Below are 128,592 nucleotides of genomic sequence, written 5' to 3'. Positions count from 1 at the left end.
GCTTTACTGTATGGTTAAATGATGATGGCGGCCTCTTGGGTAAAATATTCTGGAGGTAAAATAGTCCCACATTTGGATGGCCGGGCGGGGACTACTCCAGAGGATGTCATTATCAGGAGAAAAAAAAATTGGCGTTCTACAGATCGGAGCGTGGAATGTCAGATCCCTTAATTGGGCGGGTAGGTTAGAAAATTTAAAAAGGGAAATGGATAGGTTAAATTTAGATATAGTGGGAACAAGATTTCTGGTCAGGTTACTACAGGGTTATAAACACTAAATCAAATAGGGGTAATGCAGGAGTAGGTTTAATAATGAATAGGAAAATAGGAATGCTGGTAAGCTACTACAAACAGTATAGTGAACGCATTATTGTGGCCGAAATAGATACGAAGCCCACACCTACAACAGTAGTACAAGTTTATATGTCAACTAGCTCTGCAGATGACGAAGAAATTGAAGAAATGTATGATGAAATAAAAGAAATTATACAGATAGTGAAGGGAGACGAAAATTTAATAGTCATGGATGACTGAAATTCGTCAGTTGGAAAAGGGAGTGAAGGAAACATAGTAGGTGAATATGGATTGGGGGGAAGAAATGAAAGAGGAAGCCGCCTGGTAGAATTTTGCACAGAGCATAACTTAATCATAGCTAACACGTGGTTCAAGAATCATGAAGGAAGGTTGTATACATGGAAGAAGCCTGGAGATACTGACAGGTTTCAGATAGATTATATAATGGTAAGACAGAGATTTAGGAACCAGGTTTTAAATTGTAAGACATTTCCAGGGGCAGATGTGGACTCTGACCGCAATCTGTTGGTTATGAACTGTAGATTAAAACTGAAGAAACTACAAATAGGTGGTAATTTAAGCAGATGGGACCTGGATAAACTGACTAAACCAGAGGTTGTACAGAGTTTCACGGAGAGCATAAGGGAACAATTGACAAGAATTGGGGAAAGAAATACAGTAGAACAAGAATGGGTAGCATTGAGAGACAAAATAGTGAAGGTAGCAGAGGATCAAGTAGATAAAAATATTGGAAACTAGTAGAAATCCTTGGGTAACAGAAGAAATATTGAATTTAATTGATGAAAGGAGAAAATATAAAAATGCAGTAAATGAAGCAAGCAAAAAGGAATACAAACGTCTCAAAAATGAGATCGACAGGAAGTGCAAAATGGCTAAGCAGGGATGGCTAGAGGACAAATGTAAGGATGCTGAGGCTTATCTCACTAGGGGTAAGATAGATACTGCCTACAAGAACCTTAACGAGACCTTTGGAGAAAAGAGAACCACTTGTATGAATATCAAGAGCTCAGATGGAAACCCAGTTCTAAGCAAAGAAGGCAAAGCAGAAAGGTGGAAGGAGTATATAGAGGCTCTATACAAGGGTGATGTACTTGAGGACAATATTGTGGAAATGGAAGAGGATGTAGATGAAGATGAAATGGGAGATATGATACTGCGTGAAGAGTTTGACAGAGCACTGAAAGACCTGAGTCGAAACAAGGCCCCGGGAGTAGACAACATTCCATTAGAACTACTGACAGCCAGTCCTGACAAAACTCTACCATCTGGTGAGCAAGATGTATGAGACAGGCGAAATACCCTCAGATTTCAAGAAGAATATAATAATTCCAATCCCAAAGAAAGCAGGTGTTGACAGATGTGAAAATTACCGAACTATCCGTTTAGTAAGTCACAGCTGCAAAATACTATCCCGAATTCTTTACAGTCAAATGGAAAAACTAGTAGAAGCCGACCTTCAGGAAGATCACTTTGGATTCCATAGAAATATCGGAACACGTGAGGCAATACTGACCCTACGACTTATCTTAGAAGCTAGATTAAGGAAAGGCAAACCTACATTTCTAGCATTTGTAGGCTTAGAGAAAGCTTTTGACAATGTTGACTGGAATACTCTCTTTCAAATTCTGAAGGTGGCAGGGGTAAAATACAGGGAGTGAAAAGCTATTTACAATTTGTACAGAAACCAGATGGTAGTTATAAGAGTCGAGGGACATGAAAGGGAAGCAGTGGTTGGGAAGGGAGTGAGACAGGGTTGTAGCCTATCCCCAATGTTATTCAATCTCTATATTGAGCAAGCAGTGAAGGAATCAAAAGAAAAATTCGGAGTAGGTATTAAAATCCATGGAGAAGAAACAAAAACTTTGAGATTCGTCGATGACATTGTAATTCTGTCAGAGACAGCAAAGGACCTGCAAGAGCAGTTGAACAGAATGGACAGTGTCTTGAAAGGAGGTTATAAGATGAACATCAACAAAAGCAAAATGAGGATAATGGAATGTAGTCGAATTAAGTCAGGTGATGCTGAGGGAATTAGATTAGGAAATAAGACACTTAAAGTACTAAAGGAGTTTTGCTATTTGGGGAGCAAAATAACTGATAATGGTCGAAGTAGAGAGGATATAAAATGTAGACTGGCAATGGCAAGGAAAGCATTTCTGAAGAAGAGAAATTTGTTAACATCGACTATAGATTTAAGTGTCAGGAAGTCTTTTCTGAAAGTATTTGTATGGAGTGTAGCCATGTATGGAAGTGAAACATGGACGATAAATAGTTTAGACAAGAAGAGAATAGAAGCTTTCGAAATGTGGTGCTACAGATGAATGCTGAAGATTAGATGGGTAGATCACATAACTAATGAGGAAGTACTGAATAGGATTGGGGAGAAGAGAAGTTTGTGGCACAACTTGACTAGAAGAAGGGATCGGTTGGTCATGTTCTGAGGCATCTAGGGATCACCAATTTGGTATTGGAGGGCAGCGTGGAGGGTAAAAATCATAGAGGGAGACCAAGAGATGAATACACCAAACAGATACAGAAGGATGTAGGTTGCAGTAGGTACTGGGAGATGAAGAAGCTTGCACAGGATAGAGTAGCATGGAGAGCTGCATCAAACCAGTCTCAGGACTGAAGACCACAACAACAACAACCGTCATGGACAATTACCCCGCACCTAACATAAACGATTTCACTCACGTGTTATAGGGCGCTACAATCTTCAGTGTTATTGACTGGAAACGTGCCTACCACCAGATTCACGTAGTGCCGGATGACATCCCTAAAACAGCTATTATCCCACTGCTTGGTTTGTTCAAATACAACTACGTGCCATTTGGCCTAAAAAACATGGCGCAAACTGGCAGCGTTTCATTGACTCCATCTTACGACAGTTCGAGTTTTACTTCACATATCTGGATGACACACTCATTTCAGCAAGTCAGCTGAGGAACATGAAAATCATTCATCCACGGTCCTCCAGACCTTGAACTCCAACAGCGTTGAGGCCAACAAAGAAAAATTCCAGATGTGTCAGCCTTCCATCACTGTATTGGGTTACACCATCTCCATTGATGGAATACAGCCTCCCAAATCTCGCGTGCACGCCATCACTTCAGTGCCACTCCCGGGCTACTTACATAGAACTTCGACATTTCCTGGGCACAATAAATTGCTACTGTCATCACCTGCCTTCTACCGCCACTGTGCAGGTCCCACTGACAGATTCACTGTCAGGTAAACAGACTTCAGAACTCAAACCCGTTCGCTGGACTGCACCTATGCTGGAGGCTTTCAATGCATTAAAGACTTCTTTAGCTCAGGCCACGACACTCGCCCACCCCGACCCCTCGGCCGAGTTGTTCATCACTACGGATGCCAGTGACATCAAAGTGGGAGCAGTACTACAGCAACGCAAGGCAGACACGGTTTCCTCTCTTCATTTCTTCTCTAAACACTCTCAACAGCTCAGAACAAATACTCCGCGTTCGATAGAGAGCTCCTTGTGGTCTATGAGGCCGTTAAACACTTCTGCCCCGATGTGGAGGGTTGCTTGTACTTCTTCCTCACGAATCACAATCTACTCGCTGACACTTTCTGCAACCTCCCCGAAGACCCACCCCCTCAGCGTTTCCATCACTTTGATCTGGTCTCCCAATTCACAACTGACGTTCACTACATCAAAGGCACGGACAACATTGCCGCAGATTTTTTTTCACAGATCAGTGCTATTTCACGCATCACTGACTAATCCAACCTGGCCGCCCTACAAGCCTCCAACAAGGAATCTCAAGCTGTCCTCAAGGACCCTCAAACATCCCTTGTGTTTACTAAAGCTAAATTCCCCAGCGTTGTGCTGTGGTGTGACTCTTCTACTGGTACCTTACGCCAGTTGCTCCCACACCCCCTGTGCCGGCAGGCCTTCGACGCACTGCATAACCTCACTCACTCTGGCGCCCGCACCACTACACGGTTCATCGCCAAACGTTTCAATTGGAACAGTATAAAACGGGACTACCAGACCTGGGCACGCAGCTGCATCCCCTGCCAATGCAACAAAATTGGCCGCCACACTACCCCACCACTGGGCAAGTTCGAAATCCCTCCAGGACAATTTCGTAATGTACATATCGACCTTATGGGTCCTCTTCCACCGTCGGAGGGCCACAGATACATTCTATCCACAACTGGCCGCACGTCCCACTGGGTAGAGGCAGTCCCCTTACCTAACATCACTGCCGAGACCGTGGCCAAGGGTTTCATCTCCTCATGGATTGCTAGGTTTGGTTGTCCGACCACCATCACCACCGACCAGGGTCGGCAGTTTAAGTCTTTCCTGTTCACCATTTTATGTAACGTCTGTGGCATAAAGAAAATTCACACCACAGCCTACCACCCACAAAGCAACAGGTTAGTGGAACAGTGGCACCACACTCTAAAAACGGCACTCAGGTGCCATCACTGCCTCTGGTCCGAAGTGCTTCCACGGGTACTGCTCAGCCTGCATTTAACTTTCAAGCCCAACTTACAGAGATCTATCTCAGAATTTGTTTTCGGGGAGAACCCCGTCCTACCACGGGAACTCATTCGGCCTCAAGTACCTAAAGACTTCCCCCCCTCCCCAGATTTCATAAGTCACATGCGCACCCACTTCAAACATCCCTGACTGCACCCACCTATCAGCCACTCCCCGCCAGACACTTACGTGCCAGCCACTCTCAACATTTGCTCCCATGTAATGCTGAGAGACGATTCGGTCCGACAACCTCTGCAACCGACTTATCTTGGCCCCTTTAAAGTCCTCTGGTGGGGCATTACAACTTTCAACATCATCGCCAAAGACAGTCCGCAAACTGTTTCGTTACACCGACTCAAAGCAGCATTCCTGGCCCCAATGTCCCTCTGCTGGCTCAGTCTGATTCTCCTAATGACTCTCCCACCAGTCTCTCTGCCTCCGTGGAGACCGACACTGTTTCTCCTCGGGCCACCACACCGTTTTGTTCACCCGACACTTCCCTGTCACCTTTCACTGGTTTCTCAAACACGTCATCCTCCACCCCGTGAGCTGGTTTCACCCTCTCCCATAGTCACCCTGCTCTGCAACGTGCCCCCACACCGCGTGGACGACTTTTCAATCGTCACTCTCGATGAACGAGTTCTCATTCTACTCACAGACACCACCGCCCCGCCACCCAATGACCAGTTAAACGCCAGTGTTGTGCACAGCCTCACCCTCCCTCATGAGTGCGTGCCACCAGAAGACCGATTAGCACCCGGGCTTGCCACTCCTACACCCCGCCATCCGCCATTCAACCCGCCTGCTCTCGGGCTGGCTGCCGCATTGTCTGTCCTCGCTGGCTCAACGTCTTCGAGATGGACATGCCTCCCATCGCTCCACCTCCGCATCCACATCCCGCCCCATTCGGGGTGGAGGTCCCGGTCATGCGTCTACCAGCTCGTATGACCACCAACAGTGTCGATGCCTGCATGGTCTTCCCTCAAGACTCGCATGCACTACTCTGTACTACAGAGGGGGGGCGGGGAGGGGGGTGGGGGGTGCTGTGTGGCATCAATGGGTCATATCGACCATAGACAACATTAATCTTTGGGACTCAGGTCGCTCATCCAAGCCGCTGCAGTAATTCAGTCTATTCGTATACCCTATATTGTGTGCACATGTATGATAATTGTCAAAATATATGTATGTGCAGATATCAGTGGGGACAGTTTATTCCACATAGTGCTATTCATATCCTGTTTCCCATCGGTCTCTTACCTAACAGTGGCAGCTGCATCCATGTGACAAACAAGCAGGTGTCGCCTATATTACTAAACAAATAGAGCGGTCACCCATTCACAGTTGCAGGTTGTCCTGCGCAACAAGAGGTTGATTTTCAGTATTGTTATTGACTGAATGTAAAACTTTAAAATGCTGTCACAATCTACTCATTAACAGATACAGTCTTACACTGAACGTTTAACACAATATGTCAAATATGAGAGTTAGGAACTGTGTATATGTCTCGAGGTAGCATAACTCACAGACTGGAAATTACCCACACTATATTAATCCAGTGTTTGAGAACAAATGTACTTACCAACTTTCAACAAACTTTGCACATAGTTTCAAACTAATTTATTTCAGATATGTTTTTGTTTTCTAGTGACCTTGATGTCACATTATTTGTATTAGTCTTCTTTCACTGTAGTTTATCTATAACACAAATTGCAACAATTCCTAAAATTGAATGCATTGTCAAGATGTTTTATATGTGACTGTGATCATATCAGCAGTAAAAGGGGAACTGGTGAGTTATTGTGGAGAGCAGTGGATGTAACAAGTTGCAGTTTGCCTACCATGAATAAATGAAGAAAATTAAAAGGATATGCTTCCTGATCATTTTATAAATGATCAAGGAGTAAAAATCTACCTCAACTTTGTAACTGGATTCACAGACAAAATACAGTCTTGTAAAATGAGATGCATATTTCTTAAACACTCTGTAATGTGATATTCTCAGTTGTAATTTTAGTACTTTGTCATAATTTACGGACTGTCACTTGTTTTATGATGAAAACTAGAACTAATTGTGTAATATACCAATTTTTTGTATGTACCTGCATTTTGATAGACATGTTCCTAGATGAAACTGCTGCTTGAGGCTGAAGTTGACAAGGTGAGGTTCTGAGGAAATTCAGGAATAGGACTATTCACTACTGTTTCTTTATTGATACAAAAACAGTGTCAGTTCTTTTTCTTGTTACAACTACTGCAATTAGTTGTCCACAGCCATTTTCCTTCCTGCATGCTTCTCCTCAGGCAAGTCTAAAGTCTTCAGAAGAGAGATGTCCATGCACGTGTGTCCGTCATCCTCTTCTCTCAGAACTAGTAGCGCTCACTGTACGGGTATTCTGGATGGTTTTCCATTCTGTAATTCGAGATCAAAGAACATAAAACACAACAAACTAGATGAAATGTTTTTATTGATGAAGAGAAGGTAGGACATCCTGAGTAATCAGTGTACATCTCTACTCGGGAAGTGTCATCTTGTAAAGCTTGGAAAGGGTGTATAGTTCTCTGACCATATCAACAGGAATGTAGTGCACTTCACTTTTGAGATGGCCACAGACAAAAAAAATCCAGAGGCCTGAGGACAGGTGGTGTTGGAGGGCAACCTACAGGTCTCATTTCATAAGAGGGTTGGATACAAAGTAGTGGTAAGACTGCTGTAATATCAAACCAGCAAGTCAGCGAGCTGCAATCCGTGTTGACACAATAAGGGCCTGTGAGACGAGTTTGTACAGTGTGCAAAGACAGTACTCTGTCAATTTACTGCAGTGTGTAGATCGCTGAATGTCATAGCAATAGTGCAACTACCCTAACATCGTGTTTACAAAGATAGAGCAACATTCTCAGTTCAAAACTGAACTGAACAAGGTCAGAGTACGCGAGAATGTTTCCAGAGACCGCATGAAGCTGTGATGATGCAGCATTACCGTACAGCACAATCGCACAATGGGTTAAAGTGTTCAGATTAGACACAGATACTGTGAAGGATCTCCTGCGCACAGAATGATCCCGCATGGAGGACAATACAGTTCAACTCCTCACATCCTTGTTGGACACTGATCACCATTGGACTGTGTACGAGTTGACAGCGGAAGTCAGATATGCCAAAAACTGTGCTCCACGTTCTGCACAACATCCTGGGATAGCGCAAAATTGCAGCACATTCGATACCCCACAATATGTCCGAGGAGCTGTGAAGGTGATGTTCACTGTAGTATACGACACTGACAGGGTAATACTGCATCACGCTTTACCACCGAGGGTCATAGTAGATGCTGCTTACTACTGTACGTTCCTGCAACACCACCTCAGTCCAATGCTCAGGGGAAAGACAGCATTTTGTGTAACAGCACCTCATCATTCAACATGACAATGCAGGATGCCACATCACTGCTGCTGTCCAGGACCTCTTGTGCCACTGGTGATGGGAGAGACTGGAACATCCACAGCACTCACCCAACGCGAGTCCCTGTGATTACAATTTCTTTGCCAAAGTGAAAGAACCACACTGCGATGACATTATCTGTGTCACAGGGCGTGGGGGTCAATATGGGACATCAACAGAAACAGATGCACGGATGGTATATGATGCCTTCTGGACATAAATAATGGAGGTGATTATATTTATGGTGTGCAACTATAAGTACTTCTTTCAGTAAAGTCATTTCAATGAAAAATAATGGTTCTCATTACTTTTTACCTAGCCCTTTTAAATGCATCTCAGATAATATTGGGGCTTCAGATGCAGTCTTACATGAGTAGCAACATGTGCAGTTGCCACATGAAGCATTTACCACATCCTTCAATAATGGGCAGTGGGATGGTGTGGTTTCTACTAACACAAACTTTCACACGTGTTGGTTCTTGCTATTATGACACACTGTGTATATGGCAGGTTATTCCGGCTGTATATGAGATGTGTGAGAAAAGCAATGAGACTGACAACAGTGTGAGTGGTCTGGCAATGCTGTTGTTCAGTTGCGTAGACCACTGTGTTCATCCCTTCCAGATGCTCAGACCAAGTTTCAGCACCATACAGTCACCAGGTGATTTTTGAGAGCACCATCAGTGAAGTTGTGTTTTTGTTGTGTGTTACGAAAATGTAGCAGTGGAATTTAGAGCAGTTATGCCATCAACTTTGTGTTAAACATAGGAAATCCACAACTGGGACATTTGAAAAATTGAAACAGGCCTACGGGAAAAATTCTTTATCAAGATTAAAAGTTTTTCACGGCACAAACCATTTTTGGTACGCTGAGCTCACATTGACGATGAACCTCACTTAGGGAGGCCTTCGGATTAAAAACTCGACAAAAAGGTTGAACGTGTATGTGCTCATGTGAGAGTGTGTCTCCAGGACAAACTGTCAACCAAGTGTTTTATGAAGATGCCCTTGAAAGGCTCAGGAAAAGAGTGACTCACACAAGACTGAGCACTGCAGACAAGTGGATGCTGTATCACGATAATCCCCCATGTCATTCAGCCACTTCTATCACAGAATTTTTTTACCTCAAAAGGCATTCCTGTTTCTCCACAGACCCCCATTTCATCTTATCTGAATCCTCATGACTTTTTTATTCTCTGGAAATTCAAAAATGTCATAAAAGGACATTATTTCGAGGCTCTGGAGAACATTCGAAAACATGTGACCAAAATGTTAAAGGCCCTGCTAGCTGATGCCTTTCAGTGCTGCTGCCAAGACTGGGAATGACAATTCCACCAGTGTACAGTTGCCGAAGGGAACTACTTTGAAGGGGACAATGTTGTTGTTAAAAGAAATTTAAAACATTGGTAGATAAAAAACCAGTCTCATTACTTTTCTCACACACCTCCTAGTCTACACTTAGGGGCATCTTCCTCTAAACTCATAATCGGTAAGATATATATATATATATATATATATATATATATATATATATATATATATATATATATATATATATATATATATATATTTTTCCCCACATTCCCATGACCAGTCACACCATGAGTTTAATCTGTCCCCTGTTCAAATCCAGATTATAGAAGCATGGCTTTGGCATCATTAGCTGGCCACATTTTTGTTTTTGGATCATGGTCCAATATGCTAAGTGATGTATCCTGATCCAGCCACATAGTTTTGATTTTACCATTGAAATAGTGATGGTTAGACCAGGTTCCAGTCCAATAAATGGAGTACTGTGCCTGTCTGGCCATTATATCAGCTTGCTCATTGCCACTGATTCTTAAGTGACCGTTTACTCACAGCAGGTTTACCCTGTTGCTTTCCTCTTGTCTCACAAGAGCTTCATATGATTCTGTAATGATCTTTGATCTTCTTTTCAGTGGCTGACAGAGATTTCAGAGCTGCTCAGCTGCCCGAATAATGTAGATGTTATGATTCTTGTCGCACCTACACAAATACTGCAAGGGACCGATGACCGTATCAGTCTGGTCCCTTTAATCCCCCAAACCAACCAACCAACCAACAAATACTCCTCCATTCACATTCTGATGGTGAATATTTCTGCCTGGTATACTGTGGCCAGAAAGACTGCTCTCTCTGGTCTAGGATGTAACCTGTATACTCCAGCCCCAACCTATCAGTAAACCTATCAGTAAACCAGACAGTCTTCTGTATGGTGTAATGGTTTCTTCTTCCACTGCTCCCTTCTTTCAATTGTTATACTGAAAAGTTTACTGAAGCAGCTGGAATTTATTGTATGGGCAACTGGAATTTGCCCGATCATTGCTACAATTACCGCACTCACTACACTGGAATTAGATTCTATACATTTCTAAGTGTCTCCAGTTATTGCCAGTTTTTAACCCATATGCCCCTGCTGCCACTGTAATCCAAAGGTGTAATGGGAGCAAGTCCGGCATGGTCTCCATCCCAGTGCTGGGTGCACTGCAGATTCTGCCTGTTACAGCTAAGCAGGCCAGTCTCTGCACTTGGCCAAACTCCTTATCAGCCATAGCCTGTTCTAATTTATTCCACCGTACTGTAGCCCCATAAATTATCATTTGTCTTATTACAGTGGTGTATATCCAGTACGTATTCCTGAGGTTTAGACACAGTGTTTACCACAGGCCCTTCTGGTGCTCATAAGAGTACCTTTTACCTTGCAACATATTTCTTTATGTGAGGGGTCAATGACAGTTCAGCATACAGGGTTATCCCCAGAATCTTCATAATGTTACTATGATAAGACATTTGTGTATCCTTGCCCAAAGCAGCCTCTAGTATTTAACCCTTCAATGAGTTCATTCACCACTAGGTTCTATAGTAGTGGCGACAGAACCCCTTCTTGCAGATATTCCCTGGTGGTACGATAGCCGTTCTCTCGTTCATCATTGCGGCTTCTACCTTTCTCCTGCTTAGAAAGATGTGTCAGGTTGCAGGCAGGCAAAGTTAAAGACACTTACATATAGCTTTTGGCCACAGCCTTCATCAGTAAAAGAGTGACATACCCCATTCACACATATAAGAAGAGCACCTCGTGCATACACTCCAGCATCCTGGGCCGTGATACTGGAAGTGGTGGTCTTGTGTGCATGAGAAGCACTTACTTGTGTGTGGGAATGGTGTGTGTCTCTCTTGTGCTGATGAAGGCAGCAGCCAAAAGCTATATGTAATGTCTTTTAATTGTGCCTGTCTGCAACTTGGGCATGTCTCCTTTGTGGTAATTAGCAATCTGCCTTTTCCTACACTATTGATATTCCTACCTGAGTTTCCATTGTTTGATTTCTTCTACTTAGCATACTCTTAATCCACTTTCCATGTTCTTCTGTGATCTATCCACGCATTCAGAGCTTGTATCACTAAAAGAGCCCTTGATATCCAGGAAGAAGCAGAGAGTCATTTCCTGAAAGTGTGGAGCTTCCTTCACATTCCATTCCCAACAAGCTGGTGAAATGCTGTTTCATGTGGTTGTTTGGTCAATATGCATGTTGGGTTACATGCAGAGGAATCTCAGTTAACCTCTTCTTCCCTAACCATTTTTTCTAGTGTCTTTAGAAGAAAAGAAGACAGACTGGTTGGCCTCGTATCCTTAGCCTTGGTATGAGCAGATTTCTCTGAATCTGGAAAGAGAACAACCCTCACTCTCCTCCAAGCATTAGGAATGATTACACCCTCTCCTTCTTGTAGCAGTACAGCTGGAAGGATTCCACCTGGGAGTGGCAACTCGAATCATTTAAAAGTTTCCAAGGCCCACTGGATTTTTTTGAAAATGACACATTCTCTGGCAGATTCCCAGTTTTCCCTTTTATTATCTGAACACCATTGTCTCTCAGAGACTAACTTCTGTTCTGAGAGATCTGCCAGAGCGCAAGAAGGAACGTGGGTCTCGAGGATCACGTCCAATGTCTCACTTGCCATCTTCGTGTGCTCACCATCCTCCTTCATTAGAGTAGCTCCTGGATTAGTCAATGTTCCAGTGAGGATTTTAAGAAGCCTAGCACAAGTAGCTGTACCTTCTACTTCTTCAGAGAATAGTTGCCAGGAAGATAGCTTTCCTCACTTGATCGAAAGGTTTTATTTGGTGGGGGCCTTCCGATATTTTACCCATTGTCCTTTTTTTCTTCAAAGGTTAAACAGTCTTGTTACCTGCTCCCTTTACAATTCTCTATTGTTGTTCCACTAAGATAAATTTTTGTTTCTGCACTTCATGGTGACTGAGGAGTTTTCTTAACATGAAACCGCAATGGCAGATTTCACTGCACCTGCCGTTCCTCAGTCTCCGTCTGAGCAGGCCTCAGAAGGTCCAATGGCATCGACTGACCACCGTGTTAACCTCTGTTGATAGGCATCAGTAGATGCTATGGAAGGGCATGTGGTCAGCATACCACTCTCTTGGCCATTCTTGGATTCGTGGCAGCAATTTCCTCGATCTACTGGGTTTCTTATCGAAGTTTTGACTTTAGATAAGCATGAATTAAAGTCCTTCCTATATGGGTCACAGCCCATTTTCCTACGATTCCAATAGACTGTGATCTGTTTAACAAACATTTCAACTTCGAACTTAATTTACATGTGGTCTAGGGATGCCACCTTTCAAGAAACCCTGGACTGGACAACTTCTCGATCATACAGAGTGAAGGAAATGGTAATAGTTTACTACAAATATTTTAAGTAATATAATCAGTTTGTTGTAGGGCCTACCTATAATTTCTAAAGGTATAACATTTAGTTTTAATATTGTGTTAACACAAAAAAAAAAGAAAGTGTTCTCTGTTTCATGCTTACTTGTAATGTATGGATTTGCTGTTTAACATGAAATGAATTTTTAAATGAACATTTACAGGCAATATAATGAGTTTGATTCAAAGTTAAGATAAAAAAGAGAGATACAAAATCTTGAAGAAAATGTCCAAGCGTAACATGATCACTGTTTTGTATTCATGAATGCATATTTTATGTTACTCTTTGCTGCTTTCAGTAGACCTTCCTGTCCCTTCTCTCTTTCAGAAAATTCATGAGTCACCACAACTTTCATAAAAGTTCACTTTTATTTTAAGTTCCCTTTTTACTAAGGCAATGGGCATTCGATTTCTTTCTTCTGACCTCTGGTTCATTGTCTTACTGAAGATTCTTTCAGAAAATGAGTCACTGGTAGGAATTGAAAATATGGATGATGCAAGCCTAAGTAATTGTGAGTGGCTGATGTCAACTGTGGTCTGTTGCTTACAGAAATCTGCCAAAATCTGGTCTTCTGCTTTACTTTTATCAAGTGTAGCATATCTATACTGGAAATCATGGAACTCATTGTGTAACTGATTTACATACACATTGAGATTAAAATTCTTGTAACCTTCAAAACTGCCATTGCAGATGAAAATCTTCTTGTTATTTTTTTTTAAAAAAGCAACAACAACAACTTGCAAGCAGACTAAACATGGTGTTCTCAGAAAAGTCATAGTTTTAACATAAGTTTTCGATGTACTGTGACAAGCAAGATTGTTCATCACTTTCAAAATTCAATCTCTGTTATTTTGGTATTTCCTCCACGATTTCATGAACTTTTTTTCTAAGGTGTTATTTTGTTTCCTGCTCTCTAGCTTGCTCTTAAGTTCCCTTATTATACTGTCCAACTCAATGAAAGTAACTGAGTTGTTTTTCAGTTTTCTAACAGCAGTTTCAAACAAGGGTGAAGTATGCTGCAGGAGACAAAGATAGAATTCAGGAATTGAATTTTCAATTTCTTCAGCGTTGTACTCCCCATTTGATGTCACAAACTGCCAAATCAATCTTGAAGAATTCTTCTTGCTCTTTGAAATAAAATATGACTTGATGGTAGACTGGAAGCATACAAGTCTGTCAACTGCAGGAAGTAGTGACAGCAACCTTGTATGGACATTTTGTAATATTTCCTTAAACTCTATATCCACGCAATCTCTGAAAATTCTCTTAGTGACTGAACATTTGATGCAGAGGAACCAAATTCACTGTAGATTTTGAGAACTAAACCCTGTACATCATAACGATATATGTTAAGGCCATGTTTTACAGTAGTATTTATGACATAGCAGTTGTAATTAGCTATCAAAATGGATGGATTTCCATTTTTCAGTAAGACAAAAAGCAAATTGGTTTCGCCATAGTTTTCTGATGTAATGACAGCACTGTGTGTGCACTTACTTAGTTAGATAAAAGTCATTAGATCTTGTAATGTTCTTTATAGTTTGGAAAATATATGAGGTTTTTTTTTTATGTCTTCATAAAAATTTTGCAATCTCTGACATATCTTGTGGTTAACATCAAAATAATGAACTGCACAAGGAAAGGTTTTGTATTTCCTCAGCCTGAAGTATTTGAAGACACAGAAAAGTAGGCTTTATGAAAATCGCCTGTGACTACATCTTGAATGTATGGGCCACATACATTTTCTGAGATAGCAATTCCCTTAGTTCTTCCACATGAAATTTTAGATGGAATATTACTGTTTGGAAACAAGGAATGATACAATTTCATTAGATATTCCAATGAGACTTCTAGCTAAGATTATGCTTTACACTGTAGTAACCAGGTGCAACTTCAGAATGTGTTACATCATCTTCTTCATACATATTTTTCTTCTCAAAGAAAGTTGTGACTGTTTGATTTTTATGATTCTTCTGTTGTGCCAGGATGTGTTTTGTGTTTTCTGATGACTACCTTATCTTCGTTCAAATTTTATCTAAAACATGGAGCAGCAAATGAAACACTTTATTGTGAAGTCATCTGCTTTCATCAACCACATGGAAATATCTTTGTTTTCTAACCAGTCTTTGTTCAAAGCCATATGTCTTTTAACTTTCTTCTGCAGAACAGATGAAGTTGATGAACTGTTTGCATCCTTAGAGGAAGGATGAAATACCTTTTTCTAATGCCAATCCTTCCTAATCATAATATTTTCAAATTGGATGTAAAATGTGCTGGCTACTTAACTACCAATAATCCCTGATTAAACATGCAAGTGGGTGTTTTCAATCATGTATAGCAATTTTTTTCTCTTCATCGGCATTATTCAGATGTGTCATGAGTCCCTTTAACTGTGAACCTGGACAGTACTTTAAATTACAGGACAATGCTGCTGATCCCTGGATGGGTAGCAACGCTACTGTGGTCAGATAAGGATGTCTCTATTTACGTGTAGCTTTGTTTGACATAAGTACCCATCAGAGTAGACCCAAAAGCTATGGCAATTGTTTCTTCCCTTCTTCTGTTCCTAAAGATTCTCTAATTATTCTCTAGTAGAAATTCGAGTAAGTGCTCATTTGTTGGTGTCACTGCTTCCCCACAAAAGGTTGCAGGTACTTGCATCACAACCAAACAACAGTCATTGATTCTGCTGTTAGCAGCTGTCTACCGGTCTCCTCACTTCCAGGGAAGGAGGAGTATTGTCCTTGTAAGGAATGAAGGCTGAGGCCAATATGCTTACACAAATGCTTTCTTCTTCCCATTGTTTCATCCCGACAGTCACCAAATCCCTGGAGCAAAGTTTGCCATTGGTATGAATGGAATTCCATTTTTGACATAAACACATGTTCTATGGTTACTTAAGATTTCTAACATAAATCAACTTACCTCTAGTTTCTCCTGGGCTTGAAATGTCACCTTTATATAGTAGGGATCCTTGATTAGGGCCATGTCCACCTCTTACCTTCCGAGAAGAGGACTCTGGGTGACAGCTGCCCCTTTACTGTGTTGCTGACAGCAACCTGTGAGAGCCCTAAGTACAATTTCAGATCCTGTTCTCACCTTGTCACCAGGGATTATTTGCTGACTTCCACCACAAGGGTTGGCCATCCAATATAACCTTTCAGATGATTACCCTGAGTCCTTGTCGAGATCTTTTGATTCTATACCAGTACTTTCTCAAACAGAGCGCTTGGAGGAGTATCCTTAAGAAGGTTTGCTACCCAAATTGATACCTTTGTGGTCCTGAAGAGCTCAGCTGGTGTCTTTACCAGAAACTCGTACCCTCTGCCATGGGGATGTCTTAGGCATAATCTTAGGCATGGCTGATCCATTGTTTCCATCCTCTCACCAGCCAAGAAAAGAGCACCTTTGTCCAAATAGACTGACCCGAATTTGGGTCCTGGACTTGTGTCGCCACCAACTGTCCCAGAGAGATCCATCTGTAAAAGCTCCATCTGCTGTGAGGTGATGCTGACAATCAAATGTCGCTGATGGATTACCACCCTCCTGAAAACAAGACTGCATTATTATAGGAGTGTTTCCTTACTTTTTGCCTTGGCTTTTTCTGGATCAATTTATCCTGAGAAATGAGAGTATCAGACTACTCCCTTGTTCACTTGTTCCCCATCTTATGATTACCTCCTTCACTCTGAGGAAGTCTTTTATAGGAACTCCTAGTTTCAAGACCTTTTAATGCCCTCCATTTATGATTAGAATGCCATTCTTTACCTTGCTTTCCTGTTTGTCCTTTGAGAAGTTTCCTCCTCTGAGCCCCAAACAAGGATTTGACTAGACCTGGCCCAAATTCTCAGTGACTGTCTCCACTTCTTGAAATGGTCTGTCGCCCAATCCATTTGTGGACATTTGCAGAAACAGCTTCCATAGGTCTGGATGTATGAGGTCTCATCTTTAGTTAATTTTGTTTCATTTTATCCATTACCATCCTATGAGAATTGGGGATTTATTTATTCAACACCACAAAATCCCACACAGTGCAAGGCTAATTACACAGTGTGGTCACCTTGTATTCTTGAAGTTCCATTAATGATACATCTTCCCACATGCCACACACTGTCGGTAAGGATTGCATCACATCTTGGGTTTGTTATCTAGGGAAAAGGGGAATGCTGTGGAAACAGATATGGGAGTCACTGAGGGGAGGGGCAGTGTGGGACTCTTTCATCTGGTTCATCTCCTGAGGCTCATCCACCATGGGAAACCATGGCAATAGTTGTGATAGCCAAGTATAAACCTCGGCTTCTTACAAACACACAAGCCTCTCTGCATGTACAGACAGTGCTTCTACAAGGTGATGTCTCCCAGAGAGGGAGTGATGGATAGTGTGAGTCATTTCTCCATCTAGTATTATATTTGAGAATGTCTCTGTTATGTTCTACTTGTGATTGCCTGTTGAGAACAGACTTCACAGGGGAGTATATGTACTGTGATACTATTGCCAGTATGCCAAACTGTTTGTATACTTCAGGCAGAAGTAATAACCTGTTCAGAATTTAATTTAACTAATAACCAAAATTTTAAGTGTCATTTTATAGAACCAGGTATATTGCTGGTGGCCCACGTCTTCTCAACACAATATTTTGATGTTGTAACTCAGTGTCTTCATCATGTGTTTCCTGAGATTGGTTGCTTTGCTGGCCAGGTCCTATATTTATGGCTGGGTGGTGCCTGAATTCACTATGCTGTCTATGCCCAATGTGACTGTTTCTTGTGGTTGTGTCCATCTCGAGGCATTTCCCATTCTGTCTGCAATGTGAACACAGAATGTCTTAGATTGGTGAAAGCACCAGAATAGTGAACCTAAGATGGGAGGAACACCAAGGCCACTAAATCAGCAATAGACAATGCCTGGAACTTTAACGCACCATAAAGTATGACAAAACCCAGGTCCTGGCTCAAACCCACAGATCCTGAGACAGTGTCATCAGTGAATCTACTGAAATCAGGATGGTGGAGAACCTAATGAACTGGGAAGCTGGATATCAGCTCAGTATGGCACAGAACCCAGCTTTGGAACTACTACAGAAACACAGAAAATGTTACCTGGTCTGGTAATGAACCTCAGATGACTGGGGGCATAATTAATAGTATTAGACGTCATAAAGAGCACCAGGTGGAAACTATCTCCTTAAGGGACAGCCATAGCGGTCACTGAAAAGATATGAAACAACTTCAATGACCTGAAACCTCATGCACTGCACAACTTGGGAGCATACATAATATGGAACACTTCACAGCAGCTACCACAACACAAAATTACTGTGGTGTGTTCAGACATAATATGCAACTCCAGCAGCAGCCTGACGATGCAGGAATCACATCTCACAGGCGTGTACTGAATTCAGAACACCAGGAGGGTGATATTGCCATGAGGAAAGCTGCTATGGTCACAAACAGCACAAGAAATGTCTACAGCTCCAGATTAGTGCTAGAAATGTGCCTGCTGGGTGCGGACCTAATACAGAATGCCACTGGACGGCTGCCACCATGGAAGACAACCACAACAGGTGCGGTCAGAATATGGAACGTCTTGAGAAGGATACCACTGAAAGAAACAGCCACAGTGAGTCTGGACGGCACGGTAAACACCGAGCATGGGCACAAATGGGACCCAGCCACCAAAACGACCAGTCTCAGGAAACACTGATGATGACATCAAGGTATGACATCAAAATATCATGTTGGGAAGATGCAGGCCACCAGCAGTACACCCAGTTCTATATTATGACAATGGACCAGTGGTAAAGTTTAACAAATTAAAATTTTAAGTTTCTGAAAATAGTGTGATTTGTATAAACTGAACTTAGGACTTACCCAGGAATGTAGCCTCGGACTTGTCGCCCTGCTGGTCCCTTATCCAGGCACTCCAGCATGTCCGTGTCTTCTGGGGACAGCTCAAAGTCAAACACCTGCAAGTTACAGAACACGTTCATCCAACACGTTAAGTATAATTCAGCATAACAGCTATGCAGTTTTAAGGGAATACTGTACTCGGGTACTCTCAGAACCCAGAGCACCTACATGGATGACAGTTCAATGCTCATACACTGATGAGCCAAAACATTATGATCAGCTATTTAAAAGCCCATGCTATCGCTGTTCAGGAAGACATCAAGCACAAGGGATTACAACTGGTCCCTAATAATGTTCACACAGTCCACAGCTGTCACGGTGCCTTCGATTACTAATGCGAGTCCCGCAGAAGCTCAGGTGAATGTCCCCAAGAACACAATAGTGCTCCCACGGGCCTGTGTCTGTGGCGCACGGAGCACTGCATGTTTCGAGTGGCTTTTCACACGGACATGACCATCGAACTGGTTTAACAATAAATAGGACTCATCTTACTGAGCAAAATGATTTCATTAATCTGTGGGCCAATTTTGATGATCCCGTGAACACTGTAATCATAAATGATGATGTTGTTGGCTCAACATGGGAACACGTAGGGGTCCTCTGCAGAACTCCATGTTCAACACTGTGCACTGAGCAGTGTGCTCAGAAACACTTGTGTCTGCACCAGCACTGTACTCTCTCATGAGATCTGCACAGACTGCTGCCTGTCTTGATTTAGAGTGGCCAATCCTCTGAGCCCTATGTTCTTATCACCTACTTGTGGTTTCAGCATTGTTCAACCACTTCCCATAGATGCTCATGACAGTAGTGTGCAAACAGCTGACCGTCTGGGCCGTTTCTGAGAGGTTTACTCTCAGGCACTGGGCCACAACAATCTGGCTTTCATCAAACTCACTTAATTTGGTGGATTTCTGCATTTGCACCACTTACCCCCCATCCTTAGAATGATTCCCCATTTGTCTGTGCTCCACTTCTTCTATTACCGTATCACATACACTCAGCACCACCAGGTGGCAGTGGTCATAATGTTTTGGCTCATCAGTGTACGATGCACGACGACAACCGAGCATCTGATGTGGGTGTCACTGCTGCAGTCTTCAGTCGGGACACTGATTTGATGCAGGTGTCCATGCTGGTCTAGCCTCTTTGTCTCTGCGTTAACAACTGCAGCCTATACTGACTTGAGTATGCTTATTGTAATGATTCCTCGGTCTCCCTGTACAATCCTAACTTACCGCACTTCTGTCACGAGGTTAACGAGACTCAGGATGTGAGGTTGATGAGACTCAGGATGTGTCCTGTCAACCGATCACTTCTTTTAATCAAGTTGTGTCAGAAATATCTTTATGCCCATTTTCTCCAGTGTGTCCTATTAGATGTTCGATGCACCCATCTAATCTACAGCCCCCTACTGTAGTGCCACATTTCAAAAGCTTGTTCTCTTCTTGTTTCAACTACTTATCATCCACATTCCACTTCTGTGTAAAGCTAGTTGCATCAGATCCCTGCCAACTGCTTATTTGATTACTAATTATCTCATAGATAACTATCTCATTGTGGGACTACACTGCTAGTTCAGAATCTGAGTCATTTTCTTGCACGGATCATAAATTATTTCTCACCAGGCTCACTGTTTATTTTATATAACTGCTGCTCACTTGGAAGTATAACAACAGAACTTATTACTACATTAGTTGAAACAATGAGGAAGAAATAGGTTTGGACTCTCAATTATAGAACAATGGAATGATACAAGACAATGTTATTTGTGATTGGTGCACTTCATACATAGGCGTGTTCGCTCAAGAGTTAAACTTATATTTTCTGTTAATAAATTCATCTTCATTTTCTTGCTATCATCAGTCCATATTTTGCACCCTCTCTTCTGTATCCATGTTAGTTATTTTTCTGCTGTAATAACAAAACTCATCAACTGCTTTCACTATCTCATTTCCTAACCTAATTCCTTCAGCATTATACAATTATACTGTATTCTGTTACCCATGTTTTACTTTTGTTCATGTTTGTCTTGCAACCTGTTTCCAGACACTATCTATTGTGTTCAACTGCTTTTCCTAGTCCTTTACACTCTGACAGAATTACAAAAAAAAACTTTTTTTTATTTCTTCGCCCTGAAAAATATGAAGGGGAAGGTAATGCACCAGATAAAACAAGTGGATCCAGAACTTCCATCAATGAAAAGTTGGGTTTTTAAATTCCATAAAATTAATGCTTGACCAGTTGAGATCAAAGAAATCAATCAAACAACAAAAACTCCAGATTTGGATATAAGATCATTTGTCAGGGGTTTGATTGCTTACCATTGTTCCCTGAAATGAGAGATATTCTACACAAGATCCCACCCACCACTCCTCCAGTGGATTCTACTGACCACCCAACCTCCACAGCATTCGACCTACAGTTTAATCTTCAGCATTCTTCTGTGACACCATATTTCAGTAGCGTCTGTTCTCTTTTCATCTGAACTGTTTATCATCCATGGCTCAATTCTGTATGAGGCTGCACTCAAGACAAATACTTACAGAAAAGACTTCATAACACTTAGCACAAGTATGTACAAAATTCATCATAATTTTGATAATTGAGAAAAAAGGAGGTTCTTGCAAATTTGGTTGCTTCCTGTTCCATAATGTTGGTGGCATACTTCAGATACAAAAAAAATTACATGCTATATATCACTAAACACAAATCTCTGTGTGTTGTCTTTCCAGATTATGTTGGCAGATATCTAAAAGTCTTTTAGTTATTTCCATGGCAAGTTGACTGTAATTCAGTTCTTTCTCTCACCAATTAGGTGATGCCACTTTACATTTTGATTGTAGCAAATACCTCATCACATTTCCTGTTGTATCATATCATTTTCTGACTGGAGACTACTGTCCACTCAAGTGGGTATTCTAAGTATGTGCAACTCTTTCCCAGTGGGCATTTTCCTCTCTGGCATGGTCCCACTACGTCCCTGGCTCACTGGCAAAAATATTTCATTGCCATAATGGATCATGTTCTTTCAGCTGTGAGCAGAGTTGCACTCTGCCAAAACTAAAGTTCTGAAGTTTTGGTACAGTACATAAACAATGTAGTAAATGGTAAGATAAACAGTAGCATTGGGAAGGAAAAAAAACAAAAAAAACCAAAGGAACGTGTGAGAGAGAAACTGGGAGGTGATGATTTCTCTTTGTTTTTTGTTTTCTGTTTTCTGGTTACTGATTGTTTTGCATGTTATTCCTCTCATACATCATTCAGGTGTTAGATCATTGTGAATAAGCAAAGCAATTACTTGTTAGTGTGTGTGTGTGTGTGTGTGTCTAACATTGTTTATTTTTAAGTAACCAAATGGAAGATAACTACGTAGAACCAAAAATATTTTGTTGGATATTCGGCTCTTTATATATATCCTCATTCATTTTCTATATGGTTCACTGCTTCTGGTTTAAGACACTAATCACATGCACAAACAAAACAATCAAAATGAAGTAACACCCAATAAGTATGCAACATACCTAACACACAAGTATGGTTTACATAGGTCAAACCTCCGTGAAAGAACGCTGCACTGAACATCAATGTTACACCTGCCTTTTGCAGCCAAGCAAGTCCGCTATTGCTGAACATTGCATTTCCACTGGACATTCAATACAGTATGAGAAAACAATGATTTTGTCTACAGCAACATCTTTCTGGGACTACATTATTAAAGAATCCATATAAATATGCCTGGTGGAAAATCTGTTGAACTGTGACAGTGGCTACCTGCTGGACAGTGCACAGAATCCCGTCATCTCCACAATTTGCTCCAATCGAAAAGGACAGAGTGCGCCGACGGCCGCGGCAAACAGCAATGCAGAGGGCGACTGAGTTCCACAATTCCACCAGCGAGGGTGCTGCCGGCGGGCAGTGTGGTCCATCTATCAAGTTTTCGACGCACGCGCAGAACAGTTACAGTGCACTGTATATTGCGAAATGGGGGATGTTTTCGTCAGTCTGTGACAGCTCACCTGAAGATGACTGGCAGGTGCCCAGTTGAAATGTCGTGCACGGTATTGAATGATGACTTGCTGCAAGCCCGAAATTTGATTGAACTATTAAATATTTCTGATTTCAACTGGAGGCCAGAGAATTTACCATGTTTAATGACCATAAGACAGTCACATATAGCTTCTGACAAAATAACATGTATTGCTCACCTCAGTAACACAACCAATTAGTCTGCATTTCTCAGTTCAGCACAGATATAAAACACATTCCTGGAATAGACAGCGTAGTGGCCGACTGCCTCTCCCACATCGGCAGCATCACTCGTTCAACAGATTTCACAGAATTATCAGACCACAGACTGCACAACCTGCTCAAAGACTCCGAGTCATCACTCAGACTTCAGATAGTAGAGATTCCCAGCACCAACGGCAAGCTGTATTCAGATATGTGCAGTGGCAAACCTGCCTTTCCCTACCCAAGGCATTCAGGAGGTATGCTTTCAATAATATACATTACCTGTGCCATCCAGGAATTTGTGCAGAACACAACTGGTCGCCAGTCATTTTATGTGACCAGGAGTGTAGAAAGACTGCCAAGACTGGTCAAGGATATGTATTAAAAGCCAACGCTGCAAAGTCACCAGAAATGTGGTCAACTTTCCAGACACAACAGCTCGAATTGCGTACATTCATATCCGTGTGGCCAGCTCATTTCTTCCGTTGAATGGCCAATGGTATTTATTAACAATGATAGACCACTTCACCCACTGGCCAGAAGCCACACCAGTAGACAACATCTCAGCAGAAACTTTAGCTTCTGCCTTTGTTTCTAGTCGGGTGTCACGCTTTGGCTGTCCTTTGCACGTCACGACTGACGGTGGACGCCACTTTGAGTCTGATCTATTTGCCCAACTGACGAAATTCTGTGGCACTGTGCATCACAGAATGACAAGCTATCACCTTGCAAGCAATGGGATGATAGAATGCTGGCACGATTCACCGAAAGTAGCCCCGATGTGGCACGATGCGAGCTGGACAATAGAGCTGCCAGTGGTTTTGCTCAGTCTGAGAAACATTTACAAGCCAGATTTGAAACCTTCAGCTGCCAAACTTGTGTGCGGCCTGTCGTTGCACTTGCCGAGGGAGTTTGTGGTATAGATCCACAGTCCTAGCAGCTACCCAACTTGACAGACAGCGATTTTTATTTGCCAGTTGAGAGGACACATCTCCCATCCGGTCCCAGCAACCGTCCAGACACAGCAAGGGTCCTACATACGCACACATAATGCTATGCTGTGACGGCATCAAATCCTTGATACATCCACCTCACTCAGGATCACATAAAATGGTGTGATGAGGAGACTGCATGCTCGATATTATCGTTAAAGGCAAAACCACTACCGTCACATTAGACTGTGTGAAACCTGCATATCTCTTTCAAGAAGAAATTCCAATTAGGGCAACTCGGCCACCACAGCAGTAGCAACAAGGCATTTACAAAAGTTATTAGGATTTCTTCCCATTCCATTCACGAATGGAGCACGAGAAATGTTTATTTGAATGCCTCTGTGTGTGCAGCAATTATTCCCTTCTGTGAAGTTTGAAAGGTAGGAGATGAGGTACTGGCAGAACTGAAGCTGTGAGGACGGGACATGAGTCACGCTCGGGTAGTTCAGTCAGTAGAGCACTTGCCCGTGGAAGGAAAAGGTCGCAAGTTCGAGTCTCAGTGGGGAACACAGTTTTAATCTGCCGGGAGGTTTAATAACAAACTTACTTGGCAGCTGCACAAACATGTAAAATAATGAAGTTTTTAAATCATTGTCAGTTAAGTCTCTTCATTTATTATCAATAAAAATAACATATCATTTTCTAAATATGATGAATATGTAGTATGCATATGGTAAACAAAAAGCAGAAGCATAATCCATTGATTTAGTGCACTACAATTTACATAAATCTCGTTAAATGAATGAACATTTCAATAGTGTCCAGAATTAATGCCACAATTATATGAGCAAGCTGCTGAAATTGTATCCAACAGCTCACACAAAGAGGTCGTCCACGTACTTACATCAAAGTTCTGACGGAGACGGTCCGGATTAGTGCTCTTAGGTACGGCCGCCACGCCGAGTTGTACGATGTAGCGCAACAGCACCTGAGCATTTGTCTTCCCGTACTTCTGTGCGATTTGTGAAACCACTGGGTTAGTCAGCTGGTCTCGCTTTGGCTGTCTGAAATTGAAAGAAAAAGTCTGATTGCATGTGGCAGAGTGATGTGAAGTCACAGGTTATTGTTACACAGAATACTAAACACCTGACCACACCCAAGTAGTTATTCAACAACTAGATATGTGCTCATCAAGCCACTGAGCAGAGCACGGGAGACCAACTTTGATTTGATTTAGTTGAGAGCAGCTGATTTACACTGGTTGTCCTGTAGACCTGTAGTGTAGAGATCCTCTAGGGTATGGGCTATGTATGTAATACAATAATACTGTAATAAAATACATCCATACATACTATAATAATCTAGGTATGTATGAATGTGCCACATCTCCTCCTAAACCACTGAGCCGATTTCAACCAGACTTGATACACATATCGCTTACTGTCAGGCATCAATCGCTGTTGGGATAAGAACCACCCACCTATCATAGTTCAGGAGATATGAAGTCATAAACAATGAGATGTGTGAAATCTACTGCATCATGCATGATGTTCAAATTTATTATTTCTGTGAAATTAAAATCTTCTGGGTTATTAGGCCTCATCACACTTCTTCAGACAATCAATGTTTTAACTCCATTGCTGGTATCTTCTGTAGAACATTTGGGTGACCACAGTAGATTGGACATTGTCAGAGACCAGTGTTGCCATCTCTTATAAGGCATAGTTTTTCCACACTTGTGCTGGAGAAGTGGGGTATTGGTTAAAAATCTTGGGCTCCCAATGGAGGGTCATCATCCTTGGATAGTAAGAGAAGATTTCCTCATTTCGTTTTCTGAAGGTGCAGGTCAAAGAAGTAAGACACAATGTGTCAAGAATTCTCTGGAAATCTAAACCACTCAAAACCAACCTATCGGTGCAGAAAAGGAAAGCTCTTAATGAACTCTAAGAGTAACGAAAGCATTGTTGTGATAAAATCAAATATGAGGAGACCTACAGTTGTTATGAAGGTGTGGAATACTGCAAGAAGATGGAACAGCTATTAGCTGATCCTACATACCACAAGTTGAAAAATGATGAGATGAACAGAATCATTTGGAAACTGAAAAATCTGATATCAGACCACAGAATGTGTAGCTCTATTACAAAGAATCTCATGCCTTGAATACCTGTCTCACCCATAATATATGGATAACTCAAGTTACACAAAATTGGGTTGGGTTGTTTTGGGGGAGGAGACCAGACAGCGAGGTCATCAGTCTCACCAGATTAGGGAAGGAAGTTGGACTTGCCCTTTCAAAGGAACCATCCCAGCATTTGCCTGGAGCTATTTAGGGAAATCACAGAAAACCTAAATCAGGATGGCCAGACATGGGATTGAACTATCATTCTCTCGAATGTGAGTCCAGTGTGCTAGCCACTGTGCCACCTCGCTTGGTTACACAAAGAATCATCTCCTTTGAGACCTATAATGAATTGGATTAATTCACCAACTTACTTTCTAGCAAATTATTTGTCTTGAAAACTGATACATCAAGTTGTAAAAACAAATATTTTCATCAAATATTTGAGACAAGTTTTAGAACTTACACGCAGGATAACAGCAAGTAGGTGACTGGAATTTGATAGTAAGAAAAGGAAGAGAAGGAAACATACAGGTGAATATAGATTGGGGTTAAGAAATGAAAGAGGAAGCCACCTGGTGGAATTTTGCACAGAGCACAACTTAATCATAGCTAACACTTGGTTCAAGAATCATAAAAGAAAGTTGTATACATGGAAGAAGCCTGAAGATACTGACAGATTTCAGATAGATTATATAATGGTAAGACAGAGATTTAGGAACCAGGTTTTAAATCGTAAGACATTTCCAGGGGCAGATGTGGACTCTGACCACAATCTACTGGTTATGAACTGCAGATTAAAACTGAAGAAACTGCAAAAAGGTGGGACTTTAAGGAGATGGGACCTGGATAAACTGACTAAACCAGAGGTTGTACAGAGTTTCAGGGAGAGCATAAGGGAACAATTGACAAGAATGGGAGAAAGAAATACAGTAGAACAAGAATGGGTAGCTTTGAGGGATGAAGTAGTGAAGGCAGCAGATGATCAAGTAGGTAAAACGATGAGGGCTAGTAGAAATCCTTGGGTGACAGAATAAATATTGAATTTAATTGATGAAAGGAGAAAATATAAAAATGCAGTAAATGAAGCAGGCAAAAAGGAATACAAACGTCTCAAAAATGAGATCGACAGGAAGTGCAAAATGGCTAAGCAGGCATGGCTAGAGGCCAAATGTAAGGATGTAGAGGCTTATCTCACTAGGGGTAAGATAGATACTGCCTACAGGAAAATTAAAAAGACCTTTGGAGAAAAGAGAATCACTTGTATGAATATCAAGAGCTCAGATGGAAACCCAGTTCTAAGCAAAGAAGGTAAAGCAGAAAGGTGGAAGGAGTATATAGAGGGTCTATACAAGGGTGATGTACTTGAGGGCAATGTTATAGAAATGGAAGAGGATGTAGATGAAGATGAAATGGGAGACATCATACTGCGTGAAGAGATTGATAGAGCACTGAAAGACCTAAGTCGAAACAAGGCCCCGGAAGTAGACAACATTCCATTAGACCTACTGACAGCCTTAGGAGAGCCAGTCCTAACAAAATTCTACCATCTGGTGAGCAAGATGTATGAGACAAGTGAAATACCCTCAGACTTCAAGAAGAATATAATAATTCCAATCCCAAAGAAAGCAGGCGTTGACGGATGTGAAAATTACCGAACTATCAGTTTAATAAGTCACCGCTGCAAAATACTAATGCGAATTCTTTACAGACGAATGGAAAAACTGGTAGAAGTCCACCTCGGGGAAGATCAGTTTGGATTCCATAGAAATATGGGAACACGTGAGGTAATACTGACCCCACGACTTATTTTAGAAGCTAGATTAAGAAAAGGCAAACCTACGATTCTAGCATTTGAAGACTTAGAGAAAGCTTTTGACAATGTTGACTGGAATACTCTCTTTGAAATTCTGAAGGTGGCAGGTGTAAAATACAGGGAGCAAAAGGCTATTTACAGTTTGTACAGAAACCAGATGGCAGTTAAAAGAGTCGAGGGACATGAAAGGGAAGCAGTGGTTGGGAAGGGAGTGAGACAGGGTTGTAGCCTCTCCCCGATGTTGTTCAATCTGTATATTGAGCAAGCAGTAAAAGAAACAAAAGAAAAATTCAGAGTTGGAATTAAAGTCCATGGAGAAGAAATAAAAACTTTAAGGTTCGCCAGTGACATTGTAATTCTGTCAGAGACAGCAAAGGACTTGGAAGAGCAGTTGAACGGAATGGACAGTGTCTTGAAAGGAGGATATAAGACGAACATCAACAAAAGCAAAACTAGGATAATGGAACGCAGTCGAATTAAGTCAAGTGATGCTGAGGGAATTAGATTGGGAAATGACACACTTAAAGTAGTAAAGGAGTTTTGCTATTTGGGTAGCAAAATAACTGATGATGGTGGAAGTAGAGAGGATATAAAATGTAGACTGGCAATGGCAGGGAAAGTGTTTCTGAAGAAGAGAAATTTGTTAACATCAAGTACAGATTTAAGTGTCAGGAATTCGTTTCTGAAAGTATTTGTATGGAGTGTAGCCATGTATGGAAGTGAAACATGGCCGATAAGTAGTTTGGACAAGAAGAGAATAGAAGCTTTTGAAATGTGGTGCTACAGAAGAATGCTGAAGATTAGATGGGTAGGTCACATAACTAATGAGGAGGTACTGAATAGAATTGGGGAGAAGAGGAGTTTGTGGCACAACTTGACTACAAGAAGGGATCAGTTGGTAGGACATGTTCTGAGGCATCAAGGGATCACTAATTTAGTATTGGAGGGCAGAGTGGATGGTAAAAATCGTAGAGGGAGACCAAGAGATGAGTACACTAAGCAGATTCAGAAGGATGTACGCTGCAGTACATACTGGGAGATGAAGAAGCTAGCACAGGATAGAGTAGCATGGAGAGCTGCATCAAACCAGTCTCAGGACTGAAGACCACAGCAACAACAACAGCAAGTGACATTCTTGTTAGCTTTGATGTGACCTTGTTATTTACTAACTTCCTAGTATCAGATTTGCTGTCTTGTGCTACCAGTGCATGTGAGTGGGAGTGCGCTGACTGTAGTGTTGCTGCGAGTGTGCACTTACATTAACTGCCAACTGTATCAGTGCACGCTGGCCACTACAGGCCGCCTGTATGAAGCGTGCACACAGCACAGTCTCCGTCCAACCGTCTACCGGCATCTCGCATCTACTTGTGCACAGAACAGTGCCAGCTCACTCTCATTGTGTTTTTTAGTTTGTACCGCTCACATCATTTGTTCTGTGAATCACTTATGTTGCACCTTCTGTATGACTTTTTTGTCTTGCCACGTGGGGAGTCATGAGTGGCTTATTTCTGTTATTGTTCAGAGGTTTATGAATAAAGACATATCTCTGTTACTTAGATCACTTTCATGTATTAGCTGGTTACTACACAATGGGCAACATGTTTAGAACAATTTCCACATGTGCAACCTCTAAGTGCAGTTTTGTCAGGTTTAGTCATTATGGACGCCATGCTACCAGCTCTGACTGAACAGCTTACTTCAGCAGTGACTACTTTGCCAGCTTCCGTTAACAGACATGGTACCATTCCCCCAGTCTATCCACCCACTTTTCCTCCATATGATGATTCAGCCGAGGATTTGGTAGCTTACAAAAAAAGCATTTTTTGGCTTTCGATGTGACAGCCTCAAATTCGTGCATTCTGTTGTGGATTCCACCTAAGGTGCATCAATTACTGTGTCATCTTGCCCCTTTACAAGAAACGGGATCTGTTTCTTTTGATCACATGTGCACTTTACTGTCCAACTACCATCGCAAATGAACGTGTCATAGCGACAATACTGCAAGAAACCAAAGCAGTCGTACAGGGCCCAGGCAGCTGAAATTCACGGCCTTAACTGTAAGTGTCAATTTGTTACTGATGCCCATAATGACTCTTACGCAGATTCTATGAAGCGTGATGCAATTATCTGTTTAGCTCCAGACAAGGAGGAGTGCCAAAAGGCTTGAAAAATTTGCACAGTTATCACCTACAAGTCTTGCTTTCAACAAAGAACAAACACCCCACACTTTTAAGAGAAGCAAGGAGAGGGTCACAATCCTAGCATGCTGTAATGCAACAGGTGACCACAAATTGAAGCTTGGTCTCATTGGAAAATCATTTCAGCACATTAAAATGGATGAACTTTCAGTTTGGTACTGGAACCAGTCAAATAACTAGATTAATGGCACAATTTTCAAAGAATGGTTTCCTGAAGTATTTGTCCCATCGGTTGAGCAGTTTTTAACATTTAAAAACCTGCCAAGGAAGGCTATTCTGATTTTGGACAATGCATTTTCACACCCAGTCATCAAAGAGTTAAAAAATGGTGGCACACAAGCTCTGTTCTTACCACCCAATGTCGCAGTGTTACACCAGTCCACGGACTGAGGAGTTTTGGTTAGTCTCGAGAGAAGATGTGGGTGTAAGCTGTTATCCCACTTCTTTCTACAAACAATGATAGTCAAGGTCTTATCCAGAAGTTAAAGAATATTGACCTATGGGATATTGTTGAATGGATGGTGGACTCCTGGAATGAGCTAAGAGTCACTAACACTAGTTCATTCCTGGATCATGAAGAGAATGAGTTCATAATCAACCTCATGAACAAAGTTCCTGGATGTGAAGAAGCCGATGAAAATGAAGTTGAAGAGTAGTTCAAGAGTGGTATTGAGCAAGGCATTATGCTCGATTCAGAAATTATTGCTGCTGTCACAATTAACAAAGAAATCCACAAAAATCATGAAGACATAGATGTTCAAGACTCTGCCATACAACACACTAAAATATCACATAGTGAGGGACTAAAGGCAGTCAAAACTGTCCTTCAGTATTTTGAACAACAAGATGCGTTGGTAATAGAGTTACTGTTCCTTCATCATCTGCATGATGAAGCATCAAGATGCAGAGTGCACTGCGGAAAACAAAAGGACATCATACAGTCCTTTAAAAAAATTTAGCCAGTTTTTTAAAAGTAGGCTAGTTGTTTTTCAGTAGATAATGCTTTATGCCTTCATAAAGAAATTTTCTGAAGTCTGTCTTATCAGGCAAATTACTGTATTTCTTAATTTTTATTAGTAAAGGCTCTATGCCTTCATAAAGTAATTTTCCTTCATTTAAGAATAAATTTAAATATTTGTAGGTTACATTTATATACAATTTATGTATTAGTTATTTTTTAAATTTTATTTGGGCTATTTAAGTTTGATTTATAGTATTATTTGTAAACTGTTATATTCTCAAGCAACAAATAAAAGTATTTTATGACAGAAAAATCACAATTGATCTTTTTTAATACCTTTCTCGATAACTTGGCCTACAGTGAACATTTCCTGTATCTCAAAAGCATCGCCAAAGCCTCAAAGTGACACTTTGTGGCACGTTTAAAGATCCTGACATTTTAGTATGTGTCTGGCACCTACCAGGTGGCCAGGTATTCCACCCTACAAGACAGTGTCCCAGTGGCATCTCTGTGGTGTTACGTTCTCAACTTCACTAAGAGACTATGTTATGGTCACTATGGATGGACAAACAAGACTGAGACATGAGTGTTCTCGTGCGCTGTTCATGTTCATCTTTCAATTACGCCACTACTCGCAGCACAGAGTATTGCTCTCCTATGCCAAACAAACGATCAGGGTTCACAGGTGAGTATTTACATTTACGTTGGGTGACTGCTCACCTTCTCTCCTTTCATTTTCATGTTTTCATGATTATACTTGATTTTGGGCACTAGTATACTTTATTTACCACGTCATGTGTCCACAATGCCAGCAGGCAGCATTCAGTCTCACGGTACATTTTTACAATGTTTTGCCTAATTAGGTGCTCTACAAATACTAAGAAAAAGTTGCAGATGTGGCTAGGAAGAGATGTCTAGCCTAGTACACACTTGTCCACAGCTGCATCCCAACAATTCTGCCAGAGTACGCACAACTACTGGTCGAATACAAGAACTGACTCCAAACACAATACGAATGTCGTGGTTGAAAATGGTCTACACACTTCTGACTTCTGGTCAGATGAGTATCGGGTAATATCAACAGCAGCACAAAATGGTATAACAGCTGTAGGATTCATTATGAATAGGAAGGTAGGGCAGAGGGTGTGTTACTGTGAACAGTTCAGTGACCGGGTTGTTCTAATCAGAATCGACAGCAGACCAACACCGACAACGATAGTTAATAATAATAATAATAGTTCAGGTATACATGCCGACGTCGCAAACTGAAGATGAACAGATAGAGAAAGTGTATGAGGATATTGAAAGGGTAATGCAGTATGTAAATGGGGACGAAAATCTAATAGTCATGGGCAACTGGAATGCAGTTGTAGGGGAAGGAGTAGAAGAAAAGGTTACAGGAGAATATGGGCTTGGGACTAGGAATGAAAGAGGAGAAAGACTAATTGAGTTCTGTAACACGTTTCAGCTAGTAATAGCGAATACCCTGTTCAAGAATCACAAGAGGAGGAGGTATACTTGGAAAAGGCCGGGAGATACGGGAAGATTTCAATTAGATTACATCACGGTCAGACAGAGATTCCGAAATCAGATACTGGATTGTAAGGTGTACCCAGGAGCAGATATAGACTCAGATCACAATATAGTAGTGATGAAGAGTAGGCTGAAGTTCAAGACATTAGTCAGGAAGAATCAATACGCAAAGAAGTGAGATACGGAAGTACTAAGGAATGACGAGATACGTTTGAAGTTCTCTAATGCTATAGATATATCAATAAGGAATAGCGCAGTAGGCAGTACAGTTGAAGAGGAATGGACATCTCTAAAAAGAGCCATCACAGAAGCTGGGAAGGAAAACATAGGTAGTAACAGAAGAAATACTTCAGTTGATTGATGAAAGGAGGAAGTACAAACATGTTCCGGGAAAATCAGGAATACAGAAATACAAGTCACAGAGGAATGAAATAAATAGGAAGTGCAGGGAAGCTAAGACAAAACGGCTGCAGGAAAAATGTGAAGACATCGAAAAAGATATGATTGTCAGAAGGACAGACTCAGCATACAGGAAAGTCAAAACAACCTTTGGTGATATTAAAAGCAACGGTGGTAACATTAAGAGTGCAACGGGAATTCCAATGTTAAATGCAGAGGAGAGAGCAGATAGGTGGAAAGAATACATTGAAAGCCTCTATGAGGGTGAAGATTTGTCTGATGTGATAGAAGAAGAAACAGGAGTCGATTTAGAAGAGATAGAGGATCCAGTATTAGAATCGGAATTTAAAAGACCTTTGGAGGACTTATGGTCAAATAAGGCAGAAGGGATAGATAACATTCCACCAGAATTTCTAAAATCGTTGGGGGAAGTGGCAACAAAACGACTATTCACGTAGGTGTGTAGAATATATGAGCCTGGCGATATACCATATGACTTTCGGAAAAGCATCATCCACACATTTCCGAAGACGGCAAGAGCTGACAAGTGCGAGAATTATCGCACAATCAGCTTAACAACTCATGCATCGAAGCTGCTTACAAGAATAATATACAGAAGAATGGAAAAGAAAATTGAGAATGCGCTAGGTGATGATCAGTTTGGCTTTAGGAAAAGTAAAGGGATGAGAGAGGCAATTCTGACGTTGATGCTGAAAAAAGTAGGGGTAAGCTATAGGGAGAGACGGGTCATATACAATATGTACAACAACCAAGAGGGAATAATAAGAATGGACGATCAAGAACGAAGTGCTCGTATTAAGAAGGGTGTAAGACAAGGCTGTAGCCTTTTGCCACTACTCTTCAATCTGTACATCGAGGAAGCAATTATGGAAATAAAAGAAAGGTTCAGGAGTGGAATGAAAATACAAGGTGAAAGGATATCAATGATACAATTCGCTGATGACATTGCTATCCTGAGTGAAAGTGAAGAAGAATTAAATGATCTGCTGAACGGAATGAACAGTCTAATGAGTACACAGTATGGTTGGAGAGTAAATCGGAGAAAGACGAAGGTAATGAGAAGTAGTAGAAATGAGAACAGCGAGAAACTTAACATCAGGATTGATGGTCATGAAGTCAATGAAGTTAAGGAATTCTGATACCTAGGCAGTAAAATAACCAATGACGGACGGAGCAAGGAGGACATCAAAAGCAGACTCGCTATGGCAAAAAAGGCATTTCTGGCCAAGAGAAGTCTACTAATATCAAATACTGGCCTTAATTTGAGGAAGAAATTTCTGAGGATGTACGTCTGGAGTACAGCATTGTATGGTAGTGAAACATGGACTGTGGGAAAACCGGAACAGAAGAGAATTGAAGCATTTGAGATGTGGTGCTATAGACAAATGTTGAAAATTAGGTGGACTGATAAGGTAAGGAATGAGGAGGTTCTACACAGAATCGGAGAGGAAAGGAATATGTGGAAAACACTGATAAGGAGAAGGGACAGGATGATAGGACATCTGCTAAGACATGAGGGAATGACTTCCATGGTAATAGAGGGAGCTGTAGAGGGCAAAAACTGTAGAGGAGGACAGATATTGGAATACGTCAAGCAAATAATTGAGGACGTAGGTTGCAAGTGCTACTCTGAGATGAATAGGTTAGCACAGGAAAGGAATTCATGGCGGGCCGCATCAAACCAGTCAGTAGACTGATGACCAAAAAACTTCAGCACATTACATGGCACAATTTACTGTACAACCATACACACTAAAGGAGGTTTTCCATGTGCTGTCCACAAATTACTTCATTCACAGAGTTTCTCTTTTCTGTATCACACACAAATTTGTGTTTTTCTTTTCAGTTTGATACATAAAAAGTTTGATCACATTTACCAATTTTGGCCACTTCCATGGCAAATTTCCTGAAATATACCAATTTACTAGTGAGTCTTCTCGACACTTAACATAGAACTTCTGCAGTAAAAAAGTGTCTAATGCTTAACACATCAAGATAAAATAAGTTGATAGTTTTTGTATGTCTGTCCCAGATCTTCCAATGGAAAGTGAAATAATTTGTAAATTATAGAGTTTAAAAAGTGACATTATTAAACTACAGGTACATAACAAAAATGTTATATTTTTATTATTTCTACTCAGTTTAATACACAGCACATTTGTATTTATGCTAGAAAGATACAATAGGTGAATTCCTTTCTCAGGAATTAGCTTAAATGGAAATTGTTTCTTCTTTTAATATTCAGTACTGGAATAAGATTAAGAAACTTATATGCGTTAGAGAAGATTGTCTACGTAAAAGTTATTTTAAAAAAGAAAACAACCCTTTTACACAATCACTAGACTTAGCTTAAAATCTTACCAAGAGCCCAAGGACAGGAACCTGATGCCTGAGGGACATGAGAGAGGACAGGAGAGCACCAAAATAATTTGTCACTTGGATGGGAAAATGTTCTCCAGATGGTTCTTTTTCTGCTCTTCTTACGTACCCACAAATGACCACGGGCTTGTCAAAAACTGTTACGGCACTATGAAGTGCTCGTGTGATACTGTTGTACAAACTGTAAGAAAATGAAGTGTTACATACTTGCTAGCATCCACAGTGTTCGCCGTGAGACCAGGAGGCCGCGCGCCTGGCGACCCCAGCGGGATGTAGGCACAGACGGTGACGTCAAGGGCCCGGCAAAAGGCGCGCAGCTGGCTCTGCTGGAAGTAGACGTGAAGCTCTACCTGCAGGTTGGCGGGTTTGATGCGTGCCGACTGCCAGATGCGCTTCACCTGCCTCGAGTTGAAGTTGGACAGCCCGATAGACCGAGTGCGGCCCGCGTCCACCTGTGCCTCCATCGCCTGAGAACAATAAAGTGACAGTGAATGTAAAGAAAATAAATGGGGAATTTCAGTTTTGAGAGTGAAAATGACCCAGTAAATTAAATGTAGATGGCACCTCTGCAGACAGTGTAACAAATGCAAATTTATGGGAATGAATATTGATTCTCAGCTGAATTGGTGTGGACACACAGACTTATTTGCAAACAGAATGTCAGCCACATGTTATGCCCACAGAGTCCTGTCATCAGTGTGTAAAAGCCAGTTTCTTTTATTTACATACTAATTATACATACACTCAGCTCTTAGCTATGGATTTCTTTACTGGGGGACAAATGCACAAAACATGAACACAGTTTTCAAACAACTGGTACATAAAAGAACAACAAGAATATTAACCAAAATTATTAGTTGAGCTCATCATAAAGATCTGTTCAAAACATTGATGATTTTAGCTATACCATGTGCGACATTTATTAATCATTTGTACACATCTACATAAATCCTTATAAATAGTGTACAAACAACTCTGCCCGTGACCGTGGAAAAATATCTACATGAACTAATATTTCCCAAGAGAGAAGAAAATAAAATTTGAAACAACATTTTCTACCAAGGAATAGAACTGTACAATAAATTGCCCTAGGAGATTCAAGAGATTAGTGAAACTTATTAACAGGCAGTTAAAAGTACCTTTTAAGGAATACATCCTATACAGTGGACATTTACTTGGCTAACACAGTGTAGGGGTTTGGCAAAATATTAATGGAAGTATGTAATAATAGTGACAATAAAATGTCTGTCATGTCTCATAACATCTTGACACTATGTTTCTTCCTTCTTTTCTCTTTTTCTCCTGGAAACCCTTTTCTCCCAAAGTTATGCAGTGTACAATACTAACACCTTACCCTCTTTCTGAACTCAGCATTTTACTCATTAAAGAGGGATGCTGACAGTTTTTCAGGCCAGTAAATGGGACTTTACAGTACATAAAATGCAAACCGAACACTGCCGTTACGGTCCTGATGTCAGATGATAGAGCATGCAGTCTCACACTGTGAAAAAAATCTGTCTTCAATGTGTGATGCATGTGCAATGACTGGAAGAGAGAAATGAATGAATAGTGCAGCACTAGCCTTTTACATTATTACATAATTTCTTTACAAATGTTCACAGAGGTGACAAATGACACTGGGTAGTGATACGCACATACACTGGTGGTAGTATTATTGCATACACGAGGTATGAAAGAGCAGTGCATTGGCAGAGCTGTTACTAGTACTCAGGGCGGTTCATGAGAAGAACTTTCCGAGTTGATTTATGGACGCACAATGGGAATTAACAGACTTTAAACTAGAAGCATTGTTAGGGAATTCAATGTTCTGAGATCCCCAATGTCAAGAGTGTGCCAAGGATACCAACAATGGGGCATTACCTCTCACCACAGACAACACAGTGTCCGATGTCCTTCACTTAGCGACCAGGAGAAGTGACCTTTGTGTAAAGCTGCCAGTGCTAACAGACAAACAACACTGTGTGAAATAACCACAGAAATGTGGGATGTACAATGAATATATCCGTTAGGGCAGTGTGGTAAAATTTGGCGTTAATGGGCTATGGCAGTAGACGAATGATGCAAGTGCACGACATCGCCTGCAGTGCCTCTCCTGTGCTCGTGACCATATCGATTGGACCCTAGATGACTGGAAAATTGTGGCCTGGTCAGATGAATCCCAGTTTCAGTTGGTAAGAGCTGATGATAGGGTTCAAGTGTGGTGCAGACCCAATGAAACCAGGGACCCAGCTTGCCAACAAGGCATTGTGCAAGATGGTGGTGGCTCCATGATGTTGGTAGCTGTGCTTACATGGAATGGACTGGGTCCTCTGGTTCAGCTAAACTGACATTGACTGGACATGATTATGTTTGGCTACTTGGAGACCTTCCAGTTCTCAGGTTTTCAAATATCATCTGGTGCAGTCCTCATCAACCAGTCTTTCCTTCTCATCCCATCCAGTATGTCTCCCCTGACCCAGGGTTCTGGATGGCTTTTCCAAACTGTACTCCTTTTCCTAAACCTCTCTAGTCTTATTCCTTCAGTCCTCCTCCTTCCCCTTCAACTCTTATGCTGGAAGAAGGAGCCACTGGCTCCTAAATCGTGCAAAAGTCAATCCTTTTTGTGCATGCCTGCATATGTGTGTGTGTGTGTGTGTGTGTGTGTGTGTGTGTGTGTGTGTGTGTGTGTGTGTGCTCTGCTGCTGGTGCTTGGTGAGTAGATTTTTTATTTTTTTATCTATCCATTTACATTATATTGTCAAATATGGATTATTTTCATTGTTTTAATGTTAAGATAAGATGAATATACTGAATTATGATTACAGAAATTTACTTATATGATGAAATATGATTATTGTCTAGGGGTTTTTGATATGTTCTGGTCATATTTTAAAAACTAAAGTATGAAACACAAACTTGCAGCACCTGTAACTTACGTTATCCAAAATTTTTGAGGTCATTTTCACATAAATTAATACAACATTTTGTTTCAACTTGAGTAACTATATGCACATTTTCTCAACAAATTCACTAGAAACACGCTCATAACTTTATCTAATTGCGGCCAAGTAACAACAGCTGTTGTAACTAATTTTCTTGGCCTTGCACCACTATATCAAAACAAAAAAATTCATTATATTAAAAATGTTATTAGAATTCATACTCTTCAGAGATATAATGGGAAATTATATGTTCACAAAAAATTGACTTGGGCAGTAGGTTTTACAATAAAGAAGTAAACAGTTGACATTATTTGTTTCCTAATACAACTTCTCTTCTATACAAAATTTCATAAAGAATTAAATAATAACAATTTTTTTGAATTAGACAAATTTCTATTAAATTATGCAATTATTTTATTACTAACATTTCTGCATGTTTCAACTCTAAAATTAAATGTTTTGCTACAACTTATTACTTTTTAAATTATGTTATACATTACTAACTATAAGTAAGTTTACCATTTCAATAGTCAGTCTTGATATTTTACACTGTAACTTCTAAACAATAATTTCAAACAAAAACTGTATTACAATATTGAACTACTATTCTTTTGAATTTGACAATTTTATTTTAGCAAAATGCAGATGCATAAATATATTATTTCAATTCATTCAAATCTATACCTGAATAAACTGAGATAATGGATTCAGATATACATCTAATTAACTATGAAGAAAGTGATGGGGTAGAATGGAGACAGATAACAGAAAAATTTAAAAAGACAATAAATTAATCCAAAAGACAAACTTTCAACAATCTCACTGAAAACAGAAAAACTACAGAATGTCAGTGGCAATGTTCGTAAATTCATTGGAAAACTTGAGAAGCTCTGTATTACAAACAGATTATATACAGATCAAAATAAAGCAAAAGCAAATTATATTCTCAATTTAAAGATGTACCTAAATAGTTCAAAAAGAAAGAGAAAATCATGAAGCTTCTATACAGGAAAGCACATTGAGATATATCTAATAAATAATTAAGTGATGATTTTACTTTAGAGAACAGCTTGCACAAGTGGTTTCAAGTTTAAAAGATAGGAAGAAAGGTGGGTCAGACAACATCATGCCTGAGTTCTCAGAACATCTTGGTCCAGTTGCAGTGGAAACATTATTGAAATTAATTAACCAAACATGGAAATCACATATACCTGCCTTATTGAAAGAGAGTATCATTATACTAAATTAAAATCAGGGAAACCAGCAGATAATTTGGACAATTAAAGGCCCATATTTCCCTGTCTCATGATGACTGGGTGTTGTGTGCTGTCCTTAGGTGAGTTAGGTTTAAGTAGTTCTAAGTTCTAGGGGACTGATGACCATAGATGTTAAGTCCCATAGTGCGCAGAGCCATTTGAACAGGCCCATATCTTTAACAATCAAAATAGCAGGAAACTATGGACAAGATTGTAAATTCTTGATTGAAGCGGAGAACTTCTTTCTATGAACTAACAAAGATTTAGAAAATTCCATTCAACCACTGATCAAATTTTAAACTTCTCATGAGAAATAAAAGATGCCTTGATTAACAAGAAATCTTCCCTGGTATTACTTGTTGATTTTAATGGAACCAATGTTAATACATGGAGGGCAACATTTTTAGAGAAACTGAAAGATGTAAACATTTGTGGGAAAATATTGCACTGGATATGTGACATCACACAAGGAATGTTATACCAAACTAAGATAAACAATGCATTAACTAAATATGTATAACAAATCCAAGAAGGGAGTTCCTCAAAGTGCAGTGACCAGTGAAAATTATTCAATACTTTCATCAATGATCTCTCCTGATACATATTTACAACAGAAGAAGTTAAAATTACATTTATGCAGAAGACCTTTTTATTTGTATTTCATAACCAAATGACAAAAGGAAACAATTATCAAACAAAATGGACCTGAAAATGTATTCACAGCTGCGAATATAGGTGACACCCAACTGTAGAATGGAATGATGACATAAAAAATTTGTGCCAGACTGGGACACAAACATAGATTTCCTGCTTGTTGCTAGTGGTCACCTTAACTATTTCAGGTGGTATCAGCAGATAAAACTGCAATGAAATATCATAAAATGAACCAAGTAACAAATTGCACCAAGGATTGGTCACATGAAAACCTTATGGAAATAAATATGTACTTGGAAAACCTCCTAGAAAATACTTTCTTTGTGTCACTCTCACCCAAAATTAACTCTAAAAATTGAAGGGCAGTATATACAGCAGAACAAACACTTAAATGGTTCAAATGGCTCTGAGCACTATGGAACTTAACATCTTAGGTCATCAGTCCCCTAGAACTTAGAACTACTTAAACGTAACTAAACTAAGGACATCACACACATCCATGCCCGAGGCAGGATTTGAAACTGTGACCATAGCAGTCCCGCGGTTCCGGACTGAACACCCTAAATACTTGGCATGTGTAGGGATCAAAAATTAAACTGGCAGCCCCACATAAATAAAACTGTTGAGAAAGCAAAAAAGCTGAGTCAGTGTACTGCAGACATTAGCCAGTAGTAAATGGGGATGTTCAAGAACACTGCTCAACAACACTTACACAACCTCCATAAGACCAATTCTAACACACAGTAGTGAAGCAATTGTTATGGCTACCACCAGAAATATCAGCATGTTAGAGATAGCCCAGAATCAAGCATGAAGAATTATAACTTGTGGAGAAAAATCATTACCTTTAGTATTCAAGAGAATTATAACTGGATTAGAACCTATTGAAAAAATATTCAAATGTTAAACATGAAAAACTGATTAATCTAGCTAATCATACTAAACCAAAAAAAAAATAATCAAATTTTGGAAACATAATATAATTGGATAGATAAATCTACTCACCAATGCCAGCAGCTGGAGTCAGTGGCTCCTTCTTCTGGCAGAAGGATGGAAGGGGAGGAAGAGAGGTGAGGGGTCAGTGGAAAAGACTGGTTAGGTTTAGGAAATGGGGAAAGTTACAGAAAAGTCACCCATAATGTGCCAGACAGGACAAGAAGGAAAGAAAGATGGTTGTGGATTGCACTGGATGAAATCTGAAAACATAAGAGCTTAAGGTGGAAGATAGGGTAAAATGCAAAATGAAGATTACTGACAAAAACATCAAACAAGAGTTAGTAAGAGTGGGAAGATAGGTGCATTATATGTGGTAAATATGTGAGAAGGGAAGGGAGGGAGGGGGATAGAAAGATCAAACAACATACAATTGTTGTTGTTGTGGTCTTCAGCCTGAAGACTTGTTTGAGGCAGCTCTCCATGTCCTGTGCAAGCCTCATTACCTAAGAGTGACAACTGCAACCTAAATCCTTCTGAATCTGCTTACTGTATTTATCTCTTGGCTGTCCTCTACACTTTTACCCTCACACTTACCTCCAGTACTAAATTAGTGATGTCTCTGAATGTGTCTTATCAATCAATCCCTTCTTTTGGTCAAGTTGTGACACAAATTTATTTTCTCCCCAATTCTGTTCAGTACCTCTTCATTAGTTACATGATCTACCCACCCAATCTTTGGCATTCTTCTGTAGCAGCACATTTCAACTATTCTTGTCTAAACTGCTTATAGTCCATGTTTCACTTCCTAACATGGCTACCATTCCAGACAAATACCTTCAGAAAAGACTTCCTAATACTTAAATCTATATTGGATGTTAACAAATTCCTCTTCTGAAACATGTTTCTTGTCGTTGCCAGCCCATATTTTATATCCTCCCGGCTTCAGCCATCATCTTATTTTATTGCCCAAATAGAAAAGATCACCTACTACTTTCAGTTGTCTCATTTCCTAACCTAACTGCCTCAACATCACCTGATTTAATTCAGCTCTGTTCCATTACCCTTGTTTTGCTTTTGTGATGTTCATCCTATATCCTTCTTTCAAGACAATACACTCTGTTCAATTGCTCTTCCAAGTCCTTTGCTCTCTATGACGGAAATACAATATCATCAGTAAACCTCAAAAGTTTTTATTTCTTCTTCCTAGACTTTAACTCCTACTCCAAAGTTTCCTTTGCTTTCGTTTGGTGCTTGCTTAGTGCACAGACAGAATAACATTGGGGTAGATAACAGTCCTGTCTCACTACCTTCTCAGTCACTGCTTCCTTTTATGTCCCTTGACTCTTCCATTCCCCAATTATAATTAAATTTTCATCTCACTTGTTGTTGTTGTTGTTGCTGCTGCTCCTGCTGCTGTGGTCTTCAGTCCAAAGACTGGTTTGATGTAGCTCCCCATGCTACTCTATCTTGTGCAAGCCTCTTCATTTCTGAATAACCACTGCAACCTATATCTTTCTGAATCTGCTTACAGTTGTCATCTCTTGGTCTCCCTCTATGATTTTTATAACCCACACATTCCTCCAATACCAAATTGGTGATTCCTAGATGTCTCAGAATGTATCCTATCAACTGATCCTTTCTTTTGGTCAAGTTTTGCCACAAAGTCCTTGTCTCCGAAATTCTATTCAGTACCTTCTCATTTGTTACATGACTGACCCATTTAACCTTCAGCACCCTTCTGTAGCACCACATTTCAAAAGCTTCTAGTCTCTTATTATCTAAAGTGTGTATCATCCAAGTTTCACTTCCATACATGGCTACGCTCCAGACAAACATCTTCAGAAAAGACCTCATAACACTTAAATCTCTTTTCTTTGCTGCCAAAACAGCAAAACTCATCTACTCCTCTGCAAGTCTCATTTTCTAATTTAATTCCCTTAGCATTTAATTCAGTGATATTCCATCATCCTTTTCATGCTTCTGTTGATGTTCATCTTATCCTCCTTTCAAGACACTGTGCATTTCACTCAACTACTTTTCCAAGTCCTTTGCTATCTCAGACAGAATTACAATGCATTGGCAAACCTCGAAGTTTTTATTTCTTCTCCCTGGACTTTACTTCCTACCCCAATTGTTTTTTTGTTTCCTGTGCTGCTTGTTCAATGAACATATTTAATAACATCAGAGATAGGCGAGAACCCTGTCTCATTCCCTGCATGACCACTGCTTCCCTTTCATGCCCCTCAACTCCTATAATTGCCACCTGGTTTTTGTACAAATTGTAAGTAGCCTTTCTGTCCCTCTATTTGACCACTGCTACCTTCAGAATTTCTAAGAGATTATTCCACTCAACATTGTCAAAAGCTTTCTCTCTAAGTCCACAAATGCTATAAATGTAGGTTTGCCTTCACTTAAGCTATCTTACAAGGTAAGTTGTAGGATCAGTATTGCTTTGTGTGTTCCTACATTTCTCCAAAATTCAAGCTGATCTTCCCCGGGAACTGCTTCTACCAGTTTTTCCATTCGGCTGTAAAGAATTAGTGCTAGTATTTTGCAACTGTGACTTATTAAACTGATTGTTTGGTAATTTTCACATCTGTCAGAAACTGCTTTCTTCTTGAAGTCTGAGGATATTTTGCCAGTCTCATACATCTTGTGCACCAGATAGCTTCCTCTCCCAAGGCTATCAGTAATTCAGACAGAACATCCCCTATTCCTGGGGCTTATTTTGACTTACATCTTTCAGTGCTCTGTCAAATTCTTCTCACAGTATCAAATCATCCATCTCGTCTTCATCTACGTCCACTTCCCTTTCTATAATATTGCTTTCAAGTTCATATCCTTTGTATAGATCCTCCACACACTCCTTCCACCATTCAACTTTCCCTTCTTTCTTTAGACTGGTTTACCATCTGAGCTCTTGATATTCATACAACTGCTTCTCTTTTTCCATAATGCCTCTTTAATTTTCCTGTAGGCAGTCTCTATTTTTCCCCTAGTGAAATTTGCTTCTAAATCCTTACATTTGTCCTCTGACCATTCCTGTTTAGGCATTTTGCACTTCCTGTCAGCCTCATTTATTAGACATTTCTATTGCCTTTCACCTGCACCATTTGCTGCATTTTTGAATTTTCTTCTTTCATCAGTTAAATTCAACATCTCTTGGATTGTCCATGGATTCCTACCTGTCCTTATCTTTTTATCTATTTGATCCTGTGCTACCTTCACTGTTTCATCTCTTCCATTCACATATGGAGTGCAACAACAACAACTGCTTAAACAACTCTGTGTGTGCTGTCACTAGTGTAATGTTGTCTTCATTATCACTATGGGTGCGATATGTAGGGGTTATTAATATACTGCTAGATTGCTCACTTAAAATTGGTTCTAGAAACACTCTAACTAGGCTTTCACTGGATAGTTTGCATCTATCTTCAATTATCTGCCACTTCAGTGCTTTTAGCATCTCTGTGACACAATGGAAGTTATATGGTAACATAATACTCCACATAATGTATTGAGAAGTGTACTAAAAGTGTGTATTGCAGACTCTGCAAGACTAAACCTAACGCTGTTACATTACTATACGACAGGGAGTGTGCAAATCATGAGCAGCTGCAGTAGCCACAAAAACAGGACACCATGTCTGTTATTCTTTAGGATTCCTAAGAACCCTAAGCAGTATGAAACATCACAGTACAGGACTGTTTAAGTACGATTCTCTTTTAACCTACAGATATTTTAAGCAACTCTCAAGCAATGTGTGATGTCTATTTCAGGAGCTAAATTTCCACCCATAAGACTGTTCAACATCCATAGTTTTGCAATTATATGAGTGAGTATTTTAAAACCACATCATTGTAATCAAAATAAATCAAATCTTCCTGTAAATCATCTTTCTACAGATTATCTACGAAAAAGTTGGACACCTTATATACAAACCTTCCACAGGCTGACATGGTCTGTGTTCATATCTGGCACCATTTTTTTCCCATTATCCTTTGGATCCACGTCATAGAAACCGACCGGGTTATGTACGAGGTACAAATCGACATAGTCTAGCTGCAGGTCATGTAGTGACTGCTTGAGGTGCTTCTCCACACATTCTGCACGATTTCCTGTCAATGGCAGCTGAAACAGAGGAAAATTCTTTTTTAAGTAATACTGGAAAACAAAGCTAGTTTCAATGGTTGACAAAGTAGGCAGGCTCATGAAGACAACTTATTTTGCTTGTATGTATACCATTTGAAATTATTTTCCCATCAGATGCTCACAAAAATCTTCACTGCACAGATAAGAGAGATCAGAATAAGTTGAAAAGTAAGTCCCAGGACTTCCCATTCCAAATTGTTCAAGCAGCTGGGAATACTTGTCACCAGTTCTTTAGTACATATTTTCCTTTTATATTTTTTATGAAGAAACCTGCTCTTCATGAAAGCAACTGAGCAGTCCATTGCATGACACCACACTAAAGGAGGTGTCTGGCTGCCCTTTCCTGTGGCTATGAGAGCAACATGCAACATTTAGATTAGATGTACTTTTTATTCTGTAGATCCACAGTGAGAAAACCCTCATCTAGGATAGGTTGTTAAACAAAGTGCGAAAGTGGTAGAAAAGTCTTACACATTTGTTGTTTAAGAGAAAACAGCAAATCCCTCACAAATATCTTAATGTACAACACAGAGAGGCATGTGTAATAAGGATAATATGTGGTGTTCATTCCAGAAGCTCTTTAAATAGTTTGGTACACTGACAACAGTCACACAGTACATTTACTGCTGTATGAAGTCTGCTGTCAGCAAGCAATCAGTCTGTAAACAAGTGTAACATTCACAAACATAATATTAGAAGGTGAAATGAATTACTGTACACTAGCCCTCACTGTATCATCAGTGTGACACCAAGAGCAATGAGGTGTATTCAAGCCATAAAAATCTGTGTTGAAAGAATTTAATGGGTAATAAAATTAACTTCAAACACAAACTGAAATTATACCTGCTTGGCAACTCCTATTTTACAGAAGAATTTCTCTACATGTAGCTGTGTGATGTGATTGTGGCTTTATCTTTTTTAAGGAGAGAGGGATTGATAGTTACTACACAAGATAAACAAATGATATACATGCTCTGAAAAGAAACACCAAAAAATATGTACTGCACTATTTTACCCCCTCTACACACCCAAGTTTCATCAAGATCGTTCACTGCCACTTGGGAATGTTCTCCCGTTAATTGCTCTTGGTACCTGTCTGTCACAAGGGAGCCTATTTTACAAGGAGGTTGGTCTTCTATGGAATAAAAAATGATTTTTCATAATATTTTTGGGCCATATAATGCTATCCATTACTTTATCTCTTAGCTAAGAGTCAACATTGCTTTGAAACTATTATTAAGCCCCTTAGTTTCAGGCTTCTCAGCAGTGAAGTTGTTATGCTTAGGAAAGATCTTTTGCCAGAAACTAATGACATCTTCTGGAGTTGTCCCACTTCTAACTCTGCTCTGATAAAACAAAGCCTTTCTTTTCACCACATATCACTCCTTGTCTTCTCTTGTACCAATTATTGTTTTAGTTATGCTTTTAGATTTGGCATTTCCAGATGCAACTGAATTTTGTGATTGTGAGCATGCACTCTGACACTTTGTAGTGTACTTTTGTACAAATGTTCTTCAGCCACAGTCTCAACACTGACAAAGTGTACGTTTCTTATATTTTCCTGCACACTTCTTGAAAATGTGCCTCTGTATTTCCAAGTAATAAGCAAAAGGCCAAAGTTTACATTTCAGTTACAATGTGTTTAGTGCAGATGACGCACATTTCAACGAAGAGTGGGTCACCTTTCAACACCTAAACAACTACGGCTCTTTTTATTTTTAAACCAACTAAACAACATTTTATTGGTGTAAAAGACCTATAATATCCTATGGATACAAAGCAGAAAAATTACTTGTACACAGTTCCACTGCTTATACGAGGACCGTTTTCTTTTTTCAACCTCCGATTGCTTAGTATAGAAGCTACACAAGCGGCAGAAAGTGGACATGCACTGTAGGCTACTGCCATTGCTGACCTCAAGCCATCAGTCTGCATTGCACTACAGCCATGTAAACATGGCTGCCGTCATTGTTGCTCACGCCAAGTGTGAATCACAAAGTGTAATTTGGTTTCTGCAAGCAGGAGGGAATAGTGCAACAAAAATTCATCGGACAAGGAGCCGAGTGTACGATGATAACTTCATGACTGACAGTGTTGTGTGTGAATGGTGCTGAAAGCTTAAAGACGGCTGCAATGACGTGCACAATGAAGAGGTCCAAGGACACAAGTCTGTCATTACAGCCGACCTTGTTGAACAAGTTGACAGAATGGTTAGAGAAACTTGTATGTTCACAATAGCTGTTTTGTCTATGGAAATTTCAGAAGTTTCAAGATCCATCGTACACTCTATTGTTACTCGCTGGGTTCCAAAAATGATGACGGATGCCCACAAAAGTCACCGAATGGCGTCAGCTTTGAATTTCGTTGGCCTTTATCACGATGAAGGAGAGAACTTTTGAAATCAATAGTTACTGGAGATGAAACTTGGATCCAATACAACACACCGGAAACAAAATGGCAATCACAACAATGGACGCACCCAAATTCACCAAACAAACCAAAAAAATTCAAACTAACATTCAACAAAATAAAGGATTTGGCTACCACATTTTGGGACCAAAAAGGTGTGTTGCTCGTAGAGTTTATGCAGACTGGAACCACTATCAAGGCAGATGCTTATTGTGAAACTTTATGATGTTTGTGGAGAGCCATGCAAAACAAACGAAGAGGAATGCTGACTTCAGGAATTGTGTTGATCCATGACAACGCTCGTCCACACACTGCTAGCACAACCCAACGGGTCCTTGAACAATTTCAATGGGACATTTTCAGTCATGCACCGTACAGTCCTGACCTGGCACCCAATGACTTTAACCTTTTCCCTGAACTGAAGACGTGGATAGGAGGGCAGCACTTTCAAAACAACATCAATGCTCATTTGAAATCATTGGCGGCAACATTTTTTGAAGAGGATATTGCAAAGCTTGTCCACAGGTATGATAAATGTCTCAGTCTTTTCAGTGACTATGTTGAAAAGTAACCATAAGTGTACAAAACGTTTGGTAATAAAATAATTGTTTTCTATGAACTTGTCTTTTATTTATAGCCTATCGGAGGTTGAAAAGAAAAAAAGGCCCTCATCGTATTTTGTTGCTCTTTTCTATAAACTCCACAAATAAGAAAGAATTTGTTTGCCATCCTTAAATTGGCATAATTTCAAGTCCACATTTTCATAATGAGAGTTATCTTGTAAAAGAGCTTCACCATGTTCACTATCGGAAGATTTATCCAATATAAATTTTCATAAAGCCTTGCATTTAAAATTTTTTCTAATATTCCATTTTCTTTCCTCCAATCTATCAGTTTTTTCTAATGTTTTAAAAGTTTCCAGTTCAATTAAGTTATTTTAAGTTCAGTTAATATTGATAGTTTCACTTTTTTCATTCTTGCAGTTTCAGTTTCTGCTGCTGTGTTCAGAAATGCCAGACGTCCTCATCTTCAGGTCTCCGTAACTTATGCTTGTTTTCAGTTCATTGCTTTTTCTGATGTAAGCCTAGGACCACAGCTCAAAAATCTGGATAACTGTTTGTTTTTGCTGTGTTCATCTTTGAGCAGTTTATTTCAGCACACAATGAACCAGCTACAATGTCCATGTTGTTTATTCACACTGTGGTGAAATCATCTGAATATATAGCATGGTCATAACAGTCAACAAATTATGTGACATTAGCTTTACTAAAAGCTGTTGCTCTTGACAGACTAGTGTTTTCAGGTTTCTGTGCAGTGTCATGTTCTTTGATATGCTTGAACTTAGCTGTCATATCTTATTGGCAGGCAGTCCTTACATTATATTTTTTTTTACCTTTTAATGCTGTAATCATAAGGCTTACATTATTCATCTACAGTGAAAACTTCTTGAGTGATGATATTTTATTTATTTATTTATTTATATACTTGTTCCATAGATCTGTACATGTGAGCAACTCACTCAGATGTGGAACGTGTCAATGTACATAATAAAATACATAGAATAAAGACATTGTTATAGTATTAATAACAGTGCACAAAAGTCATACTTATTAGCTTAAAAACTAGTCAACATAAATGTGAAGATAGCAGTTTCATATTTAGGGCATTATTGCATCTATTTTAACCTTGAACAGTAATCAAAACTTCCCACTTTGGGTTTAAAAGTGACCCAAAAATGGAAATGAGAAAAACAGGAATTTTTACATTAGGGCATTATTACATTAGTTTAACAGTAAACAGTGTCAAAAAATTTAAAAACATCTTTCCAATCTGGGTTTTACTTATTTCTCTGAAAGAATTCCTCTAGTGAATAAAGTGAGGTCTCAAGTAAATAATTTTTCAAGCTACGTTTAAATACTGATGTACTACTCCTTATACTTTTGATGCTGTTGGGTAGGGAATTGAAAATTTTCGTTCCAGCGTACTTTACCCCTTTCTGAATAAGTGTCAAGTTCTTTAACTCACAGTGGAAATCCTCTTTTCTTCTGGTAATCTGATGTTGATGTCTGATTACTACCATACAGCTTAATATCAGCTACATTACAGTTTCTTAAGCTGTAAAATAAGGCAGAACAAAACATCCCACATATATATCTGCAGCACTTTTAAGAGACTTTTTATTTCTTCCACAGTCTCTGCATATATTTTCTTCACTCACTTCTAGTTTAATATGCTCCTTTTTGGAAGTTCACACTATGTTACCCGATAATATAAGATGAGCAATTTGAGAACGTCTTACCTTTGTGACAATAAAAAGATCTTCTCTCTTGATTTTTCCAGAATCAAGCCATTTCTTCAATGCCCTCCCAATTTGGGCTTCATTGTTATACCTCTGGGCTGTATCTATGTGTCTGTACCCAATCTCCAGTGCTGCATCTATCGCCTTCTCTACATCATCTCCCAGTGCCTGTAACATCAACGGTAGTGTGATAATTTGTGTGTAACAATTTACTTTTAAAGAAGTATGTTAATGATTATTTTCAGGTTATGTACATCGACATGCAACTGAATAAAAAATAATTTTATCATGCCGCTGACATTGTCATTCACACTGGCTTCATTCAGCTAGACACAGACACACATAATCTAAAAATTATCAACATAAATATTACATGCAACAGAGAGCTACAGGAAAATTGCCCCAGTGAATTTTTTGTAATGAATTTCTTACAGAATAACATTCTGTAATTGCAGATGGTATATCAGGATTTTTTTACCAGTTCTAAAGTACTTTTTAAAAAAATTTGTTGTGGTGTCACCTTTACATTAAAATTTAATAAGCCTGGTGAGGCACGAAAGCTAGCCGCCTACAAAATCCCACTGAAGGAAATGGAATATTGCTGAAGTGGCACGGTGAAAGGCTACGGTCTGCCGTAGTGTTGAGCTGAATTTCCTCACGGTGTGCCCCAGTGCTGCATTGGCTCAGTCATTTACGGTTCCTGTCACAGCAAAGCAGTGGAGTGCCACTACAAATACCCACGGTTCCAAACTAGCAGTACCTCATCTTCAACTACTGCTGAAACTGAGATGTACTCCGTGTCAGCTATCAGTTCCGTGTGGCCAAGTCAGCTTCTTCTACATTCACGTTTAGCCACTAGCTGTCGGTCTAAGAGCCACTACCGGCCCTGACGATCCTGCGTCTTGAGCTGGTGCCACCGGGAAGGGACAACCTCCAGGCAATTTCATTCATCTGTGGGCATCTCTGAGGGGTCCCAGGTTTGGGAACTGCACACAAGCACGGCATGCACGTGATTGGCCACCAGAGTGGCTATGCAACCACTGCCTGCCGCTGCTTCGCTGAGGCAACTCTCCCATCCAGTGTCCTCGTGCTGCTGCAGCTACAGCCGAGCACTGTGCCGTACACTCGGCTGGAGCTAGCAGCTGTTACCCGAGGGGTTTTGCACACAACTGAGCGAGTGCCATTCATCTCTGTATGAGCATCTTACTGAACAAAACTATTTTATTGCTATCGATCTCTTCCGGTTCCACGAGTGCCGGAGAGCTGATAACACACGACACATCCAGCTGCACACACCACCCTTTGATGAGCATCCTGGCATTGATGGTGTCTGAATTCCCCACACATTACTGTTTTATTTTAGTTTTCTACAGCTGCCAGATCCAATATTAATTCCTTCAAAGTCATTTCTTTCGTGAAAACTTTGTTTCCAAATGACACGAGAATCATTTAAACACATGAGCTATATCCTCATTGCTTAACAGACCAGCCATTTACTGGCAGAGCCTAAACTGAAGACAGATTAAATACTTTCATACTCTTTGACATTATTAATTAAAACACAGATTACAAAATTTACAGTGAATATGGTGGACTATAATGTTTTCACTGATCTACGAATCTTTTATTTTTATCTGGCACCTATTATATTTCGTTAGTTCTGACAGCATGTAAAAGATAAATTCTTATTTGTTGTACAGCTAGTAATAGTTCTGTTTTCTTTTCTCCACCTGCACTGTGAACTCCAGGATTTTTCCCTATTTGATAGTATCTTCACCATGAACTGACTCGTAAGCCCCAAATTGTATGAATGTTTTGCAAACGAGTATCCTAATGAGATACAAAGGCAGTGGTTAGAAAATCACATGTTTGTAGTCAAATTTCAAACCTAAGATGCATCTGATGATAAGAGTAAGTGCGTGAAACAGGTATTCAAAGTGGTTTCTATTCCTTGCTTGGATCAGAGGGTCTCTCTCTCTCTCTCTCTCTCTCTCTCTCTCTCTCTCTCTCACACACACACACACACACACACACACACACAAATGTTAAATATAATATATACGGAGCTTTGATACATTACCAGTTCTAGAATATCGCTCAACTGTGGGACCCATATCAAATAGGACTAACAGGGGATACCGTACATATACAGAGAAGGACAGTATGAATTGTCACAGATTGGCTTGATGTGTTGGAGAGTGTCACAGAGATACTGAAGGAACTGAACTGGAACTGTCCTGAAGATAAACTATTCCAAGAAATTCTATTAACAAAGTTTCAAGAACAGGCTTTAAATAAAGATTCTGGAAATATATTACAATTCCCTACGTATTGCTCACTTAGGGATCACTAGGATAAGGTTAGAGTACTTACTGCACATGAAGAGGTGTTCGGTCAATCATTCTTCCCCTGCTCCATATGTGAATGGAATGGGAAGAAACACTAATAACAGTTACAGTGGGATGTACCCTCTGCCATGCACCTCACAGTGGTTTGCAGGGTATAGATGTAGATGTAGCTGCAGATGTAGATTACATTCGTGGGTACACGTCCAGTCATATTAATGTGACCAGCACCTGTGTTCGATGTCAACGTTCAATAAACACTTGCAGATGGCACATGGCAGCACTAGCAATGGAGAGTATATGAAGAGAAATGGAGCAATTTATCTGATGTCCAAAAGGGCGTGATCATTGGGTTTTGGGCCAAGGGTGAAGCATATCCTAAACTGCTAAGTTTTTAAACTGTTCGTGTGCCACCATGGTTAAAGTATACCGCACATGGCAAACAGGTATTTTCCAAATCCAGCACGGTGCAACTGGGAACAACAGCTGCGGAGATGTGTACAGGTGAACAGACATGCAACTGTTGAGCAACTGACTGCCCAGATCATCAGCAAGTGATCAGTGAATGTTGCTGCATACGGGCCACTGCAGCAGCAGGCACCCGGCTCACAGAACCGTGCTGACTGCTGTTCGTTGGCAACAAAGGCTGGAATTTACACACCAATACCACAGCTCGACATCCACTCAGTGGCGACAATTGACATTTTCAGATGAATCACATTTTATGCTCCACCAGACACATAGCCGTCAGCATGTACGCCAAAAAACGTCTGAAAGAAACACCTTGCAACAATCATCAGAAAGCGTCAGGCCGGAGGAGGGAGCATTATCGTGTGAGGAAGATTTGTGGCATATCCTGGGTGATCTCAACTGGAAGGCACAACAGATGAACACAAGTATGCATCTACATTTGGGAACCGCGTCCACCCCTACATTCAGTTTCTTTTTCCTCAGCACACATCTACCAGCAGGACAATGCAACCTGTCATACAGCTCACAGTAGACCCGTGTTGTTTGAAGAATACCAGGATCAGTTTACTATTCTCCCCTGGATACCTAACTTTCTGGATTTAAGCCCAGTCAAGAATCTGTGGGACCACCTCAAATGGACTGTTTGAGCTGCGGACTCCAGCCAAGAAACCTACCATAGCTTTTCATGGCACTAGCATTGGCACAGCTCCACAGCCCCATTTGGACCTCCCAGAACCTCACAGACAGTCTTCCTACATGTCTCACAGCAGACTGAACTGCAAAAGGTGATTATTCATGCTTTTGACATGTAGCTGAACAGTGTATTTCAAGAATGTGGTCAAGTCCTTATTTATACTAACGAAAGAGAAACATGTACTAGAAATTACACCTGTCAATTGATTGATTGATTTATTCATTCTCATCAGTGTGCAAGTTATTGATGTACTGTCAAACAGAAACACTTGCAACAGGTGGCCAAACAGCCCCAGGTGGGGTCTCCTGCCCAACTGCACCATACTGGCATTTCATTTCACTGATTTATTGCATTCTGTAGATTTGAACAAGAGGAGGACCTTCAGGGGTGTTGATCAAGTTAAGGTATACATTAACCAAAGCCTAGCAAATTGTAGACACCCACTCTACATTTTTTTGCTTTAACAATAAACTATAATTTTTTTATTTAATTCAGTTCGTGATTATGTATCAAGATTTAACTGGAGAAATAAGTAAGAAAGCTACTGCTTTGGAAAAACAAATACTGCTACCTCAGTTTTATTACAAGTTGCTGCTTCTCTTTTATCAGTAGTTTAATATTTACTTCATAATCACTTTTTTCTTTCTTTCCAGTCATAATTATAGTACGTTACTGCTTGTCGTAAAGCTTTTGCAAATTGCTATGTTGCTTTCAATCCCACTTCTGACAATTACACTACTGATGACAAATTGTAGGGAACAGTAACTAATGTAAAATATCTAGTAGTACCTATCTGGAGTGGCCTTAAGTGGAATGATCACATAAAACAACTAGTATGAAAAGTAAATGCAGACTAAGATTCAGATAAAGAATCTTAAGGAAATGTAATTCATCCACCAATTCTCGAGTATAGCTATTATCGATCTGGAGCCCATACCCTATGGGATTGATGATAAAGACAGATACAGAAGATCCAGTAACGAGTGATACATTTCATCACAGGATTGCTCAGCTGATGAAAGAGCATTACAGAAATGCTCGACAATCTCAAGTGGTGGATATTAAGAGACAGGTGTTGTGTATCACAGAGAGGTTTATTACTGACATTTCTGGAAAGTATTTTCCATGATTACTCCCTCTCACCTACACCTCAAAAAAATGACCATGACAAGAAAATTTGAGGAATTAGAGCTAATACAGAGGCTTACCTACAATCATTTTTCCTCACTCACCATTTGTGAGTGGAACGAGCGAGGGAGATCAGATAGTGCTACCAGAAGTACCCTCCACCACACACTGTCAGTGGCTTGTGAAGTATTGATGGAGATGAATCTAGATATTCAGATAATTTGTAGAAATAGTTGCAAATGAGATATGTTATTAATTGCACTCTGAGTTGGTATGGATTCCCAATTTTGAGCTTTATGTTAGATGGGAGCTTACTGAGTATCTTACCAACAGAGAACACAAACCCATTCTGAACCCTGCACAAGGAGGCAAAGTCTACTAGAAAATTTCCCTCGTGTCTCGATTGTGTTTGTGTATATCGCGGTTCAGTTGGAACTGATTTTTATTATCAGAAACAAAACCCATTAAGGAGTATATGTACTGGAAATTGAGCATAACAATTCAAAGATTCTCAAAAAGGATTCTACAATATCTGCAGTTATCTACTTTACACAATTTTCATACTGATCGCTTCTGTTACACAAACACTGTGTTTACTTTATGTGCACTGCTATAGAATATACGATACAAATGAACAGGTAGTGAAAATATACAACACTTTTGCCTTTTGATCAACAGAATAAGAAATGTCTCTACAGGCAAGACGGGCTGCACTGAGCTTTGTGATTTAATTCATTCATGTGAAGAGTCCATTTTAAATTGTTATCCAACTGGACCCTGCTTTATTTCTTCGTTGATAGTCCTCGGTGCCGACATACTGCACCGCTATTCTGTCTGAAGAATTAGGGGTGGAAGTTCAACACTGACTACTGTAAATGATGTAGTCGACAGATGCATAGCTGCGTTTCACAGTTCTTTACTTTCACTGTTCATAAGGCCCCCCCCCCCCCCTCCCAATATTACACAGTTATATTGCCAGTTCACTATTGGTAACTTCTGATAATCCTTATTAATAGCTTGCTGGCAAATATCAGCATACTGCTACAATAGTTTACTGTTGAATATCTGTAAGCAGTAAATACCTAACCATACACTTCACAATTTCTCAAATAAATTAAACACACAGTGTCATTGTTTTATCACATGACCTATTTATGTTGCACTAATTGCATTGAATTATTGTTACTCTAACTGATACAGATTCCCCATCTGAAAATTGGCCATGGACTGGCTATTGTGGGAGCAAAAATCAGACCTTCATATATCTTCACTATAATAGAAATTGAAACTACACATTATTCAATGTTTAATTTACAGAAATTACAATTAAAACATAACTCATCCAATTAACTGAATACATAGAAAAATTCCTTCTTTTTAACAGTTTCTTCTACTACAAGAGTTAGGCCAAATTATTTGTTTAAATAATGAAATTAACAGATATAGTTATACAAACAATACTTTTGACAAACCCGGTAATTACGAGGGCTATCCACAAAGTACACTCCTGGAAATTGAAATAAGAACACCGTGAATTCATTGTCCCAGGAAGGGGAAACTTTATTGACACATTCCTGGGGTCAGATACATCACATGATCACACTGACAGAACCACAGGCACATAGACACAGGCAACAGAGCATGCACAATGTTGGCACTAGTACAGTGTATATCCACCTTTCGCAGCAATGCAGGCTGCTATTCTCCCATGGAGACGATCGTAGAGATGCTGGATGTAGTCCTGTGGAACGGCTTGCCATGCCATTTCCACCTGGCGCCTCAGTTGGATCAGCGTTCGTGCTGGATGTGCAGACCGCGTGAGACAACGCTTCATCCAGTCCCAAACATGCTCAGTGGGGGACAGATCCGGAGATCTTGCTGGCCAGGGTAGTTGACTTACACCTTCTAGAGCACGTTGGGTGGCACGGGATACATGCGGACGTGCATTGTCCTGTTGGAACAGCACGTTCCCTTGCCGGTCTAGGAATGGTAGAACGATGGGTTCGATGACGGTTTGGATGTACCGTGCACTATTCAGTGTCCCCTCGTCGATCACCAGTGGTGTACGGCCAGTGTAGGAGATCGCTCCCCACACCATGATGCCGGGTGTTGGCCCTGTGTGCCTCGGTCGTATGCAGTCCTGATTGTGGCGCTCACCTGCACGGCGCCAAACACGCATACGACCATCATTGGCACCAAGGCAGAAGCGACTCTCATCGCTGAAGGCGACACGTCTCCATTCGTCCCTCCATTCACGCCTGTCGCGACACCACTGGAGGCGGGCTGCACGATGTTGGGGCGTGAGTGGAAGACGGCCTAACGGTGTGCGGGACCGTAGCCCAGCTTCATGGAGACGGTTGCAAATGGTCCTCGCCGATACCCCAGGAGCAACAGTGTCCCTAATTTGCTGGGAAGTGGCGGTGCGGTCCCCTACGGCACTGCGTAGGATCCTATGGTCTTGGCGTGCATCCGTGTGTCGCTGCGGTCCGGTCCCAGGTCGACGGGCACGTGCACCTTCCGCCGACCACTGGCGACAACATCGATGTACTGTGGAGACCTCACGCCCCACGTGTTGAGCAATTCGGCGGTACGTCCACCCGGCCTCCCGCATGCCCACTATACGCCCTCGCTCAAAGTCCGTCAACTGCACATACGGTTCACGTCCACGCTGTCGCGGCATGCTACCAGTGTTAAAGACTGCGATGGAGCTCCGTATGCCACGGCAAACTGGCTGATACTGACGGCGGCGGTGCACAAATGCTGCGCAGCTAGCGCCATTCGACGGCCAACACCGCGGTTCCTGGTGTGTCCGCTGTGCCGTGCGTGTGATCATTGCTTGTACAGCCCTCTCGCAGTGTCTGGAGCAAGTATGGTGGGTCTGACACACTGGTGTCAATGTGTTCTTTTTTCCATTTCCAGGAGTGTATATTACATTTTTGTTTGTGTCCGTTAGGGGCGGGGCTAGCGCGGCCATCTTGGTGTCATGGCATTCCGCTGCTCAGTCGACATCCTGCCGTGTTAGTGAGAGGTTCGTGCTGTACTCCGTTGAGTTACTGTGACAGTTTGAAATGTCAGCGTTAACTGAAAATGCCACGAAGTGTGAAGTGCGTGCTGTAATAAGGTTTCTGACTGCAAAAAACTGTACACCGATGGAAATCTATTGGCAGCTTTGTGAAGTGTATGGGGACAACATAATCACTGAAGGTGGAGTGCATCAATGGGTCTTAAAATTTAAAAATGGCCGAACTAACATTCACGATGAAGAGCGAAGTGGAAGAGCCAGCATAGTGACTGCCAAACTTGTCGAAAAAGTCGATGCCGCGGTCCGTGAAAACCATAATTTCACAATAACGGAACTCTCTATGAGTTTTCCACAAATTTCATGAAGTTTGTTGCGTGAAATCAATACCGAAAAGCTTGGTTACCACAAGTTTTGTGCAAGATGGATACCAAAAATCTTGACAGATTCACAAAAATCAGCGAATGGCTGCAGTGTTGATGTTTTTGGACACTTACGAGAAAGATGGCGACTCATTACTCGATCACATCGTTACTGGTGACGAAACGTGGGTTAAGCATGTGAACTGCAAGACAAAATTGCAGTCAATGCAGTGGGGGCACACAAATTCCCCCCAAAAAACCCAAGAAATGCATGCAGACAATGTCGGCAAGGAAGGTGATGGCGACTGTCTTTTGGGACAGAAAAGGTGCGATTTTTGTGTATTTCCTGGAAAGAGGCACTACAATAAACTCTCAAAGGTATTGCCAAACTCTGCACAACCTCAGAAGAGGAATACAAAACAAGTGCAGGGGAAAGTTGGGCTCAAAGATCTTGCTCATTCAACGCCCAGGCCCACATGGCAAATGCCACTCGTGAAGTTCTCGAATCTTTTAAGTGGGAGTTGTTTCCTCATCCGCCGTACAGTCCCGACCTGGCACCGAGCGACTTCCACTTATTCCCAGCAATGAAGAAGTGGTTGGCTATGCAGCGTTTTGATGATGACGCACAGCTTCAAGAAGAGGTAACCACATGGTTGAAGGCGCAGGTGGCCGAATTGTACAACAAAGGAATTTCCAAGCTCGTCCAGCGCTACGATAAGTGCCTTAATTTAAATGGCAACTATGTAGAAAAGTAGTATTTAAGTGTGGCTTTCAACTGTATATAATAAAAAAAATTTCCAACGCTTTATTTATTTTTAATTCCAAAACGTAATGTACTTTGTGGATAGCCATCGTATTTTGGAATTAATTAAGGGCTGGCTTTGCTAATATGTTTTCAAACAGAGCCAAATAAATACTTTAAGAATCCTAGTAGATCTTCTTAAGAATCATAGTAGATCTCCTTCCAAATGTTTATAATTACTGCAGAATTTATATTTGTTTGTAAGTAAACAATAGTATTTAACTCACAAAACAATTACTGATTTCACCCTATAACAAAAAATATAACTAGGAATGGTCAAAATAAATTAGGAAATTAATTACATACACAAAACTAAGCACAAAATTAGATCTGGTGCTCTATTCTTTAAGACTGAGGGCCAACCTTTCTCTTTTATGGAAATGCAGATTATACTCATGTATGTTAATGGCACTGGTAATCAGTCAAAAATGAAAAAAATGAATTTAAGGAGGTAGAGGGCATAACAAGATAGGAAGTAAAGAGATCACAGCTTGCTTCGTCACAACCCCAAGCAATTTTTCACATTGGTACACAGTATCAATAATAAATTAGCACTGCACCACTACGCAGTAGGTGCTTACACATATTACATGTAATACAGTGAAATTAACAGGAAAGCTGCCACTTCATCATTCATACCAAACTGGCCTCTTTATCTGCTATCCTTATCTTAATATGTACAAGATCACACTCACACTTGTCAAATAATGGCAGTTATGCAAGTCAGTTAAGAAAAGAGACCTGTTTACAATTAACACTGCTACTTATCATTCAGCTAACAGATATCTTTATTACTGAATCTGGATAATCAGACAGCTATCAATCAGCACTGCAGTGATAAACATCAGGCATGTTTGTTCTAAACCAAAAAGAAATATGGCAAACAGTAGTGAGGTTGTTGTCATGGTTGTGAAATATTGGATCATATTTCTTCAAATTAAAAGGTAGATAATGCAAGAAAACTAATAATCAGGAACTCCAGAGCTGACACTGACACAGCCAAGGGATGCATTCCCAGACTCTCAGGTGCTCCTAGAATCTACTGAGAGCCAAAGATACAAAAGGAAAATTATCCTTTAAGGCCAATAGTGGATGGAATCAATTCACCTACATGTAATTCGTCAAAATGTCTACCCTGTGAACTAAGATCTCTAGCTGGCAAAACAGACTCACGTGTGAAGAACCTGATGCACTTCACAGAATGTGTAAAGAGATAAATAATTTTACCTACAGACATCACGGTCAGAATGAACATAAAGTCATTATTCACAATCTTGCCAATAGATGAAACTGTCTGATCCTACAAGAGCACGTACCACCATATATATATATGTGACCTCGATGAGCTACGTTTGTCTTCAACATACTTAAAATGGCAAGGAAAATACTACAAGCAGACAGGTGGCTTAGCAACGGGCTTTTCCTGATCCCCGTTAGCAGCAGATGTATTCCCGGAGGCCTTCAAAGTGACATCACTTTGTTCAGCTGCCTTACACCCACAATGCTGGTTAAGATATGTGGACGATAAGTTCACTACATGGTCTCTTGCTGAAATAGATCTACACAGGTTTTGTGAATTTTTTAATAAAATGCAGAGGAAGATACAGTTCATGCTCGAGGTAGACAAGAGCGGAGCACTTCCATTCCTGGGTGTGGAAGTATGCAGGACAACGGATGGCACACTACGGCAGAGACTATACCAGAAGCCTACACATGTTGTTGTTGTTGTTGTTGTGGTCTTCAGTCCAGAGACTGGTTTGATGCAGCTCTCCATGCTACTCTATCCTGTGCAATCTTCTTCATCTCCCAGTACCTACTACAGCCTACATCCTTCTGAATCTGCTTAGTGTATTCATCTCTTGGTCTCCCTCTACGATTTTTACCCTCCACAGTGCCCTCCAATGCTAAATTTGTGATCCCTTGATGCCTCAAAACATGTCCTACCAACCGATCCCTTCTTCTAGTCAAGTTGTGCCACAAACTTCTCTTCTCCCCAATCCTATTCAATACCTCCTCATTAGTTACGTGATCTACCCACTTTATCTTCAGCATTCTTCTGTAGCACCACATTTCGAAAGCTTCTGTTCTCTTCTTGTCCAAACTAGTTATCGTCCATGTTTCACTTCCATACATGGCTACACTCAATACAAATACTTTCAGAAACGACTTCCTGACACTTAAATCTATACCCGATGTTAACAAATTTCTCTTCTTCAGAAACGATTTCCTTGCCATTGCCAGTCTACATTTTATATCCTCTCTACTTCGACCATCATTAGTTATTTTACTCCCTAAATAGCAAAACTCCTTTACTACTTTAAGTGTCTCATTTCCTAATCTAATTCCCTCAGCATCACCCAATTTAATTTGACTACATTCCATTATCCTCGTTTTGCTTTTGTTGATGTTCATCTTATATCCTCCTTTCAAGACACTGTCCATTCCGTTCAACTGCTCTTCCAAGTCCTTTGCTGCCTCTGACAGAATTACAATGTCATCAGCGAATCTCAAAGTTTTTACTTCTTCTCCATGAATTTTAATACCTACTCCGAATTTATCTTTTGTTTCCTTTACTGCTTGCTCAATATACAGATTGAATAACATCGGGGAGAGGCTACAACCCTGTCTCACTCCTTTCCCAACCACTGCTTCCCTTTCATGTCCCTCGACTCTTATAACTGCCATCTGGTTTCTGTACAAATTGTAAATAGTGTTTCGCTCCCTGTATTCTACCCCTGTCACCTTCAGAATTTGAAAGAGAGTATTCCAGTTAACATTGTCAAAAGCTTTCTCTAAGTCTACAAATGCTAGAAACGTAGGTTTGCCTTTTCTTAATCTTTCTTCACATATGCACAACTATTTGCATGCCAAATCCACCCCCCCCCCCACCCCGCCCTGCTGTGGAGAAGAACTCAGTTGTTTGTTCTTTGACCACTTATGTGCAGCACATAGTGGTGCTCAAAACCTAACACATGCTCCAAAAATACTGCATACAATATTCATGGCCAATAGTTAAAGCCATAAATCAATCCAATCAGCCATGGCAACAAACAAAAGGAATTGAGATAGGCAAGAAATCAACAAACTGCTGCCAGCAGTGTGCTTACCTTATGTGAAAATTGTCACTGACCAATAGACAACAGCACATCCCTACCCTGTCCACCATAGCAACCTATCACAATAAAGTTTCCACTCCTTCTGCCTCAAGTGACCAATCACAACTAGGACCTTCCCAAATAATGATGTAATGTCAAGCTCAGTAAGTGGCAATGACAAAATATAAGTGACTCCTCAAAGGTAAAGCACATCAGTCCACCCAAAAAAGGCCACTCTGTCACCAGTAAAGCTTTTAATGTTATGACATGGTACAATACTCATAAAACTTTCATGTCAGCTGACTCTGGCTGTGGAAGCCAAAGCAGTTATGAAACTAGCTCTACAATAAAAAATAAGGGAGGATGAAATTTTTTCTTGCTCAGTATATGTTCTTATAAAAAAAAAATTAAATACGTCTTAAATCTTTGGAACTGGCAGGATTCTTTCTTCTTCATTTCACACAAAAGGCAATGAAAAGAAAACAAAACTGTGTAAACAAATGAGAGAAGTAGAAAGAGTCACTCCTGGACTGACATTTGTTGTCCATAAATATTTAATTTTTTTATGTGATCTTCACCCAGCTGCTCATGTTTTGGTCACTGCAGGCACAGTTACCACTACTTATCCAGAATAAAGAAGCCCCTTGTTGGCATAAATGCTCATTATTCAGAAACAAATCTTCTTTTGTCAAGAGAAGGTGCAAAAATTCTCACGTTTTTGAGGGGTGAGAGAATTATTAGCTAACAAAGGTAAAATAGTCAAACTATTGAAAGTTCAGGTTGGAACATCTACAATGTAGGAAAAGATAGGTAGCTTCTTACCATAATTTGCAGACAGGCACAATTGCAAGACATTTACACATAAGCTTCCAGCCACAGCCTTCATAAGAAAAAGGAAGAGATCTACATAGGCCTACCATTCATTCACATAAGCAAGCACACCTCACACACCCAACCACCAACTCGAGTCATGTGTGCGTGAGGAGTGTTTGCTTGTGTGAATGAATGCTATGTGTTTCCCTTTCTTTCTCTGACAAAGGCCGTGGCCAAAAGCTTGTGTGTAAGTGTCTTTTAATTGTGCCTGTCTGCAACTTGACATGTCATCTTTACAGTATGTAGCAATCTATCTTTTCCTACATTGTTAAAAGTTAAATAATATCATATGCCGCAAAAACTGAACTGACGTGCGCCCAAAGGTGGATGCAAAATATTGTGTGGAATTCTTCTTCTGAAGTTTTAAGAACAAAATTTAAGTGGTGAATCTAGGACTATTTTACAACCCCTCTATAGCAACAGCAAAGACAAGATTAGATCACTCACAGTGCACGCAGAGAGGTCTAAGCAATGATCCTTTGCACGTTCCATTTGTGGATGGAATGGTAAGAAGTCCTGATAACTGAGACACTGGGAAAGATGTACTGACAAATATGTAGATGAATACCAATATCAGCTGCCTACACACTGTCTGAAGAAGTCAAGACCTGTTAACATTTCTGGGCATTAAAATTTCAGTACCAAACAAAACAGCATGCCACACAAGTCAAATGGATATGCAGACTTTTAGCATTTCATGACAACTGGATGAAGTAGGCAGGATCAACATCATCTGCATTCTGTATACAGGGTGTTACAAAAAGGTACGGCCAAACTTTCAGGAAACATTCCTCACACACAAAGAAAGAAAATATGTTATGTGGACATGTTTTCGGAAACGCTTACTTTCCATGTTAGAGCTCATTTTATTACTTCTCTTCAAATCACATTAATCATGGAATGGAAACACACAGCAACAGAACGTACCAGCACGACTTCAAACACTTTGTTACAGGAAATGTTAAAAATGTCCTCCGTTAGCGAGGATACATGCATCCACCCTCCGTCACATGGAATCCCTGATGCGCTGATACAGCCCTGGAGAATGGCGTATTGTATCAGAGCCATGATACAATAGCTTTCAAATGCCCCTCTTGACTTTCATTTATGCATAAATGAAAGTCAAGAGGGTTGGGGTCAGGAGGGCGTGGAGGCCATGGAATTGGTCTGCCTCTACCAACCATCGGTCACCGAATCTGTTGTTGAGAAGCGTACGAACACTTTGACTGAAATGTGCAGGTGCTCCATCGTGCATGAACCATATGTTGTGTTGTACTTGTAAAGGCACATGTTCTAGCAGCACAGGTAGAGTACCCCATATGAAATCATGATAACGTGCTCCATTGAGCGTAGGTGGAAGAACATGGGGCCCAATCAAGACATCACCAAAAATGCCTGCCCAAACGTTCACAGAAAATCTGTGTTGATGACGTGATTGCACAATTGCGTGCGGATTCTCGTCAGCCCACACATGTTGATTGTGAAAATTTACAATTTGATCACGTTGGAATGAAGCCTCATCCGTAAAGAGAACATTTGCACTGAAATGAGGATTGACACATTGTCGGATGAACCATTCGCAGAAGTGTACCCGTGGAGGCCAATCAGCTGCTGATAGTGCCTGCACACGCTGTACATGGTACGGAAACAACTGGTTCTCCCGTAGCACTCTCCATACAATGACGTGGTCAACGTTACCTTGTACAGCAGCAACTTCTCTGACGCTGACATTAGAGTTATCGTCAACTGCACGAAGAATTGCCTCGTCCATTGCAGGTGTCCTCGTCGTTCGAGGTCTTCCCCAGTCGTGAGTCATAGGCTGGAATGTTCCGTGCTCCCTAAGACGCCGATCAATTGCTTCGAACGTCTTCCTGTCGGGACACCTTCGTTCTGGAAATCTGTCTCGATACAAACGTACCCCGCCACGGCTATTGCCCCGTGCTAATCCATACATCAAATGGGCATCTGCCAACTCCGCATTTGTAAACATTGCACTGACTGCAAAACCACGTTCGTAATGAACACTAACCTTTTGATGCTACGTACTGCTGTGCTTGATGCTAGTACTGTAGAGCAATGAGTCGCATGTCAACACAAGCACCGAAGTCAACATTACCTTCCTTCAATTGGGCCAACTGGCGGTGAATCGAGGAAGTACAGTACATACTGACGAAACTAAAATGAGCTCTAACATGGAAATTAAGCACTTCCCGACACATGTCCACATAACATCTTTTCTTTATTTGTGTGTGAGGAATGTTTCCTGAAAGTTTGGCCGTACCTTTTTGTAACACCCTGTATAGGGAGAGATCACACAACATGCTTCCCATTCAAACATTGCATTTGAATGTAGGTCATATGTTGAGAAGATCGTGTTGTGGCTCTGTAGTGTATGGAGGAGAAACACCTATCAGCAGTGTGGTAGGATGGCAACCTTCTGAGACTGCTTTACAGATATAACTGCTGTGAAGCCCCGTGTATTTCCTTCCTACAAAAAGGTCCAATAGGTACATCATTTTGGAAATCATGTAAAATACCTTCAAATGCACGTGCAGTCGCAGCAAAAAAACGCAAATTCTGGATGTAAGAATTTGTCTTTTGATAAGGTTTTTAAACTCGCTGAGTTAGAGAGAGTTTTATTTTGACCTTCTGCCACATTCACGTTTTCGATCCAGCTTGTGCCACAGAAATGCAAGGGAAAATCTGAGGAGGCTGTATATTCTGTATATTGACTTCTTTGTGCAGGTGAATAATGAAACAAATAATATAAGGCTCTTAAAATTGTGCAATTTCTCAATTTGTTTGCGACATGCCAGTTTTGAAAGCTCCATGAACTACATGCAGGCTGCAACTACCTAACTGTAAGAGTTCCGTGTTTTCAGAAAATTCTTTTACCTCATTATTCAAGACCTTCCAAACTTTAAAATTCACTTTTGGTCCAGCCATAGACAAGCGCAAAATTTTTGGAAGACCCTGTAAACCAAAAGATCATTTCAAAGCATGTAGTAAGTCACTGGCCCTTGTGCGTTGAATAAAGACAGAGTAAATATCAGGTTCAAACCTGGGACTTATTTCCATCCCAAAATCTAACTTCAATGTCCTTTGTGTTTTTCGAGAAACAGTGTTTAAAATATCGTCAAATCCAAGAACAGCATTGTCACATTTTTTAAACATGTCAAGAAGATCGTGTTGCGGCTCTGTAGTGTATGGAGGAGAAACACCTAGGTATCAGCAATGTGGTAGGATGGCAACCGACTGAGACTGCTTTACAGATATAACTTCAATGTCCTTTGTGCTTTTCGAGAAACAGTGTTTAAACTATCGTCAAATCCAAGAACAACATTGTCACATTTTTTAAACATGCCAATAAATTTGCCATGAATGTACATAGCAATACCATAACCAATACTGTATGCAATTTGTGTTCTTTGCAATTTCATTTTTGCTGCAATTTGACTATCTGGTAACATTTCCGGTAATGATTATATGCGATCAGCAGAATTCCAGCTTGACAAATGATTATAAATTGTGCGTCAGCACCACAAGCTTTCAGATTTTGTGCCACTTTCTGCACTGAAGTCTCCTTAGATGGACAGTTTTTTTGAAGTTGAAGGTGTCACACCTGCTTCTGTAGTACCTACCGGTTGCCTTGTTAGACACTGAAATTCCCATAAACTTTAAGTAGTGTTTAAATTATACTGTTCCATAAGACCAAATACATGCAAGAATGTACAATTACAATTAGATTTTTTGCCAATTATTATGAAACTCCTGGATTGTTGTCATAACATCCTCATCTAGTAATAATCTAATGCTTAATTCTTTGTTAACTTATGTTCTTTGGATCGCTGAGTCGATATAGGGAGGAAAAATCTCGAAAACAATTCTTCAAAATGGTTCAAATGGCTCTGAGCATTATGGGACTTAACATCTGAGGTCATCAGTCCCCTAGAACTTAGAACTACTTAAACCCAACTAACGTAAGGACATCACACACATCCATGCCCGAGGCAGGATTCGAACCTGTGACCTTAGAAATCGCACGGTTCCGGACTGAAGCGCGTAGAACCGCTTGGTCACAGCAGCCGGCTAAGAATTCTTCCATTAAATATGTTATTCCAAAAATCTTAACTGCCCATCATAATGTCATATGCTGAGGCTATCTGATATGCATTCCTGCCAATTACAATCTGGAAAAACTGTAAAATACAACATAAATTGTCATGGTGGACTGAACGCAATGATTTCCAAAATCAACACAAATAATTCACAGATAAAAACAAAGAACAGATTCATTTAATTTTAAAAAAAGGACTCCAGATACAATTTGCATGGCTGCAAAAAGTGACGATCGAAATAGATCACTGCACTCTTAAGGTACATTTAGTGTTTCGTAACGGCTGATATTTAAGGAGGTTGACGCACTCGGGCATAAAACTCAGAGTGTACCATTTTTAACGCAAGATAATTAAGGTAATTCTAATCAACGTCTTCCTCCCCCACATTGACTCAGAGTCTCAAGGAATGCAGTTAAACAAAGTCACCTACATTTCCATAGTATATCTAAGACAATGACATCGTGGCAACGTCCACGTCTTCCAAAAAATAATCTGACCTTGTTCATTGACTTGGGATTGAACTGTCACTGCGTCAGGTTCTTGGTGTTGCATAAATACATTCATCGGTAAATACTCCCATTTATTTGCGGAAAGTTTATGTTTTTGGTTATTTGCGTGCCTGTCCAAAGCACTTTTCCCCATTGTCGAAATATTTATCGTTGCGTTGCAGCAAGAGCATAATGTATTCGTTAGTAATTTGGTTTCACGCATAACCTGTGGATAAATTGACTGGTTTGTACTCTCGTATCAAGTTATACTCTGTTTAGGCATGACTAAAAAACACTGCACGCTGAAAAACTTGTTCAATTGCGCGGGCGATTCACACAATATGTCTCCGATATTGACGGTTTCCGTTGTGTCCTTGCATGTCAGAACCATGTAAATGACACTGGGCGCGGTCGAGTTGTAACATTCGGTTCGTTTAAGTAGCTGCCAAACAGCTACTTTCAAGCACAAAAAAAAAAAAAAAAAAAAAAAAAAAACAAACGGCGATAGAGAGCATGCGCAACTACGATGACGCAGAAATCCGTGTTTGGGCTTTGCTCTGCTTGAACGTCTCCCGTCCAATTTCTGGTTAGGTTCCCGCACATAGTGGTGGATACACATCTGATATGCTTACCTTATTATTAAAAAAGACGTGTAAACGTGAAATAGCCGAATGTGGGAACTGTGATAGCTTCGAAACGATTGAAAAACGCGCCACAAACAAAGCACGAGTAACATGAAGTGCTACTCCACTCTAACTCACGTAGCTAAGCGCATGCGCGAATCTGGTAGCGTAAGAAAAATTTTTCTGGGTAGTTTTATTTTATTTATTTCTTACTCCATCGATCCAACTGTGATAAACTGACAAGGGTACAGAGTGTGTCAGTAAATAATCAGTACAAAGGTAGTAGTAAAATAGTCAATCAGACAAAAGTAGTACTACATGTTTGCTATACACATATGTGGTTAAAGTGACAGATTACATGAAACGGTACACATAGAAAATGAAAACAAATTAAAACCAGTGAAAATGACTATGAATGTTACATGGCTATGGTACCTACATCATTGCTCAAACTTAAACTATGGTAAGCTCTCACTGCTTATGCACAAAACAGACCAACAAGCAATAGTAGCCAGAAGTGGGAGGCAGCAAGCCCTGTTTAAAAAATTGCTGTTGAAGGAATAATTCAGAGCAGAAGAAAACACGCCTTCCCGCTGTATCCGTTTATTTTCGAGGTCATGCTCACATCTTTTTTGGATGACAATTAGCATGTTCAAAAATCGCTACCAAGACAACATAAAATTGCATTTACAGTTAACACTGCCGATGTGAAATCATCAGCAGTAACTATCGATCATTATTAGTAACAAAACATCAGTACCAACTCGTACGAAGTTTTAAATTCGAATTATCAAAATTCTCACAAGCGTGTGTTGCCTGGAAGAGATTTTCCAACACAGAATCAAGCAAAAGTGTGGGCCATTTATCGAAATCCGAGAATCTAGTGTGGATAACCCTGCGCGTGCGGCACTCAGTGCCGCCTACATTTAAATACATAAAAAACCAGTTTTTTTAAATTTTTTGGTGGAATTAATTATTTATTGTTTATAACATCACTCTTAACAGCAACTTTTAATATGATCTGTATACATATATCCAAGGTGCATGGGAAAATTAAAATTGTTGCAGAATATCTGATATACGTTTCCAGGGTTTTTCCTAAGCGCTACTTTAATAACAAATTCTGAATAAATTATAACCACAGATATGATTCGATTGTTTACCATTGTTAAAGCAAGTTTTACAAAAACGTGTAATATGTATACAAACCTTGTAGTAATAATAAAGAATAAGGCAGTCAGTAACTACATATCAAGAATCACACACTTTCTTCCTCCAGAGAAGCTCTACAATCATTACATGTGACAACATTGTGGCAATGTGCTTGCAAACGAATCTTTTCCAGCTATTGCAAGTGACAGTAATTTTTATTTTTTATTTTTATTTTTTTTACCACCACAAATCTGGCACCTCCCACACCTTCTCACAGTCTCATCGTGATTGGAGGGAATTGATTGATGAGGCGACAGAAATCCTTGAATATCTCGTGGTAGAGTAGAGAGCTGAGGCCTTTCTTTAAATGGCAGTCCATTACAGCCAAGGCCAGGGTTGTTAGGTAGGTTCTTCTTCTGAATCTTTTCTCTGGTTTGTTTGCAAAAAACAAGACCTGGGAATTTATCCCAGCAATATCCAGATAACGAAAAAACAATGCTAAGGGCCATCTTCTTGTGGTCTTTTGTGTAGAGTAGGATGTACACATATAATCCGCAGTATCGACTCCACCTTTCGTTGCATTGTAGTCCAAATTTACAACAGACATGCCTGTAGCGGTGTCGATTTCAGCAGTTTCATGCATTGACGATAGGGAAAGCACAGCCTTCTTCCTTTTTGTTTGGCACAAAACAAGACAGAAGTCATCTTGAAATCCGAAAAGACAATTTCCAATTTCTCGCTATCTAATGGGCAAAAATTCCGGAGGAATTTCCTTCTTGTTCTTTTTCAATGTTCCAATGAACATTTTCTAAAAGATGCTGGGATACGGGGTAACTAATGTAGTAGTTGTCCGTAGTTACATTCCTGTGAGTTCCCTTGATTGGCTCAACCAATCTCTTCACAATATCCATTGGCTGGTTAGATGCAACATATAGTCCAGGATTCTGTCTGCCGCAGTATACTTCAAAATTAAAAGTACAAAAGTCTTGCAATCGCACAACGCATACAACTTAAATCCATACTTAGCGTGCTTATTGGGCATGTACTGAACAAAACCACAATGACCGCGTAATGGGACAAGCATTTCGTCTATGGTTGTAAGCTCCCCTGCCTGTAGTTATTTCTGCACTTGTTCAGAAATGCTGAGTGGAGATTGCGGATGGTAGCAAGTTTATCAGTTGCTAGTCGTTTTTTTCTTGTAGAAGTATCGTCAAACCTGAGTGACCGGAGCAAGAACACAAAGCGCTTGTAGCTAAATGCTGCCCTTAGAATAATCATTCCTGTTCCATTTGATGCCCACAGTTCTAATACATTTGTGCGTCCTTATTTTTGTACAGCAATGAGAAACAGGCTTCTAAAAGAGCCGTTATTTCAGAATCAGAAGCAGTTTTGCAATCTCTCTCCTCGAGTAATTCACAGATGATCTCTTGTTATGTATGTAGTTGTTTGTGTTTACAACGACATAATCAATTGTCGCAGGGTAAAACAATTTGAGAAAACTTTTCAGTTTCAGTTTTAGCTTCTCTACCATTGCGTTTCGGGCCAGTTAGGACTTTGATTATATTCTTACGTTTTGGTTTCCTGGTAGTGCTAACGGATTATTTATCCACAAAGTTTCTTGGTCCTTACCAAAATAAAAATGGCAGTCATCATGTGGCATTCCTTTCACTTCATTCCCGTCAAGACTGCTCAGATTCGCTGGAATGATCTGCAATTTCAATTATTTCTGCTTCCTCATCGCTGCCAGAGATATCTGCGTAATCTTCTTCGTCAGATGATTGCAGAAGAAGACGCTCAATTTCTTTTAGTGTTAGTCCTTTCCTTTGTGCGGACCTGGGAGACAATAAAATAATTCAAATACCAAAGCAATGTTTTAACTAAATCATCATTCATGCACAGAGTTGTAAAACAAATCCTCTAATCATCAAAACATTCGACAGTGGTACGGCTACATTACCGGGCACGTGCGGTACGCAGTGCCGTCTCGGTGCAGTCGTCCACTTCACAGGTGAGTCACAGCTGTTATGGTGGGTATAATGACGGCGCAGTAATGCAGTTTGGCGAGTGACTAAACAGTCGAAGCATATCTAAACCACTGCTGTGTGCTCGGCGCGCTGACGTAATTACTGAACGAAAACAAAATTGGCGGCACTGTATGCCGCCACGCGCCCGCCGCAGGGACAAATAAAGCCTTTCATTCAAGCTGCGACTTCGCACAAACGGACGCTCCGATAACATCGTGTCTCTTGAACAGAGGTCCACGCCGGGAAAGAAATTACGTCGAGTCGTATGCATGAAGACACTGAGATAAAAAAAAAACTAAACTAAATTCCCCCTGAACAAACAATGGAGGCCCAACTGTGCCGACGGCCGCCGTGTCATCCTCAGTGGGTGCGGGTATGGAGGAGAAGGTGGTCAGCACACTGCAAGACATTGAGGTAAATACGTATGCTTCTTAAAACGACCATAAATTGATTTTAAAAATATTTTTGTATACAAAAGTGAAGTGACGAATATTATTACAAAATCCAGGCTCCTCGCAGAAATTCAAGGCTTTTCCCCGATTTTCAAGGTTTGGTGGCCACTCTGCAATAGACTCACGTAAAACTAAAAGTAAGACATTACCCAGCTTTCAGAATTAATAATACCTACAGAAGGGAGGAAAGAGAGACTGGTTGGGGAACGTTAAACAGGAAGGACAGCCACGTCCCAGGATGAGAAGGAGCTACCTGTACTGAGGACAGGGGCAGCCAAAGATGGATTGGGAGGCGTCAGGGAGAGTTCATTTCTCACATTTCCTTATTTACCATTACCTCTACACGTACATAAAAATCGTCAGAGATGGAAGGGGGAAGTGTCAGGGATAGTTGTTTCTCACGTTTCTTTCTTTAGCATTTCCTCTATAGATGAATAAATATCACTAGCCTTGGACCCTTCAAAAGGGAGTACCACTATTTCATTTCTGTATCCAAAACGACACAAATTTTCTTCACATCTATAAAATTTGAGGTGTATTTACAATAACTCGACAGTTATTAATAAAAATGACACAAACTCTTCGTCTCCCTCAACTGGAATTATCGGACCCCGGAGTCTCTACGTCTCAATCCAGTATGTTACAGAACACGAGTTGTGGCTGATAAATGACCAGCTCGTGGACAGCCCCCAATTCTAATACTCCGACACAGATTTATGCCACTGTTCTTCCCCATTAATAAATGTTAACTCCTGAGGTAAACACAAAAAACTTAACTGGTGTAGAAAAAAGTGGCACACATTAGATAAACCCATACTGTACCGAATGTATAATCGTGATGATAAGAAGTAAAAATTGTTATGAGGCTAAGATCTTACAGCTTTTATGAGCAGTATGTGAAAAGGTAGATAGAAGGTGATCCAAATAAGTGTGTGTCAGCACAGGATATTATTATGCAGGATCAATAAGATAGGACAAATGTGCTTAATCCAGGAGAATTGAACAACTATTTTGACACATCAGTCAGAGAACTTGCAGACAGAATGAATGCTACAGACACATGTGCAAGGAATGTGCTTAATCCCCAGCTGTCTGAAGGACTATCTTTCATTGGGTGATGATCATGCCCAATGAGGATTGCAAAATAGTTTCCAAATTTTGCACTTCCACATCTATGGACTGCCACTGGTAGTCTAATTATATTATTAAAATGAGTGTTCACTTCATTAGTAGGCCACTGAGTTTTATTTTTAATAAATGTTGAGAGTATAGAGTTTACCCAGATTCACTGAAAATCTCAAAATTTGTTCCCATATTCCAAAAGGATGATAATTCCCTCAGGGCTGCCAAACAGTCTCTGCTGTGGCAACACTCTCCAAAACATTATTAACTATTCTGAAAAAAGCATGACCTCTTTCACAACAGTCAATATGGATTTCAGCCAGGTAGACATATCACTGCTGCTGTTTTGGAAATTCTTCATCAGATATAAACAGCTTTCAAAAATAAGATGATCATGTCACTTGCATTATGTGATCTAAGTAAAACCATTTCACTGCATTCCATTTATCGTATTACTAAAACTGGTGTATTATGGTGTACACAAATTTACATTAGCAGTAATTTCTTATTACTTCAACAACAGAAAACATTCCGTCTCAGAAATAAACATTTTTTAGTAAAAATTGGTGTTCCAAAGTGCTCTGTCCTTGGTCCCTGTTTTTTATGATGGCTATCAACGAACTGCCCCATTGTGTATCACAATCTGTAATCTGCTGAACTTGTTATGCACACACACACAATAGAATACAATAAATAAATGTGTAAAACTTTTAGGAACATACATTGGTGCCAAGCTCAGCTGGCAAGAACATATTACCCGAGTTTGCAAAAAGCTCTCACCTCTGTGAAAATTGAGAAATGTAGTTGATGGGGACATTCCTCTCATATCAATAACATTTTAAAAATAAAAATGGTCCATATAATATGCAATGCTGATACTATGCAGCATTGTCCCCTTCTTTTTACTAAACTTACGAAGAGATGAAAGAGACGGGCATCAGAAAGTAGAAATGCTAGATGAGAGTAGCAACAAATGTCCATGGGGAAGATCATACATAGCATGCCACAGGAAAGAGTGCTAGGAACATTGTTTTACTCAGTCTACCTTCCTAATAACATCCAGAAGAAAGCCATCCTATCTGTTGATGGCACCAATATTTTAATTAAAGAAACAAGTCTGGAAACCGAGTGAGGTGGCGCAGTGGTTAGCACACTGGACTCGCATTCAGGAGGACAACAGTTCAATCCCACGTCCGGCCATCTCGATTTAGGTTTTCTGTGATTTCCCTAAATGGCTCCAGGCAAATGCGGTGATGGTTCCTTTGAAAGGGCATGGCTGACTTCCTTCTCCATCCTTCCCTAATCCGACGAGACCGATGACCTCGGTGTCTGGTCTCCTCCCCCAAAACAACCCAACCCAAGTCTGGAAGAAGTTGTTCTAACATCTGAAATAATATTACTTAATATAGATAATTTTTTTGATAGTAATACTAACCAAAAAGTGTATACTCATGAACTTCAAGAACAACAGAAGTAAACAGTATACGTTAACAACAACAACAAACAGGAGCAAGTTGGACACATAAAATTTTCCATTCTCCATGCAGATGATACATTAACACAGAAAGGGCACACCACAATGTAGCGTAAGTTGTAAATTAAATTCATTCTGCATGTCAGCCAAAACAGTGTTTAAACCCTCAAAACATTTTACCCTGCACATTTCCTCTCCAGGATGTGGTTCAAAACAGAACTATAAGGAAGTTAAGTAAATATGAAGAAGAAAATACTGATTATATAGAAAAGTGGTAACTGTATAATAGTCAGTGAGAAACACTGAACAAGTTGCAGACCAAAATTCAAATCATCAAACTAGGAAAAGAATTTCTGAATATGAAAAGGATAGACTGCAACACACCATATAGAGGAGATGCTGAGAGGCAGACAGACACACTGAAAAAAAAAAATGCTGGACTGCTATCAGACTAAATGTTTCATCAGAGACAGGCTAATGATATTTACCAGTCTTTTTAAATATGCCTATCCACCACTCAACATCTCATTTATGTGGTGGGTAACAGTCTATCATTTTCATATTGTTGTTATTCCAAGCCGAATTTTCTGTTGTTTGGAAAGTATTATTCAGTTTTAGGGAAAAAAAAAGAAAAGGAGAGTTACGCCATACAGTACTGGAAACAGATAACAGTAAATGGATCTGTACAATCGTAACAACAAGGCATTATGAAATCAGCAATAACTTATCAGTGATACAATATACCTCAATTGTAATACACCATATGACTGGTGAATAAATGAACACAAATCTTGTCTGTATTCCCACAAATCACAGATCGAGTGATTTCTGACTTTTCAGTAAATAATGAAGAGGATATGAAGAGAATGTGAGAATATGGGGATACTGCTGCAGACATGTAACAAAATCTGACATACCTGTGCTGTTCCAAGCCCTAGAATGGGCATTTTGTGTCCATTGAAGAAAGTTAAGTATTCCATCTTGACAGTCATCTTGCTGTTCCAGGTTTAGCAAGTAGTGAGTAATACTTGTGTGCTGTCTGCAGACTGTGCTGTGGGACTCAGTCCTTCAGTACTTGCAGCAGTTATCTGTATAATTACCTTATCTGTTGCTCGTCCTTTATGACACTACATAAACAGTGAGATAACTGCTATCAGAGAGCATCTGCTATTAAAATGAAGTGGCCATTCACCCATATCTTCACAGAATGTGACTATAGGTTGATAACTTATCACAACTCTGCTACTTAAGTAACAGTTATAGTCTCTTACCTAACAGTGGTAGATGCGCCCATGTGACAAACTAGTGAGCATAGTCTATACTACTAATTAGATAAAATGGTCACAGTTTCAGGTTGTCAGGGGTAACAAGAGGTTGATTTTCAGTATCATTATTGAGTGAATGTATAACTTTAAAATACTGTCGTAATCTACTCATTAAGAGCTACAATCTCACATTAAAAGTTTAACACAATAAGTCAAGTGTGAAAGTAAGAAACAGTGTAACTCACAGGATGCATATTACCCAGACTGTATTCATCCAGTATTTCAGAATGAGTGTACTTACTCACAACAAACTTTGCACATAATTTCAAACCTTTACAGAAAACATTTTCTCCCACATCCCACACAAAATTATGAAACAAAGAAAGATTATCACTTACTACATTTTCACTGTCCATGCACTAAAATTGCTGCATCAGGAATGATGTTTTAATCTCTTAGTCCTTTACTATTAACTATATTTGCAACATATATTGCGGACAGCATCTCTATGTGCCATTGAATGTACCTGCCAAATTATACCATTGTACGGCACATATTTTGGGAGAGATGATGTCATAAACATTGACATGAGTTAAAAACTAGCTTAAAAAAAAAAAAGAAAAACTGAGTGATTCAGTTATTTATAGAATCAGGGAGAGGGGGCAGAGGGGGGGGGGGAGTGGGAGGCATTATTAGTTCACACAGAAGTCCTAAAAAGAAAGAAATGTGCTCAACTGACAGTAGAATCAGAACTGTTCTTTTAAGAATGACATTTTCATTTTACCTCCCCAAATCTGGCTTGTGCTCTGTCTTTAATGATAATGACTTAGGTGTAATATTAAGCATTACTTTTCTTGCTTTTCCTAATAGTAAGAACAACTGTTTTACTTTCTACACAGAAACAGTTCCTCCTATTATTTGATATGTCTATCTTCTTTACTTGTATGTGGAATATTCAAGAGATTAAGTATATTGTCAAGTATTTTATCTTTGCTTAAAGTTCTTGAACATGATGCTCATATCATATGAGGTGGTGAGTCATTTTCACTAGTATTCTCATCCACAGTTCATCACTGAGTGGTTAGCGTCAGTGCCTCTAGATTGTGGGGTCACAGATTCCATTCGTGGCAGGGTTGGAGATTTTCTTCACCTGGGGGCTGCGCATTTTTGTCATCCCAATCATTTCATCTCATGTTCGTTAATGCTCTACATTTTAATGTTCTGTAATTTTTCAAACTTGTAAATAAAAAGTTTATATTCATTAAAAAAAGGTGGCATCAAATAGAAAGACTTGCACTAGCCAGCCAAAAAACCCCAGATGCGGTCTCCCAGCCAATAATGCCATACAGTGATTTCATTTGTTAGTTTTATTAATACAAACACTATAATTTTCAGACACATTACATAATGATAAAGCACAAATATATAAACAGACTTTCAAATTGCAAAGAATTCCCAGGGGAAGCTGTGGACTCTGGTGCTTTGCTCCAACCTCTCCTCTGTATGTTTGTTGCTGAAAGTTGACTGCCAAGTAGTGGGCTGTAATGGCCAGGCTGACTACCATAGTATTAAATAGAAAATAAAATACCATTTTACTTCTGAAGATTGGACTGTGTTACTGCTATATGTCAATTTTTGAAGTAAAATTAATTTACATGTGTCTATCCAATTTTAATTTATTTTCATGTGGTTAGCAGTTAAAAATTGCAGTATGCTACCTTTATTAGAAAACATGTTTTTCTATTGGTTAATTAACATCTCTATTTTATAACATGTATAGACCTTATATAAAAGGTATAGAATGTATGTAAAAGTAAAAGAACTAGCTCCTGTATGTAACTGAAACAAGAACCTCAGGCAGAGAAGCCTATACATTACAATTCGCCTACTAAGATATGAATGTTTAGTATTTAACAGCAGTTAGAAATCTTCTAATATTGAAAGGCAAATTTTTGAAGTATTTTTGAAAACTGTGTCATACTGATTTAAGAAACTGACATTCAGGCACTGACCTTAAAATCTTATAAGTGCGGAGAGAATTGAGGAGGGGGTCGGGGTTGCTGTGCAGCCCATCAGGTCCCCTAGTGGGACACACCCACAGCCATCAAATTCTGCTGTTTTACTTGAATACCAAATGGCTTGTCCCTCATGGACCTTTCTGTAAAGTTGTTCCACAGTCGTTTGTTCTTCTTCTTCTGGGGTATCTAAAGGTACGTTGTCCAAGACGCGACGCACACTAGCGACTGCGACGGGTCGCTACGTGACGTCAGAAGTTGCCTGCTGGCGCATGCGCAGTTCGAGTTTGGGATGCGACGCGCGACTGTTGCGGCAGCTGTCGCAGCACTGCACCAGTGAGCAGTGTTGCGACGGAAGTCGCACGACACAAAGACGTACGGCTGCCAGAAAGATGTCGAGCCAGTCAAGGAAAACTGAAATGAGCCACTCACAGGATGTGATGCTCTGTGAGCTGGTCTCGCAACATCCTTGCCTTTACGATTTGAAGAACCCTAAATATAGACACTATGTTCAGACACAGAATTTGGGAAGAAATTGGTGCACATTTGAAACTGGCAGGTGAGTGAAATATATAATATTTTCCCATTAATGCAAATTTTTCAGGCCTGTTATGAAAATCATATAATCCATGCAGATGTAGAATTAGAATGATGAAAATGAACTTGAAGGTCAATTTTCGCATTACTCTTTTTTGTGACGATAAAAATTGAAAACGGCAAGTACATTACAAAATGAACAATCTAAAGTACAACGAGAAAGTTACATTTTACAATACCTTCACTTCGAAAGTAAACGGTAGATTGGTGTCTTGATGATACCTTCTAGTTGTGAAAAACCACCACCAGATTGTTGTACAGCTTTCTGTAATCAATAGATGTTCGTTTTTGAGGAAGGCGTTTCTCAACAGATTGCGCAAACAGTTTGCTGCAATAAGTAATTTGTCACATTCACTTCAATTCATTGGTAGAAGATGGTGCTCAAAAAACCGTTTTTGAGGAAGGCGTTTCTCAACAGATTGCGCAAACAGTTTGCTGCAATAAGTAATTTGTCACATTCACTTCAATTCATTGGTAGAAGATGGTGCTCAAAAAACTTGTGCCAAAAGTACACTACTGTTTTACAAGGCCCTTCTGGTCTGACACAGTTCACAATTGAAATTCGTCTTTTGTAAATCCTGGAGTCATCTTTTGAGTGCAGCTTGGCAAGATTAAATGTTCATGTCATCCATAACGATGTATGCTGTCAGAATATAAGAATATGGAAGTTCATTTGGATGGGAATAAAGAGTCAGCCGGCTATGAAAGTTGCCTTAGCTTGTTCCAAAAGTTTCTGCATGGGAGAAACTGACAAGTATAATTTGGGGAAATTTTGTGAACAAGCACGGACATTATTTCTTCCACATTTCTGCTAGTGTATACTGTAGACGTTCAGAATGAAAATTCTAGAAATGTTTAAGGTGTAACCCTATCTTGTTGTCAAGAACTTGAAACAATGCAATGACGCTAGCGTGCGCTTATTGTTAATAAACTTATCTTTCATTGGAATTTTAGGTGAAATGTGCAAAAACACATGGAGGAATATTCGGGACTCGTATCAGAGAAATAAACGAGAAAGAAAGCTTGGAACAGGTTCAGATGCCTCAGCAAAACCAAGAAAATGGGTTCTGCTTGATCACTTGGCTTTAAGAAACCTACATTTCGTGGCATTTTAAATGAAATTGTCAAGAGCATATGGAGAAATATTAGTAACTCATACCGGAGAAATATATGACATAAAATGGTTTCATTAGGTCGAAATGTGTCAGCGAAACAAAACAAATGCATTCTCTATCGTGTGATGACCACACGATTCTCGTTGCGCGTCGACAGAACTGGCGGCTAGTCGCGACGCTCCCGGAGATATATGAGCCCAAATCTCGGAAACGGAGATAGATATCATTCTGATCTCAACTTTAAAAATAATTTCGATATGTTAGCTTCTTTTCATCGGCAACGATGTATGACCTAACGTGAACCATACGTAAAGTAGCCAGGGACCACATTTTTCACTGTACACAATTCAAATTTTATGCAGTAGGTTACTTGTAAATTAAGTATCGGAATAACTGTGACGAATATCGGAAAAATAGACACCTCATTATCAAGCTGTGATGTGAAACTGTAAGATACGCAAACATCAATTTTTTGTGCCTTTTACTTTCCTCACAATTGATAGAGAAGTAATATACAGCGAAAAAACCACGCAAAACCGGAAGAGATACTTTTCAATTTTTTAAAGTAAAAGGAGAATCTGTATCGAAAAAGTAACTCTGGGAGCCGATGTAACTTTGTTGCATTAACATACAGTATTTTTTACAGCAAGAAAATCGGAATTCTTATTTTTCTTATGTATTTGAATCCGCCGCCGCCGACCGGAGCTTGGGAAACCGCGACGACTCCAGTCGTGTTGCGGCCGTGTCGCCGTCTGCCAGGGTGGGAAAAGAGGAGGGGGCAGCGTCGCAGTCGCAGCCAACTGTCGCGTCTTGCACAACGTAACTTAAGGCTGGCATCACTTCTCTGCTCAAAGTCTCCATGTTCTGCTTCGTAACTTCCTCAGTGTTCATATTTCTTGCTTCCATTGCTTCCATCACATCATCTTGCCAGCTGTGCTGTGGAGAACCTGTTTTTTTCTGCTGTGACGGTTTCCGCCTTAGTATCTTATTGGGTATCCTGTCTTTATTCATCCTACTCACATGACCAAATCACATCAGCTGTTTTTGTTGGAAGTTGTAATCAATATTCATCCTTTGCAGATTATATAATTTTTTATCGTATCTATCCTAGAAAGTCAAGGACAGTCAACTAGAAGAGTTCAGTGAATATGTTTACCTCGGCCAGATTATAAATACGAAGGGAGACATAAGGCCAGAAATCTATCGACACATCGAGCTCGGCTGGCAAGCATTTGGGAAGAATTCAAAAGTATTCAGATCAAAAATGCCAGTAAATCTGAAGAAAGCAGTATTCAATCAATGCATTCTTCCTGTGACGATGTACGGCTGCGAGACACGGACACTGAACTCATTCACAAAAGGGAAACTTAGGACAGCACAGAGAGCCGTGGAGAGATCAATGCTGGGCTATACAAGAAAGGACAGGAAAAGGGCAGATGACATCCAGTCTGTGATGAAGGTTAATGACATCTTAGAGAGAGTAGGTTCCTCAAAATGGCAGTGGGCTGGCCACGTCGCAAGAAGAAAAGACAACAGGTGGACGAAGTACTGGAGTGCAGTCCGATAGAGCACCGGAGGCCTAGAGGAAGACCACCAGACAGGTGGGACAAAGACATCCAGAAGGTCGCTGGTGACACCTGGCAGAGAACTGCCCAAGACTGTCCCACTTGGAGAAGACTTCTGAAAGCCTACCTGAATCCACGACTCGAAGGGGCCACGTCATCTAATGATTGAATTGGCTGATGATGATGATTATGATCCTAGTATGGTTTGACAATATAATGGTTTGAGCTTTGTCTCAAGTGACCCACCTCAGTGGCTTTTCTTTCTCCCCCTCTAACATCCTTGGTTTCTTCTCCATCCAAAATAACACTCTGAATTGTAGCCTTATACATTCTTTCTTATTGTTTGTATCTGCTTTTTCCAAAGAACAGTGTTCATTGCATTTGTAACAGCTCGCCCTTTGTTTCAACAATACTTGTCTCCTGTTTATTAACTAATATCATAAGATATTTTACCTTTTACATGCCTCCATTTACTTCGCTGTCTACTTCCAAATTCTTCAGTTTTCCTCTTTCAGTGGCCAAGTACTCACTCTTGCTCATCTGCATCTTGAGGCCAGCTTTATTCTATTCCTCTTTCAACCTTCTTATCATATATTTCTGATCATCTTCATCTTCTGCTAGTGCAATATGGTCACCAGCAAAAGATTGCACAGAAGTTAATTGTTGCAGGAAAATAAAGTTATGTAGGAAATGGCAAGTGATGTAGGAAACAACTGGAGCTCACATGCTTCCCCATAACACCTGCGTGTTGACTGAATATCTAGCAGCCCCTGTCTAAAGTGTTTCAATGTCTTGTGTTGGCAGGAATTTCAAACTCTTGAGCAGTACTCGAGAATGGACTTCCAGAGCCGATTTGAGAACATATTTGCACACAGGCAACTAGTTGTTTGGTGTACCCCCCACCTGCTCTCTCTCCACCTTATACAGTTTCTTCCACGTCATTTTTCACGACCAGTTGTGACATGCACACACTTGGCGCCCCTCCAGCTTGACTGCTACTAACTACAATACATTCTGTGTGGGAATCTTGCAGCAGTGAAGCCCCTGCAGTCCCACTTAGCTTGGCATCCCAAGCAGTGGTTTGTGTCACTTGTGCCTTAAACTGGCCCTGTGGGTTGCACTATTGTTCTGTACAATTTTGCTTTCCTAAACTTCTAGCAATAACCCAAAGTCAACCATTTTCCTCTCCTGATACCAGTCTTACGTGTTTGTTCCATTTCGTACAGCTTTTCGTTACACCTAGATATTCAATTGATGTTACTCTGTCAGGCATCACACCTCTAATCTTATATTCAAGCATTACATGATTCTTTTCTCCTACTAATGTAGATTAACTTACATTTTAGGCTGACCTACCATACTTTGCAACAAATGTCTAAGTCACCCTGTATCCCCTTATAATCACTCAACAACAATACTTCCCTGTACACTGCAGCATCATCAGCAGTCAGTCACAGCCCCATGGTTTGCAGAATATTATGGGAGAAAAGAGAAAGTTAGTTTTGCATTAGTGATCCAGTTATACCTAGATATATCGAACCTCAATATATTGAAGGCCTATCTGTATCAAATTATTTCTTCATTCCCTTCCCTCAGAAGCCCAAAACCTTGATATTTTAAAGAAAACACACCATTATATTGAAGTTTTTGGAAGTTTTGAGAAAGGCAGATTTTTACCTCTATATATCGAAGTTCAGTGGAAAAAAATTCTTCATATCAAAGTCACCTTTATATACTGAAGTCTTTCATGCAGTACCTCCATATATTGAAGAGCACACAAAAAGGGGAATCCCAGTCCCTCCCATCCCTGCATGGATGCAGCAGTGAGATCGGTGTCACATTGCAATTCCCATGCCCTCTGTGCAGGTGTGATTTGATGCAGTGTTTATTTTGGTTGAGTGTGAGCTGAAACTGTTAGCCATGGCCTCTAAACAGAAATATCTGACACTCACTGAGAAGCTAAAGTTAAGTGATGAAGTAAAAGCAGGAATGAAGAAACAGGAAGACATACACTATGTGATCAAAAGTATCCGGACACCCCCAAAACCACACGTTTTTCATATTAAGTACATTGTGCTGCCACCTACTGCCAGGTACTCCATATCAGTGACCTCAGTAGCCATTAGACACTGTGAGACAACAGAATGGAGGTTCCACATAACTCACGGACTTTGAACGTGGTCAACTGACTGGATGTCATTTGTGTCATACATTCATATGCAAGATTTCCACTCTCTTAACATCCCTAGGTCCACTGTTTCAAATGTGATAGTGAAGTGGAAATGTGAAGGGACACGTACAGCACAAAAATGTACAGGCCGGCCTCGTCTGTTGACTGACAGAGACCACTGACAGTTGAAGAGGGTCGTAATGTGTGATAGACAATGTATCCAGATCATCACACAGGAATTCCAAACTGCATCAGGGTCCGCAGTAAGTACTATGACAGTTAGGCAGCTGCTCATAAGCCACACATCATGCTGGTAAATGCGAAATGACGCCACACTTGGTGTAAGGAGCGTAAACACTGGACGATTGAACAGTGAGTGGAAAAACATTTTGTGGAGTGACAAATCACGGTACATAATTTGGCGATCCGATGGCAGGGTGTGGGTATGGCGAATGCCTGGTGAACGTCATCTGCCAGTGTGTGTAGTGCCAACAGTAAAATTTGGAGATGAGTGGTGTTATGGTGTGGTTGTGTTTTTCATGGAGGGGGATTGCACCCCTTGTTGTTTTGTGTTGCACTAACACAGCATAGGCCAACATTGATGTTTTAAGCAGCTTCTTGCTTCCCTCTGTTGAGGAGCATCTTTCAACCCTTGATATATCAGATTAATTTTGCTTTCCCTAGAGATTCAATATGTTGTTGTTGTTGTGGTCTTCAGTCCTGAGACTGGTTTGATGCAGCTCTCCATGCTACTCTATCCTGTGCAAGCTTTTTCATCTCCCAGTACCTACTGCAACCTACATCCTTCTGAATCTGCTTAGTGTATTCATCTCTTGGTCTCCCTCTACGATTTTTACCCTCCACGCTGCCCTCCAATACTAAATTGGTGATCCCTTGATGCCTCAGAACATGTCCTACCAACCGATCCCTTCTTCTGGTCAAGTTGTGCCACAAACTTCTCTTCTCCCCAATCCTACTCAATACTTCCTCATTATTCAATATATCGAGGTTTTACTGTACTTTCTAAATCCTTGTTGATTTGGAGATAGAAGCTTTTCTCTCTCAAGAAAATTTAGTATATTCAAAATCAGAATATGCTGAAGAATTCTGCAGCAAATTGATATTGGCCTGTAGTTTTGTGGGCTGTTCTTTTGCCCTTCTTATAAATGGAATTCATCTGTACATTGTTTCATATGCTCTGGACTTTCTGTTGGGTGACACTTTCATGATAAATACAAGCTTCTGGAGTCCTTGTCTGTCAATCTCTCCTGATGCAGTAAAAGTTGACCAATTCCCAACAGAACCCCCTTAGTTAATCATTACAGTAACTCTAATGAAGGAGGAACTCAATGCAACTGACTTTCATGTTTGACAAATAGTTGGGTCATCGGTATTCCTTGGAGCAGTGTATGGCACAGAAGTCTCTTTGCTCCATTTGCGAGTGACATCAGGTGCAATGTCACTAAATTCAGTGCCGCATGAAGCCCATAAGGAATACCTCAGACAAACAAACCAAATAAAACATAATCTAAAGAAAATATTATCCCAACTAAGGATATCTTTAATTGTTGAGAATATGATGTTATCTTCTTCTCAATAATGCTAAATTTTTCACGTTTGTTCATTTATATGCTACTACAATTCATTATTTGCCTCCAGTCCACTACATCCATCAGAATTATTACTTCTAAAATCATGGAAAATCTCATACTCTCACACCTGCCATCATTCATAAATGAACTGGCATCAAAAGTACTTCACTAGTAAGATGAACTCAAACTACAGAGTGAATCAAAAAGGATTTTACAACTTTGGAATGATATAGGAATTTATTGAGATAACTTATAGAACCAATAGATGTGTCAATTTGTGGCAAACAACCTCAAGTCTGATTCACATAGTGCATCAGTACCCCATTCCACCACGTGGAGTGCCAGTATACTGCACAGTTAAAATGGTTGCTTTCACTGGTATGGAGCACGCCATCTCACTCCCGAGAATTGACACCACAGGATTTTTTTCTCTGGGATCCATTAAAGACCGTGTGTGTGTTCCTGCTATTTCAAACAATTTAGCTGACCTGAAAAATTGAATCTCTGCTGTGGTTGCACAAGTTACACCCAATTTGTGATTCTTTAAGTTTTCCCGCTGTATTGAATAATACACGATGTTTTGGGAAACTGATGTCATGATTTTCTGTGAATTTCCTACACTACCAGATGGACAGCAAAGTTTCCTTTGTGAACTGAGTTGCACTCAGACAGACATCCAGAGTTCTAAAGTGAAAGTAAAGAATCATTTTAGTTTTTTTCAGGCAACCAAGCAATAATTAACAGTTTTGCTGCTGATCAACAAGATCTCTGAGACCGGGTTCCATGAACCGTAACACTGAATATATTACATCAATAAAGTTAATTTAAAATGATGTTCAATAATAATAATAATAATAATAATCAACAGCAACAAAACTTCAACAACAACTTAAATGCAAAGATTGAGGATTAAATCCAAAAGAATAATTCCTTTCTAAGGCCAACACATAGTAATACACTCCTGGAAATAGAAAAAAGAACACATTGACACCGGTGTGTCAGACCCACCATACTTGCTCCGGACACTGCGAGAGGGCTGTACAAGCAATGATCACACGCACGGCACAGCGGACACACCAGGAACCGCGGTGTTGGCCGTCGAATGGCGCTAGCTGCGCAGCATTTGTGCACCGCCGCCGTCAGTGTCAGCCAGTTTGCCGTGGCATACGGAGCTCCATCGCAGTCTTTAACACTGGTAGCATGCCGCGACAGCGTGGACGTAAACCGTATGTGCAGTTGACGGACTTTGAGCGAGGGCGTATAGTGGGCATGCGGGAGGCCGGGTGGACGTACCGCCGAATTGCTCAACACGTGGGGCGTGAGGTCTCCACAGTACATCGATGTTGTCGCCAGTGGTCGGCGGATGGTGCACGTGCCCGTCGACCTGGGACCGGACCGCAGCGACGCACGGATGCACGCCAAGACCGTAGGATCCTACGCAGTGCCGTAGGGGACCGCACCACCACTTCCCAGCAAATTAGGGACACTGTTGCTCCTGGGGTATCGGCGAGGACCATTCGCAACCGTCTCCATGAAGCTGAGCTACGGTCCCGCACACCGTTAGGCCGTCTTCCGCTCACGCCCCAACATCGTGCAGCCCGCCTCCAGTGGTGTCGCGACAGGCGTGAATGGAGGGACGAATGGAGACGTGTCGTCTTCAGCGATGAGAGTCGCTTCTGCCTTGGTGCCAATGATGGTCGTATGCGTGTTTGGCGCCGTGCAGGTGAGCGCCACAATCAGGACTGCATACGACCGAGGCACACAGGGCCAACACCCGGCATCATGGTGTGGGGAGCGATCTCCTACACTGGCCGTACACCACTGGTGATCGTCGAGGGGACACTGAATAGTGCACGGTACATCCAAACCGTCATCGAACCCATCGTTCTACCATTCCTAGACCGGCAAGGGAACTTGCTGTTCCAACAGGACAATGCACGTCCGCATGTATCCCGTGCTACCCAACGTGCTCCAGAAGGTGTAAGTCAACTACCCTGGCCAGCAAGATCTCCGGATCTGTCCCCCATTGAGCATGTTTGGGACTGGATGAAGCGTCGTCTCACGCGGTCTGCACGTCCAGCACGAACGCTGGTCCAACTGAGGCGCCAGGTGGAAATGGCATGGCAAGCCGTTCCATAGGACTACATCCAGCATCTCTACGATCGTCTCCATGGGAGAATAGCAGCCTGCATTGCTGCGAGAGGTGGATATACACTGTACTAGTGCCGACATTGTGCATGCTCTGTTGCCTGTGTCTATGTGCCTGTGGTTCTGTCAGTGTGATCATGTGATGTATCTGACCCCAGGAACGTGTCAATAAAGTTTCCCCTTCCTGGGACAATGAATGCACGGTGTTCTTATTTCAATTTCCAGGAGTGTAATAATAAAAGGGCCCTGATATGTCATGACCAATAAGTCATAGGAAATTAATGTTAAAGTGATATATTAATGTATTATGGTGCATTTCTACACCAGTGTGTAATTTTAATAATTGGTTTACACTTTGTTGTATGTGTTCTGAATGGAGATGTATGGCACGCCATAGGTGAGCTGTAGGAGTCCACCCCATCTCTTCTCATTGCAGCTAACCTGCATACTGGCAAGCACAAGGATGATATTAGGTTCTCTTGTGTATACTTTTAATTTAAATCCTATAGAAGTAGAACATGGATTTTTTTTCTATTTTGCTATCATAGTGCGAAAGTCCTGAGGTAACATGTAATTAGTATTAGTCATTCTTTTTAGGATTGCTATGATGTATTGAGAAAATTCTTTATAGTTGTATTAGATTGATTAAGCATGTCCCAAATAGGAACAAATTCTTGGAACTAGTAAATGTTTTGTAATGGAATTGTTAAGACCAGGACATATTTCACTATGCAGTGAGAACAAGAATTTATTGTTCCAAACCAACATGTGGTAGACCCAGTGACTGAGACTTTGAATCAGTTAAGGTTTTTATCGACTACAGCAACTAATTCATCTACAACTGTGCAAAATGTTGCTACTCGGCAATATGAGCTGTCAACAACAGTAATCTTACTACTCAGCAATCTGAGATGTCAAATGTAGCCAATATTTTATCTACAGCAGCAAATTCTACTGCTAAAAGCCATATGAAATAAGTAATTAATTAGCTCAGCTTACGGTGGCTCAACACATATTTCCAAAGGAATTGCAAAAGGTTACCCAATATGTTCAAGAATTACAAACACATCTCAATTCTTGTAGAGCATTTCTTGTGACTGAGGTGAATGTAGCAAGACATCCTTGTATTACCTGCTGATGAAGGAAATATTACTGTGCTTCTCTTGTGGTTTGCGTCAACAGGCTGCAGTTCCTCCTTGGCCTATCCAAGGTCCATAAGAATGGGGTGCCTCTCCATCCCATTGTAATGTAGGAGCACCTACTTATTTTGTTGCCAAATATCTGACATCACTACTGGGACCTCTTGTAGTCAAGTGCGAGCATCATATTCAAAACTCTGAAGATTTCATAGGTAGGCTGAAAACTCTTTGATTGCAGTCATTGAATCTTTTAGTAAGTTTTGATATTGTCTCCTTATTTACAAAGGTGCCCTTGCACAACTCTTGAGAGCCCATTAGTAATAAGTTTGGAAGGACATAGTGGCATTATTTAAACACCTGCTTAATTCAACATACTTCTTATTTCATGACCAATATTTTGAACAAGTGGACGGTATCACATTGGGAAGCCCTCTGTCTCCTGTGGTAGCCAGTTATTTTACAGAAGACTTTGAAGAAAAAGCACTACAGTCAGCCACTCTCAAACCCTTGTTTTTCCTGTGGTATGTGGATGATACATTTGTGCTGTGGCCACATCAACTTGATACTCTACCTAAGTTTCTTCAGCATTTAAATTCGCTCCATCCAAATATAATCTTTACAATGGAAAATGAAAAAGATGGTTTTGGTATGAAGGAAAGAAGATGGAACCTTGGGATACAGTGTCTACCAAAAGCCAACGCATACGGATCTATATTTGCAGCCACAAGCTGCCATCAACCTGCACAGTGAAGTAGTGCATTACGTACGTTAGTTCACAGAGTGCACGTGGTGTCTGATCCTGGAACCCTGTCGTGTGAAATACGACATTTGAAGATAATTTTCGGAACAAACATTTCTTCTAAGAGACAGATAAGTAACGCATTCAGGCCCAAGTGAGTTCAATCTATGGAGCAGAATGAAGATACACAGACACCCACCACCTTGACCTTTTTGCCATATTTTGGTGCCGTGTTGTGGAGAATTGGAAGAGCCCCAGAAGATATGACATTAAGTGTATCTTTCAACCATCTGCAAACCTGAGGAACCTGTTGGATTCAGTTAAGGATGATCTTGGCTTGAGGAAATGTGGCGTGTACAAGATTCCTTGTCAAGGTGGGGCAGCATATATAGGCCGGATGTTGCACAGTACAAGAATGCTGTGTTGAACATCAGCATCATACACACCTACGTCAACCAGAAAAGTCTGCAATTGCAGAACACTGTCTGAATACAGGATATCATGTAATTTATGGAAAGACAGAAGTTTTGTTCCTGGCATCATATTCCTGGAATTGCATCATTAAGGAAGCAATACATATCCATAAAGCTGATAATCTCATCAACAGGGATGCAGGATTTCAACTGAGCACAGCCTGGAACCCTGCATTGGCTGCTGTTAAATCATGAGGAGAAAATCAAATTTTTTTCTTCAATAACAGATCCATCATAACCTTTGTCTAGTATGGTTGTTTAGTGAGTGACGACTGGCTGCACTCTTAGTAAATGTAGCATACAGTGCCTGCTCAGGAGGGCCGTTCAGCAATTTCTGGCAGAGGGCATTTGAGTATGGCACCATCTATCTACATATCATTGTGCATGCGTGATTTCCGTGGCTGCGCTTTATTCGTGCACATGTTCTATACAAAGGGGTGATGACATGCGGATACTGTCAGTCATATATGGCCAACAGCATGTTCAATCACCTGAATATGTAGGACATTTGTTCTGAGGAAATACTGTGGAATTTTGCTCAATGTTATCAAGCAGAAAACCCATAAAGACTATTTACAGGTATTACAGCTTATTTTATGTAAATTAAATGCTATTATAATGGTGCCTTGATTATTATTATTTATTTGTTTGTTTTGACCTCTAAGGAGCATGCAGAACCATTAATTAGCACTGGTCTTCTTAGCTTTTTGTTCTTCTTTTCTTCCCAAAACTTCCTCATTCTTTCACTATGGGCCTGTCTTCTTTCTTGTGTCCATGTGTTTTTCAATTTCAGATTCTTTTCCGTTGGCTTTTTGGTTGTGAACTTATGAGAGTTGATTTTCTGTCTATATGCAGCCTGTGTGGTTTCAAGTGGGTCAGTACTGAGTTTCATGAGGTCATTTTGGGTGTCTGTTAGCCAGAGTGTCCTGGTTTGGCGAGTTCCTTCAATGATGAGGAAGATTTTCTTGCCATTCTAGAGGCGTCCATTCTTGCTAAATGTCCGTAGAATTTCAATTGTCTTTTTCACGCAACTGACATGAAACATTGCCCTTGAACACAGTTCTTAACAGCTTTTGCGCATCCAGATACCATATTGGATCTTGGGTCCAAATATTTTCATGGGTATTTGTGTTTCCATTTACTCAAAGTCCTTGATGTTGATGGTTAATGATGATGTTTCAGTTTCGTAGAACGTTTCTGGAAGAGTGACTGTTAGATAGTGGTGAAGTTTTGCCTGAGTGGATAGCTGTTTCTTATTGTATGTGTTCCAGGTTATTGTATAAGCTTTATGTAATTTTTCTGCTCATGTTTTGTGAGCTAATTTTTCATTGCGTGTTGCTGATCATTTCACCGAAATAACTGAAGTACTTAACTTTTTTGATGTCACCATATTTTGTTGCAAGTGGTTTCAGATTTGAACTTTTGGAGTTCATGAATTGGGTTTCCTCGTAAGAAATTTGGCGTCCAGTTTTGACGGCAACCTTATGAAGTTACTCAATGGCAAGTTTGGCTTCCTCGAAGTCCACATAATTATTGCTATGTCATCAGCAAAAGCAAGACATTTTATGTTGATATTTTTGTCCTTTGTTCACATATTTATTCCAGGTATTTCTTTCTCCCATGTCTTGATAATCTTGTCCAGTACGAGGTTAAAGAGGAGTGGGGACAACCCATCACCCTGTCTCACTCCTGTCCTAATTTGAAAAGGTTCAGAAACTTCTTCCATGAATTTTACTTTTGAGGTTGTGTCTGTTAAAGTCTGCTCATTTAATGAAGTAGTATTGTTATCTACACCATATTCACAAAGTGTATTGACAGACTGGTGCATGAGTCAAGTTGTATGCTTTTTCGAAATCTACGGAGCTGACTACTGTGCAGTTTGTCTGACGGTGTTGCAATATCATTTTCAGGTTCCAGATTTGTTCTGCGCAGGATCGATATGGGCAGAAGCCTGCCTGATATTCACTGATCATAAGTTCTGTCTGTTGTTCTAATCTGGTGAGAAGAGCATCTGAGAGCACTTTGTAAGTGACTGGTAGGAGTGAAATGCCTCAGTTGTTGTTGGTATTGGTTTTGTCACCCTTTTTGTGTAGAGGGTGAATCGAAGCAGTTTTCCAATCTGCCGGTATGACTCCACATTCTCATATATTTTCAATGATAGTTGTTAGTCTGTCAGTCAAGAGTTCACCTCCAATCTTGAGCATTTCGGCAATTACAATGTTTTCCCTGGTGCTTTGTTGTTTTACAGATGTGATACAATGTTTCATATCTCCTCACAAGTTGATGGAGTTGAATCCTGGTTTGGGGTCACAACATCAAAGTCAAGTTCGTCTGCTCATGGTTCACAGTTGTGTAACTTCTCAAAACGCTGTTTCAGGATTTCACAGTTGGCCTTCCACCATCTACTGATCATGATTCAGTATCTTTAAATTATACAAGTAGGTTCCCTCTTGATAAGAGTAATGTAAATAAGCCTGTCCCAGAAGTTGTGGTCACTAGACCAGTCACAGATGAGAAAATTGACAGGTTTCATATGTCCCTTTGTAACAGAGATTGGTTTGGCCTGTGTTATGATGACACACATTATACTCTAAGCAGTTATCTTCCAGCAAAGGTACTATTTGATAGGTTTCTTAAAGCATTTTTGGGACACTTTAATGACTGCATTCCAATAAAGAAATGCAAAGTAACTGACAGAGTGATGTTTTCAAGATGGCGACGAGTGTAGTGATGCATAGTGAACGAGTGAATAAAAGTTACTGTTCTGTCGTAAAAAAGGAATCCTGTGTAAACTGTAAAAGTGAAATCGAAAAACTAAACGAACGCATTTCAAGTTTACAAAAAGTTGTAGATGTTTTAAGACGTGAGATTTCGTATATAACTAATGAAAACTGTGAGCTGAAGAAGTTGCGCCATATTATAAATGATAAAACAATAAAGCCACAAAACGGGAACCTGATGAGTTATGAGAAGCGGAAAGGAAGCGATAGACAGGCATCAAAGGCAGCAAATGAAATTATAAATACAGATAAAAACAGGTACAGTGTTCTGTCGAATAGTAGTGATGCCTGCAATAAGGATATGCAAAACGCTACTGAAGTGATGCAAGACAGTGAAACAACGTCCGAGTGGATAAAAGTGTCGCTAAAAGGTAATTCCTTGTCCACTAAAAGAATAACAAACTCCGTAAAATCTGTCACATTTTGCGATAAAAACAAATACGACGTTTTACAACAAAGTGAAAATACAAATAAACAAAAACCGACGTGTGTTACAAAGAAGAAAGAATCAAAAGTCGACGTCTTTGGAGACAGTCACGCCAAAGGAATTTCTCAAGAACTGCAAGAAAATAGTAAGTCAACGACAGTCACAGTCATGGTTAAACCAGGTGCTGGTTTCAAAGAAGTGACGGAAAACATCGTAAAATATAACTATGACAAGCAGGACAGTGTTGTAATCTGCGCAGGAGCTAAAGACATTTACGAAAACAATGCTATGAAAATGTATAAACAGCTCTTGAGTCTTTTGCTAGTACTGTCAAATACAAACATTTTACTGGTGAACTTTACCCACAGGCATGATTTACCTGAATGGTCATGTGTGAATAAGGAAATTCACAGAATTAATGCGAAACTTAAAAGTAGTTGTAGGCTATTCAGCAATGTGAAATTAATTGACTCAAGCACACTTGACAGAGAATGTTCTACGAAACATGGGCTTCACCTTAACAGAAATGGAGAGGCCAGGTTATGAAACTTAATAAGGGAAGCAATTAAATGCAATTACAAAGTGACAGCCACTGAACTGGGATGGTATAAATCTCCAATAGCAGAAACACCAGCAAAAACAGAAGCAGCACACAAATGGACCATCCAAAAAACAGTAGCAACAGAGGAACCTACTACTGAACCAACAGCACGAAGAATCCTGTCAGCACCACCACCACACCCACTACCATTACCACCACCACCACCTCCGGCCACAGAAGCACCAGCAGCAACAACAGCAGCAGCAACTGAACCAACAACAACAGTAGCAGCAGCAACAAAACCATCAACAACAGTTGCAGCAACACAACACTGCCTAAGGAGGAGTCAAAGACAAGGTACATCTACATCATTAAATAAGGATTTTTTATGGCTTCAGACAAAGAAATGGAAAAGATTGTGACAAATCAGCAAGAAAATTTGCAGGTAAGTCACAACTACTATGGAAAAAGCAGCACATTACCAGGTAATGACAAAAGAAAAAATACTTGCAAAACAGTCAGGATAATGTGTCAGAATATTCAATGCCTCAGAAACAAAGTACTAGATCTAGAAGTAGCTTTAAATAATCTTGCTGATGTCTCTTGCATTTGTTTATCTGAACACTGGTGCAAGGCTAGTGAATTAAGTCTCATAAATATAAGCAAGTTTAATTTAGCTACACATTATTGCCGAAGTGTTTTTAAAAATGGTGGGGTATGCATTTACTCTAGAGTAGGACTGCAGTTTAAAGTGAAAACAGAATTGGACTATCTAAATATAGAAAAACATTTTGAATCATGTGCCATAGAGTTAAAAACTGAGGAGAAGAGTGAAAAACTAGTTGTCATTACAGTATATAGATCTCCACTGGGTGACAAAAACATATTCTTCAAAAAAATAGAAGCAGCATTAAACACTTTTTATAGTAATGAAGTGAAATTATTTTTATGTGGAGATTTTAATATTAACCTGTTAATTGAAAGTGATGAAAAAAGACAGCTTTTGAGTATACTCAGCAGTTTCCACATGAAACCACTCTTTACAGATGCCACCAGAATAACAGAACTGTCATCTTCTCTTTTAGACAATATTTTCTCAAATATGGAGAATGGTATCACTGAGCCACTAAACGTAAACTTAGGTCTTTCGGATCACAATACACTATTAACATACATAAATTACTCTATCCCCAAGGCAGTAAATTATAAGTGGGGATACAAAAGGCACTTCTATACAGAAAAAGTAAATACTTTCATCCAGTTGTTAGCTAATGAAACCTGGGAAGATGTCTTTGCACAAACTACAACCGAGGAATCTTTCAATGCTTTTTCTAGTACATTCATGTCCCTATTTGAGATGTGTTTCCCAAAAAAGCTCACAAAGATCAATGTCATGCCTAGAAACACAAGCCAGTGGATAACACCTGCTATTAGAGTATCTAGTCAAACACTAAAACATATCAGTCAACTCAAAAAAGATAACAAAGATGAACACTTCACAGATTATGTTAAGAGATACAAGAAAATTTACAGGAAGGTGATCAAAAAAGCCAAGACAATGCACAATGACAGTGTAATTGCTGGGTCAGCAAACAAATCAAAAGCTATATGGAATGTAGTAAAAAAAGAAATAGACCCAAGCAAAAATGTTAGAAATCCAGATGACTTTATTTTAAAAGATGATCAAGGTGTGCTAGTCAGAAATCGTACTTTAGCAAATTACGTTAATGACTACTTCATAAATAGTCCAATCAATCTGCATAAAAATTGTCCTAAGATTAGTAGAACATCAATCCCAGAAGAACAAAGTGTGAATTCATTATTGCTACCTCCCACAAACAAATTGGAAGTTAATCAAATAATAAAAACAATGAAGAATAAAATGTCCTCGGGGATTGACGAGATACCTTGCTCAGTCATGATGAGATGTGCTAGTGTCATATCAGACCCACTCTCACACATCATAAACATATCATTTTCAGAAGGTGTCTTTCCACAACGATTAAAAATTGCAAAAGTAAAACCATTGTATAAAAAGGGCAATATACATGAAGTGGGAAACTATAAACCAATAGCTTTATTATCGGTATTTTCAAAAGTAATAGAGACAGTCATGAAAAACAGAATTACAAATTACCTCGAGAAATTCAATCTATTGTCTGTAAACCAACACAGCTTCCGCAAAGGAATGAGTACAGAGTCCCCCATCACCCAATTCATTGAAAATATTGTAACAGGGCTAGATAAGAACAACAGTACAATAGGAATAAATTTGGACCTCTCAAAGGCATTCGATACTGTCCAACATGATATCCTGCTAGACAAATTAGAATATGTCGGTATACGAGGAGTAGCTAAAAAGTGGTTTCAGTCATATCTCCATAATAGGAAACAGGTAGTAGAAATTGCAACAACAAACAGTAAAAACCAAAGTATTGTTTACAGATCGGATATTGAGACTGTGCCAATAGGGGTACCACAGGGGAGTGTTCTAGGACCTCTCCTATTTCTTCTTTACATAAATGATATGAAGATTCCAGTAAATGGTACTCATATAACCCTGTTTGCGGATGACACAAACATTGTAGTAACTGACATAAAGCGGGTATTGCCAACATCTGCAACCAGAGTTATAGAATATTTGCAAAATTGGTTTGAAGTGAACAAATTAACCATAAATATCTCTAAAACTAATTATATTCATTACAGGAAAGCAAAGTCACACTCTGATCTAGATCTCAGAATACAAAATAAAGAAATTGTGAGAGTTGCTACCACAAAATTCTTAGGTGTACATATAGATGAAAATTTAGACAGGAAATCCCATATCCTGTTTCTCTCACATAAGTTAAGCTCTGCTTGCTTTGCTTTACGCGTTATTAGCTTTGTATGTAGTAGGGAATGTAGCAGAGCTGTTTACTTTGCTTATATACATTCTGCTATTACCTATAGCCTCATCTTCTGGGGTCATAGTAAGAAAAATCTCAAAACCATCTTCACTCTACAAAAACGAGCTGTTAGAATAATCACCAACAGTTCAAGGCTAACTCCTTCAAAGCAATTATTTAAACAGCTGAATATTCTACCCCTACCGTGCCTCTATATACAGAAAAGCGTAATTAATGTAAACCGAAATATTAACAATTTCCAATCCAACTCGGATCTACATACCTACAACACAAGAAAGTGCAATGACATTCATATAAAGAGAGTTAACAAGGCTTTGGCGCAGAAACAAACAAACATACAAGGAAGTAGATTGTATAACAAACTACCGGTAAAGATAAAAGAAATAAAAAAATTGTCTTCATTTAAAGAAGCAGTATTCAAATTTTTAATGACCAACTGCTATTATAGTGTAAAAGAATACCTGGAATAGCTCCATACTAAACAATTATATTTATGTACTCTGTGCCAATAGTAATTTTTATCTGACTGTTGCTATGATCTAAATAAATAATATGTACAAAAGTGCTAGAATTGTATGTGTTATATCTAAATATCAACTGTGTATTCCATGTAAAAAGTCTTTCTCATACATCAATGTAAATAATCAAAGTTGTACATGCTATTTCAATGTGGTCTGATGTTACGTAGTCTACTATGCACATCTGTATTTTGTATAGTATTGTTCACCCTATATATATATATATATATATATATATATATACACTCCTGGAAATTGAAATAAGAACACCGTGAATTCATTGTCCCAGGAAGGGGAAACTTTATTGACACATCCCTGGGGTCAGATACATCACATGATCACACTGACAGAACCACAGGCACATAGACACAGGCAACAGAGCATGCACAATGTCGGCACTAGTACAGTGTATATCCACCTTTCGCAGCAATGCAGGCTGCTATTCTCCCATGGAGAATATCGTAGAGATGCTGGATGTAGTCCTGTGGAACGGCTTGCCATGCCATTTCCACCTGGCGCCTCAGTTGGACCAGCATTCGTGCTGGACGTGCAGACCGCGTGAGACGACGCTTCATCCAGTCCCAAGCATGCTCAATGGGTGACAGATCCGGAGATCTTGCTGGCCAGGGTAGTTGACTTACACCTTCTAGAGCACGTTGGGTGGCACGGGATACATGCGGACGTGCATTGTCCTGTTGGAACAGCAAGTTCCCTTGCCGGTCTAGGAATGGTAGAACGATGGGTTCGATGACGGTTTGGATGTACCGTGCACTATTCAGTGTCCCCTCAACGATCACCAGCAGTGTACGGCCAGTGTAGGAGATCGCTCCCCACACCATGATGCCGGGTGTTGGCCCTGTGTGCCTCGGTCGTATGCAGTCCTGATTGTGGCGCTCACCTGCACGGGGCCAAACACGCGTACGACCATCATTGGCACCAAGGCAGAAGCGACTCTCATCGCTGAAGACGACACGTCTCCATTCGTCCATCCATTCACGCCTGTCGCGACACCACTGGAGGCGGGCTGCACGATGTTGGGGCGTGAGCGGAAGACGGCATAACGGTGTGCGGGACCGTAGCCCAGCTTCATGGAGATGGTTGCGAATGGTCCTCGCCGATACCCCAGGAGCAACAGTGTCCCTAATTTGCTGGGAAGTGGCGGTGCGGTCCCCTACGGCACTGCGTAGGATCCTACGGTCTTGGCGTGCATCCGTGCGTCGCTGCGGTCCGGTCCCAGGTCGACGGGCACGTGCACCTTCCGCCGACCACTGGCGACAACATCGATGTACTGTGGAGACCTCACGCCCCACGTGTTGAGCAATTCGGCGGTACGTCCACCTGGCCTCCCGCATGCCCACTATACGCCCTCGCTCAAAGTCCGTCAACTGCACATATGGTTCACGTCCACGCTGTCGCGGCATGCTACCAGTGTTAAAGACTGCGATGGAGCTCTGTATGCCAGGGCAAACTGGCTGACACTGACGGCGGCGGTGCACAAATGCTGCGCAGCTAGCGCCATTCGACGGCCAACACCGCGGTTCCTGGTGTGTCCGCTGTGCCGTGAGTGTGATCATTGCTTGTACAGCCCTCTCGCAGTGTCCGGAGCAAATATGGTGGGTCTGACACACCGGTGTCAATATGTTCTTTTTTCCATTTCCAGGAGTGTGTATATATATATATATATATATATATATATATATATATATATATATATATATATATATATATATATATACTATGTATTTTTTTGACGAAATCCATGCAATGTAAATTGTCTCTGGATGAATAAACTACTACTACTACTTCTACAAGCAATAGTTCCAAATAGACTAAATATGTGGTATGCAAACTGGTGTCTACTATGAAAACCAAGTTACGTTGTTGTACAATATTTATAGAAATCTGAAAACGATTCATGCTAAATTAGCCTATGTTAGATCTAGGAATGAGTACAAAAAAGCAATTGTGGAAGTCAAACAAGCACACAATCTCAGAAGTATTGAGAAATCCACCAATAAGTACAAAGCAGCATGGACACTAATAAATAAGTGTCGCCAAAGATAAAAGAACAAGTTAAGGTAGGTGTTCTGCAGGGATTCGTGCTGGGCCCTTTCCTTTTTCTAATAATGATAAATGACCTGCCATCATTTATTAAATCCAGAACAGTACTCTATGCTGATGATACAACATTTCTGAACAGCAGTAATGATCTTAATAGCCTTAAAACATGTGTTAAAGAGACAATTGAGCAAGCTTGACTCTGGTTTAAAGCAAATGGGTTCTTGCTTAATGATAGCAAAACCCAGCAGACGGTATTTAGTTTAAAAGACAAGTTTCCATCAGATGATCCTAGTTGTGTCAAATTTTTGGAGGTATATTTGGATGATAAACTTTCTTGGAATCCACATATTAAGTATATTAGTCGTAATTTGTCAAGGGTAATCTATTTGTTAAGGCGATTAATGCTGTGTGTACCTAAAAATTATGTTAGAGTATCTCACTACTCATTTTTCCAAAGCATCATATCCTATGGTATTATTTTATTGGGAAACTAAACTATTGTGCATGATATACTATTGCTGCAAAAGAAAGCTATTGGATAATTACAGGCTCACCATACAAGGCTCATTGTAAACCCTTGTTTACTCAACAAAAAATCATGACAGTAATAAACCTATATATTTATTATGTGTTAATCTACACAAAAAAGAACTTACCTAAAGTAAAATGCAGGGCAAATATACATTGTTACAACACTAGGACAAACAGCTGTATCTATACACCCTACCACAGACTGTCAAAATCAGTTAACAGTTATGAATTTATGGGGCACAAATTATTTAACAAACTTCCACAAGCTATACAAAATTTACCAGAGCAACAATACAAACAAATACTTTATGACTGGTTGGTTGTAAACCCATTCTACAATATAAAGGATTTCATGACCTGTGGTATTATACTGTACGTTAATAACAATTCTGCTCTTTTGTAGCATGTACTGTATTGTATTATGTTTATGGTTTTGTCTATTGCTGTAATGGCTTGAAGACAATAAAATTATTATTATTATTATGATTATCTTCTATCCTTTCTCAGATCTTAGGTCTGGTTAAAAACTGAAAGTGACCCGGACCTTGATCAAGTGTGACTTCCTTTTAACTGTACGGTATACGTTATATTGCATTTAGGAACTTTCGGGTAATTGAACATGTAGCAATAATTACGGATTTCTGTAGTTGTATATATAAGTTTGGATGTAGCTGTATTGCATTGAAGTACTGGTGGATATTGTGTGGTATGATCCTGTAGTCGATAGTATAATTGGTATAATGTCAACTTTATCCTGATGCCACATGTCCTTGACTTCCTCAGCCAGTTGGATGTATTTTTCAATTTTTTCTCCTGTTTTCTTTGGTATATTTGTTCTATTGGGTATGGATATTTCGATTAGTTGTGTTAATTTCTACTTTTTATTGGTGAGAATGATGTCAAGTTTGTTATGTGGTGTTGCTTTATCTGTTATAATGGTTCTGTTCCAGTATAATTTGTATTCATCATTCTCCAGTACATTTTGTGGTGCATACTTGTATGTGGGAACGTGTTGTTTTATAAGTTTATGTTGTATGGCAAGTTGTTGATGTATTATTTTTGCTACATTGTCATGTCTTCTGGGGTATTCTGTATTTGCTAGTATTGTACATCCGCTTGTGATGTGATCTACTGTTTCTATTTGTTGTTTGCAAAGTCTGCATTTATCTGTTGTGGTACTGGGGTATTTAATAATATGCTTGCTGTAATATCTGGTGTTTATTGTTTGATCCTGTACTGCAATCATGAATCCTTCCTTCTCACTGTATATATTGCCTTTTGTTAGCCATGTGTTGGATGCATCTTGATCGATGTGTGGCTGTGTTAGATGATACGGGTGCTTGCCATATAGTGTTTTCTTTTTCCAATTTACTTTCTTCGTATCTGTTGATGTTATGTGATCTAAAGGGTTGTAGAAGTGGTTATGAAATTGCAGTGGTGTAGCCGATGTATTTATATGAGTGATTGCTTTGTGTATTTTGCTAGTTTCTGCTTGATCTATAAAGAATTTTCTTAAATTGTCTACCTGTCCATAATGTAGATTTTTTATGTCGATAAATCCCCTTCCTCCTTCCTTTCTGCTTAATGTGAATCTTTCTGTTGCTGAATGTATGTGATGTATTCTATATTTGTGGCATTGTGATCGTGTAAGTGCATTGAGTGCTTCTAGGCCTGTGTTACTCCATTTCACTACTCCAAATGAGTAGGTCAATATTGGTATAGCTTAAGTATTTATAGCTTTTGTCTTGTTTCTTGCTGTCAATTCTGTTTTCAGTATTTTTGTTAGTCTTTGTCTATATTTTTCTTTTAGTTCTTCTTTAATATTTGTATTATCTATTCCTATTTTTTGTCTGTATCCTAGATATTTATAGGCATCTGTTTTTTCCATCGCTTCTCTGCAGTCTCTGTGGTTATCCAATATGTAATCATCTTGTTTAGTGTGTTTTCCCTTGACTATGCTATTTTTCTTACATTTGTCTGTTCCAAAAGCCATATTTATATCATTGCTGAATACTTCTGTTATCTTTAGTAATTGGTTGAGTTGTTGATTTGTTGCTGCCAGTAGTTTTAGATCATCCATGTATAGCAAATGTGTGATTTTGTGTGGGTATGTTCAAGTAATATTATATCCATAATTTGTATTATTTAGCATGTTGGATAGTGGGTTCAGAGCAAGGCAGAACCAGAAAGGAGTTAATGAGTCTCCTTGGTATATTCCACGCTTAATCTGTATTGGCTGCGATGTGATATTATTTGAATTTGTTTGGATATTAAGTGTGGTTTTCCAATTTTTCATTACTATGTTTAAGAACTGTATCAATTTAGGATCTACTTTGTATATTTCCAATATTTGTAGTAATCATGAGTGGGGTACACTATCAAAAGCTTTTTGGTAATCAATGTATGCGTAGTGTAGCGACCTTTGTTTAGTTTTAGCTTGATATGTATCCTCTGCATCTATTATCAGTTGCTCTTTACATCCTCATGCTCCTTTGCAACAGACGTTTTGTTCTTCATTTATAATTTTGTTCTGTGTTGTATGTGTCATTAATTTCTGTGTAATGACTGAAGTTAATATTTTGTATATTGTTGGTAGGCATGTTATGGGGTGATATTTAGCTGGGTTTGCTGTGTCTGCTTGATCTTTAGGTTTCAGATAAGTTATTCCATGTGTAAGTGTATCAGGGAATGTGTATGGTTCTGCAATGTAACTGTTAAATAATTTGTATTAAAACAAAGATTCTATGACTTACCAAACAGGAAAGTGCTGGTAGATAGGCACAATAAAAAACACACAAACATACACACAAAATTTCGAGCTTTCGCAACCCCCGGTTGCTTCGTCAGGAAAGAGGGAAGGAGAGGGAAAGATGAAAGGATGTGGGTTTTAAGGGAGAGGGTAAGGAGTCATTCCAATCCCGGGAGCGTTAAGACTTACCTTAGAGGGAAAAAAGGACAGGTATACACTCGCACACACACACATATCTATCCACACATATACAGACACAAGCAGACATATATATGGGTCTTTACATATGTCTGCTTGTGTCTGTATATGTGTGGATAGATATGTGTGTGTGTGTGCGAGTGTATACCTGTCCTTTTTCCCCCCTAAGGTAAGTCTTTCCGCTCCTGGAATTGGAATGACTCCTTACCCTCTCCCTTAAAACCCACATCCTTACATCTTTCCCTCTCCTTCCCTCTTTCCCGACAAAGCAACTGGGGGTTGCGAAAGCTCGAAATTTTGTGTGTGTGTTTGTGTGTTTTTTATTGTGCTTATCTACGAGCGCTTTCCCGTTTGGTAAGTCATGGAATCTTCGTTTTTAATATGTTTTTCCCATGTGGAATGTTTCTTTCTATTTTATTTATGTTTAATAATTTAGTTAGATGTGAATGTGTTGAGGTGAACTTCTTTAGCCAGAAATTTGCTATTTTATCTTTTCCAGGGGCTTTCCAATTGTGAGTAGAATTAATGGCTTGGGTGACTTCATGTTGCAAAATTTTTACTTCAGGCATTTGTGGTATCAACTTGTATGTGCCCTTTTCTGCTTGTATCCATGCCTGTTATGTTGTACCGGGTTTGACCATATGTTGCTCCAGAAGTTTTCCATTTCTGTTATGTTTGGTGGATTGTCTATTTTAATGTGTGTGTTATCTATTGTCTGGTAAAATTTCTTTTGGTTTGTGTTGAATGTTTGGTTTTGTTTCCTTCTATTTTCACTTTTTTTGTATCTTCTAAGTCGTTTGGCCAATGCTTGTAATTTCTGCTTCTTTTCATCTAATTGCTCTATCGCTTCTTGTTGTGAGATTTTACCTAACCTTTTTTGTTTTTTTCTGACATTTAATTTCTTATAAATTGTGTTAGCTGTCCGATGTCTTTTCTCAGTTTTTCTATTCTGACCTGTAGCCTGTGTTGCCATGCTGGCTTTGTGGGTTTCTTCTGTGTGTTGGTTGGTTCTGATCTCTGCCTAGTGTGTATATTTAGTGTAGTGAGTGCTCCTATATAAACCAGTAGTTGTAACTCTTCCATAGTTGTGTTTTCATTTATTTTGTTGTGTATGATTGTGCTGATAGTTTTTATTGTTGTTTCGACTTGTGGGTTATTTGGCGGTCTATGCAAGAATGGTCTAATGTCTGTATTTGTGTCTTTGTATTCTATATATGTCATCTGAAATGTTTCTTATATATCTAACATGTGTGTCACTTCGTGTTCTATTTGTGCTTGTTCTGGTGGCTGTCTGAAGATTTCATTTTCCTCTGATTGTTTAATTGATGTGTGTTGTTCTTTGTTTGTTTGCTCTGGGATGTTTGAGTCCATTACTGTATTTTCTTCTTCTTCTGATTGCACATTATTTTGTTCCAGTATTTGTTGTACTTGTTGTTTGATGTTTTCTAATTCTGACTGGGGTATCCTGTTATTTTTGATTATTACACAGATCTGATCAGCTAATCGTTGTTCTGTTAAAAATTTTAATTCTGGGTATCTGGTAATAAATGTTGTGTATACTTGTGATCTGTATCCAGTTGTGTTGGTTCCTAGGTTTGTTGCTTGGTAATAACAGAACATGAGGTGTCGATTAACTTCATCTGACCATCTCATCCTCTGTCTTTGTTTTCCTTCTAGGGGGGTTGCAGGAAGCATATCCTGCAAAACACCTCTATTTGGATTTAAATCATTTTCCAGTTGGCTAGCAGTGTCGTTACCATTGTGGGCGGGCATAGGGTTCAAACGTCGTCCCCGACCATGACGGCACTTGTCCGAGGCTTCTTTAGTTCTGTCCTGAACCAAGTAATCACACTAAAAGGGGGGTTAGCCCTATTAGTGGTTTGTTCTTTTCGTCGCCTTTTACGACTGGCAGAACATACCGGAGGCCTATTCTTTTCCCGGGCCTCCACGGGGTTATTATTATTACTTCTTTACTTTCTCAGACGTTAACTCTGGTTAAAAATGGAAACTGACGCAGACCTTGATCAAGCGTCATTTCCTTTTAACTGTACAGTATGTGTTATATTGCATTAAGGAACTTTCGGGTAATTGAACACGTATCAATAATTACTGATTTCTGTAGTTGTATATATAAGTTTGGATGTAGCTGTATTTCGTTGATGTACTGGTGGATATTGTATGGTATGACTCCTGTAGTTGATAGTATAATTGGTATAATGTCAACTTTATCCTGATGCCACATGTCCTTGACTTCCTCAGCCAGTTGGATGTATTTTTCAATTTTTTCTCCTGTTTTCTTTTGTATATTCGTTGTATTGGGTATGGATATTTCGATTAGTTGTGTTAATTTCTTCTTTTTATTGGTAAGTATGATGTCAGGTTTGTTATGTGGTGTTGTTTTATCTGTTATAATGGTTCTGTTCCAGTATAATTTGTATTCATCATTCTCCAGTATATTTTGTGGTGCATACTTGTATGTGGGAATGTGTTGTTTTATAAGTTTATGTTGTAAGGCAAGCTGTAGATGTATTATTTTTGCTACATTGTCATGTCTTCTGGGGTATTCGGTATTTGCTAGTATTGTGCATCCGCTTGTGATGTGATCTACTGTTTCTATTTGTTGTTTGCAAAGTCTGCATTTATCTGTTGTGGTATTGGGGTCTTTAATAATATGCTTGCTGTAATATCTGGTGTTTATTGTTTGATCCTGTATTGCAATCATGAATCCTTCCGTCTCACTGTATATATTGCCTTTTCTTAGCAATGTGTTGGATGTGTCTTGATCGATATGTGGCTGTGTTAGATGATACGGGTGCTTGCCATGTAGTGTTGTCTTTTTCCAATTTACTTTCTTCGTATCTGTTGATGTTATGTGATCTAAAGGGTTGTAGAAGTGGTTATGAAATTGCAGTGGTGTAGCCAATGTATTTATATGAGTGATTGCTTTGTGTATTTTGCTAGTTTCTGCTTGTTCTATAAAGAATTTTCTTAAATTGTCTACCTGTCCATAATGTAGGTTTTTTATGTCGATAAATCCCCTTCCTCCTTCCTTTCTGCTTAATGTGAATCTTTCTGTTGCTGAATGTATGTGATGTATTCTATATTTGTGGCATTGTGATCGTGTAAGTGCATTGAGTGCTTCTAGGCCTGTGTTACTCCATTTCACTACTCCAAATGAGTAGGTCAATATTGGTATAGCTTAAGTATTTATAGCTTTTGTCTTGTTTCTTGCTGTCAATTCTGTTTTCAGTATTTTTGTTAGTCTTTGTCTATATTTTTCTTTTAGTTCTTCTTTAATATTTGTATTATTTATTCCTATTTTTTGTCTGTATCCTAGATATTTATAGGCATCTGTTTTTTCCATTGCTTCTATGCAGTCGCTGTGGTTATCCATTATGTAATCTTCTTGTTTAGTGTGTTTTCCCTTGACTATGCTATTTTTCTTACATTTGTCTGTTCCAAAAGCCATATTTATATCATTGCTGAATACTTCTGTTATCTTTAGTAATTGGTTGAGTTGTTGATTTGTTGCTGCCAGTAGTTTTAGATCATCCATGTATAGCAAATGTGTGATTTTGTGTGGGTATGTTCAAGTAATATTATATCCATAATTTGTATTATTTAGCATGTTGGATAGTGGGTTCAGAGCAAGGCAGAACCAGAAAGGAGTTAATGAGTCTCCTTGGTATATTCCACGCTTAATCTGTATTGGCTGCGATGTGATATTATTTGAATTTGTTTGGATATTAAGTGTGGTTTTCCAATTATTCATTACTATGTTTAGGAACTGTATCAATTTAGGATCTACTTTGTATATTTCCAATATCTGTAGTAACCATGAGTGGGGTACACTATCAAAAGCTTTTTGGTAATCAATGTATGCGTAGTGTACCGACCTTTGTTTAGTTTTAGCTTGCATCACATTTCACATGTAAAACCGTTTATTTTGAAAGATAATCTGCTTTTTAACTTTGTCTTTGCCATATAACTTTTCACTTTACATTACTAGTATGCTTGTCAGACTTAGAATCTGTTAACATGCAACAATGTTTGAAGTTAAATATCCAGTCAAGAACCAAGAGAACTTATTGAAACAGAAATTACGAATGCATTTTTATAGTGAGCAGACGTCACAGTGTTATTGTGTGTGTACATTCTTGCTTGTTAGTTGCACGATTACGTAACCACTATAAGGCTCACATACTTAGAACATTTACCAGTACTGCTAATGAGATTTTAATGCAACATTTTGGTTTACTTGAAAATACATTCTGGATTTAAAGTACTTTCTGTGAAATACCAGATGACACAGTGGTTAGTTTATGTGACAGCTACACGATTTTATCATGATGCTACTAATGAGTGACAATTTACAATGTTGCTTTTTCAGTGTTTCTGTTTTATATCTGCACAGTTTTTCTGTATTGTTCTGGAGAGTAAAACATGTTTTAGTAGTAACTTTTGTGGTATAGCTACAATGAGACAGCCTTTTCCGTAGCACAACAATACGTTAGTACAGGACTTTCTTCATCACAACAATAAGCGTAATAACTACGATATCTATACACAAAGCATTTCACTTTTATTTATCATGAGGTAAGTACATTGACTTCTGCAGAACTTAGCTTTCGGAGGACGATAACTACGAGACTTCCACAGAGATTATCTTACAACATGACGCACAGTTTAGCGCTACAGTACACGTATTTGAGTGATTAATTTCGCACTTAAAACATTTATTTTTTTAAAGATATTTGAAGTGCAATGATACAAGAGTTTTCCGTGATACATTTCATTCCATTGCTGTAATCTGTAACATCTGAGGGTATAATTACATTAATCCTCAGGGGGGTACACGCTTACTCTGTGTACCATGTTTGTGGCATGCACAAGGAGCCCTAGCTAATATGGTATTTGCTTATACAATTTTACACATCGGTACCATATTTCTCTAACACACAAATTACACAGCTATCTGATCATGTAACTGAGAGATAAACATTTTTTTTTACTACATCAGTGACAGATGTTTACATAATTACACCGTTGGATAACTTCACACTTATGAAATTGTATTTTGTCTGTACTTTGTGAAATGCTCATATTTTTCCGGAACCATTGTGATACTATGAGAACTTTGAATGATGTATTTGGTATGGGATTATGATTTTAAAGTACGTTTGAGGTAGATGACACTTTTGAAATGAGCAGAGAATTTTTTTTTAGGTTTTAAAATATTCAGAAAGCTACGACGATTTTGAGATGTGATTGATCTGTTATTATTATGACGACGATGTGTATTATACTGTTGAGGTAAGTTTATGATCAATAAGGTGATGCTATATGAGTTATTTGATTATGCTACGTATCTGTTATGATGAAATATTGAAGAAGTGTCGAAGAATATTTATATGTGTAATAAGGTAAGGAGTAATGAATAGTGGTTAGGGACTCTGACTTGTGAAAAAGTATGTTGGAAACCAAGAATCGTACTTTAAGAGCTATGAAATGTGTGTAAATGCATGAATGTATCAAAATGCCGGCGAAAATTTTTTGGACACTGTTATATTCATAAGATTTTGTATCTACACATTTGGAACGCAAATTCTCGACCTCTGAAATTTTTTATGTGAGACTGCCACTGTAGCGGAAACTGCTGTCGTAAATATTTCAGTAAGAAAGTTAAGTGACCACCTGCACGTAATGCGTCGTGGGCACCCAGCTGTGTCAGACACCTGGAGAAAAAGCCATTAGTGCATGCCTTTTCAGAGGCACAGGTAGGAAAAAAAGGGAGGCCATTATCCTCGCTATTGACATTCCTTTGTAGAAAGCACCGCAAATACGACACGCTCATTACTTGGAAAGATACTTACATCTGCACACCTGATTATGACAAGCGTCTTTCTCGAGAATTGAGAGAATTTTTACTGCCTTATGAAATGCCATATGGCTAATGAATGATGTTTCATGCCGTCCTTTGTACATACTTGCTCATTTTCTTTAATATCTAGTTTCTAGCTGCACTGCAGCATTGGTTAAAATAAAATTTAATATATGTACTAATATAGTTATTTTATGCCTACAGATCCAGTCAATAAGAAATTTATGATCTACTTCCAAGAAAACGAGGGCACATAAATAGACATTTCCCTTCAGAGGAATTGCATAAATAATTTCTTTACGATTTGGTAACTTATCTGCTAGTGTAAGTTCTCGTGATGCATCACTCTAGTGTTAAGATGTGACATAGGTATTAGACATGGCCATTTTTAGTGTAATATTTTTTCTGCTTGAGCTATGTCATGTTTAGATATAAGCTTTTGCATTGCTGCTGCTGTTTGCCAGGCATAGTGTTACTGAATTTGACTTTGTGTTACTCTGCTAAGCCAGTTTACTACTGATTTATTTTTCTTGTTTGCTGCTCATTGCCTTATATTAGTCGTAATATTGCAATTGATTTGCCAATGTCCATTTTTTTGTCATTGTTGTTTGTGTTATTTTTTTTGTGCTGCTGCATTGCCTCGTCCCTTAGTTTAGCATCTGAGCTCAGTAGATTTAAGTTAGCTTAAGAGGGGGTAGACTATATAAGAGAATGAGTTGCGATGAATTGGAAGAAATGCATTGAGAAGTTATGGGAATAATGAAGAACGAAGGGAGATCTCCAAGAAGTAAAGAAAGTTTTGTTTGCAAAATACTGCAGTAAAAGAAACCCTGTCCTTTCCTTGTGTTATCCCACTATGTGTTTGTGTTCCCTTGTGTATTTGTGTTTTTCCTGTCTTTATGTGTTTAGTTGATGTTGTTATGTTGTAGAATTTTTCGAATACTATGTTATTTACTTTGTAAAGATGTTTAAACATTATTTACTCTGTTCTGTTTTAATGCTCATGTGTGAAGTTGATGTTTCGAAAGTTATTCTGATCTTTTATGTATGTACTCATGTCATAATTCCTGTAACACTGATGTATATGTTATTTCGATTCTTTTGTAAAGCCTGTACTACAAATGTTATCTGTGTTGTTATGTTCTTTAATGATGTATTTTGTACCTCTGTAATTGTATTCTTATGTTCTAAATTTGTAATTGACACCAGTTCATCATATTATTAACTTGTAAGTTACATTTCACTGCACACGTTTCTGTTGGTCATAGTATATGGACAATATGTGACAAGTAGGGACTGTTAGTGTTTGCACGTGTGTTAATTCAGCAAGGGACTGGATAACAGCATTGCTGGTTCTAAGGACAATTCCAAAAACTTTGTGAGTGCACAAGTGGTGGCTATGGACTTGCTATATTATCCGCAAGACTCTTCAATGGTGATTGTGCACCTGCACAGTCACAACAGATGGCTGCTGGCCATTTCTACAAGGACTACAGTGAGTCTACACCTTTGCTGACTCACCAGTACCATTATTTCTACAAGGACTGCAGTGGGTCTGCACCTCTGGTGGCCCACCAGTACCGTAATCTCTACCAGGACTACAGTGGGTCTGCTCTGTGATGACCTACCTACCAATACTCTTCCAAATTTCGACTGACTCTGCTGTGGGTTTGCTCTGTTGTGGACCAATACCTGTCTGCATGTCAAGAGTCAGCACTGTCTTTCCGTTGGAAGGACAACACTACTTCTTCAAGATTGCATGGAAATCCACTACTTCCGTGTGCATTTTCTTTTACTGCTCAGACTTTGAGAAAAACACTGTAATTTTATTGTGATGAATGATCAGGACTGTCTTTATGGACTGTGAGAAAATTTTATCTTTTGACCAACATTGTATCAATAAGTGTGTGCATTTGGTATCTTTATAATTGTAATTATGAAAATTTTTCTCAAACCTGTATTGGCCACTGCCCAAACCAATTTGTAAAATTTTTTGTGGGAGCATGGGGGCTATGTAAGTAGGCTGTTTAGGTTTTTATATTGGTAACGCCACGTAGCGCACTATATGAAAATAACTGGCTGTGCTGTGTGCAGTCTGTGGCTGGGTGGCATTGTTGTAATATTCGCCATTGTAGTGTTGGGCTGTTGGCTGTTAACAGCGCATAGCGTTGCGCAGTTGGAGGTGAGCCGCCAACAGTGGTGGATGTGGGGAGAGAGATGGCGGAGTTTTGAAATTTTTAAAATTGGATGTCATGAACTGATATATATATATATGACTTTTGAACAATATTAAGGTAAATACATTGTTTGTTCTCTATTAAAATCTTTCATTTGCTAACTATGCCTATCAGTAGTTAGTCCCTTCAGTAGTTTGAATCTTTTATTTAGCTGGCAGTAGTGGCGCTCGCTGTATTGCAGTAGCTTGAGTAGCGAAGATTTTTTGTGAGGTAAGTGATTTGTGAAAGGTATAGGTTAATGTTAGTCAGGGCCATTCTTTTGTAGGGATTTTTGAAAGTCAGATTGCGTTGCACTAACAAAATATTGTGTGTCAGGATAAGCACAGTCTCGTGTATAATTGTTAAAAAGGGGAAGTTTCAAGTACTAAGTGGTCGTCCACATGCTTTCTTTCCAAGAAACTGATGAACTAATCGTCAGGTTTGTAATTAACCTGTTATCAAATTTCCTGATCCGCCTACCTGTTTCAAACACGATATCCACCTTTGGCACGGTTAACATTCAATTCTGTACCATAATCGTGTGGTGGCATGGAAGCAGTGAGAGCTTGGCAGGTCCCTGCAGACAGCTGGCACCACATCTGCCCACTCAAGTATCTACGTTCGCATTAATTCCAGGGAAGAGGCGATGACCTCTGATGCCACGTTCAATTACATCCCAGATGTGTTCAATCGGGTTCGGATCTGGCACATGGCGGGGGCATCACATCGATTGGGACTCGCCACTGTTCCTTGAGCCACTCTGTCTCTCTCTTGACCATGTGACACGGGGCATTATCCTGCTAAACTTGCCACTGCCGTCGGGGAACATGAGCATCATGAAGAGGTGTAGGTGGTGCGCAACCAGCGCATGATACTCCCTGGCCTTCACGGTGCCTTGACCGGGCTCCACTGGACCCAGGGCGCCCTCGTGAATGTTCCCCAGGGCACAGTGGAGCCGCCGCCAGCTTCTCTCTGTCCCACAGTACAGGTGTCAAGGAGCTGCCCCCTTGGAAGATTTCTCACTTATATTCCGCTGAATGTACACTCCTGGAAATTGAAATAAGAACACCGTGAATTCATTGTCCCAGGAAGGGGAAACTTTATTGACACATTCCTGGGGTCAGATACATCACATGATCACACTGACAGAACCACAGGCACATAGACACAGGCAACAGAGCATGCACAATGTCGGCACTAGTACAGTGTATATTCACCTTTCGCAGCAATGCAGGCTGCTATTCTCCCATGGAGACGATCGTAGAGATGCTGGATGTAGTCCTGTGGAACGGCTTGCCATGCCATTTCCACCTGGCACCTCAGTTGGACCAGCGTTCGTGCTGGACGTGCAGACCGCGTGAGACGACGCTTCATCCAGTCCCAAACATGCTCAATGGGGGACAGATCCGGAGATCTTGCTGGCCAGGGTAGTTGACTTACACCTTCTAGAGCACGTTGGGTGGCACGGGATACATGTGGACGTGCATTGTCCTGTTGGAACAGCAAGTTCCCTTGCCGGTCTAGGAATGGTAGAACGATGGGTTCGATGACGGTTTGGATGTACCGTGCACTATTCAGTGTCCCCTCGACGATCACCAGTGGTGTACGGCCAGTGTAGGAGATCGCTCCCCACACCATGATGCCGGGTGTTGGCCCTGTGTGCCTCGGTCGTATGCAGTCCTGATTGTGGCGCTCACCTGCACGGCGCCAAACACGCATACGACCATCATTGGCACCAAGGTAGAAGCGACTCTCATCGCTGAAGACGACACTTCTCCATTCGTCCCTCCATTCACGCCTGTCGTGACACCACTGGAGGCGGGCTGCACGATGTTGGGGCGTGAGCGGAAGACGGCCTAACGGTGTGCGGGACCGTAGCCCAGCATCATGGAGACGGTTGCGAATGGTCCTCGCCGATACCCCAGGAGCAACAGTGTCCCTAATTTGCTGGGAAGTGGCGGTGCGGTCCCCTACGGCACTGCGTAGGATCCTACGGTCTTGGCGTGCATCCGTGCGTCGCTGCGGTCCGGTCCCAGGTCGACGGGCACGTGCACCCTCCGCCGACCACTGGCGACAACATCGATATACTGTGGAGACCTCACGCCCCACGTGTTGAGCAATTCGGCGGTACGTCCACCCGGCCTCCCGCATGCCCACTATACGTCGCTCAAAGTCCGTCAACTGCACATACGGTTCACGTCCACGCTGTCGCGGCATGCTACCAGTGTTAAAGACTGCGATGGAGCTCCGTATGCCAGGGCAAACTGGCTGACACTGACGGCGGCGGTGCACAAATGCTGCGCAGCTAGCGCCATTCGACGGCCAACACCGCGGTTCGTGGTGTGTCCGCTGTGCCGTGCGTGTGATCATTGCTTGTACAGCCCTCTCGCAGTGTCCGGAGCAAATATGGTGGGTCTGACACACCGGTGTCAATGTGTTCTTTTTTCCATTTCCAGGAGTGTATTTATTGTCTCACTTTGGCTCCTAGTACTGCTCCACAATCAGTAACACCAAAATGCACGTTCTACGTAAACGCGTTTCCAGGCTACATCAATTTTTAACTATTCGTAGATGCAGCACTTCATGCTAATGTTCCTACAATTTCAACACTGTTTTGGGGTTGAAATCATTTCGTTGGCTGCCTATTGTAGCGTTTTCATCTCATTTTGTATCGCGGTATTATCGAGAGATAAATCTAAAATTCTATTTATCGTTGAATTGAAATATTCATAGTTTTGCAAAAATTCGTGTGATAATTTTATTTATGATGCCAGTCGTAGTAGCTTTTATGTGTATTTCGATTTGCATTTGTTGCTTATTTTTGGTGAAAAGATTTATGGATTTGTTTCTTCCAACCCTACAGTAAATTTTGTGTTAGGGTGCAAGTCGTTTGCTTGCTGATGGCTGTTTTGTATATCATCTGCTTGTACTGGTAATAGTGTATCAACATATCTGTGTAGTAGGTAATTTTGTTTAGAAATGTCCAGTTTGAATTGAATAATTTCTCTTCCAAACTAATCATAAATACGACTGCTATGGTGCATGTGATACAGTTTGGCATAGCTACTCGATCTGACTGTGTATAAAATTTACTCAAGTTCAGAATAGTTTAGAGATAATGTACGTTGCAATAGATTTATTAATTCTCAAGTTTCAGTAACATTTCTGTTATGTAGGCGGCTTCTTTTTATGACATCTATGAAAAAAGTAGCCTATAAAATTTTAGACCTATTTCAAATATATAGAAAAGCTACTATGACCCACTTTACCATAAATAAAAATTGTCGCCAAATGCGCATAAATACGCATATTTCAAATCAATGATTAATGGAATTTTAAATTTACGTCTTGTTAACAATGGGATACAAAATGAAATAGAAGCGCTACAATACATAGAGCAACGAAATGTCTTCAGCCCCAGAATAGTGTCAAAATCGTATGAATAGCATACGATACCAGAAACGGATTGCATATGTAAAGCAGTAAAATTAAAAAGATAAAATTACAAATAAACCTTTCTATGTCGCAACATTATACATACGCCAAATATATCGAAAGATCATCAACTTGTTTGTGAAATCAAAAATAAAATTAATAACTTGAAGGGCCAAAATACCGTGAGCAAAACACAGTGTCTCCACTTTTTCCGTCGCAGTCGTCTGAAAACTTTCTTGTGACGATTGCAATAAACTTTATATCGGATAACAGGCACCAATTTCGGAATTAGATAAAAAAAACACGGCACTGCGAATTCAACCAATTCACAACTTACTTTCATGTAAAAAGCGAAGTACATAAACAGAAAAAATTGAAAATGCCTTAAAAATTCTGCACAAAATAGCCAATGGACATACACTGAAGATTTTGTTGGAAGTGGACTTTGCACTTCATGTTACGTTTGAGATAGTTCGTTATTCGTAAAGTTACAAACAAAATAACACTTTGCATGATCTTTACTGATTTGCTTTTTAGGATGGAAGGAAGATTGGGTTTAACGTCTCGTCGACATTGAGGTCATTAGAGACGGAGCACGAGCTCGAATTGTGTCAAAGATACGGAAGGAAGTCGGCGGTGCCCTTTCAAAGGAACCATCCCTGCATTTTCCCGCAGCGATTTAGAGAAATCACAGAAAACCTAAATCTGGATGACCGGACACGGGTTTGGGCGGTCATCCTCCCGGATGCGAGTACCAGCGTGCTAACCACTGCGCCACCTCACTCTGTTGGTTTGGTTTTCATGGCCAAACAACAAAATAGGTCGGATGCGTCGGACTCTCATGCCCACTGCTGCTGCCGCCGCTCCCGCCGCTGCCGCCGCCTCCATGATAGGCAGAAGCAGTGCGGCGCCTGCCGGTCACAAAATTAGTAGAGCTGCAGCTGTTCTGTGCGTGTGCGTGCGTGTGCGTGTGCGTGCGTGTGCCATCGACACACTGCCAAGGCTCACAGCCACAGCTGAGCGATCTGCTTGTAACATCGTGACTTGTGACGTCATTGTGGTACCAACTGAGTTATGTCAGAATTGCAGATTGTCTACTTCATGCACATCAAGTCTGAAGTAATTTTAAGGAATGCCAATGACCATTTTACGGGTAGTTGTGTGCATCCAAATAATAACTGGTGACCCTACCAAGTTCTGAGTGATGTTCCGATGCACATCATCCTTATACTAGCGAACCCAGAAGTACATCGCAATTGCTAAAAATTTATGGGAATTGTGTGTCAATCCTGATCTCCTCCGCCCCCTCACCTCCTCTTTACCAATCTCCTCTTTCCCGTCGTTGTTTATTGTTACAGCAAACGAAACCTTTGCTGAGCATTGAAGTCTTAAAATCAGTGGATGAATCGGTAGGGATCATATTTTATGTTAAAACCACTCGTGAGCAAGAAAATGAAACCACACGTTTCCACAGCAGAGTACTTTCTTTCACACGGTCGATTTTAACAGAAAACCTGAACATAGTTATTTAAAAAGCAGCTAGTGTATGCGATCTCAATGTTTATTTGCACTGTCGTCTAAAAATCCGAAGTAAATCGGTGTAGACCTTTTCGAGATTTTTGCCAAGAATGTTTGCTCTTTGTATGTTTTATGTATTACAATATTTACAGCTTCTGTCTGTCCGAATATATAGCATCGAGTAAAAATTTTAAGGTAATGTAGCAAGAAATTTTCGAGAGTCTTGGTAACTTTTCCCTTTACATATTTCTGCAGTGAGGTCCCAGCGTATAGCTGGTACTTGACGACGACACAAGCTGAAGACCGTCGCTGCAGACGCAGCCAGGAGAGAGCCGCCTAGAGGACACGCCCTCTCGAGGTTCGACACGCCGCCGCTGCTCGAAGATCGTTACGTCAGAGCGCTGCGACTGAGACAGCAGCCCAGATCTGGCAGAGCTTCTGTTGTTATTGAGAACTGGTGTAACAAAGTTTATAAAGTTAAGCGCCCTCTGACGCGTGGCTGTGCTTCAGTACTAGTCATGTCTAAGCTGTAGTCTTGTACTCGGCGACAGTGGCAAATATCTGTTCTAGGTCAAGTGGAAACGGGCGGCATTTGTGTGGAGTCTTTTCTGATTCCTCAAGTAAGGTCTGTTTATTACACGTTACTACTTCCACTTCACTGCTATAATTGTCTGCAAACGAACACTACACTTTACGCAAGGGTACGTAGTAATGATGATGAACGATCAACCATCACTTCGTAGTACGACCCTCTTATTAACTTTGGAATGTAGGAACTACACATGACGCGATGTCACCTGCAATACTCAGTTTTTGAGCAAAAATGACAAGTTACGAAGTAGGTTTCACCAAGACAACACACGTCGCAGATACAACAGAAATGAATATATTTTCCTCGTTTGCTGAAAAGCATAGAAGTCAAGCGATAAACTAATGCTATTCTATGTTCAGTAGCGCGAAGTTACTGTGTCACAGATCTTATAGACCTAATGCTGTTCCCAATCTAGATGCTACGACGGTGAGGTAACACGATTTTCACCAGAAGTTGAAGCTGAAAAGTTAATTTGAATTTGATTACAAGCTACAGCCAAATCATTTCGCACTCGGTATGGAACACCGCCATGGTCTACATGACAGCTCCGCAGTTGACAGTGCAGTACTTGGGAGGCGGTCCATCGAAGTATTTTTGACTGCTCCACTCTAAAATAGGACGTGTGAAAGGTTAACACCTAAATGTTTTCTTGCGTGCCCTTACTGCTCTTACTTCATCACTATGGTCTGGCAGTGCATGGGATGTGACGGTAAGGTTTTTCCTGAGTGGGCCGGGAAGTTTATGCTCCGAATGCTATTCCCACAAAACATTCGGGACTTTACCTCAGTGGCACACTCAGACAAAACCTTATCGTCACTGAGCCGTGTGTCGACTCGTGCTACACCTTGTGTTTATATTGCATTGCTTTTCCCTTTCTTCCCCTGATATGTTTGATATGTTGTCTGTCATTAAGTGGCTGCTTGGTTGCCTTTTCCCTCTGCTATCGATATCTGCGTTTTTGCTTCCGGGAAACTGCTATGGAGGAAGAGATCTTTGACCGGTTGTAACCTCAGGTGGTGGAGCGGAAGTAGGGGCGTTACCCGCACAGAGTGTGGTGGACACGGGAGGGCAGTGTGGCTCTCCAGCGCGAAGCAGGCGTGGTCGGTTGTACCGAGTCGCCACGTGATTCATACCGGTTGTGTGTAGCGAGCGGGTCGAGTTGACGGAAGAGCTCCCCGCGTGTTGGTTGTATACAGAATCGCCCCACGAGTAGTTGCTGTTCATTTCGCCTTGGTGGGACGTTAACAAGCTTCTTTAAGTCCTCCGTTTCAACACGAGTTTAAAAGGAGACACCTAACATGAAGGAGCGGTCACTACCCATCAACGTTGCAGAGAAGACGTGGACTCCGGTGGCAGAGCGTGTTGTCGCGTGGCCGTGGCGTGTTGGGTACGCTGGCGACGCGTGCGCGGTCGGATGTGTGGATCCTTGCCATCGGAGGTCGTCTACTGCCTGTTCGAGCATAATTGCAAGTTAAGTTCGTGGAAGGTCTAATCATTAAGTAATAAATTTGTGTAACCAACGTGTCGTCTGCCTTGTGGCCTCTGGCGACCGGGTTTCCTGTCCCTGGCACCGGTGTAATTGAAGACAGTGATCTTTCCTCCTCCTCTCGGCACTGCCCGACGGGAGGTGCAGTTTTGGCAGTTTAATTGTTTCGCTATTCTGTCGTGGGTTATGAGTAAATTCATGCTTCGTGTTGGCGGATCATGTGGTCGTTCATTCAAGACTGTGTGGTGTAATGCTCTAATTTTGTCAGCAACTTAAGCCATCTTATAACAAGTTTTCGCTGGCTAAAAGTCGGTGCAGTGACCAGCCTGAGAGTGGCAATTGTGTCTACGGGCGTATTTAAATTGGTCAGTATTCTGCCTAGCCTGAGCATCCCTGAGTGGGTGATTTGTGGCCGCCTTACACGGGTCCGTCGTATCTGTTATGTTCACATGATATTCCATGACACTTGTTTAAAATTTTTTTTTAAATTCCTCCAAGTTTGTAAATTCCTTTTATTGCCATTAATCGTGTTTCCTGAGACCTGTTTAATCTTTTTAATGGCGGTGTTGGTAGCTTCACTACCTCACCGTACTTTATTAACAAAGTTCTGTATTTACTTTAGCAGCCTGTTTACTAATGTTCTTTAAATTTTTTAAATTATTGTATTGCTATAAATTACTTTGATTGGCGTTAGCACCGTATTGCTAGTTTCTGTAAGATATGTATAAAACATTTGTGAAAATCTCTACTCGACAGAAAACTACTAGAAATTTGGCCCCGTTCCCCAACTTGTTGTGTGGCTTGTAGTAACCGTAACCACTGTGTGTGTCAGTCACATCACAGGCATTGGCAATTAGTAACTGATGGATAAAAACATTTTATGAACTCTTTACACAATTTTATTAGTTTCAGAAAGTGGTTTACGAATTTGACTATCCAAATGTGTGTCGTTTATTGCGTAAGTTCGTAATGTATTTCTTTAAGTTTAACAAACACAAAAGATACATATAATGGAGAGTAGTCATCAATAATATAGTGTGGTTCACTATTTACAACAGTCTTTCTTCCAACGATGGGATGACGTTTCGATTTTCCGAGTGTAGAAATCACGTGTTTTGAGGCGAACAACTCTTCGAGCCATGGCTGGAGACCATTTTCAATCGGAAACGAAGTTCCTTGATTATTGATTGACAGAGGGAAAAAGGTGAAAATCTGAGAGTACAAGGTCAAGTGAACAACATGGGTGCGGAATGACCTGTGTGCGGTGCGGTGTTACTCGTGAGAGCAGCAGAATGCGTGCAGCCGCTATCGTGGAGTGACGTCACACCTCGAGGAAGCATGTCTCTCAGCACAGCACACCGCCGCTGTCCCGCCAGATGCGTGACATCATCATCTGTAGACGCCAGCTGGTCTTCGTGCAGGCAGTTGCTGCTTCTTTTGGGCTCAGCCGTTCCTTTCTTTTCCTTATCCTAGCATAAAGACACCGTTTCTCACCACCAGTAACCATGCAAGATAGGAATGGTAGGTGTTGATCACGAGCGCATTTTCGCAAGCGAGCAGAGATCCACATATGGTCATCCAGTGATTACTTTGATTTTGGCTTAGAGCATGCAGTAGCCGCGCATCCTATTTTGGAGCCTTCCTCATTCCATGTGAATGTCGCACGATCGTGGAATGATCGCAGTTCATCATATTCGCCACGTCTCGTGTACACTGTCGTTGATCGTTGTGGATTAATGCGCTTAAACGCCCTTAAACCCCGAAGTCGTGCAGAACGTGGAGATTTACGGATGTCAAAACGATCCTCCTTTGAACGAGAAAAGCATTTTCTTGTTGTGCATCTTGTAGGAAAAGCTCAAGACATTTTGTTGGCTTAGATTCCTGAAAAGGAATTTGTAATTAGTAAAACTCAGAACACAAAAACATCCCCAACGTGATAGTCACTGCATTTGAGTAATATGTAAATATACTCTACGATAAAAAATCTGTAGTCTGAGCGAGCCATTTGCTGTAAACTGTTTCACAATTGCTCAGAAAAAATTACGAGTTGAGTGCCTGTGAGTGAGTACTAGGAGGAGACTGATTAGGGAAGAAAATATGCGGTTAATCGACGGACAAAAAACATGTAAGTTGTCTGATTAGTAATGGGAATGATCCATTAGGGAACAAGTTTATCATCTCGCTTTATGTAAATTCAGCCTTGTTTTCCAGTAAATTAAACAAGATAAAAAACGGTACGCAACAATAATGCCAGACAGATTGTACTAACAAATCTTACACAAGGCCGCTGGATCCCGACGCTAAATTGAAGTAACAAGTAAGGGTACGATGTTACCAAATTGAGGAGAACCAAAATGGGGTACACATCCGTCTGTATCCGCACTGTACTCGGCAGCCACCTTGCAGCGTGTGGTGGAGAGTTCTTTTGCCCCCTCCTCCCTGTTCCACATACGAAAGCAGCTTCAGAAGCACGTCTGTCGGGTGTTGTGTCTTGTTAACTCCGATTCCTACGACGTCCTCCTCACGGTTCCTTCGCGAAGCGTCATTGAGGAGAAGAAATACGTTGTTAGACTCCCTTGGAAGATGCACGCTGAGCGCCGACAGCAAACCCTCCCGTTATTCACACCGCCTCTCGCGCAGCGTCTGCCACGGGAGTTTGTCGGCCACCTCCCCCCACCGAGGCAACGGCCCCGTCACGAAACGCGCAGCTCTTCCTTGGATCTAGTCTCTCTTATTCATGTTATCTGGTAATGTTCCGGACTGATGAATAATACTCCGCAATCGGACTATTAAGTATTTTAAAGCAAGTTTTTTGGTGGGTGAACTACATTTCCCCCAGAATCTCCCCACGAATCTCAGTCTGGCGACTGATTTTCCTATAGTTTCTTTTGTTGGTCGTTCCACTTCAAACGTCTCCGAGTAGTTACTCATACAGGAGTTGGAAACATCCCGAGAAATGCGTTCTGGAATACAACCGCCGAGCCTGCAGGACGCGCTGTGCAGTCTGACCAGGGGCAGCACCTGTTTAATTTACTGGAATACAAGGGTCAGTTTACGTAAAGCGGGATGATGGGCTTGTTACCTAATGGATCATTCCCATTAGTCAACTGTGGACACAACAGCGTTCTGTGTATTTGTGAGCGCATCGTGTTGGAAGTAAATATACTCCAGGTTGGGCAAACTGTTGGTGGTCGTGTGGTAGACGCAGTAGCCTAAGTACTAGATGTTTCAAGAGGCATCACATCGAAGCTTTGCACGGTATTTGGAGATACGGGAAAAATCATCCGCAAAGTCACAACGCAGACTAACCTGTGCGTTGAAACGAAATGTCGTGTGGCAAGGGCCTCCCGTCGGGCAGGCCTCTCCGCCTGGTGCAAGTCTTTTGAGGTGACGCCACTTCGGCGACTTGCGCGTCGATGAGGATGATGACGACACAAACACTCAGTCGTGAGCAGAGAAAATCTCCAACACAGCCGGGAATCGAACCCGGCCGCCCGCCACGACACACCGGCGCGCTCTCCACTCAGCTACGGTGGAGCCTTTGTGACAGAATCACTGAAAGGGAATATGACGAACAACAGAGAAGGAAAGCCTCGAAAGTTTGGACGAACAGACAATGTCCCAAGGGATACGGTAATTACTGTTTATTTAATGTTACTTATGATCCGTCTTGACTGCGAAAATATTTATTCACATGACCGGTTTCGGTTGCTCTCGAACCGTCTTCCAATCTGCAATTTCGGTTGCCCCGAAATTGCAGATCTGAAGATGCTTCTAGAGGAACCGAAACCGGTCATGTGAATAAATATTTTTGCAATCAAGACGGATTATAAGTAACATCGTAGCCTTGCACTCGCAAGCCCTGTCAGCACCAGAACACCGAGGGTGCTGCATAAGCCGGCAGAAGACGTGTGAGCTCCAATTCCAAAGCCACTTGTCCGTGATGCAGATGCCCGAACAGGAGAACTGGTGCCGAACCCATAAATCCCGGACAGTGGAGGAAAGCTGGGAAGTCATTTGATGAGAGATTTTTCACACTAAAAATGGTTCCAATGGCTCTGAGCACTATGGGACTTAATATCTGAGGTTATCAGTCCCCTAGAACTTGGAACTACTTAAACCTAACTAACCGAAGGACATCACACATATCCATGCCCGAGGCAGGATTCGAACCTGCGACGGTAGCGGTCCCTGAACTGTGCTCAGATAGATTTAAAGATGTTAATGTAAAAATGAACATATGTCAAACAGAGGTAGAAGCAATTAAGACTGATACTACTCATGTTCTGTAAAGAGTAGGTAATGTAGAAATGAAAGTAGAAACTATTAGCACTAACATTGCTAAAATTGAGAGTCAAGTAGTTTCAGTAACCTCTGGTAATGGTAGTGTACAACAAGTTGCAGCTGCAAACGCCGCTTTTATCGGGTGCCGGCAGTTCTTTCAGTTCGATCCAGACAAAAATATCCATCCGCTAGATTTCTGGAACGATTTTGATGTGTTCCCATCAGTTTGGTCTGAACGCGAGAAAATTTCCTTTATTAGAAGTCATATGGCAGGTGATCCAATGCGTTACTCAGCTGATGACATGCTGAAGTGTAGCACATTAGCGGAACTTAAGACTGCTTTCAGTAATGAATACTGGTCTAGTCATAAGCAGAATGAGGTATTGAGAGAATTTTGGAGTAGGAAACGGTTCAATGCAGGCAGGGAATCTATCAAAGGGTTTGCCAGATCTTGAATTTCACGTCTGTCACATTTGACGGAAAAGCTGAAACCTGAAATTACACTCCTGGAAATTGAAATAAGAACACCGTGAATTCATTGTCCCAGGAAGGGGAAACTTTATTGACACATTCCTGGGGTCAGATACATCACATGATCACACTGACAGAACCACAGGCACATAGACACAGGCAACAGAGCATGCACAATGTCGGCACTAGTACAGTATATATCCACCTTTCGCAGCAATGCAGGCTGCTATTCTCCCATGGAGACGATCGTAGAGATGCTGGATGTAGTCCTGTGGAACGGCTTGCCATGCCATTTCCACCTGGCGCCTCAGTTGGACCAGCGTTCGTGCTGGACGTGTAGACCGCGTGAGACGACGCTTCATCCAGTCCCAAACATGCTCAATGGGGGACAGATCCGGAGATCTTGCTGGCCAGGGTAGTTGACTTACACCTTCTAGAGCACGTTGGGTGGCACGGGATACATGCGGACGTGCATTGTCCTGCTGGAACAGCAAGTTCCCTTGCCGGTCTAGGAATGGTAGAACGATGGGAAGTGGCGGTGCGGTCGCCTACGGCACTGCGTAGGATCCTACGGTCTTGGCGTGCATCCGTGCGTCGCTGCGGTCCGGTCCCAGGTCGACGGGCACGTGCACCTTCCGCCGACCACTGGCGACAACATCGATGTACTGTGGAGACCTCACGCCCCACGTGTTGAGCAATTCGGCGGTACGTCCACCCGGCCTCCCGCATGCCCACTATACGCCCTCGCTCAAAGTCCGTCAACTGCACATACGGTTCACGTCCACGCTATCGCGGCATGCTACCAGTGTTAAAGACTGCGATGGAGCTCCGTATGCCACGGCAAACTGGCTGACACTGACGGCGGCGGTGCACAAATGCTGCGCAGCTAGCGCCATTCGACGGCCAACACCGCGGTTCGTGGTGTGTCCGCTGTGCCGTGCGTGTGATCATTGCTTGTACAGCCCTCTCGCAGTGTCCGGAGCAAGTATGGTGGGTCTGACACACCGGTGTCAATGTGTTCTTTTTTCCATTTCCAGGAGTGTATAATACTAGGTCTTGAAGCTAAAATGCCATGGTATTGGCAAACTAGAATCATATCCGCCCCTAGAGACGATCTTGACCGTTTCATTGAATATTTGGAACGTGTAAAGCATGTTACTGCCAATAGGAGTAGGTACGTAATAATAGTAATAGCACAATGTAAACATCCGAACAGTAGGTGTTCGCCATCCTAGGAAAGGTAGGAAATGGAGAAATGATAACCATAACCAACAATGGCAACCTGATGATAGTAATTTTGTTCGTAACGAAAATGTTCAGGTAAACAACAGTGTTGAAAGCAATGCTGTTCCCATTAACAATAATGGCAATAGGGAAAACTATAGTTGGCAGAGACCGGATAACGTTCCCGTCTATGAGGACACTAGCGCTCACCAGGCGGTTAGTTTTCCTAAGCCAGTAATTACAGCGATTGGTAAGACAGATCAAAATACTCAAACCGAGCATTCGGATGAGTCGATAGCCTCCAATAATACAGTATTTAGTTGATACCCTGTTAGAGACGCTTTCTAAGTGGGAAGAGCAAGAGAAGGCGCAGCAACGTCATGTTAGGGAAGAGCTACGAAGTACTGATTTGTCAGGCGAAGAAGCAGAAAAAATTCATGCTTATATATACGGTGAGAATGATGTGGTCTTCTCTAAAGTGCCTGCGCAGGATGTTGATACTGTGCTGATAGATTTAGGACAGGAGGTAAGTGATAATGTAGAGGGTAGCCTGTTGTGGGTCGATGAACCCAGTGGCTGTGACCAGTTGTCACTTGAAAAGGAACCCGACGATGATAATGAAAGTGGTTTAGCTGTAACTAGTGTTATGCCCGGTTTGGAGGCGCAGAGTCGCTCCGACAACTATAATTTGGGTGACGTTCAGCAAACTAAATGTAATGAAGTCGCGCGGTGTTTTGATTTGAAAAAAGTAGACCGACTGGAAAAGGCAGCTGAAAATGTGGTTCAGGAAACCCCTACACACCTTGACCTAAGTGTAATGAAGACAGATGTCTATCACTTTAGTTGGAGACAAATCCAAAACGAACTATTGGATGAGTTTGAGGAACCACCTGTACAACCTAGACTAAGCCACCCTATAATAGTGAATATGTTGGGTATCAATGTACGTTGTCTCTTAGACAGTGGAAGTGAGCTGAGTGCGGTATCTCAGCCCTTTGATGCATTACCTAGTGAAGATAAGCTTACAGTAATGAGGATATCAGGACCGAGAATAATTGGTGCTACTGGCAAGGTGTCAAAAACGGTAAAGCAAGAAGCTTTGCTGCCATTTAATATTAATGGTAATGTAATTGATCCATGCTTAATAGTAAGCAATCTCAGTATCGAGGTTCTAATTGGCATAGATTTCTTGTCAAAGTATCAAGGTGGTGTTGACTTTGAAAGAAGCCAGTTAAAAACGGTCTTGTAAAAAAGCCGGAGTAATTATGGTACCATTTGTTGACAAACACATAGCAACTAATGAGACGACTTGGGAGCTGCCTATACGAGTTCTGAAAAACAAAGTATTGGGACGAAGATGTTGACCTTAGTGAAGGTAGGTTGAACACAGCAGAAGCAGAAACAAAAAAAATTCATGTTCGTATACCAAGGACCGTTCAGGATTATAGGAAAACCACATGCAAATGCGCATAGCCTGGAGTACCAGAAGAGTAAGAACGTATTAGGTCTCAGAAAGGTAATCGACCTAAAGAAATTCGTAACAAGCCAATGCATTATATAGGGAGGAGGTTGTTCTGTAACCTCTACACAGTGTGGCAGCTGTGCAGTCCCAGATGTGTGAGATGATCTTTCCCATTTCAGGTCCCTCATTCTTGGCTCAGCCTATGCGACTTAACTTCTGAGGTCATCAGTCGTTTAGAACTTAGAACTACTTAAACCTAACTAACCTAAGGACATCACACACATCCATGGCAAGGCAGGATTCGAACCTGCGACCGTAGCGGTCGCTTGACTCCAGACTGTAGCGCCTAGAACCGCACGGCCACTCCGGCCGGCTCACTCACTCATTCTTCATCTTTCCTATCCACCAAAGTTTCTAGCCCTTCTTTCCAATACTAAAATTTTCTTATGTGGCTATCAAGCCAGCAATAAACTGTGAGTTCTGTAACCATCCACCGATTAGTGAAGAAACTTCATTACTTCATGCCCCCCCCCCCTCTCTCTCTCTCTCTCTCTCTCTCTCTTAGAAAGAACGTTGGTAATATTATAAGTACAAAGTGTTGTTTTGCTGGAAGTAGTTCCACAGTAAAGTAAAAAGGATATGCAAATTCGTTTGTAAGCAGAAACTGAATTGGCGATGGGACCTATTGTCTGCATTAGAGCTAACTAGTAAATAGTAGATGAGATTGGTTAGTGTTATGGAATACATGCAGATAAGTTGTAATGATGAACTCACCTTGTATAGCAGAGAATGACAATAATAATGAAATTGAATAGTGTTTGTGGTTGAGACGTGAAGGACACGTGCTTCAAGTATTTATGAGGTTGGAGCTGGCCATTATTTTGGTGTAGTGTGTGCTAAGACACGTCTACACGTATTAAGGTTATGAGTTGGAGGCGTAAATGCGACCATAGGTACCCTTATGTTAGATGAGACAAAGCAGCTCGTGGTGTCCTATAGGTTTAAGGAATTTAGCATAACGCATATCCACGATTACTTATTGAACTTGAAGGTAGTCGAGAGAGACTGCCTGTGGTTTCAGCATCCGATCGAGTGGAAATGGACTGCCACGTGAGCAAACTGATCAGCGGCAATACACCGCAGAAATAAAATCAATGTGCCATCCCGTGCTTTAAATTATTAATACAGTGAGTATTACATAAGTACATACACTAGCAACCTAACTGAATAACAACTGCAGACGTGGATCATTATTAACCACTCAGCATAATTAAACATCAATGAAATGTGGAACTGACACAGCAGCGAAAGACCAATAAGTTAATTTAGTAATCGGCTAATCATAGCGTGCTTTGAACACTCAGCAATTGTACTCGTATCACCACAAGTTACTCAAACGTTCAGAGAAGCTAAGGATGACAACTAATAATTAAGTACACTCATACCATCTCTAAGAATGAGATAGTTGATGAGTTAGACTGTAAACAAATACAGATGTATCAGTAATGTACTAAGCATTGGTTCAGTGTTCCGGCCCAGGAATAATAATTTTAGATTTAAAGGTTTCATGATGGTATGCCTTGGGCATAAAATCTTCATTAATACGTGATTAATGCCGTACTGAGCCATTTGTTTACCGATTTAATTACAGTAAAGGAACCATGAGTTTGAAATAGAAAACCGTTCTGTTAACTTTGTTTCAGTAACGAGTTGAGAGGTAATATATATATCCCCATTTCATTGTGACTCTCCCATAGCTGTTAAGTGAACAGAGACTGAGGCACTCTGTTTGTTCTACAGGACAAACCAGAAAATGGCAGCCTGGTAGCTGCGTGAAAGCGTGGAGTGACTTGGACACAACTCAGTGAGAGTGGCGCCTCCCCTTTCCCGGTTATAGTATAGAGTGGACGTGAAGGACGCACAGCATAGCAACTTCCCCCCTCTACCCTTATGAATCAAAATGTAGACCGCCAGCCAAAGCGGATACAACAACGTATGTAAAAATGGAAGTGTTATGGTTTGTGAAACTCTCTTTCAGCTGTAGAAAAGACTGCTAAGATTTCATTACTTATTTATGTAACAAGAATAACAATGACATTTTCGTTGTAATGTATGTAAAAATATCTACACACAATGTAATGGGTTTAAGATTTTCAAGCTAATTAAGTAAAACTTGAGCCAGACAATTTCATAATTTTACATGTTTGTGTTTTTATGTATTTGAGGCAATATGTATGCCAAATTGTTTTATTGTTTTTCGAAACTATTTAAAATTGAGTGATTTTCTAGGCAGTATCATGCCGTCCGTTTTATACCTGTTTAATGAATAATTTAATATGCATGGCGTTAGTGCCATGAATTTTGCAGACTTTCAATTTACGTATGCTATAGATGTTCTTACCAGTTTTGCTTAATAGGTAGTGAACATGCCAGCAATCTAGATAATTGAAGTAGATAAGTTTTGGCTTCTGTCTCGGGTTCTTCGGCCGACGTTTATCTAGTGATTTTTCTGACGTTTCCTAAGGCACTTGAACAGCCTCCATGCCAACATAACATTTACCATGGAAGTAGAAAAAGACAAGAAACTGCCATTTCTAGATGTGCTGGTCACAAGGGACGGCGAAAACCTGGGACACAGTGTGTATCGAAAACCGACACACACGGACCGATACCTGCACAAACTGCCAAACCACCACCCGAGCCAGAAAAGAGGCATGATTAGTACGCTCGTAACGAGAGCAGGACGAATATGTGAGCCGCAACACCTCAAACGAGAAATGCAACACCTGGAAACTGTCCTGTGGAGCAATGGGTACTCCACAAATTATATTAGAAGTGTAACTGAGCCAAACACTCGGCGAAGTAAGGAACCAGAAAAAGAAATGTCGGGTACGGCCTTTCTGCCATACATTCACAGAGTAACGGACAGAATCGGCCGTATATTGCGCAAACACGGCGTAAAGACGATTTTCAAACCGACAAGGAAGATCAAAGAGTGTCTTAGATCGGCGAAGGAGAAAAGAGACCCACTTGCAATGTCGGGAATATACCGCATACCATGCACATGCGGAAAAGTTTATGTCGGAATGACTGGACGATCAATTAACACCAGGATCAAAGAGCATAAGCGACATCGCAGATTGGGGCAGGTGGAGAAATCGTCCGTGGCAGAGCACGCACTGAATGAGACCGACCACGTAATAAAATTCGCCGACACGGAAGTTCTGGCTGTAGAGAAGCACTATCACACGCGCTTGTTTCGAGAAGCTGTATAAATACAAAAACACGCGAACAGTTTGAACAAGAATGAGGAGAGCCTTAAGGTAAACGGATCCTGGCTTCCCGTACTGCAGCGAACGACCGTCGCAGGTAGCAAGAGGAGAACCGCACCGGAAATGACCGCGGAGAAGCCCTCGGACGTTGGCGCGCCAGGTACATATATTCTGCTGCCGCGAGCTCGGCTCCAGTTCACCACCGGCAATGGAGGGTGAAGCTTTGACAATGCCAGCCACTCGTGCTGGCGAAACGTCAGAAAATCATTAGAGGAACGTCGGCCGAAGAACCCGAGACAGAAGCCAATAGGCAGTTTGTCAACAAGTGGCCACGAAAGCCTTATAAATTTTGTAGATAAGTTTTCTTTTAATATTTCTAAATGTTTAAATTTCAATTTTTCCATTTTCATAGGGAGTTAAGCTATACTCTTGCTTCCCTTTTTGTAATTTTTTTCATTTACATTCAAAAAAATTAAGTAGAGGGTGATGTAGGGAAACAGCCTACTCAACCCATATAAAATTCATATGCTTTTCATTGTGTGCCAGCCTAGTCCGCTGTAACTAGCTATGACGTCACGAATGTTTGCGGAATACCTTAGACAAAAAGTAAATAATCGGAAAAGTTGAGAGCATGTCAGGAGTGATGCTAAAACAATGTGTTAAGTTTCAGTTTGGTAACTTGATTAGTTTTCGAAATTTGGACTTTTACGTAAAAATCGGCGCAACAGGAAGGAGCTAGAAACTTCATAAATTATATTCGGATTCCTTTTCATTGTTGTTTAATGGAAACAGCATGCTGGATCTCAAAAGGTAATATTTTGGTTG

General features: G+C 40.5%; 1 protein-coding gene across 1 annotated transcript; it reads right to left on the bottom strand.

The window, feature by feature from the left end:
- Positions 1–7,032: 7,032 nt before the first annotated feature.
- Positions 7,033–75,483, bottom strand: LOC126210192 (1,5-anhydro-D-fructose reductase-like). Its single transcript, XM_049939369.1, has 7 exons — positions 75,312–75,483; positions 50,153–50,320; positions 45,235–45,423; positions 35,712–35,971; positions 24,980–25,139; positions 18,875–18,969; positions 7,033–7,237 (listed from the first exon to the last, which is right to left on the bottom strand). The coding sequence occupies exons 1-7, from the start codon at positions 75,384–75,386 to the stop codon at positions 7,195–7,197; spliced, it is 990 nt and encodes a 329-aa protein (XP_049795326.1). The 5' UTR covers positions 75,387–75,483; the 3' UTR covers positions 7,033–7,194.
- Positions 75,484–128,592: the final 53,109 nt, after the last annotated feature.

Source organism: Schistocerca nitens, chromosome 10 (genome assembly GCF_023898315.1).
Source record: "Schistocerca nitens isolate TAMUIC-IGC-003100 chromosome 10, iqSchNite1.1, whole genome shotgun sequence".
Taxonomy (NCBI): domain Eukaryota; kingdom Metazoa; phylum Arthropoda; class Insecta; order Orthoptera; family Acrididae; genus Schistocerca; species Schistocerca nitens.
The sequence above is the reverse complement of the archived record's forward strand: the minus strand, read 5'-3'. Positions and strand labels throughout refer to the sequence as shown.

What these genes read in the sequence shown, in the direction of transcription:
- LOC126210192 (XM_049939369.1), bottom strand. Translation starts at nt 75,386, where the DNA reads ATGACTGTCAAGATGGAATACTTAACTTTCTTCAATGGACACAAAATG. An exon ending in TAGGGCTTGGAACAGCACAG is followed by an intron (nt 50,321 to 75,311) that starts GTATGTCAGATT and finishes TTGATGTTACAG; the next exon opens with GCACTGGGAGATGATGTAGA. An exon ending in GTCCGAGGCTACATTCCTGG is followed by an intron (nt 7,238 to 18,874) that starts GTAAGTCCTAAG and finishes CTCGAATTACAG; the next exon opens with AATGGAAAACCATCCAGAAT.